The 137,413-nt window shown below is 40.5% G+C and overlaps 7 protein-coding genes and 1 long non-coding RNA gene across 12 annotated transcripts; 4 read left to right on the top strand and 4 right to left on the bottom strand.

Moving 5' to 3' along the window:
• Window positions 1-2,295: 2,295 nt before the first annotated feature.
• On the top strand, window positions 2,296-6,518 carry LOC111858106 (uncharacterized). Its single transcript, XM_023839544.2, has 7 exons — window positions 2,296-2,651; window positions 3,256-3,361; window positions 3,719-3,817; window positions 4,116-4,190; window positions 4,547-4,617; window positions 4,882-5,053; window positions 5,415-6,518. Exons 2-7 carry the CDS (start codon window positions 3,293-3,295, stop codon window positions 5,619-5,621), a joined length of 693 nt encoding a protein of 230 aa, XP_023695312.1. The 5' UTR covers window positions 2,296-2,651; window positions 3,256-3,292; the 3' UTR covers window positions 5,622-6,518.
• An 8,769-nt stretch (window positions 6,519-15,287) lies between these two features.
• Window positions 15,288-19,536, bottom strand: LOC111858095 (kelch-like protein 33). Its single transcript, XM_023839510.2, has 4 exons — window positions 18,523-19,536; window positions 16,805-17,753; window positions 16,529-16,699; window positions 15,288-16,337 (listed from the first exon to the last, which is right to left on the bottom strand). The coding sequence occupies exons 1-4, from the start codon at window positions 19,337-19,339 to the stop codon at window positions 15,818-15,820; spliced, it is 2,457 nt and encodes an 818-aa protein (XP_023695278.2). The 5' UTR covers window positions 19,340-19,536; the 3' UTR covers window positions 15,288-15,817.
• A 1,793-nt stretch (window positions 19,537-21,329) lies between these two features.
• Window positions 21,330-29,275, bottom strand: LOC111858082 (uncharacterized). Its single transcript, XR_011993921.1, has 4 exons — window positions 29,206-29,275; window positions 28,728-28,771; window positions 21,490-21,514; window positions 21,330-21,367 (listed from the first exon to the last, which is right to left on the bottom strand). It is a non-coding gene; the product is annotated as an uncharacterized lncRNA (long non-coding RNA).
• On the bottom strand, window positions 26,111-27,691 carry LOC140577724 (apolipoprotein L3-like). The gene is made up of 2 exons (XM_072698017.1): window positions 27,666-27,691; window positions 26,111-27,246 (listed from the first exon to the last, which is right to left on the bottom strand). The coding sequence occupies exons 1-2, from the start codon at window positions 27,689-27,691 to the stop codon at window positions 26,385-26,387; spliced, it is 888 nt and encodes a 295-aa protein (XP_072554118.1). The 3' UTR covers window positions 26,111-26,384.
• A 3,270-nt stretch (window positions 29,276-32,545) lies between the features above and the next one.
• On the bottom strand, window positions 32,546-36,846 carry LOC140593522 (apolipoprotein L3-like). Its single transcript, XM_072718446.1, has 7 exons — window positions 36,776-36,846; window positions 36,352-36,389; window positions 35,566-35,643; window positions 35,148-35,191; window positions 34,265-34,289; window positions 34,093-34,132; window positions 32,546-33,683 (listed from the first exon to the last, which is right to left on the bottom strand). The coding sequence occupies exons 3-7, from the start codon at window positions 35,582-35,584 to the stop codon at window positions 32,822-32,824; spliced, it is 990 nt and encodes a 329-aa protein (XP_072574547.1). The 5' UTR covers window positions 35,585-35,643; window positions 36,352-36,389; window positions 36,776-36,846; the 3' UTR covers window positions 32,546-32,821.
• Window positions 36,847-55,405: 18,559 nt separating this feature from the next.
• LOC111858114 (uncharacterized) lies at window positions 55,406-65,246 on the top strand. 4 transcript variants are annotated; one of them, XM_023839557.2, is made up of 12 exons: window positions 55,406-55,499; window positions 56,895-57,034; window positions 57,833-57,932; window positions 58,288-58,391; window positions 58,632-58,715; window positions 58,830-58,897; window positions 59,497-59,583; window positions 61,227-61,281; window positions 61,565-61,765; window positions 63,787-63,832; window positions 63,940-64,039; window positions 64,215-65,246. In XM_023839557.2, exons 2-12 carry the CDS (start codon window positions 56,897-56,899, stop codon window positions 65,032-65,034), a joined length of 1,803 nt encoding a protein of 600 aa, XP_023695325.2. In that variant the 5' UTR covers window positions 55,406-55,499; window positions 56,895-56,896; the 3' UTR covers window positions 65,035-65,246. The 4 variants fall into 4 exon arrangements, with proteins under 4 accessions (XP_023695325.2, XP_023695326.2, XP_023695327.2 ...); XM_023839558.2 differs by lacking the exon at window positions 55,406-55,499 and adding an exon at window positions 55,543-56,336; XM_023839559.2 differs by lacking the exon at window positions 55,406-55,499 and adding an exon at window positions 56,349-56,706 and having other exon boundaries at window positions 61,601-61,765.
• Window positions 65,247-74,597: 9,351 nt separating this feature from the next.
• LOC111858115 (uncharacterized) lies at window positions 74,598-84,040 on the top strand. Its single transcript, XM_023839561.2, has 12 exons — window positions 74,598-74,696; window positions 74,891-75,030; window positions 75,130-75,229; window positions 75,458-75,558; window positions 76,328-76,411; window positions 76,532-76,599; window positions 77,882-77,968; window positions 79,729-79,783; window positions 80,830-81,027; window positions 81,460-81,505; window positions 81,640-81,739; window positions 81,961-84,040. The coding sequence occupies exons 2-12, from the start codon at window positions 74,893-74,895 to the stop codon at window positions 82,781-82,783; spliced, it is 1,800 nt and encodes a 599-aa protein (XP_023695329.1). The 5' UTR covers window positions 74,598-74,696; window positions 74,891-74,892; the 3' UTR covers window positions 82,784-84,040.
• Window positions 84,041-103,601: 19,561 nt separating this feature from the next.
• arhgef40 (Rho guanine nucleotide exchange factor (GEF) 40) lies at window positions 103,602-136,884 on the top strand. Of its 2 annotated transcripts, XM_023839548.2 has the most exons (27): window positions 103,602-103,926; window positions 109,793-109,882; window positions 110,130-110,237; window positions 110,915-111,197; window positions 111,551-112,877; window positions 113,006-113,244; window positions 113,516-113,695; window positions 118,531-118,639; window positions 120,786-120,879; window positions 121,689-121,775; window positions 122,272-122,388; window positions 122,824-122,922; window positions 123,335-123,486; window positions 123,863-124,001; window positions 124,097-124,216; window positions 124,601-124,792; window positions 125,670-126,140; window positions 127,229-127,599; window positions 128,166-128,415; window positions 128,539-128,628; window positions 129,131-129,337; window positions 129,862-130,041; window positions 130,126-130,306; window positions 132,732-132,845; window positions 133,205-133,314; window positions 133,726-133,772; window positions 134,066-134,199. In XM_023839548.2, the coding sequence occupies exons 1-26, from the start codon at window positions 103,924-103,926 to the stop codon at window positions 133,750-133,752; spliced, it is 5,340 nt and encodes a 1,779-aa protein (XP_023695316.2). In that variant the 5' UTR covers window positions 103,602-103,923; the 3' UTR covers window positions 133,753-133,772; window positions 134,066-134,199. The 2 variants fall into 2 exon arrangements, with proteins under 2 accessions (XP_023695316.2, XP_023695314.2); XM_023839546.2 differs by lacking the exon at window positions 133,726-133,772 and having other exon boundaries at window positions 134,066-136,884.
• Window positions 136,885-137,413: the final 529 nt, after the last annotated feature.

Genomic DNA, 137,413 nt, shown 5'->3' with positions numbered 1-137,413 from the left:
AACAACTTTTGCACGGTCTTTGCTGCCATTATGCAAAGCTGGTCTGTGCCTCAGTCCCGGGAAGTGCTCCCTTGAAGCCTGTCACCACTTCTATCCATATTTCTGCGGACAGCACTTCCAGCTACTCACCTACTACGCGTCTCTCACCTGGCTGCTAAGCTTCCACAACCCCAAGGGACAACTGGCACCCTGACTGGAGCCCCCCCCCAGGGGTATGACTTTGAGATCCAGCACCAGCCGGCAGGCTCCATGTCAATGCCGGCACCTCTCTCACTGCCCCTGAAAGACCGGTGATTTGTGTCATTGCCACCACGCTGAGGAGCATAGTCAGTGGTACATTGCAGAGGTGTTGGTGCAGGACACGAGCGGCAAGGGATTAGAGAACATCGATCACCAGCGGCTGTGAATGGAGCAGGCGAGTGACCTAGTGCTGACTTGAGCGAAGGGTTAGCTACAGACCGGGTAGCAGCTGGAGTGGATAGAGGGCTCTGCACTTCCTCAAGAGACTAAGGACCTCAACTTGCAGTTGGGGAGGGGCTTGAGCAGACTTATCAGGTGGAGGCGCTGATGAAAAGGGTCAGGGTGGATGTGCTGGGCCCTTTTTCCTGTAGTAACACCGGGAATCGTTACATCCTCAAGGCCATGGACTATTTTACTAAGTGGCCTGAGGTATATGAGGTTCCTGACCGGAGTGCAGCAGCCACAGCTGAGAAGCTCATTGAAGAGATCTTCTACTGCTTCATGTGCTGGAGAAACTGCACAGCAACCAGGAACGAAACTAGGAGCATGCATGAACTGGCCCAGCAGCACCAAGGTCCAGCAACTGCCCAACAGAAATGTGCCTATAATGCACGCAGCCCAGGCCAAGACGTTAACATTGGGGGCACCATTTGGGTGTTTTCTATTTGTAAGAAGAGACAGTCACTCAAGCTGGATAGTCATCTAAGGGACTAAGGGAGATCCTCGAGTGCCTCTCCAATGAGTCTACCACCTGCGGTTGATTGACTGACAAAAGGCTGTGGTCCTGCACAGGGCTTACCTGGCAGTGTATTGCCCCCCTGGCCTGACCTAATCCCCCCCTGCAGCAGCTGAGGATGCTCCAGGAAGGGAAGGTATGCCGGGGACACTGGTGACTGTGACATGTTGGCCACAGCAGCAACGCTGGGTTCCGCAGTATCTGCCAGACATTGTGTTGTACTTGGGGGTCACCAGGGGTGGCTGACCCATCAGGTGGGGGCAAGTTGTAAATAATAAGTGTAACACCCTTGTAATGTTTACCATGGCGTGTGCGTGTTTTCCCTATATGTACCGTTGCTAGTCATTGGAGTACTTTCATTTCTTTTACAAAGAGCTGCCTCATCGCTACTAATAAAAACCATGACACACACAGATTCTGTTACAGTATATTTATTGATATACAAAAAACACATTAACCTGAAATACTTCACTGATCTGAGGGGAAATTCATTTTCGTACAGAAGTGCATAAAGCGCACAGGTCCAACACAGAAAACTACAAACAATATTATGAGGATAAACAAACAAATATTTATATATGCCCCAACAAAGGCATCCTGTTTGCAATTTACATAGTAAAAATTCAGCGCTACTTTAAAAATGAAATGCTCACCTGGGGGAGACGTCTGGCACCAAGGGCGGATTAAACAACCGCATGCCTTAATTTATGTGGAGACTCCAGGCTGACATCACCCAACAGTCCCGTGCTTTTCCGAGGCCGGGCCCTGATATTTGCCGGATTTCTTATGAATTTATACACCTCTGGCTGTCACGTCGGACGGACGTATTTATTACACATAAAATGGAGTACCCCTGAAAAATAATAAAAGGGGACCCCCTGTAGTGACAAGTATATTCAAAGCGGACGTTTCGGAAGTAAGTGACCCAGTACAAAATAGCTAGACAGCAGAATAGAAGTAGAATACAAATCACATACCAACCCCTCTTTAGAAAAGAAATACAAGCGTTAACGAAATCATAAAAACTCCACCAAACAAGTATTACTGTGCGAAAAACGCAACCTGCGTTCCCTATTCAAGCATTCATTCAAAGCAGGTTTGTTTGAGGAAAGTCATATCGCTCTCCTTGACTGGGATTGGCCATTGCTCATTCTCGATTTATCAAATCACAACCCTGGATTTAAAACGAGGCGTGGTTTATGGATTCTGAACTCCCACCTTTAGTACGGCACTTCTAACCGCGATTGGTTGAACTGGTTCTCTTGCTGCCCACCTTCGCATTGATAAGTGGCCCCTACACCGTCAATCTCATCCCTCCCACACTGCTTGCTGAACTTGTTTTGGAATGTATTTATGGCAGGCGCGCTCCCGATGCCTGCGCCGTAAAACGAGTCGGATTGGCACTGTTAACGTAGATAGCGGATTACAATGTCAATTATTTTGGGAACACTGCAAGCTTCCATTTTAACAGTCCGTGAGGGATATGCCTTTTACATTTTATTAAACTTGTTCCAGTTATAACAATATTTGACATTCAGTACAGCGATGTTTTGTAAGGACAATATCCTGAAGGACTTCTAGAGTCAAATTATAAATAATATCATATGGAGTTTTAGCGCAACGTTAAGTTCCGTGGAGCCATAGCGCGAAGAAGGCGTCATGTAGGAGCGCGCTTGTAAGACAGTTCCTTTCATTTTTATATTTTATTTTATCATTTGGAGGGGTTATGCTTATAGGTGCTGGAAGTAATAACGTTAAATTATTATATAATAATGACTTGATATTTTATAGACTGTAAATTCGAAGGTAATATGTATTTTGTTACATTTATATACCGTATATGTATATATAACGGTGTGTTTGTATATATATATACGGTATGTACGTGCGCCATGATCGAAAACTACCTCAGGCTGCCATTAAAATGAAAAAGTTGTCGCGCACCAACATCTGAGCTTGAGGATTACGTAATTAAAGTGCTCGATTTGAAAGCAAGAGATGAAACTGCAACAATATGTAAATACCTGGAAACAGTATTCATATCAATTTCCATGAGATCCAAAACAATTATAATAAAAATTAGTGTTCCTTTATGATATTGTATTTTAAAAGTTTAAAGATGGTGAAAAGGGAGCTGTCTGAACTTGTTTCATTTTATATGCAGCCTATGTGGATTAAGTGAACGCTCTTGTTTATGTAATAGTTGAACTTGTGGGAGTTGATAGTTCAGTTCCATTGTCGGTCGCGCGTGTTTTAACCCACGAAGGTGTCTTCCTTAGGCGTCAGTGTGCGCGTGACCCGGGGCAGGGGGACAGCATGAGGCGCGAGGATTCCGACTCAAACAGCTTTTTTTCTTCTGGGGAAAATTCCGACCACGAGTATGAGGTACATTAACGCACTGTCATTACGGGCACAGTGTCGCTGTTTAATGGTGGCTTGAGTAATATACTGTACGACTTCCTACTTAAATTTACACATGCCTCCGGTGCTTCAGATGTAAAATACTGTTGTATAGGAGTAGTCTTTTGCTTCTATTAATCTTAATCTTAAAATCTCTCTCTCTCTCTCTCGCATACATACACATTCAGGTAAGCAAACTGAATGAACCTTCTTAGAATATTTTGTAATACACCGTAGGCGTTTGCATTCTAAAGTAAAAAGAAGATTCAAACCAAATAATACCTACTGATATTTTTTTCTGTATATAAGTGAACTTCTGTATATAAGTGAATTCTGTTATAGGAGGAGCAGGGAGCCAGGCGTCCGGAGATGGTCAGTGGATGCAGATGTGGGCGAGACAAGGGTCGGTGCATGCACTGCTGTAAAAGACGCACCAAGCCGGTGAGGGTCATTTACTTGCTCACTTCATTTTCCTATTATTCTGTATGTGTTACTTATCCAGTGCATGTTGTTCTGTCGTTGATTTCCTTCCTTATTTCTGTTCACCATTAAACCGTCTGGCTTTCCATTTATGCCATTCCTTGTTATTCTGTCGTCAATGTTTCTGTTTGCTGCTCTCTGTCATTGCAACTGCTAGTGCATCATTAGGACCTGGTTGTTATGGAGCAAAAAGAATGTATTTCGTAAAAAGCATGTATATCAGTGAAACAGACCTCTTCCCTTCCATCCATCTGAACAGGATGCAATGAAGGGAGAGTTCTGTGAGACACAATGGGGGCTGATAACCAGATACTCAGAAGGATATGGCACAGAGGTACTGGGAGAGTGAGTGAGAAGAGCATTTTGGCGTTGTACTTATATGAAACAGAGCATCAAGGCCATTTCTGAAGGCTAACAAAATCATGACTGTGAACAAGAAGTATTATGTGTGTAGTACAGAAGAGAAGCTCATATTTATTTAAGTAATTAAATGCTCTAAGCAGGGTATTTAGCTGATTGTAATCGATTATAATTGATTTTAACCAGTGGTAGTTAAAATCACCTAGTGTTATAAAGCACATCTGTGTATTTTTTTTTTTGTGGCATTAATTGATTGTTTTAAATTTGAAAGTATGGAGATCTGTGATATTGCCCACTGCTACTCTGGATGCCTGCTTTATTTTCCCCCAGGAGGAGTGTGGCCAGTCAGATCCTCAGGGAGAGAGTGATGCAGATGCTGATATAGAGGACACAGATAGCCGGTAGGCAGCATGTGCAAGTTCCTAGATGCACAAGGCATGCAGAATAAAACTTGTGCATACCTGCAGGGGTGTCATAAAGGGGGGGGGCGAAGTTAGGATGATTCCTAAAAAATTTGGATTGGTCTGGGTTGGGGGCCCAATATGATCTGCTTTCATGTTGCCCAAAATCTCTAGTGCCGCCCCTGCACACCTGCTTATGTACCGTTTCCCCACACAGGACCCTGTATTTTACAGGTAGGCTTTCTTAAATTTTAATTGGCCCAGGCTTCCAGAAACAGGTCCGCTGCAGCGAATCAGCTCTCGGAGACGTCGCCGGCAACGAGTACCGCGGCAGGACACCACGGAAAGCGAGGATGATGGAGGGCGGAGCCACAGAGTTCACCGTTGGAATCTTCGACTCAGTCCTCATCGCACACACGGCAGGACTATCCTGGAGGTACGCAGCTACTGAAGCCGAATGCTAAAATGCATCAGTGCATCCAGCTGAAAAATGAAAGACTTTTCTGTAGCTGTACATGTTCAATATAAAATTATTCGTAAGATACCTAATCATATTTATACATGCAATATCAATACTGGTTGTCCATTAAAGGAAAAATGTAGTGTCAATAAAGACATATTAGGCACGTAAATAACTGTCCAGTATTAATATCCATTTCTACGAACTCCCTCCTCCGGCACAGTTGTTAGTTTATCAGTAACAAGCTTATAAGTAACATCTGTACAGAATCCTTACAAAGACAAATAGTTCTAATCTTACTTTGTTTACCATCCCCCTTTCCCTCTCCTTTTCTCAGGAAAGTGTGTCCCAGGTCCGGCCGCTTGTTCTCTGTCGGCCCTGTGTCGGCCAGGGCCAGCCTGATACCACACGATGGCCAAAAAGTGGAATGTGGTCACTGTGCAGGTGGCCGCTGTTACTCTCGGTCTCCCTTGTCCTCCTCCTCTTGCTCCCCGTCTTTGCTGTCATCATCATATTATTCCTAAGGTCTTCTGCCAATACCTGACACCTCTATGTCTTGCTGACTATTTTAGTCATTTTCATGTGAATACAATACTTATTTAATGTAAACCAACTGTCATTGCTTTTGAAAACTAAAACCTTAAAATATCTAAATATTAGGCCTGTTTTGCTATTTTTTATTCATTTGGAAGCTTAAGTATTCCCCCATGTCTTTTTTCACATCAACATAAAACCAGACTCCGTAATTGCTCATGGCTTAGTCAGCTTGTTATGTTTTAACCTTCCCTACCTTTCTGACTCAGTTCTCTCTGTGCTTTCATTCATTACAAAATGGAAACAGTGCATGAAATTATATCTGCTTTGTCACATGTCAAAATTGTAATGTGGAAAACTGTAAATAATTCAAGCTATGCAATCTGCCAGTCCATGTATTTTAAAATTTAGTATCCTGCCTTTTTCAAAAGTGATGGATGAATGGTGAAGCATTTAAATGTGCCCTCTAAGTCTCCCTAGTGGCAGTCATAGGGACTGCAGGAAGTCCTTGGAGATACAGAGGTATGGTGCTCAGGGTTTATAGTCAGTAAAACTTATAAAAAATTCTGATTGGGCAGAGGCCCTTTGTATGAAGGCGCTATTATCTTTTGTGCCCTACTGCTTACTTTGTAAATACAGTCACACATGCATGGCTGCTGCACCTCAGCTTGCCCAGCCTGCACTCAGTGTGAAGACAGAAAAAAATAGGCTTGTGCCATGTGGCCACTGGAAGACGCAGGTGGAAGGCCCTTTTGGCCTAGGCTGATACATTTGCAGGGGTGGGTGATGCAGCTTTCACTCTGTGAGTAAGCTTTGCCTTCGCGGAGAGCGGTTTGCATTCAATGTCTTACCAACCACCACTTCATTTGGGGCCTGATTGAAATAAAACTTGGTTAACATTTTTGAATGAATGTCTTTGTATTCTCTGTGGCTGATCAGGACAACAGCTGCACTTTGGGTTCAGCACTGAGAAAACAGAACCGTTGGATTTGCTTGTTTCACGCTATAAATGAAGCGCACACAACACTACTGCATCAGTCTAGTCAAACGGCAAAGTACAAACATCAGCTCTTGCTACACAGCAGTAAATCACATACACTGTTTTGCCATGAGGAGCAGGAATGAGGCAGAGGGAGTAATGCCTTTGTAAGAAAGGACTAACAATTTTTTTAAACAACAAAATAAAACCAGAAAAAAATATAAAGTCCCACCTCTAGCAAGAAACCTTAGTCAGGCACTTGGTCCAGCCTGGGTCAGGTGGGTTTATTGTTTGGTTTTACTGTATGCATGGAATTGAGAATCATTTGCCACGGCAATGCAAAAGCTCATCTATATCTAGCTTTTGTCATTGCTGTACCTCTAAGTAACTTACGAATAACATTTGCATTTATTCTATATAATGGTGAGGAACATAGTCAAATACCAGCAGTTTGTACTGTATGGTAAATGTTAATGTAAATCAAGCATGATCACATAGATTGTGACTCACCATTATACTGTCACATTAAAATTCCTATATATTATGGCCAAAATCCTCGTTCTTCTCTTAAGAGGATTGTTTGTAGGTAGAATTGTGAAAAAAATGACATAAGTTCCACGTTATCATTAACTACAAAATAAATTGTTACAAAGTCAAGACATTTCTCAATAACTAACTGTACTTCACTGAGATCCAGTCCATTATTTGTGCTTCTTTTATCGTGTTACTGAATAAATCAATCATAAGAACAGAGAATATGAAAGTATAACTTATCATAGTATAACCATTTCATTTCCATATCTCAGTAGGTCAGACAGATATTGTGGTCGGATGAAAACCCTGCCTGAGGCTGGGGGTTAGTCTCAGCTGTGAGACACTTTCTTAACACCAAAAGAAAACAGGCGGCGTTCTAAAATAAGGCCGGCTGCTCGGTCCATTAGAAAGCTAAGCTGGGAGTTTCCTTTAGTATCCCTGCCGTTTGTTTCCGGCATGGCTCTGACACTACAACAGCCAAACCATCATAATATTTATACAGTTAGATTTACTCCGCATTCAAGACAGAGGTGAAGGAAATGCAGTGAGTCTAAATCTGTGTTGGCTTTTAAGGCAGTATATGAATAATGTATATTCATATAAAGTCTGATTTCTGCAGTTTTGTCCGCTGCATGTGGCATCTCTGCATCACTTTCTTAGCACACAGTCAAACCTATTGTTGCAAGATGGTATCTTCTAAAGCCCCATTAGGTAAATTATGAGGATGATTAAGTGCTTGTGTGCATTTTCCAACCATGCAACGACTCAACAGGTTCTCAGAAAATAATTTAACACTGGTTTCCATGGTGTGCTTTCTTTGATGCCATTCTGGTGCCATGAGGAGTAGGAATAAAATAATTCCATATTGAGTAAATTTAAATGTGTACCTATGATCCCATTTAACTGTTTCAAAGAGGCTGTACTTGTTAGTGGACATGTGGCATGCTATACTGGAATGAATCAGTGTATCCATTTTTCAACCATGACAGGTGGCTCTAGCGTGGTAAGGTTATGGAGGTAGGCTGTATAGCTCACAACCAGGCAAGTGTGCTTAATCCTGTTGTCTTGAATGACACCTCATTACTAATTATTAGTGTTGTAGTCAGTTATAACAGAGGAACTTGAAAGGGCCAGACGTGTTAAACTTCCCTACTGACAATGAATTCAAGATAGCCTTGTGTTCACGTACAACCAGGGGTCCAAGGCCACTATGCAACTATAACTATTTAACAGTTGCTCATTAACAGCTATAACATGGATAATGATAGCCAAAAATAGGAAGACCAGCATGTTCTTGGTGATAAATAGTCTGGTTTATCCTTAAAAATGAGTATGTTGTGTGAAATATCACCCTGGTTTATCCAACATCCGGCTGCTTGCTGAGACTTCTGTTGTGGTAACTGTGTGCGTCAACACTACAGTCTTCTCTTTGCAGTGGGGGGGGGGGGGGGGGACAGTAACCCCACTTATGCACAAATGTAGTTCTATACTGAAGTCCAGGCTGGGTCGGACTGGCGACAGAAACGGAATTAATTTGCTGCCGAGGGCCCAATTAGATATTTTGCCATGGATTGCAGGAGAGGTGGGGGGCTTGGCATGGCTTGCCACTGATAGGGGGTCCCTATTATACATATTTTGCCGATCGTGATCAATCGGTTGGCCACCAATGGAATCCAGCACTACCCATTGCTATTCTCTTGTGATTGACTTATGATCGGCCCTCTCTAGAGTGGCCCATTGGGAAAATTCACAAACCTCCCATTAGCCAGTCTGCACCTGGGTCCAGGCCAGCCGGCCGGTTATCCATTTCCACTGTGACGAAGACGGCAGGGGCTGCGATGTTGCCAATGGTCATTCTTGCTGGCAGGCATTCCGGCGTGTCTTGGAGGATGTTATCAGATGCACGGCAGGCAGTGAAAATAATATGTTGTCAGGTCTTCCAGCCAGCCATTACAGGGGATTATCCAAATGACTGGTCGTAAAAGATGAGCCACAGCTGCATCACGCACAGAAAGGCACAGTCTGTACTGCTGGAGGACGTAACACGACTGATGAGGATTTGTGGTGCTGCCTCTCAGTCACTTGCCTCTTCTAGATGCTGTGAATCCTCCTATATGGTAAACCGCAGGTCTGCTTTTTTCAAGTAAAGACGGAATCTTGTGAATAAAAGTATATTTAGAACCATAACGTCACCAGGAAATTCACAAAACTTAAAGTGGTCTGTTCCATCTTTGTTGTGTTCCATTATCATTAACCAGTCATGGTTATATTGCAGCTGCGCTCATGTCTACATATTTCTTTCATATCTGGAGGATACCCATTAGATACTAACACAAAATATTTATACGAGGACCAGCTATTGTCATAGGCTAGAATTTAGCTGTTCTGCAGGACACAACCCAAAGCAAAAAGAAAACCAGTTTGTACTATATAATGGTAGCAAATCTCGGTACAGGACAAGGTTATACCTTTCCTATGCACGTCAAATGAGATGATTCATAGAACACTGTTTATCAAGCTGAATAAAGGGTGTTTCTATCAGCCCTCTCTTCCCCCAGTGACCAGATCTCCACGGCAACCATCCTCATTGCAGGGAGAAAACATGTTTTTTCAAAACTGTGCCAGTGCCTGGCCCGAGCAGTTAGATATGTACTAGAATGTATTTTACATATATTTTGCGTATTTACTCTGCCAGTAAAGGTATAGGAATGTGCTTCAAATATTTTTTTTTACTGTAAATATTTGTCCTGCTTGTGATTGGGGTGGTATACTTAACCGGTTAGAACTGTTGTCTCAAACATCAAACATTGCGATTTTGGATCTCACTGAGCACTGCCTTCTTATTGCCACGTGCATATTTCTGACTAGGATGTTGATTTTGTCCATGGTCAGCCACAGTCTGAGTCAAAGGCCTGGTATTGTTTTCACCCTAGTATAATTTTATTTTGAAGACAGGCTGCTTTTACTGTAATGTAACGTTTCTGAAATATATAGTATATACACATACCCTCAATGGTCATTTTATTGCCAAAACATCTGCTTTTCCAAAGAGAGAATCATGTGTCTGCCAATATACATACAGCCAGGCTTGAATTTAAGGGGGTGGGGCCCCTCGGAAACAGCCACCCTACTGGAATTTACACATACTACAGTGTCGGGAGCCCCTAATGGGGCTGTAGAATCTACCATCTTGCAACAATAAGTTTGACTGTGTGCTGAGAAAGTGATGCAGAGTGCACCCAGTCAATGGCATTTCTCTGGCCAAAAACAGTTTATTTCTGAGGAGAACAGCCAGATTGTTAAATCTAACAGGAAGACCTTGAGAGCCAGATGCACAGCTCAGTGCAACAGAGGTGTGTAACAAGGCATCTCAAAATGCACAGCTCTATATTTACTCACTAGCCTAAATGTGTTTGCATGTGTAAAAAGTATTTCATTTGGATCGCTAAAAAGAATAAGATGTAATTTTTTTGCAGTTATCACACATTTAAAAGATTTAACCATATCAAAATATGTTTCATTGGAAATCCTTTGTAATGGATTTAACAGTTGCTCTTTACTTTTTCTCTCCATAATATTTCTTTCTGGCCTTCTAGTATAACTGTTTGTAGCTATTTAAAGAAGACTGTCTAACAGGCTGCTCTGCAATAATATATGCTGACATCAATGAAATTAGACCCGGCAAACATCATATCAATCTTCCTGTATGATTGAGTTTGAAGGATGAAAGTATATAAATGAAAAGAAGTGATGTGCCAAAGGGCATTTCTGGAATTGGTAAGTCACAGCCAGGAAAATGACCAGGTACCTATAAATGCATTTTTCTTCATGCAAGTGCATGATGACTTTGTCCTCCTTGACCCACATGTACCATCATGATCCTGAGAGGAGTAACATGATACTCTCCTACACCCTCTGGAAATGCCCAGCTCCACAGTCCTCCTGGGCGTCACATGGTTCGCCTTCTAGGCCCCTAGTGCCTGACCCTGAGGCCTGTGGTGTACGGCGGTTTTGGGCTGAGAGAAATGAATACACATATATATTCTGTCCTTGGTTGATTGAATCCGCAGATATAGAGGGCCAACATTCTGATATTATGAAAAGCACAGTAGAGTGGACAGTGGACAAACTTAGCAAAAGACAGTGAAATGTGAAATGATATAAGCTGCAGGAGTTTTATTAGCAATACAAATTCAAACAGCAAAATGCTACATTTTGACAGCTCTTCACAGGTGGACAGGCTAAACGTCTGACATTACTGTATTTCTTATTGGTGTTACGGTATGAACAGCATGATGAATAGTGTTTGGAACTTTATAAAGCACATTAGAGATTTAATTCTTGTAAAAGTTTGAAAGCAACAGAGCTGATACAATACACAAGCAAATCACTTTCTGTACTTTTTCCTAGAGTAATTTGTTGCACGAAATATAATTTTCAAGTTAAATATTGAGCTTGGAAAAGGAGAGACTGGAAAAAAGATTTCACTTTTATTAATGAATGAAAGAGAAACATCTGGAGGAAATCTTCAGCAATGGCTTTGGATCAACTTTCCCTCCCAAGGAATTAGGAAAAAATGTAAAAAAATATAGCCCTCAATCAATAATGTTTACAGTTTTTGCACTGTAAGCATCAAGGCAAAGTAAATAAATAGGTTAATAGAGTCATTTATATTGTTTAATTTACTCAAAAATAAACATGTTAATATATCTAATTACACAGGTAGAAAGTTCAGGGCCAGAAAGTACAAATCCAGACCAAGGTTATGTTTCAACCAACTAGCTCAGTACTCTTATACTCAGCTAGCTGGCTAAAACAAAACCTTGGTCGGGATTTGTATTTCCTGGACCTGAACTTTCCACCTCTGGTTAACTGTCATGTTAAAATAGACCCCACAGAGATGTGCCCAGCCCTTACAAAGTTCAAAGAGTCTTTTGTTCTCACAGAAGTCAACTTGCATGCATTTTTCATAAACAGTGGAAATTAAATAACATATATGGAGCCGAATGATTCATTCAGGGAAGTGTTCTGCCATAACATAGAGTCTTCCATATATAGCATCACTTATTCACAGTTGTTTATATTCATATATTCCATACATCCTTCCATGTCTGTCTGAGCAAGAATTAGCTGACCCAAGGATTCAATATACATGTCCCCACTTGAAAGCTGTGCTTACAATATCATCCATAGCCAGAATGGTTTGGTGAGACTCTTTTCCAAAAGGTACACCATGCAGAAAATGCTTTTCATAGAGAAAGATACAAGTACTGCTTTTTTATTTTCTTGGCTTATCCATGATTGTTTCTTCCTTTACAACATCCCAAACCTTTCTATACCAAGTATGAGCCCCTGCAGGACATCTGGCAGGACCTGGCCTGTATGTAGGAGTGGAGGAGCAATTTTTCATTGGTGGTCAATGGGAAAAGCTAAATGAGACTATACAGACAAACAAATTGGGCCCTGGATTGTGAAAAGGGTGCAGAAATTAGGTGCAGACCTGGATACTGGGGTCTACATGCTTTCTGTTAATCCTACATAAATAACTTAGACATATATGATGGGTAATAAATGATATGGTGAAGTGAATGAAGCAGTTTCACCTCATTCAAGCCCAGGATGATGTCACTCATTTTCTTATATTCTATGGTTCCCAGTATGTACCTTGCAATATCAATCAAAGTGTTTTTGTTGGCATTATCATAAAAAACTACATAGCGCCATCATTCTCTTTGATTTGATTTCTGCAGATTACTTGATAGAATATATACAGCACAAAATACTTACTTGTTACCATATCCATTAAATTCAAAACACTTTCTTTTAAGCATACAGTACATGTGACCTATGGTTCCAACTTTTATTACATACGGTTTGCGAATGTAGTTTAGGTTACTTAAGAAATAAGCAAAATAACTTTCTTACATAAGAACATAAGAAATTTACAAATGAGAGGAGGCCATTCGGCCCATCAAGCTTGTTTGGGGAGAACTTAACTAATAGTTTAATGGTTTTCTTCCTCCCTTGCCGTGCGAGCTACCAGACCTCGCAGCGCCAGCTTGCCGGAGGAGAAGGAAGTGGGGAGAGGACACGCTGGGCGTCTTTCTGGGGGCCATCTCGATCTCAGCTACCTCACCTATGGCGTGTCGGGAGGAGCCCATCCATCGGTATTTGCGCAAGACGCCCTTCTGCCTGCTGCTTCGCCTGCGCACAACATCCTTCTGCCTGCTGCTTCGCCTGTGCGTGAAGCCCATCTGCCTACTGCTTTGCCTGTACACGAAGCCCGTCTGCCTGCTGCTTTGCCTGCGCCTGAAGCTCGTCTGCCTGCTGCTTCGCCTGCGCCCAAAGCCTGTCTGCCTGCTGCTTCGCCTGCGCACAAAGCCCGTCTGCCTGCTCCAGTCCCTGTGGTTCCTGATCCCCTGGTCGGGTGCATGCGGTCCCTCCTCCGATGCCTCGTCGCTTGCCTGCGGTTCCCCCAGCTCCAGCACTTCGCTCACCTGCACCAGCTTCTCCTCCTTTCTCGCCTCCTCCGTTGTCCCCTTCACCTCCCTCCTTGCCTCCTTCATCAGTCCCTCCACCTTCCTCCTCACCCCCTTCGGCATCCCCTCCGGCTGCTGCCTCACGGTCGCCAAGGGTCCCGCCTGCTCCGCCCTCACGGTCGCCCATTGCCCCTGCGGCTTCCGCCTTCCACCCACCGGGGGTCCCTCCAGCTCCCCGTTTTCCCCCGCCCTTTGCTTCCTTGCCTCCTGGTTTTGTGCCCCCTGTGTTTGCTCTCCATCTCTCTGTAATGCCTATGTTCCCTCCTGGTCCTTTTGTTCCTCCTGTTGGTTTTCTGTCCCCTGGTGAGGTCTCTTCATTGTTCCCGTCTTTGGTGTCACTGTGTCTCTCTGTGTTCCCCGTGGTTTGTCTGTTCTGGTTGGTGTTTTGGTCCTTGTTCTGCGTGTCAGTGTTGTTTCTCGTGGTGCGTTAATGTTCTTGGTTTTGTTATGTAAGTTCAACTGATTGGCCTATAGTTTGCTGGATTACTTCTATCCCCTTTTTTGAATACGGACATTATATTGGCATGCTTCCAATCAGAAGGTACAACACCAGCAGATATGGATTTCTGGAATAGTAAAGTTAAAGGTTGGCTAATAATATCCCTCTTCTCTTTTAAAACTATAGGTAAGATGCCATCAGGGCCCTGGAATTTATTTATTTTGAGCTTAGCTAGGCTTTGTACCACATCAGCCTCAGTTATAAATACTGTATATTGGTAATAGATGACGCTGCATTCATACTAAATGGTGGTAAGTTCTCTACTGTGAACACCCGTGTAAAATACTTATTAAATTCATTTACTATGTCAATTTCATTTTCACTTGTTTACCTATTTATTGACCAAATGTTATTTGACCAAAGACGAAACCTACCTACGTATTTTTAGACTTCAGGAATAGGCCCCGTAAATATTCAGAGATCACGCAAACCCCACACACATGCACAACTGTGTCAACAAATACCCAATGGTAAATTAAACAATCTGATATATTATTCAGGTAGGTAGTTGTTTATTTTAGTATATGTATACATTACATTGACAGACATAATTAAGGTTTGTAAACTAAATTACACCAGTGAAAGATCCTGCTCTGTAAACTGTTGAAAAGCTTGAAATAAGAATTAGTATAAGGAACATGACCATTTATGCTTTAAATAAATCAATTACATTTATAATGGACAAATAATACAGTTAATAAAGAAGACTTTATTTAGACTTTAAAAATTACTTTGAGCTTCCATATAAAAGCAAAACAAATACGTTTTTGCCCTATCATCATTAAATATGGCACCGAACTGCAAGCTAAATTGTGCCACTAGGGGGTGGTGCGCTACATCACAGAAATAAATACGAAGACAGTATACAGACGGAGTACATGCAGAGAGAACGAAACTGAACTTATCTTTGCGATAAAGTAACTGTGATATGGAAGAAGGATATTATTAGTGAGAGGGCATACCGGCAACTCTCAACTTACATAAAACCAACTCAAAAATCAGTAACCATCATTAAAGGAAGCACTAACACAAAATGGTAACATGTAAATGTTTAAAAGTATATTATATATCTTCATTAGTATTTAGTAGTACTATATTTTTGGAGTATGTTTATGTTTGTTTATGTTTTTCTATAAGGTGTTTTGAATGATAAAGGTAAATCCAAGTTACACAATTCGACATACCTAATGCTTTTTGGAAGGGATTACTTGCGTCGGTCAAGAAATTCCTGAGAATCATTGAGATATTAAGACTGATTATAATATACGGGCCGGGTACATATTTGTAGAAGGGTGTGAATGTGCGAAATAGAGGAGGACAGCAGCAGGGTGTGTTGTGAGTATGCTGGTGAAAAACAAACAAATCAGTAAGGACAAATCATTGTAATAAAGCAAATTATGTGAGATGAATAAACTGGCTGCGGCCACAGGTGTCAGAGGGGCATGGATACCTTGGCAGATTCAGGGGACTCAGCACTTTCTATGGGCCCCAAAATATACTGTGGGGTCTCTCCTCAGTCGGCAAATTCCATCAACCCTGGGACCGATATTTCTTTAGATTGAAGAAAGCCTGGGACACAAGGTGACATTTTGCCAGGAGGCCCAGCATTTCTAGCTACTCCCCTTGCGGCTGTCTGGGTGTGTGAGGGACACTTATCAGCTTCTTAAGTGTGGTGGCAGCCGGAGCACACAGGCTCGTATATCAGTTTTGGGTCCGGGCATTCGGCCCATGTTCTCCCAGCGGAGACTTGCAGGGTCGTACCGATGCAGTAGTGCAGACTCACTGTAATCCTCTTGGCTGTAGCCTCCCAGGATGTAGACTTTACCTTCAAGAACTGCGGAGGCAGCACCCACGTGGGGTATGGGGAGAGAAGGGATGGAACTCCAGCAGTCTGTCATTGGGTCATAACTCTCACAGAATAGCTGGTCTGTGTAGAATTTACGCAGGTTGCAAACTCCCCCAGCTACATACAACCGGCAAGTCAGTTTCTCCATACAGTGCTCGGCTCGATCTTGACTCATGTCACTCAGGTAGGTGGTTCCTCTTTCTGGGTGGTAGAGGAACATAGACACTAGGCACTGGTACTTGCAGTTGAATCCCCCTGATATGAAGATCTCTCCTTCCCAAACCGTAGCTGCATACCCACTCGAGGCTTGGTCAAGAGGATGAGCAAAGCTGAAACAGTTAAAGTCAAAAAGGGAGAATCTTTAAAATGAATGTTACTGAAATGATTTTTTACCTAATTAGAAAGAAGCGTCACATTTTATTATGCCCAACAAGAAGATTTTTGCAACTATCTGAATCCATCGCAACTTAAACTCAAGTCCTGCTCCTCCACCTCTTCCAATTCCTTATGTTCAGCCTACCTCCAGTGGTTTTTACCAGGACAGTAGCATTCTACAGTGGCTAAGTTAGTGTTGATTTCCTTGTCTCCTCCCATGGCGTAGAGCTTTTCCCCTCGAACCACTAGTGAGAAGTTGCTCCGGAACTCATGCATATCTGCCAGCCTCTGCCAGGTGTTCTGTACAGGATCATACCTGGGCAGAGAAATTTTTAAAATAATTGATTGATATAGATAGATATATGATAGATAAATAGATATCTAGATAGATAGATCATATAACTGATTACTATTCACTTACCTGTAGGCTGATTTGAGAGTGTCACCCTTTGCATAATAGTCACACCCCCCAGCAATGTATACCTGACCTTCAAGGACAGCCAATCCATGTCGGAATCGGGCAGAATCTGGCATCTCTCCCAGTAACCTCCACTCTACCTCTTTCACTAGGCCAGTTCGGTTGCGCAGGGAGTTAATGAACCACAGCTGTCTACTTGGTAGGCGTTGCCCAAAATCAGGGTCTAGTTGGTCTCCTCCGACAACCAGCAGGGTGTCCTTTGGATGGCGGACTCTGCACTTTTGCAGAGAATCAGATAAGCCAAACCCAAACTCCTTCAACGCCGCACCGTACAGGTCCACCTCTTTCTCACCATCGCACTCCATACGTAGGTTGATGGCTCGCACCTCTCTGAACTCCCGGAACGTCATCAACGGGAACCGCACCCCTGTCATGAGTTGCTTAGCTAACCCTAATCTCTCTTTAGGATTGGCTTCAATCCATGCCACTATTGCTCGAAACACAGCCAGCTCAGAAGGTACACAGAGGGAGTCAGAGCTGGAGTAATCATAAAGTTTCTCTGGAGGCAAGTCAAGAAACTTAGGAGTGGCTGCCACTTCTGGGAAACACCTCAAAATGAAGTCTTCTGCTAGCTCTTGTAGTGCAGGCATCCCATAAGCCTCAGCAAAAGAAGCCACATCCAGACATGAGTTTGCATCTATCTCCTTGTGCAAAAAATCAAGACATAGGGATAGAGCGGGCTGTATTTGGAGCTGGAGGGCAGTACAGGTAAGCTGGAAAACAGAATCCCAGCCAAGTGGCAAAGTCCCAGAGTAGGAGCAGTCAATGAGGGTTTCTAGCTCCACAGAACCCAGGGACAGGAGTGTGATAGTTGGCTGATGGGATTCTCTCATGCCACTGGTGAACATCGCACGGAAATAGTCACTGGAGGCAGCCAGGATCACTCGGTGTGCTAAGGCATAAGATAAGGGGAGAAGGTCGTAACCAGGAGATTCAGGAACAAACATAAGCAATGTTTTGTAAAAACGAGAAAAACAGCTAAGAATACAAAGGGTCAAGAAAAAATAAGCGCAAAACTGTAGTTATGTTATTTATAGAATGTAGTGTGAAAGGAAATATGGAATATAACTATATGAATACTTCAGCAGTTCCAGCTGTATGTCGATGCCAAGGATGGGCAGCCCTGATCCCGGAGTGCTGCGATCCAGCAGGTTTACTATCCCACCAGGACTCTGAAGAACCACATTTGATCTCATGCAGAGAGTAACTCATCAGGTAGGACAGAAAACCTGCTGGAAACTGGCACTCCAGGATCAGGCTTGCCTACCCCTGGTCTATGCTGTATGTCAGTGGTTCCCAACCCAGTCCTCAGGGATCCGCAGACAGTCCACGTCTTTGCTCCCTCCTAACTCAACCTTCTGCTGTGTGTAGCCCTAGGCAGAGCAATACTAGAACTCTCCTGAGGGATTATGTAAGAAAGAAGCTAATGCTGTGTGATAGTGCAGAGTAACAATAGAGATCTGACAGCTGATAGAAATTGGGAAAAGTATCACTGAATGATAGTAATTAAACAAAGGAGTTATAATCAAGAAGTAGCTCTGGCCTGAAAGAAACCATGGAGAGAGGACTGAACTGCAACTAAACCTGATAATCAAACACCTGAGCATTAAGAAATCTGTTCAAATTCTGTGGAACTGCATCATAATATCGGTTATACTCACCATGAAAGCTTTGGCCTTCAGCTTCCAGCTCCACATCACAACCCACCTTCTCCATCCATAGCTGCCTGATGCATTGAAGACTCTCTTTAAGTTTTCTTTCTATTTTCCTCTCCTTTTGCACCTCCTCTACTTTAAATTGCTGTTCCTCTTTCTCACTGCAGACCTCCAGCACTCTGGAAGCCTCCAGCGCATGAGCTGCAGCCTGAACCTGAGCTACTCTCTGGCCAGTGAGCCCCAGAATAGTGCCAGTGTAGGCAAATTCCACTACAGAAGCAAGACCTGCAAATTCTGTCTCTGGACCCAGAGATACACACAGTTCCCCGTCAGGGCAACTCAGGTCAGCTTCACTCTGTTCCTTCTGGGCATTTTTCTCTTTGTCCCTTTGTTGTACCTGCCGATGGAGCAGGGTGCTAACAGCAGCCATGACAGAGGAGTGAGTGCACAGCCGTCTACCATCTGCAGTGCTAAGAGTCAGGTCTGTAAGGACCAGAGATTCCTTGAAGTCTTTCAGAGCCTGGAAAATCTCCACAGTGTATGATTGTTTGTAGTATGTCTTGGTCTCCTTCTCCCCCTCATCCTCTCCTTGTTCTTCATATTCAGTTGGATTTACCGCTTCGTTTTCCTTCCTTTCTGTTTTACCCTTGATGTTTGACTCTTTCACTCCCATTCTGTGGCTGTTATAAGCCTTGATCCATTGCAGTTTCCTGTTTTCCGCCTCCAGTCCTTCACCCCCTTCTGCTTGCATTTTCTTCCTCTGTTCTTTTTCTGCTTTCCACTTTTCCTCCCATTCCTTTGGTAAATGCTTGTTTATATCCATTCCTGAATTATAGCAACTGAAAACCGCTTAAAAATACTTAAACTGGGTATTACATTTTCAGACTTTCCCATTCTACCTTTGCCTGTCCTCAATGTATTCAGATTCTCCCACACTCAACACTAACTCTAGATATAAACAACCCACTAATTATAGAAACAGGGTCAGAGGATTCATTTCCAGTAGAGTGCACACTTATATTACAACTCAGTTACATTATCAATCTCTTCTTAATTTAAATTCTTATTGTTTTATCATCAGTAGCCAACGCTACTACATAATTTAATATTATTATTTAATATTATACAATGTGACTCTATGTTACTCTTCTGTTTATGTACAGTTAGAATGTAGTCAAAACAATACGGCAGTTTTCTTTGTATCTATTTTGACAATTATTTATTTGTGATCAGACAACAAATTCAGGCAGAAACTTTGTGCAGCTCATTACTTTAGTATTAGCTTAATTTTAATTTTCTTATGTTTTTTTTGAGAATTTAGTCATTCAGATATTTGTGACTTATTTGCATTCTATTATTTGTATAGTGAGCAACATAAAATATTGCTAAAATACAATTTACAGCGAAATAGTCATTTAAAAAATAATTAAATAACCATAACAAAAATTCATTAATTTTATTTCATTTGGTGATTATAATATTTCTCCTTTTATGTAAATTAATTTCTTTTAATGGATCAAGAAACACTGAGGTCATAATTTATAAATAAATGTCAGTAAATCTCATAAAATTTCCCTTTCCGCTGTTAAGTTTGTTCATTAACGTAATGAATAAAAAAAGCGGACATTGAATGGATTAATGAGCTCAGTGTGTGTCTCCTTCACGAAGCGCCTTAGTGATTTCCCTCAGCTCATCCAGACCATCCTCTAACTGCTTGCCCGTCTCTCTGACCTCGGCTATGAACTTCACTGCAGCAGACTCTTTGTTAGCTTCATTTATGTTCTGGATCTCTTTGGCGTCCCGGGTGATGAAGTACAAATCCAGAGCAATGAAGAGGCCAGAGAACGCCCTGGTGAGTACTTCTGCTACCTGCCAGCTTCAAATGCGCTGGCAGTCACTTTCCCACCTTTATGTGCTTTGGCAGCCACCCTGCCCACGTTGGCTGCTTGAACCAGCTGAACTGCTTCAGGCACCAGACTCGCCCCCAGACCCATGCCCAGCTGACACCCAACCCGCTCAATCTTAGCAGCTCTCTGGGGGGACTCCTCCTCAATCTCTTTCTTGATAGATCTCAGAATCCTTATGTTGTTGTTGAGCTCTGTCAGGCATTCAGTGATGGGCTCCATCCAAATGGTGAAGTCCTGTATAATCTGTTCAATGTTCTTGCGATCCATCGATTCATTAACCATGTTGGTGATGTTGGAAACGCCACTGGCCAACCCTCCAGCAAGAGCTGCGACAGCTCCCAGTTGTGTCACAGCCAGAGAAGCTCCCATGGTGACAGGGGCCAGGGCTAATCCAAGCAGAGAAGCGACCCCTCCGATTGCACTCACCACCCCTCCTGTCAAGCTGCCCATGGTGGTACATTAGTGCACACGCTCCAGACCATCTGCAACTGCTCTCAGATCTTTGACTTTCTGTTCTAAGATACCAATCGAGGACTCAAATAAGGTTAGGAATAAGGAAATGGCATTTTCTATCTGATTGTCTAACTTATTTGATCTGTAGAAAGAAAACAGCAGGCAATTAACATACAGGTCGTACTCTTATAAATACATGTGATTTGATGTCTCTAATGTCATTGGACACAAGAGCAACACGAAACTGGACATAAATTTTAACCTAGAAAAAGGTCTGTCTTGATGCATAAAGTGAGGTTATGTTTTAGTCTCATATTCATACATATCTCCTCTGTCATTCATTTCTAAATGTCTAATAGTTTCTTAAATGTATTTTACATATTTTCCCATGACATTTAAATAAACATTATTTTTATTTCAGGGGGTAATTTTAGTATTTAATTTAACTTACTCCTCATCTGCAAACCCCTCATACATCCAGTCATCATAGCCTGAAAGTGGAAAAAAAATACATAAAAAACTATTTTCTAAATGAGGTAGTTTAATCTTAACATGAGTATGAGGCCTGTTTGGAAAGTGATTTCAGGCTGGCGAAATTGCTAGATAGGATTACCTTTAACCAGTAAATCATTAATCTCCTAAAGAAGAAAAAGAGAAGTACTTAGACATGATGTTTCTTAAAATAAAATGAAAATCACAGGTGAAACTGATTTAATAAGAGGGTATTTTTTAAATATTCTCGAATTACTAATGATGAAATGATTGTAAATCAAAATACGGACGCTGTATAAGGTAAAGAAAAGCATGTCCTGTACAGCAACAGATTGTGCAGACATCAGGATTAAGAATGAGTTTTCTAAGACTCACTGAACAATGTATTTGGATATTTAGCATCATCATACATCACAGTATTAATTACTTTTTATTAGTAATTAAGGATTTAGTTTGGCATTTTCAGTACCACATAATTATATGTATGTGCAGGGCAGTGTCTCCTCAGTATCTATGTACAACTTAACATATTTCCTTGATATTCCAATCACATGACACATGATTTTAGCCTAAGAAATTAAATTTCGATAATCTGTCCATATCCCTGATTCCAGTGTCATAAGTACTGAGATAAGCTTGCCACAGTTTATGAGAAGCAGAGAACTAATAACAAGGACGAACAATATTCTTCCTCTTATTATTATTATTGCTATTATTATTATTATTATTAGTAGTAGTATTATTAAAACCTTTGAGGAAGCAGAAAACTAATAATAAGGATGGACTAAGGGACAATGCATTTTGCAATATAACTATGCATCATCAATCCCCGGACTTCTGAGTACCACAAAGTAGAGGCTGCTGAACATGGCAAACAGAATCTCACTAATACAAATAACATCATTCATTATGTTAAAGTTCATTTTAGTGATTAAACACCTACGGCTTGAATGCATGGAACAGTGGTGCCCTCCGAACTCGCCATTGCTGAAAAGTACAAGGATCCTGTGAGAGTTCATAACAGAAACTGAAAGGCACAACAATCATGTGACCAGCATTACCTTTGATCAGTAGGCCTACAGTATTTTTCTATTCTAGTTTTCCATTTAGTTTGCATTTTTCCCCCCTGGAAGCCCAGCACTGTATCCTTAACACAGCACAGAATTCTCCACTTGGGCTGCAATTTGTCTACTATAAACAAAAGTATGTCAACTCTGCCAACTGTATTTCTAGTACACAAACATATTTTTAATTGATGACAGAGTCCTTCATATGTACACTGATAAGCATGAATATATGATATGGATATATAGAGGGTATAACCTTTTTGCTACCCCTGTTGAAAACATCAAGTTACACTAGCTCTGATGGACCGTCTCATATGGATCATTTGTCATTTCCCTTTCCAGATGGTACCGGATGTTTCTCCGTGCGTCCGGGTAGAAATCAGGTCAGCTGTTTCTTGTGCTAAGCACCTGTAATAAAGGGTACGTAATAAAGGTATAACATCACTTTCCCGCTGGGACACGCCCCCCTCAGACAGAGTGGCAAAACATGCTATAACATGGCTGATTTAACTGCAAAACAAATGATTATCTGCTTAAATTAAAAGCAATTGAACTCAACAGAGATCTGTACAATTTACCAAAGGACCAGTGGACTATAGACATTGATATGTGGTCAGGAACCGGGTTTCCTGCATTCATATGTACAGCACCCTCTACAATTATTGGCACCCCTGGTAAAGATGTGTACTTAGGCTTATAGCCTAATAAATTCATTTCTTATTGCAGTAGCATAATCTCACACTGAAAGCTGGAGAATACACAGAGAGGGATGTTTGACCAGTCCTCTTTGCACAGTCTCTCTAGATCATCCAAAGTCTTGGGTCCTCCCTTATGCACTCTCCTCTTCAGCTCACCCCACAGGTTTTCTATGGAATTTAGGTCTGGGGACTGAGCTGGTCATGGAAGAAGGTTGATTTTGTGTCTAGCGAAACATTTCTCTGTTGACTCGGCCATATGCTTAGAATCGTTATCCTGCTGAAAGACCTAATGATGACCCATTTTCAGTTTCCTGGAAGAGGCCAACCAGATTTTTATTTAAAAAGTCCTGGTATACAGGTTACACTCTAACAAGGTTCCCAGGGCCTTTGGAAGAGAATCAGGCCCACAGCATCACAGATCCTCCACCATGCTTAACAGTGGGCATGAGGTCCTTTTCCGCATATTCATCCTTTGTTTAACGCCAGACACACCTGGAGTTTTTTTTTGCCAAAAAGCTCAATCTTAGTCTCATCTGACCAAAGCACACAGTTCCAGTTAAAGTCCCAATAGCGTTTAGCAAACTACACATGTTTACATTTGTGATTGTAGGACAGCAAAGGCTTTTTCCTGGAATGCCTCCCAAACATCCTGTTGCCGTTTAGATAGTGTCTAATGGTTGTTTTGGAGACTTGGTGACCCCAAGATGCCACCCTTTGCTGCAGTTCTCTAATAATGAGCTTTGGATAATCTTTTACCTCCCTTACCATCCTCCTCACTGTGCATGGTGGCAAGATTAACTTGGGTCCTCATCCAGCCTAGATTGTCACAGTTTCAGTTGTTTTAAACTTTTTAATTATTGCTCTGACTGTAAATATTGGCAAGTTTAAGCGAGTAGCTATTTTCCTGTAGCCATTTCCTGACTTATGAAGATCAGCACACATCTGTCTTACTCAAATGGCATGTTCTCTTGTCTTTCCTATTTTGAAGAGTGGATAAGAGAAATGGGTCTCTGTGTCACGTCATATTTATACCCCAGGGAAACAGGAAGTCATGGATTACTAATAAAAATTTCCTAGACACTCTGATTAACTTAAAAAAGTAAAGTATGAATTACAAAAATGCTCCAATTACATTTCTTTTAAAGGAATTGTTAGGGGTGCAGAAAATGACCGAACTATTACAACTACCATGGCAGCTCTTCCATTACTGGAAGACATAGCTTATGGAAGAATTAGAAGAGAGCGAGTATTCAGGGATCATAGTGATTTCTTGGCCCATGATGATGACTGACTTCTAAGTCGATTCAGATTTCCAAGAGCAATCCTTTTGGAGCTGTGTGCTAAACTGGGGCCAGGATTACAAAGGCAGACAATGAGGAATTGCGCCAGAATTCCCTTCCCCACTGGTGGGCATGCCCTTTTACTGAGCACAAAGCAACAAAGTGTCCCAACTTCCCACAATACTGGCACGCCTTGGTGCACATTCGCCGCTGATGCTTAGCCGGTGATAAACAAGCCTGGTCAATCTGCATGTTCTCAGAGGCCGACTCCCTAGGAGAAAGTGTATAATTGACGGAATGTGGAAGTCTGTCTCTTCCTCACTGATGGTCAAGATTAGGGATGAAACGGTTTCACAGAAAACCACAATAAAATTCCTGATGGTTAGTATTACCATTTCAAATTTTAATTATCTTTAAAACCATGGTTGATTGCCATGCTTTGAAATACTCACATTAAATAGCATTAACCAAAGTTAGCAACAGGTGTTCCAGACCCACAGGCGATGCATGAACATGGGATTCTTTAGTGTCAGTGAATACTGTACATGGTGGAAGGCAGTTACAGCACTCCAGAGATGTTTCAGCCTTATAAGAGGACTAAGTCTGAAGTGCGGTGATATTTTGGTTTTTAATCTTCGTGACCACTACCACCCACTTCATTATAGTGAATGCAAAGTTAACTTTTACATCGATGCATGACGCTGGAACATCTGAATAGAGTAAAGTGTCTGTCTAACTGGCTTATAGCATGTCAATAATGTAAACTGAATTTTCAGTGTTACCTACCCTTGTAAAGGCACCACACGTTGTCTGTGGTGTAGTGGGGTCAGCGCTCTTTTTGCCTGATCCTCAAAACTAGCTGAATGCCCATCTGCTAGCGATGGCCATATGATGTACCATGAACCATTTGCCCACTCGATGATGCTCTTTGTTTGCTTTGGGACAGGGATCACTATCTAGTGGGGTAAAAAAAAATACAGCAAATTGAAATCTGATAGTTCTCAATTTTTCTTCTTGGGGGTTTGCATCTCTGTCACCTTTTTCACCTCTGACCCATGTGGAATGTGTGGGATTTTGAGGCCGCAGTGTTTTACAGTTTGGCATGTTAATGCACATGTGTGATTTCCCCCTTTATAGTGTTGGTGTTTAGCCCCAGTTTTTGGGTATAATTTATAAAGTATAATTGCCTATTGACCCATGGACATGCATATTATCTGGAGCACCTCAGAGTATAAAAAAGCTGGTGGCAATGTAACCCCATTTCCCAGCAATAACAATGGGGCTTTGGCTAGTTCAATTTTTGATTTTACGTCGGCATTAAATTTCCAAAGGAAAAGTTTCATTTTTCTTTAGATTGTTCTGAATGTATTTGTATTCTCTCACACTCATCGCTAACTTTTATATTGCACAAATTTACATTTGACATTTGGAACCCACAGAATTCATTTTTATTGCTGCTTGTATATTTACATTTAGAATCTAGTGAAAGGATCATTGTCAAAACAATATGGCAATTTGGTCCTGAATATGTACCATCTGTCCCTAAAAAGCAAAAACAAGATCAAAATGCTCAGTTTCAGAAAGCACTTTTTGTGGTGCTGATTTCTGATACAACAGAAATGAAAACTACTCAAAATGAAACTACATCAAAATGAATCCAAAAACAGTGTTCATGACAGCTTATGCATAATGCTGTTTTGGGAAACAAATCATTTTATTGAAAGCAAATTCAGAACGTGAGGACAGTGCAGTCCAGTACTTTTGTATTAGCTTCATTTTCATTTTCTTACGTTTATTTCAGAATTTGGTCATCTGGTTATGTATGACTTTTTGCATACATTTATTTACAAATTAAGAGGAACAAGAAATATCACTACAATACAATCTACAACAAAATATTTGTAATGTATGCTAAGAATGTCATTGTGGCCTCTATTATATTTAAGCATTAAAGAGTGCACAATGAATTGATTATTGAGCTCTCTGTGCCCCACATTCATTAAGCATCTTCTTCACTTCTCTCAGCTCATTCAGACCATCCTCTAATTGCCTTGCTGTCTCTCTGATAACTGCTATGAACTCAACTGCAGCAGACGTTTTCTCATTTGGCGAATTAGTACTATTTTCCCTCATGTTATGGATCTCTTTGGCATCATTAGCGATGAAATACACATCCAGAGCGATGAAGAGTCCAGAGAGCACCCCGGTGAAGACTCCCGCCACCTGCACAGCTCTAGATGCTTGAGCAGCTACCTTGCCCAAGTTGGCTACCTGAACCAGCCGAACTACTTCAGGCACACTCACAGCCAGACCCCTGCCCAGCCGGGATCCAACCTGCATCATATTGTCGACATTCTGGGGGGATCCCCCCTCAGTTTTTTTCTTGACGGATTTCAGCTTTTGCAGATTCTCTATGTTTTCACTGAGCTCTCTCAGACATTCAGTGATGGGCTGCATCAAGTCTTCATAGTCCTTCATAAGTTTTTCAAAGTTCTTGCGATCCATTGACTCATTAACCATTTTGGTGATGTTGGAGACACCACTAGTCACCCCTCCGGCAGTAGCTATGCCAAGTCCCACCCCAGTCACAGCCAGAGAAGCTCCAAAGGTGAAGGGGGCCAAGGCTAATCCAACCACAGATGTGACCCCTCCGATTGCACTGACCACCCCTCCTGTCAAGCTGCCCACTGTGGTCCTAAAGTGCACACGCTCAAGACCATCTGCAACCTCTCTCAGATCTTTCACTTTCTGCTCTAAGATGTCAACAGAGAACTTGAATAAAGTTAGGAACAAGGAAATGCCTTTTTCTATCTGATTTTCTATTTCAAATGACCTGTGGGAAGGAAACGAGAGGCAATGAACATACAGATTGTGCTTTTATAAATACATCAGATATTCTTAATATAATCCATATCATATGGTATCGATATCTCTAATGCCACTACACACAGAAGGGTAACACGAAACTAGACAGAAATTTGAACTCACAAATTTGTCTGTCTTGAAGTCGTTAGTTTTAATTTCATATGCATGCATATATTTTATCATTCATTTCTAAATGTGTCATGGTTTTTTTTATGTGTTTTACATATTTTCCCATGACACTGGCCAGGATAAGTGGTAAGAATATTGATTGGATTTAAGATATTTGGGTGATAGACGGATTTTAGATATTGGGATATATTTTTCCCATCACATTTTAATTTAAAAGTGATTTTTATTTTCAGGGCCAAATTTAAGCACTTATCTTACTCCACATCTGCAAATCCTTCATCCATCCAGTCATCATAGCCTGAAACAGGAAAAATATATATAAAAAACACTGCAAATTTTCAATATCTAGTAATTTAACCCCAGTATAACATGATTACTAGGCCTGTTTCGACATAGTAAACATGCTTTCAGGTTGGCAATTTTCTATTACCTTTATCTTGTATTTCATTAATCTCCTAAAGAAGACAAAGACAAATAATTAGGCATGATGTTTCTTACAATAAAATTATAGATACAGGTGAACCTGACTTAAGATGTTATGAGTGTTTTTGAAAATAGTTTCAAATTACAAATGATTTAAAATCAAATTAAGGACCCCATAAAAGGTATCTTAAAAACAAAAAAGAACATAAAAAAGTAAATTAACATCATTTTAAAATAGAAAAATGGTAACAATAGACTTGTACATCATGAAGTAAGGATTAATAAAGGTAATTAAATGATTTCCCTATTTAGTCTTGTTTAAGTTTCCTGTGTGGCAATAAAAATGTCTTGTATGCAACAGATACAGACATCAGGAGTTAGAATGAATGTCCTAAGCCTTGGAAAGTTGAGTGAACACCTATAAATGAAAATTCTTTGTAACATGGAAAGAGTATGTAACAGTACATGTCTGACATACTATTCACTGATTGTGTGTTGATAGCATTCTAAGCTGTCCTTTAACTAGTGTTAGAGGACCATACTTTGATGAATCAAAGATACTGAAATTGAGAACATACTGTAAATTTATTTGTTAGCAAAGAATATTCAATGTATTTTTAGTAAACGTTAAGTAGGTAACAAGTGTAGAAAATCTCTGTGTGCAAAAACTTTTGACTGGTAGTGTATATTAGAAAAACCTTTGGAGAAGCAGAGAACTAATAATAAGAATGGACTGAGGGAATGTGATTTTGCTAACTAATAAAACACGCAACTCTCCAATCCCAGGACATCTGAGTACCACAAAGTAGAGGCTGCTGAACATGGCAAACAGAATCTCACTAATACAAATAACATCATTCATTATGTTAAAGTTCATTTTAGTGATTAAACACTTACGGCTTGAATGCATGGAGCAGTGGTGCCCTCCGAACTCGCCATTGCTGAAAAGTACAAGGATCCTGTGAGAGTTCATAACAGAAACTGAAAGGCACAACAATCATGTGACCAGCATTACCTTTGATCAGTACAGTATTTTTCTATTATAGTTTTCCATTTAGTTTGCATTTTTCCCCCCTGGAAGCCCAGCACTGTATCCTTAACACAGCACAGAATTGTCCACTTGGGCTGCAATTTGTCTACTATAAACAAAAGTATGTCAACTCTGCCAATTGTATTTCTAGTACACAAACATATTTTTAATTTATGACAGAGTCCTTCATATGTACACTGACAAGCATGAATATATGATATGGATATATAGAGGGTATAACCTTTTTGCTACAGATCACCCCTGTTGAAAACACCAAGTTACACTAGCTCTGGTGGACACTCTCATATGGATAATTTATCATTTCCCTTACCAGATGGTACCGACCTTAACAGGAGGTGTGTTTCTCCGTGCGTCCGGGTAGAAATCAGTTCAGCTGTTTCTTGTGCTAAGCACCTGTAATAAAGGGTACGTAATAAAGGTATAACATCACTTCCCCGCTGGGACACGCCCCCCTCAGACAGACTGAGTGGCAAAACATGCTATAACATGGCTGATTTAACTGCAAAATAAATGATTATCTGCTTAAATTAAAAGCAATTGAACTCAACAGAGATCTGTACAATTTACCAAAGGACCAGTGGACTATAGACATTGATATGTGGTCAGGAACCGGGTTTCCTGCATTTATATGTACAGCACCCTCCACAATTATTGGCACCCCTGGTAAAGATGTGTACTTAGGCTTATAATAAACTCATTTCTTATTGCAGTAGTATAATCTCACACTGAAAGTTGGAGAATACACAGAGAGGGATGTTTGACCAGTCCTCTTTGCACAGTCTCTCTAGATCATCCAAAGTCTTGGGTCCTCCCTTATGCACTCTCCTCTTCAGCTCACCCCACAGGTTTTCTATGGAATTTAGGTCTGGGGACTGAGCTGGTCATGGAAGAAGGTTGATTTTGTGTCTAGCGAAACATTTCTCTGTTGACTCGGCCATATGCTTAGAATCGTTATCCTGCTGAAAGACCTAATGATGACCCATTTTCAGTTTCCTGGAAGAGGCCAACCAGATTTTTATTTAAAAAGTCCTGGTATACAGGTTACACTCTAACAAGGTTCCCAGGGCCTTTGGAAGAGAATCAGGCCCACAGCATCACAGATCCTCCACCATGCTTAACAGTGAGCATGAGGTCCTTTTCCGCATATTCATCCTTTGTTTAACGCCAGACACACCTGGAGTGTTTTTTGCCAAAAAGCTCAATCTTAGTCTCATCTGACCAAAGCACACAGTTCCAGTTAAAGTCCCAATAGCGCTTAGCAAACTACACATGTTTACATTTGTGATTGTAGGACAGCAAAGGCTTTTTCCTGGCATGCCTCCCAAACATCCTGTTGCCAATTAGATAGTGTCTAATGGTTGTTTTGGAGACTTGGTGACCCCAAGATGCCACCCTTTGCTGCAGTTCTCTAATAATGAGCTTTGGATAATCTTTTACCTCCCTTACCATCCTCCTCACTGTGCATGGTGTCAAGATTAACTTGGGTCCTCATCCAGCCTAGATTGTCACAGTTTCAGTTGTTTTAAACTTTTTAATTATTGCTCTGACTGTAAATATTGGCAAGTTTAAGCGAGTAGCTATTTTCCTGTAGCCATTTCCTGACTTATGAAGATCAGCACACATCTGTCTTACTCAAATGGCATGTTCTCTTGTCTTTCCTATTTTGAAGAGTGGATAAGAGAAATGGGTCTCTGTGTCACGTCATATTTATACCCCAGGGAAACAGGAAGTCATGGATTACTAATAAAAATTTCCTAGACACTCTGATTAACTTAAAAAAGTAAAGTATGAATTACAAAAATGCTTCAATTACATTTCTTTTAAAGGAAGTGTTAGGGGTGCAGAAAATGACCGAACTATTACAACTACCATGGCAGCTCTTCCATTACTGGAAGACATAGCTTATGGAAGAATTAGAAGAGAGCGCGTATTCAGGGATCATAGTGATTTCTTGGCCCATGATGATGACTGGCTTCTAAGTCGATTCAGATTTCCAAGAGCAATCCTTTTGGAGCTGTGTGCTAAACTGGGGCCAGGATTACAAAGGCAGACAATGAGGAATTGCGCCAGAATTCCCTTCCCTACTGGTGGGCATGCCCTTTTACTGAGCACAAAGCAATAAAGTGTCCCAACTTCCCACAATATTGGCACGCCTTGGTGGACATTCGCCGCTGATGCTTAGCCGGTGATAAACAAGCCTGGTCAAACTGCATGTTCTCAGAGGCCGACTCCCTAGGAGAAAGTGTATAATTGACGGAATGTGGAAGTCTGTCTCTTCCTCACTGATGGTCAAGATTAGGGGTGAAACAGTTTCACAGAAAACCACAATAAAATTCCTGATGGTTAGTATTACCATTTCAAATTTTAATTATCTTTAAAACCATGGTTGATTGCCATGCTTTGAAATACTCACATTAAATAGCATTAACCAAAGTTAGCAACAGGTGTTCCAGACCCACAGGTGATGCATGAACATGGGATTCTTTAGTGTCAGTGAATACATGGTGGAAGGCAGTTACAGCACTCCAGAGACGTTTCAGCCTTATAAGAGGACTAAGTCTGAAGTGTGGTGATATTTTGGTTTTTAATCTTCGTGACCACTACCACCCACTTCATTATAGTGAATGCAAAGTTAACTTTTACATCGATGCATGATGCTGGAACATCTGAATAGAGTAAAGTGTCTGTCTAACTGGCTTATAGCATGTCAATAATGTAAACTGAATTTTTAGTGCTACCTACCCTTGTAAAGGCACCACATGTTGTCTGTGGTGTAGTGGAGCCAGCGCTCTCTTTGCCTGATCCTCAAAACTAGCTGAATGCCCATCTGCTAGCGATGGCCATATGATGTACCATGAACCATTTGCCCACTCGATGATGCTCTTTGTTTGCTTTGGGACAGGGATCACTATCTAGTGGGGTAAAAAAAAATACAGCAAATTGAAATCTGATAGTTCTCAATTTTTCTTCTTGGGGGAGGGGGGGGTGGGTTTGCATCTCTGTCACCTTTTTCACCTCTGACCCATGTGGAATGTGTGGGATTTTGAGGTCGCAGTGTTTTAGAGTTTGGCATGTTAATGCACATGTGTGATTTCCCCCTTTATAGTGTTGGTGTTTAGCCCCAGTTTTTTGGTATAATTTATAAAGTATAATTGCCTATTGACCCATGGACATGCATATTATCTAGAGCACTTCAGAGTATAAAAAAGCTGGTGGCAATGTAACCCCATTTCTCAACAATAACAATAGGGCTTTGGCTAGTTCAATTTTTGTTGTTACATCGGCATTAAATTTCCAAAGGAAAAGTTTAATTTTTCTTTAGATTGTTCTGGATGTATTTGTATTCTCTCACACTCATCGCTAACTTTTATACTGCACAAATTTACATTTGACATTTGGAACCCACAGAACTCATTTTTATTGCTGCTTGTATATTTACATTTAGAATCTAGTGAAAGGATCATTGTCAAAACAATATGGCAATTTGGTCCTGAATATGTACCATCTGTCCCTAAAAAGCAAAAAAAAGATCAAAATGCTCAGTTTCAGAAAACACTTTTTGTGGTGCTGATTTCTGATACAACAGAAATGAAAACTACTCAAAATGAAACTACATCAAAATGAATCCAAAAACAGTGTTTATGACAGCTTATGCATAATGCTGTTTTGGGAAACAAATCATTTTATTGAAAGCAAATTCAGAACGTGAGGATAGTGCAGTCCAGTACTTTTGTATTAGCTTCATTTTCATTTTCTTACGTTTATTTCAGAATTTGGTCATCTGGTTATGTATGACTTTTTGCATTCATTTATTTACAAATTAAGAGGAACAAGAAATATCACTACAATACAATCTACAACAAAATATTTGTAATGTATGCTAAGAATGTCATTGTGGCCTATATTATATTTAAGCATTAAAGAGTGCACAATGAATTGATTATTGAGCTCTCTGTGCCCCACATTCATTAAGTATCTTCATCACTTCTCTCAGCTCATTCAGACCATCCTCTAATTTCCTTGCTGTCTCTCTGATCACTGCTATGAACTCAACTGCAGCAGACTTTTTCTCCTTTGGCGATTTAGTACTATTTTCCCTCATGTTGTGGATCTCTTTGGCATCATTAGCGATGAAATACACATCCAGAGCGACGAAGAGTCCAGAGAGCACCCCGGTGAAGACTCCCGCCACCTGCACAGCTCTAGATGCTTGAGCAGCTACCTTGCCCAAGTTGGCTACCTGAACCAGCCGAACTACTTCAGGCACACTCACAGCCAGACCCCTGCCCAGCCGGGATCCAACCTGCATCATATTGTCGACATTCTGGGGGGGTCCCCCCTCAGTTTTTTTCTTGACGGATTTCAGCTTTTGCAGATTCTCTATGTTTCCACTGAGCTCTCTCAGGCATTCAGTGATGGGCTGCATCAAGTCTTCATAGTCCCTTATAAGTTTTTCAAAGTTCTTGCGATCCATTGACTCATTAACCATCTTGGTGATGTTGGAGACACCACTAGTCACCCCTCCGGCAGTAGCTATGCCAAGTCCCACCCCAGTCACAATCAGAGAAGCTCCAAAGGTGAAGGGGGCCAGGACTAATCCAACCACAGAGGTGACCCCTCCGATTGCACTGACCACCCCTCCTGTCAAGCTGCCCACTGTGGTCCCAAAGTGCACACGCTCCAGACCATCTGCAACCTCTCTCAGATCTTTGACTCTCTGCTCAAAGATGCCAACATAGGACTTAAATAAAGTTAGGAACAAGGAAATGCCTTTTTCGATCTGATTTTCTATTTCAAATGACCTGTGGGAAGGAAACGAGAGGCAATGAACATACAAATTGTGCTTTTATAAATACATCAGATATTCTTAATATAATTCATATCATATGGTATCCGATATCTCTAATGTCACTACACACAGAAGGGCAACACGAAGCTGGACAGAAATTTGAACCCACAAATTTGTCTGTCTTGAAGTCAAGTTAGTTTTAATTTCATATGCATGCATGTATTTTATCATTTATTTCTAAATGTTTATGTGTTTTACATATTTTCCCATGACACTGGCCAGGATAAGTGGTAAGAATATTGATTGGATTTAAGGTATTTGGGTGATAGACGGATTTTAGATATTGGGATATATTTTTCCCATCACATTTTAATTTAAATGTGATTTTTATTTTCAGGGCCAAATTTAAGCACTTATCTTACTCCACATATGCAAATCCCACATCCACCCAGTCATCATAGCCTGAAACAGGAAAAATATATATAAAAAACACTGCAAATTTTCAATATCTAGTCATTTAACCCCAGTATAACATGATTACTAGGCCTGTTTGGACATAGTAAACATGATTTCAGGTTAGCAATTTTCTATTACCTTTAACTTGTATTTCATTAATCTCCTAAAGAAGACAAAGACAAATAATTAGGCATGATGTTTCTTACAATAAAATTATAGATACAGGTGAACCTGACTTAAGATATTATGAGTGTTTTTGAAAACAGTTTCAAATTACTAATGATTTAAAATCAAAATAAGGACCCCATAAAAAACCAAAAAAGAACATAAAAAAGTAAATTAACAGCATTTTAAAATAGAAAAATGGTAACAATAGACTTGTACATCATGAAGTAAGGATTAATAAAGGTAATTAAATGATTTCCCTATTTAGTCTTGTTTAAGTTTCCTGTGTGGCAATAAAAACGTCTTGTATGCAACAGATAGTGCAGACATCAGGAGTTAGAATGAATGTCCTAAGCATTGGAAAGTTGAGTGAACACCTATAAATGAAAATTCTTTGTAACATGGAAAGAGTATGTAACAGTGCATGTCTGACATACTATTCACTGATTGTGTGTTGATAGCATTCTAAGCTGTCCTTTAACTAGTGTTAGAGGACCATACTTTGATGAATCAAAGATACTGAAATTGAGAACATACTGTAAATTTATTTGTTAGCAAAGAATATTCAATGTATTTTTAGTAAACGTTAAGTAGGTAACAAGTGTAGAAAATCTCTGTGTGCAAAAACTTTTGACTGGTAGTGTATATTAGAAAAACCTTTGGAGAAGCAGAGAACTAATAATAAGAATGGACTGAGGGAATGTGATTTTGCTAACTAATAAAACACGCAACTCTCCAATCCCAGGACATCCGAGTACCACAAAGTAGAGGCTGCTGAGCATGGCAAACAGAATCTCACTAATACAAATAACATCATTCATTATGTTAAAGTTCATTTTAGTGATTAAACACTTACGGCTTGAATGCATGGAGCAGTGGTGCCCTCCGAACTCGCCATTGCTGAAAAGTAGAAGGATCCTGTGAGAGTTCATAACAGAAACTGAAAGGCACAACAATCATGTGACCAGCATTACCTTTGATCAGTACAGTATTTTTCTGTTCTAGTTTTCCCTGTTGTTTGCTCAAGTATTTTTTCCCGGAAGCCCGGCACTGTACACATTCTCTACCTAAGCTTAAATTCGTCTACTATAAACAAAAATATCAACTGTCCCAATTGTACTTCTAATATAATAACATACATTTTTCTACATAAAAGGTCTAACTGCTTGTGAGTCATTTGCATGTATATATGAAGGCTATAACCTTGTTGCTACAACTTACCCCGTTCAAAAGTTACACTAGCTCTGGTGGAGCTTCTCAGATAGTTCACTTGCCTTTATGTTTGTTTTCCATCCTAGGTGGCTGCCACAGGTAAAAAAAATCTTGGGAGACTGATATACAAGAACAGTCACCTTGGGGGAATGCAGGAAAAATATATATACATGAGAGGGGGTTAAGTTGGAGGTGGCAGTTCCTTTAGGGCAGTTTTCCTCCAATATTCTGTATGAGAGAGGTCCACTATTCCAGTGTTGCTTTGTTACCTAGCTGTGTTTTATTTCATGGCCTTTAGTTGCATTTGACTGTATTTAATCAGTTGTTTTATGTGTTATCTGTGAAATCACTTGTCTTATGAATAAAGGCCATTAGAAACATTAAATATGGTGCCTGAGCACAGTTACAGACTCAGCATGCACAAGCAATGGGTTTTGCTCTGTCCACAAATCAAGAGCAGACTTATTCCTTTGTTAACCAGTGCTCAGTGTCCCGTCCCTTGTCCTGCTTTAGAGAATACACACTTCTGGGGACAAAGGAGGCAGGGGTGCATAAACACTGAAGTTAAACTGCCTTCTGCATAGACCAGAATCTCAGTGGATCCTCAGAACACAATAGCACCATAAAAATACTCTTGAGATGCAGAGAACTAACGACAAGAACGATGTGACTTTGTTAACTAATAAATACGCAAGTATGAATCATTAATCCCAGGTCTTCTGAGTACCTGTCCATTACTGTTCCGTTGGCAGGATAGTCTCACAAAGTAGAGGCTGGTGAGCATGGCAAACATAATCTCACAAATACAAATAACATAATTAAGTTAATTTTAATGATTATGTACTTACGACTTCAATGTGTGGAGCAATGGTGTCCTCCAAGGATCCTGTGAGAATCCATGACAGAAACTGAAAGGTACGACTACTCCAGCACTACCTTTGTTCAGTACAGTTTTTCCTATTCTTGTTTTCCATGTTGTTTGCAATTCTTTTTCCCCTGGAAGCCCAGCACTGTATCCTTAAGACAGCACAGAATTCTCCACCTGGGCTTGGGATTTCTCTACTATAAATATAAGTATGTCAACTCTCCTAAGTGTATTTCTAGTAAACTAGCATATTTTTAATTTATGATAGAGTCCTTCATATGTACACTGACAAGCATGAATATATGATATGGATATATAGATGGTATAACCTTTTTGCTACAGATTACCGCTGTTGAAAACATCAAGTTACACTAACTCTGGTGGACACTCTCCGATGGTTCACTTGCCTTTGTGGTTCTTTTCCTTGCTAGGTAGTACAGACCTTGACGTGAGGTGTGTTCCTCCCTTCAGGTAGAAATGACGTTCCTTGTGTTATGTAAGCACCTGTAATAGAGGGTATGCATTGACGTTACGTCCCCGCCGGGACACGCCCTCATCAACTGACCGAAGGAGCACTGGACCATAGACATTGATATGTGGCCAAGAATCAGGTTTTCTGAGATTTATATGCACCTGATTTTGATGCTGAGGAAACAAACAAAACTAAGCCTGAAGCATACTGTACAAAAGACTTTTGTAGAAACTTTTAAAGTTATCTGGTGGTCTAAACTTGCTTTGTGGAGTAGCCTCTTATAAGGAAAACTGTGTTTGTCTTGGCTAGCTAACACTATTTAACCTTTCATCACTTTGATACGGTGCATCATTATTCTTATGACCCTGTCTAGGGGAAAGAGCCGTAATAGATGTGGGGGGGGTAATGGCAGTGATAGTATTCAGACAGAAGTGATAATACAATAATATGATAATGATAGAGTACAAATAGAATAGAATAGAATAGAATAGACCTTTATTGTCATTGTAATTAAAAAAAAAAAACAACAACAAATGACCATTTAGCAGCTCTAGGATTGTCAGCATAGAAATGACATAAATACAACAAACATAAATAAGAACACTGTGAGGTAGTATGTACTGAAGTACTACTGCAAAATTATAATAACATAAAGTGCAAGTGAAAATAAGAGTGACAGGGAGTAATGAACTTTCAGTTCTTCGGGTAGGGATTATGCCTGTGGAAAGAAGCTGCTTTTTAATCTGTTAGTTTTGGTCCTAATTGTTCTTTATCTTTTTCCAGAGGGCAATGTAGAGAAAAGGTGATGTCCAGGGTGGGTGGAGTCCTTTGAAATGCAGCTGGCTTTCTTTTGAAGTCAGCCAATGTAAACGTCTCTGAGGGAGGGTACAAACAGAGTAATAGTGCCGATGGCGCGGCCCGCCACCCTCACTGCCCGTTGCAGGTCCTTCCTGTTCTCTTCTGTGCAGCTGGTGAACCATACCATGCACTAGTAGGTCAGGAGGCTCTCTATTGTTCACCAGTAGAAGTTGCTCTGCAGGTGATAAATTTGACTATAGTGTTGGTAACATGTATAGGGAAGCAGTCGTGGGTAAAGAGGGAGTAGAGGAGGCTGCTGAGGACACACCTTTGTGGTGTAACAGTGTTCAGGATGAGTGGATGATGTGACATCTCCCATCCTGACATTCTGGGGTCTATTGCTCAGGAAGTCCAGTATCCATGTACTGAGTGTACTGCCTAAGCCCAGATTACTCAGTTTTTGAACCAGTTTGTGGGAGATGACTGTATTAAAAGTCAAGCTGAAATCCACAAACAATATTCTTACATAGATGTTTTCCTGGTCCAAGTGTGTAAGGGCAGTGCGGAGAGCTGTGATAGCTGCATCTTCTGTTGATCTGTTTGCTCGATATGCAAACTGGACCCAGGCCAAAATAACAAGCAGGAACCTCACCAAGGCCAAAATAATAAACAAAAACCCAGCCCAACTAAAACAATTCCCCATCTAACTTACCTACTCAAAACCAAGGTGCAACAAAACGCAAACACTTCCCTTGCTCCCTGACTAATAAAAACATAACCAAACACACTCAAACACAAATGGCAGTTACTTCCTACTGTCACCCCCCTTAGATCTGCCTCTCCTCTTTCTTCCCTGGGGGGTATTCCAGAAAGCAGGTTATGTGACATACCCGGGTAAGTTTAAGGGTAAGTTAGTGGATAACCTCAACTTTCGGTTCCAAAAACGGAGGTTAACTTTCTGAGTATGTACGTAACCATAGCAGCTTACTGTCTGAAGATAACCTGCTACTGAGCAGGTTATGTTCCAGGGTCAGTTTGTTGCAGAAGGTTACTGAGCATGGCGTGCCCTTTTGATGACGATCCTGTGGACGTGGAGGCACAAATTATACAAGGTTTTTTTCGCCGGGAGAGAGTTATAAGACTGCGTATTGATGTCTTTTCATTTCCTAATGATTATTTGAAAATTCTCATTACTTTTTTCCACTAACTATAGGTAATCATTACAGGACAGTACAATGCTGGTTACCACTGGTTGCCCTCAGATGGGGTGAGGGGAGGTGGTGGTGGGCCTCCGCCAGTTAGACGGGCTTCAGCCTTTTTTCTATTAGCTACATGACAGAAAGAATATACTAAATCGTGTTTAATAAATAGTTCAGTGATCGTGTAATCAAATATTACCTTTTTGCAGAATGTTTTTGTGTTTCATTTTGACTTGGCTCAAAGTTATTCTGGCTACAGAAGGATTACACCTTATTAAATAAGAAACCATATATTCCTAGTCGATACACATTGTTATTTTAACCTAAAGAAACGAATGGCAGGACAAGTAAATGCTTTCATAGTGATTTAACAGTCAAAAGGATGCGGAAGCGGTGTTTAATTATTTTGCATTATAATAAAAGGGGAGGCGATGTCAAATTTGCAATTTAATACACACGCGTTTACTCTGTCCGTTATTTTTTGCCAAGCCAACTCTTTCTTTAGCCGATGCAGTCGTATTGCTTTTTTTTCATTATTATTGGCTTGAATTCTTCATATGCGTGCATTAAAACGTCCAACTTCGCCTCTGTGAAGTATGCCGCTCTCTTCTTTTCACTTTGATTTTCCATTTTGACTCGTGAAATCGGCGATCAGTTGAAAACGTCTTTATGTATGCACGGTGCACGCGCATTAACTCTGGGTAACCAATAGGAGGTTGATTGAACTTACTCTTCTCAGGTGTTTTGGAACCGACATACTCATGGTATGCGGGTTTGGGGTATATCAACCCAGAGGTTATGATTTACCAAATGGTAAGTTAACCAAGCTTTCTGGAATACCCCCCAGATCTGTCATTGATGTAATATCCCCATGTTGCCTGTGCTTTGCCTTCCTTTGTCTTCCCCTGTGATTCTGTTTATTTGCTGTTTTGCCCCCATTTTTAGTTTAATAAAGTCCATTTTGCATGTATATATCCCACTCCCAAGTGCAAACGAAACATAGCTTCTACAACTCAGCTTTTTCTGTTTTTCTTCATTTCAGTTTTAATGTTTGACTTTTGGTAAACAGCTTTTCAGTTAAAATATTATTTAAAAAAACACATTTCACTACACGCGCATCATGGCGGTTCGGCATGGTGCAGACGGAAAGGTGATGATCCTCATGTGACTCTGAGGCAAAGGAGTTTATTAATAAACAGAACTGAACACCAAAAGGGGAAACCACAAAATAAAGGGACTGCAAGGGGTCAAAACAAAAACAGGAAAAACAAGGATTAACAATATTGTTGTGCCCAAATTTCACTGCCTGCCCTAAATCCACTCCACTCCCCTTTATGTGAACAGTACTTGCACATTAATGCTGTTTAAAGGTTGCCAGTTCACATAATATCCTTTATTCACTACTTTATTACAGTGATGGGATGAGTTGAAGTAGTTCCATCTAGACATTCAATAGTATAACCGAAACCTGTAATATTTAGACAATTATATTTGGGTGATTCCGCTGAATCAGTGCCATGTGCATGTTATAAATCTACAATTACCTACATTTCATTTTTTCATCTTTCAACACTGAATCTAATAACACATATTTAACTAGTGGTCAATAACAGACAACTTGGTTGTATTTTTGAAGGTTTTTAAGTGGAAAATGGTTGCATTTTTTTCAGTCCTGCTGCCAAAACCTCATACATCTGTTTAAATGTAATTTGAAGATCATAACAACTAGTTCTTGTGTTCCTCTCAGTAAAGTGCAACCTTTTTAAAGAAATGATTGGTTACATGTGAGGAAAAAAAAAGGTTGTTGTGGGTTGCCTGTATTGGTGTATGCTAATTGATTTGAGTGGTGTAGCTGTTCTTGTAAATGTGAGCCCCAAATAAAAACCAGTACTGTCATGCTATGCAAATATACATCCAGCACCATTGGTCTACAGGGGAGTGGGTGGTACCAGGTGCTGCACAGAGAATATCACAACTGTCCTAATACCTTTCCACATATATGTTAATCATCCAAGGGCAGGACTGGAAATCAAATATACCCCCACATCTTTAAAATATAAAACACACTGGAGACGTGTTCTGTACATCTCCAATATGGTATGGGTCCACACCATTCAGTGTTATCTTTCACACTTTACAGCAGGGGTGCCCAACTCCAGTCCTGGAGGGCCTGTGTAGCTTAGATCTTTCCCAAGGAGTTGAATCAGGTGTGTTAAATGAGGGGAAACCCAAAAATGTGCAGGGGTCTGGCCCTCTAGGACTGGAGTTGGGCACCCCTGCTTCACAGTGTGCCTTGAGTGTTGTTTTTACAGTGTTAATCTTTATTAACTCTAATAGTGTTCAATTTTACACCATAGGGCAGGGGTCTCCAACTCCGGTCCTGGATAGCTACCGTCCAGTAGGTTTTCTATCATACCCAGCTTCTGATGAGCCACACCTGTTCTTAGGTAAATACCAGGAACAGGTGTGGCTCATCAGAAGCCAAGTGGGACAGAAAACCTACTGGATAGTAGCTCTCCAGGACCGGAGTTGGAGACCCCTGCTCCAGATCCTTTCACCCTGGAAGGGTTCAGTACCTTTTTTCGACCATGAGATGGCGACATTGCATCACTGTTACCCATCTTGCGCAAAAAGCACCCATGGGATTTCATGGGCAGTGCCTGTTCAGAAGCTATAAAAGCACCGCAAAAGTCAATCGATCAAGTAAAAACTGTGTTGTACAAAAGAGATTAAATTTTATTTTTTTAAAAAACATAAGCATTTTCAAATGGCATAAGCATTTTCAAATGGCATCAAATTGATTTCATATTCGCTCACTTACATTTTGTCCAGACTACCTTAAATCCGACAAGTTACCCGGATAAGCCAGTAACCCCCCGCTTCGTAGTACAGGCCACTGGTCCAATGAAAACAAAGGGGAGTGTTTATAAAGAAAAGCTGGAGACTGGCGCCAAATCCGACGGCTTTTTTTTTTTCCACTCTGGTGAAATAATAGAGAAATTCAAACCAGAAGAGGTGACCGACGCAAATATGGAGTGGGCGACAACAGAAGTTGAGGATGATGCGAAGGTGGAAAGTGGACATTCCACTTCAAGCGAAGAGGATGCGGAAGAATTAACTTACACATCAAGGGACGGACAAATATGTTGGTCCTCAAGACCAGTCTCAGAACGCAAAGCAGGCAGGCTGCCTGCGGAATTTGTCATGAAGTCCACTCCAGGGCCAACGAGGTTTTGTCGCTCTAGAGTACATGATGTACTCTCGGTTTTTGAATTATTTATTCCAACCACAGTGGAAGACATAATAATTAAGTTTACTAATATCGAAGGCCAAAGGAAGCATGGCACCCAGTGGAGGAAAACAGATCGGGATGAGATCCGATGCTATCTCGGACTTCTGTTGCTGGCTGGGATGTTTCGATCCAAGGACGAAGCTCTCGAGTGTCTTTGGGACCATGACATCGGAAGACCCATCTTCGCGGCAGCGATGTCCTTGGACAGGTATCGAGCACTCACGGCAGCACTCTGCTTTGACGATCGGGAGACTCGACCGGCCCGCAGAGCATTAGACAAGCTGACCCTCATAAGGGACATTTGGGAGACGTGGTTGGAAAGGCTTCCCATGATGTTTATACCTGGTGGAGAAGTCACAGTGGATGAGCACCTGATCCCCTTCAGAGGTAACTAATTCATGGTCTTTGTTACTTACTATTTCAAGCATAATCGACCGATCTAACGCAGTCGCTTCGTTTTAGTCCTACGGTCCTGCACCGCGGTCTTACACGCAGTTTAGAACTGTCCCTGCAGTGCTGGGTTATTTACCCCGGTTAAGTTAGCCTCATATCCGATATTCAGTTTTCTTGCTTTAATAACTTTTAACCGAAGTAAGGTGGGGCGTTTTTAATGACAAAATTGTGATGTCCAGTACACAGACAACGATGGACACCGATTATTTTTGCGCTTCAAACCATTTCGTGATTTGTGCAAAATCGTGTTAATAGCTAATTTAATAGGCCCTGTCAGGTGTAATGACATTGTGGTTTATCATTTTGGGCTCATGGCGACTGTTGCACACCCCTTTGTTTCCCAGATTGCTTTACGTACGAATTTTAATTAATTTTTGAATGTTCGAATTTAACCATGATAGTGGCAACAGAATAAATACCCCCGAGATATTGCGCAATAGCTGCTGCCACAGAGGTTAGGTATGTCACAAAAAATTTCAAAGTTGTTGGATTTAAGTTGTTGGATTTAAAAATAGCACCAGAAGAAAGGGCTTGATAAGACCTTTCCAATGATACCAAGAACTTCTTTCTGTGATGAATGGCAAGAAAGTTATAGGATATTTTGTAACGCCAATTAAGGCTTATTAACGTCCACTTAGTAACAGATAAAACAATGGAGAACCATACTTGACTTTGTGACCTGTTTATGGTGTTCAGAAAAATGAGCATAACTCTGTTATTGTTTATCAGATTTTAATAAACTAGGTATCATTAGAAAGCTTATTCCTTGCCTAGCAGTCTCAGATACACTGAGAATAAAACAAATAATTATTTAATTTATTTGTCTGTCAATTAATACTCACCGGAGAATGTATGTAGTGAATAATACAAAGAATGTCTTTTCAAAGAGTCCACAGCATCAAATTAAAAAGTACTTTGTGTTATCATTATAATCCATTCAATAATAATACATTTGAAAAGCATTGTCCATAGTAAAGTATCAAAAGGTACAGGTAAATATGCAGTATGTGCCCGTAAAGAACTGTCTGATCTCCGGGAGTTGAAGAAAAGAAGTCTTTGAGATGCTGCCTTGCTATGCCAGCCCGTGCTGGTTGTGGAGGATTAAGTTCTCTTCATGTTAAAGGTAACTGTGGTATCTACTCCATTTTATTACAAGAATATATATTCATAAACACATATAACCTCATTTAAAAGCCTTCACATCATTTTAAAGCTGTAAATTCCATGCTGAAAATCATGCTATTTTCGGCTCTTGCTGCACTGTTCACCACAACATGACCGGCTCTAGCGGCGGATCCAAAAAAGTGAACTGCTGATCGATACATTTTGCTCAAAATACGCCTAAATACAATAAACTAACTAAGAAATATAATTATCATAGTTTGAAGAATAATTCTGCTTACCTTTATTGTCCCAACGAAGGTTTTAACGAGTGAAATTTTCGGTAAGATCGGGAGGAAATTTCGAAGTTATCAGAAAGTCAGATTACCGTGTTTTGAATGGAAATCCCCAGATGAAGGTGTGTTTTACGTTATCAGAACGGGTTACCCTAATAGACACAAAAATAACACAACAAAAAGGCAAAAACTATTGGGATACCCTGGTACTCTGGGGAATGGCGACCAAATTGAAAACGAGGCTGCCTGCCAAAGCCCCTATGGTGCAGAGCTGGTGATAGTGACATACCTACAGAGGTGGCTCATAGTAGGATTTGTTGGTTTGTGTTCCATGTAGAAGTTTTGCCCTAAACATGGATGTGCATGTCCATTTTCAGTTGTGGTGGGTTTCTGAATATGGGCTTTGGAAAATCAAGCATAATAAAAAAAATAAATATTAAATGAGCAAATTGATTTGATTTGTTCTATCACAACTTGTGATCTAAAAGCAATGAGGTAGCCACACATAATATCTGCTCTATAGAAATACACTCCCATAGCCACTAGGGGAGCTCTCACCTTCTTTCAGTCCTGCTAAATTATGTTGTGCAGTCTAACAAATGGCTCTTGAGCCATGAAAAATAATGTAGTGAATTACTATATTCTCAAATTACTTTTTGTAGTTTTGTGAGCAACACCATTTATTAAACAAATCTACATTGGCAGAGTGAAGAATTAAAAATGAAAATAAACTATTATTTAAGAAATATTCATTGGAACAACAAACTGTGGAAAACTGTGAATTTACAATATTTTCCTTGAGACTTGAAGGAAGAGTCTGTTAACGGAAAATGTGCCGGTAATTTTCTTTACAGTGTACATATTGACAGTTAAATTGATAACACAAATTAATCCATAAATAAGTTGTAAAATGTGATTTAGGCAGTTCACCGTGGAACAAAGCAAATGTACCGCAGGTGAATTGGTTAATTATGTGTTTCGTCTCATTTAATACATTAGCATTACGCATTTATCCATTGAACAAAAAAAGAAAACAATAATTAAGCAAGCATTTGAATCATGGCTTCTTATATACAAACATAATTACACTGCTTATAAAAATTTATTAATTTTTTTAATACAAAAGGGTTAACAATAACATTCTATTAATCTTCCAGCTGATCAATTGAGAGGGCCATTTGCTCATATAGTCTGAATTTTTAACTAAATATACACCTTTAAAAATAAAGGTTCAAGTTAGAACCAAATGTGGTTCTTCACAGTGATGCCATAGGGGAACCTTCTTTGGTTCTACAAAGACCCTTTTACCCACTGGTTCTTTGCAGAGCCATTTATCATGAAGTTCTTTAAAGAACCTTATTAGGATCTTAAATGGAGAACCTTTAGGTTCCACAAAGAACCTTTTGTCTAAGGGTTTTCTGAAGAACCTGTTCAATTTGGTGATTTAGAAAACCACTACAGGGTCTTAGACATTTTCATCAAGGAGCCTTTACTGGATTCATGAGGAACCTTTCATGAAAGGTTCTTTTAATATCTAGAATTGTTTTTAGATAACCAACCCAGCCAACACATCCATGTGGGGCCTGCATGGGATGCACTTGGGCTGACATGGGAAACCCAAGTGGGGCCCAGTCAATTTTGTCCGCAGTTTCCATGGTGGCCCCACATGGGTTAGCCCACATAGGGTAAATGATGGGCCCTTGATGGGCTCCATATACACTGAAAAAAAGAACATGTTGGATTTACTTAATTCAATAGTGGACAGTGGTTGCACACGGCTGTTTTGCTTTGGCAGCAACTTGAACAATTGAGTTAAAGTATTAATCTTTAGTAACACTAATAGTGTTCAATTTACACCATAGGGTAAGTCAATGAGTCTCCACCTCCAAACATATGCCTCATTTTAATATGCGCACAAGTCATGAGAATCAGAAGGGCCAGCCCAGATTTGTTCCACTGAACCTCAGATGCGGACTAAATACACAAGACCAGGCGAAATAACAGGAAACAGGTGATCACAATCGGGGTAGTACACATAGGTATTGAGGGGGCGTAGCACACACAAGGATCGGACGAGCAGGTCATGACATCTACCTACTATAAAAAATGTAACATATATTTATGTATAAAAAAAATTGAGTATTCTTTAAAATTATTTATTACTATTATTATTAATAATTTCCCTTTGGGATAAATAGAGTATTTTTGAATTGAACTGGGATTTTAAGTTCCTTCACCTTTCTATTTCTCAGCTCACTTTTCGGAGGGAAGTTAATGTCGTAGTTTTTAAGAACAGTTCGCAAATGCCGCTCCACATTTCCCTTCTTCGGAATACCAATGGTACACTGACTGATGAGGCAAATGCACTTCGAATATGACATGGTGAAATAAAACAGTCCTCCTCCCATTCCTTATGGAAGTGGTCGGTTTTTGGCTTCTTACTTGGTCCAGCTCCCCCATTCATTTTTATACCCTTTCTTAAGTTTAGTAGAAATAAATTGGAGGCTAACTAGGCGACTCGGTAGCTTGCAGCAGCTGGCGCGATTGAACGCGTCATCCATCCTCTATTTTTTATGCCATACAATCTACCCACACTACCTTTGCGATTGACCATTAGATCACCATTGACGTATTGGGCACCCCTGGTGTAGACCATGTATACATCGGAGTGGATCATGAAAACAATACTGGAACAGGCCAGAAAATAAAAACGCATGTATCGATATTTATGCGGTCACATCGATGCATCGGATCGTTTGCCGTTGAATCAATATATCGATACAAATCGATGTATTGTTACACCCCTAGTGGACACATAGACACTGATCAAAGCACACTTCACTAGTTGTGCCTGTCTTGTCTAGTTTTAAAGTTATTAACCCATTCATGTATTGTCCCATTGCACATACATTCGAACATTCAAAAATTAATTAAAATTCATACGTAAAGCAATCTGGGAAACAAAGGGGTGTGCAACAGTCACCATGAGCCCAAAATGCTAAACCACCATGTCATTACAGCTGACAACACCGATTAATATTAGCTACAAACACAATTTTGCACAAATCATGAAATGGTTTGAAGCGCAAAAATAATCCATGTACATCGTTGTCTGTGTACTGGACATCACAATTCTAACTTAACCGCAGTTATTTATTTGACAGCTAATGTGCATTCTCTATGTGTTGTTGCAGGTCGATGTGCATTCAAGCAGTACATGCCGAAGAAGCCGAGGAAATACGGGATAAAGCTCTGGGTGGCCAGTGACAGTGCATCCAGTTATGCATACAATCTTCAAATTTACACCGGCAAGCCTACCACAGATGTTAGGGAATCAAAGTCAGGCTTGAGGGTCGTGCTGGACATGACGGTGGGGTTGGTCGGTCGCACTATTGTATGCAACAATTTCTTCACATCCTACGAGCTCGGACAAGAACTGCTAAAAAGGAAAATGACCATGTTGGGCACCATTAAGCGTAATAGGGGGGAACTGCCTTCCGTCTTGTTGGCTAGAAAAAGGTGTCCAGTGCACAGCTCCAAATTTGCGTATACGGCCACTACGACCGCAGTGTCCTACCAGGCCAAAAAAAGTAAAAATGTGCTCCTCATGAGCACCGCCCACAGGGAGGCCCGTATTAGCTCCCAAGTGAACTGCAAACCCCAAATAATTTTAGATTATGACAAAACTAAAGGAGGAGTTGATACTTTGGACATGTGTACAGCGAAATAAAGTCGCACATGCCGATGGTCCATGGCTGTGTTCTTCAACATGCTGGACATTTCAGCCTATAACGCCTTTGTAATTTGGCAAGAGCTGAACCCGACTTGGCACCAGGGCAAGAGGCAGTGTCGGCGGCTGTTTTTAGAGGAAGTAGGGAGAGCCCTTGTGACTCAAGCTATGGAGAAAAGGGAACGCCTCCCTCGTTCCTCCAATGCAGCCGCAATGGTGAGGGCTGCAAAGGTCCTAGCCTCCACTTCAGCGGAACCCACAGTAAAAGGGATAAGGGGTGGAAAAGGAAGGTGCGACTTCTGCCCGCGGGTTTCGGATAATAAAACCACCCGGGTGTGTGCTAAGTGTGAGAGATACACGTGCTGTAAACATTCGATGCCGTATTGCATTGAATGTAAGTAAGCGCTAGCATACAGTTCTGTTACAGTTCCCTACTTTTTTTTCCACTCATTTTATTAGCTTGGGTAATTTTCGTTGTGTTCGTTCTGTGTTGCTAATAATAATTAAAATTTCATTAGTTATAACAAAGTTAGAATGTTTTGTTGAAAAATAAAATTAATCATTTTTTTATTGATTATGAGCAATGTTACTGACTCCATTGTAGTGAAATGGAATGAAATGTGGGACATTTATTGGCACCAAACCGCTGAAGTTATGTAGCACTAAAATAAACATAATTTGAAAACTTTAATGTTTTTTATAAAATTGGTCAGTAAAATACCCATACTTCATGTGTGAATAAACATTTCAGCTGCTGTCATGGGCGATGAAATCCGCCAATAATTTCCAAAATCCCTTTGAAATACGTTGGGGTCTGGTGCTACCCCAGACAGAAGCAGTGTTACCAGGGTATATGGCATAATTTATTTATTTTTTTTAATGTTTTTTGATCCCTTTAGGTCAGGATAGTACCCATACTTCATCATGAATTGCGCTGAGGTCTTAGTAGTGGTAGATGTCTTTGGTCAGCATTAGGGCTAAACAATTAAATATGGATTTTTTTTATTGATCTCAGTGGTTTAAGTATAGATTATGTATTTGCTTATGTTCTTCTATTTCTCAGTAAGTATTGTCCACATTGTTTCCATAAGGTTACCTTTTCTCCCCGTAAAGGGATTTTCCTGAGAGAAACTGCATTGCTGGTCGTTCCTTATCCATTTGTTATGTGGACATAACATTATGTATTATACTTTTCTGCTTATATTTTCTTTGCTGATACCGTGTACTATATTGGGAAAACATCTTCAACATCATGGATAGAATTTAAACCAGGCAGTGTTAACCTCACAACTGCACTCAACACTGATTACTGTCAAACTTCAATTATTTTATTTCATTCTCAGGCCCTGTCGTCACGTGCCACGTGAGAGTGTGGGGCCTGAGAACAGTGCTGCGAGTATGCAGCAGTATGCTGTTGGGGGTACCTTCTTTCAGCTAGGAGCCTGCACGCCCAAAGAGTCACGTTGACCAATCACAATTACGCTCAGGGGACTTCTCAGACTCAGGAGGAGGTTCACCGAAAGATAAAACCTTACCCACACGAGGTATCGATCTTTTCGAGTCATTTCATTGCAAGAGCTAAGAATGGCATGCTAGCCTATGATTGTCAATTCGTGTTCAGGAGAGGGGTGGTTATGTGTGATGGTCAAAATAATAATTAAAAATGCGTTGCGAAACAAAGGCAATTCCTTAATTGAAGGTAACATTATAATTAAGCAAGTCATATTGAAAATAACTGCGAACTTAAGGTGCTTTCACATTGAATTTCCGGAACCTGGTCCCGTTTTACAAGTCCCTGTGGTGTCTCGACATGGAGCTTTTGTAGCTCGTGCCGCTTTGATGTGTCGCTTTTTCTCACCGCATAACAGGAACTGGGACCTTTATATTAAATACGCATGGGAGACGCAAACAGTTTGTAGGGTCAACTTCACAAATAATTTCATATGAAACTACACTGCCACTCTAAAACAATGGAGGAGAAATAAGTCGTTTTCTTTGTTACTTGTTAATTATTGGGGGGAGCGATTGCGATCAAAACGGGACATCGGCTTTTATTTGTGTTTTGTTCATATGACATGTTTATGATTCTTATTGAATCTGCCCCCCAGATCGATCTTTCGGTTTCACAAAACAAAAAAAATGATTTTGACATTATTCCACTAATAATTAAGTGATGGCAAGTTTCACCGCCAGCACCTGCGAATATTAGACAAAGGGTTATCGATCGAGTTTTCCGATATTAAAAAATTGAGATGTATGCAAAAAATGTATTTAATAAATGTAAGTTAAATAATAATACAACAAAAATAATTGCATATGCTCAGTTTTTGTTCCGCTAATTATATCTCTTTTCGCGACACTTCCCGCGCAATTTCCATTTTAGCATGCCATTTCTTGTGGCCAACCAACTAGCAAGCTATGGCTATAAGCACCTCCCTAGTTCGAACTTCTAACATAAGAAGTGGCGCTAAAATGGAAATTACGCGGGAAGTGCCGAGAAAAGAGACATAAACATTTATTAAATACTCAAAAACATGTCATATGAATAAAATATAAGTAAAAGCTGGTGTCTCGTTTTGATCGCAATCGCTCCCCCAATTGCTATAGTATTTGCCTTTTTTCTTCTGCTTCTCTAGCTTATGGTAAATGTAACTCCAGTAGGCTGCCCGTCAATCATGTGTCTAAGACAGTGGTTCCCAACCTTTTTTAACTCACGGCCCACACAGCCAAACACATATGTTTCCGCGGCCCACTGCAAAAGAATTTAAACGATCCCGCTTTTTGTGTCGGGTTAACTAAGTACTCGGAAGCAAGGCTGTTAATTGTCTTTATTGAATAAACTGGTAATTTATTTCATTATATATCAAATTATGATTTATTTGATTTTGACTAGACATTTTTTATTATATTAACAATATTACAATTTCTATTAATAATAATTGGCGGCCCCCCTGCAATACCGTCGCGGCCCACTAGGGGGCCGCGGCCCACAGGTTGAAAACCACTGGTCTAAGATAAGGCAGAATGTGTGGATGGAATCTTGCTTAACTTTTGCATTATGAAAACAAAACACTGACTTGTTTTATTTTTTTGTTTTGTTTTGTTTAATACTTCTGCTCTGTCAGGTTGGTGGATGGATTAAAAACCCTGGGGGTTGCAGAAGCCATCGAGAAGTACCCAGAAGCAATGAAACCTGTCTTCGTTGGTGACCCAAAAGCTCTTGAAATGCAGGACCTCCTGGACCTCTTCAGTGTTTGCTTCTCAGATCCTGGGAGCAACAGGAGGAGACTAGGGAACCGAGCCATGATGTTCTGGAAAGATTGGCTGATTGAGGTGGATGGTATGTTACTGTATATGTCTTCTTTATTGTGCAATGCTTGAAGTGTAGAGTCAGGGGCGTAGATTTAGGGTGGACGGAGGGGATGTGTCCCCACCAATATCCTCCGACCATTGAAATGTCCCCACCAATAATTTAATCCACTTAAAAAAAAAAAAAAAAAACGTGCTGTCAACATTAACCTAGACACGCAGAAAGGGATAAATCACGTTCTCTCCTTGAGTCCTCCCGCCCCCAAAACACATATGAACATTTTGATTGGCTGTGCATTTCCCTGCTATCACGTGAGAGGCTGTGGCTGCGTTCAGATACAAGCAGCGCCAAATGCAGTGGATTTTTTTCCCCGTGCAAGAAGGTGTGTTGGGTGACACATGTGAGGATGGCGGCAGCAAAAAAAAAGAAGCTGGACATAAAGAGCTTTTTTTCAAAGAAAAGTGTAAGTCACTTCAAGTTCGCTAGTGAATCCATCAAAGTCCATCAAAGTAACGACAACAGTTAACGTTAATGCTAGTGGGTTTTTTTTTTACCGCTTTGACGCACATTCATTATAGCAGGGCAGCTATAGTCAGTTTAATCTGCTGTTAGTCTGTGAACTAACAGCAGATTAAACAGCTAAATGTAAAAGTATAAATATGATCCCTGTCAGTTCTCCTAATCTAATGACGACTATTTGTCAGAAATCAGTCTTGTGAAAGAAATTGATATGCTACATACTAATATTGCCATGGCTAGAATTTTATTGACAGTTCACCAATAGACAATCCACTTCGCACAAATGGTTTTTAAAATGCATCCACTGACTTGGCAAACATTAATGATTTGATTCGAGATTTGCACACTAAGACTCAGAAAAAGTGAAATAAAATGATTGCTGTTTAAATGGCATGTGTTTATCCTGTTTTGTCAGGTGACAGAACCTAAACAACTGTGCTGTGCATCAGACAGTGATGGAGAGAAGGGGTCACAGGTGATGTTGAACGATGACTTGATATTATTATACCTAGTTGTCCTGAGATTTAACATTGTTACCAATAATAGGCTGAGGCATTCTCTGTCAATGCTCATAAGGAATCCCTCAATGTTTTTTTATTAGGGGACAGAAGCAGATCAGCCATGTTGTAGTTTAGGTGAAGAGGCAAGGTCACAGGAGGTGAATCTGAATGTTGATTATATATAACATATAATATGTGTGTGTGTATTATACATGTTGATTATACTAATATTTAACATTATGAGGAGTGATAGGCTGAGGATGTAAGTGATTCATTAGTGTTTTTGGCAAAAGTTTTGAACTGACATGTCTCACTTTTTTGTCACGCTATTTCATCAGATGGCAATCCTGTCAGGTACTAGTGCAGTCAGAGGGGAAGAGTTAGGGTCAAAGGTGAGGCCTATTAAAGGCATTGTCCAGCCCCCAAAAAAACTTTACTCACTATTTACTCTTTAAGTGGTTCCATTCCTTTGACATTACACTATTCCTTAATTTAACTTAATGAATTGCATTTCGAGTGGATTAATATCAATCGAAGCATTGCTAGTATTAATGTAAAGTGATTTTGCATTTTGCAGCATATTAAAAAAACATGCATTCTGTGGACGGAGTTGGGGTGGTGGGGTTGGTGGGTGGGGCAGGGGATGGGGGGGGGGTGGAGTCATAGGTCCCCACCAATGTCCAGAGCAAATCTACGCCCTTGTGTAGAGTACATATATTCATGCTAGGTGTGATATAGTTTTATTTTAGTTGATCTCATGCCATTTTATGTGTTTTTCACTTATGATTTGTGCTGCTGTGAAGTGATTAAGTAACTATTCTTTCTGTTTCCTTCTCCTTTAGAGCAGTGGCTCCCAACCCCCGGGCCGTGGACCGGTACCGAGCCGTGGGTCATGTGGTACCGGTCCACGGGCTGCACAGAAAAAATAAAAAACTTCGGTCACGTGATAGTTAAAGCTAAAAATAGTCCCACAAGCTAGTAAGATGTTACCCGTGTTGTGTTGTTGGCTCGATGTTATGAGGATGCTGTTAATAAAGCTGCAAATACACATTGGATTTACGTTTATTATTATATTTTAAAGATACCCCATTATTATATTTTTAAAATATCCCCATTTTTATACGTATCATTTATTCGTATAAATACGTATACGTATATTTATCTGCCACTCCTTAAAGGCCGGGCCGTGAAAATAGTTTCTGATATTAAACCGGTCCGTGACAAAATAAAGGTTGGGGACCACTGCTTTAGAGGGAACTAGACCTGTGACCCTGGAGCGAATCCTGATATTTGCTTCAAGGACTGACAGCATACCCCCACTTGGGTTTCCCCACCATCCAACCATTCAGTTTCTCCATTGTAATGATGGGAATCAAAGACTATTCCCAGAGGCTAATACGTGTGAGGTGATACTGCGTCTGCCCCTGCATCCCTCCTACTCAGCCTTCGGTGAGTATGTGGAGTCAGGGATACTCCAGTCTCCAACATTTGGATTCATATGAATCCTTATGAAGGTAAAACATAAGGATTTCCTTTCTCTGCTGTGTTTTGTAATGCATATCATCTATGACAATTAGACCATTCTTTGTTTCCCATTAATAGAATCAAGGGTTTCTTAAGCAGTATGGAAAAGTATGGAATTTGATTTTAGTAATTTCCCAGATAGCATCATGTTATTGTTTCAATGTTGAAGTATAGTTAAATACGTTGAATTATGGTCAATTTTAAATTATCAACGTTGATATTGAATTGAGTTTTGGTCAGATTTTTAATATTGAAAAATTGATGGTGGCAAAACCTTGATTCAATGTTGATATAAAGTGACTTTTTTTGACATTGAAAATAAGATGCTGAGTCAACATCAATATTACTGAAAATATTCAACACTGAATCAATTTAAGCTCGGGGATGATCAATCAGCATTGATTCATGGTGGGTTCTTCAACATTGAATCAATTTATGCTCGGGGATGATCAATCAACATTGATTCATGGTGGGTTCTTCAACACTGAATCAATTTCTGCTTGGGGATGATCAGTCAACATTGATTCATGGTGGGTTCTTCAACACTGAAACAATTTATGCTTAGGGATGATTAGTCAGCATTGATTCATGGTGGGTTCTTCAACATTGAATCAATTTCTGCTCGGGGATGATCAATCAACATTGATTCATGGTGGGTTCTTCAACATTGAATCAATTTCTGCTCGGGGATGATCAATCAACATTGATTCATGGTGGGTTCTTCAGCATTGAATCAATTTATGCTCGGGGATGATCAATTGCCTACCTTGTTATACTGTAACCAGACCCAAATTCACTAACAGCAATAAGCTGGAACTAATTGGCATGTTGAGCCAGGCTATCAATTACCAGCTTTTCTTCAAAAATTTTAGGCTGCCACACAAATGCTAGTATGCCACACAATTGGTCTGCAGTAACAAAGAGGCAGCCTAAATACATTGGAATGGATTCTCAGTGCTTGATGGTGAATATCCTAAATTAGTCAGCACCTTGACACTTTGTGCTTTAATTTTCAATCCTGAACTACAGGTACCACCGTCTATGCTGTTACTCAGTTTATTGCACAACTAAATAAAAATATTTTTGCAAAGGATATGAGAAATTAAACAGCCCAAGTAAACGAATTCAAGTCAAAGTTTATTTGTATGGCACGTTTTCATACACGAGGCCAAAGTGTTGTACAGTATTAAAATGTAGAATAAAATTAAGAAACCGAAGGATAAAAAGAAGACGTGCAGATAAGTGACTGTCTAGGATTAGAAAATGAATAAATGATAAAATGAAAGTATATTGAATGATTCGTGTATTGCAGAATAAAGCAGGACGACATGCACAACAATATAAATGGGAAAAATTAAACGGAAATAAAATCAACGACAGCAAGACGACCGTTGTAACAACACAATCAGACGACACATCAGGACGACATTCTTAACAATACGGTCGACAACCGAGGTGAAATCAGTTTTAGGTTGGATATTCGACGGATCCTACGGCCTAGGAGCTATTGAAAAAAAAGGCCTAATTTTAGAAGAAAAAAAATCATATCAATTAAACAAAGGGTTAAAATCGATTGAAAGTTGCTGTGTCCTATAGGCATTAGATAGCAGCATAATTTGGGCGTCATGAACTCCCATTGCCTAAAAGATATTGAAAGAAATCTATTTACCCACTTTTTCCTTTTAAAAGATCATTTAAAATACAATAAAGTGTTAAAAATGAGTAAAGTTCACTGTGCCCTATGTATGTCAGGTAGTTGTTGAATATACACTCGTTTTGGAGTTACTGGGTCCCATTACATTGAAGTTATTGCAAGCAATCAGTATTTTATTATTCTGACAGTAATTCGTTGACGGTCCCTAAATCAGCAGTGCGCGAGTGCCTCCGAGGCTGTGGAATTGACCTGGCCGTCTTTCGACCGCCTAATGCCGTCTAGCGTGAGTGATGCCCCGCCGCTAAATCTGGAGAGTGTGGATCTGAATATCCGTCGAATATCCAACCTAAAACTGATTTCACCTCGGTCAGACAACAAGGAAGACGACATGCATTAAGCATATAGACAATTTTTTTAGCACGAATGGAACGAATTCGCGTATTGGATAATGATTGGTGTATTTGAGAGTGATACAAGAAGATGATATACATAAAACAAACAGGAATTTGATACAGCGGGACTAAAGGGAAAACAATACAGACAAACGACACACCAGGACGACATGTATAACGACGCAGTTAAACAGGGAAATCGACACATCAAGACGACATATTTTTGGCATTAATGGAACCCCATAGTAGTTTATTTTAGTGTAGTCATTGTGCCTTGGGATCCGATTTTCGGATTCCGAGATTACGCCACATCCGCTAAAAACTCGCGGAAAACCCGTTCCATTTGCCACAGAAGTAGCAATACCATGGACCCATATGAAAAAGCAATAATTTTTTGCTTAGCCGGACAACTTGTCGGATTTAAGTTACCTCAGTTTAAATGGCCTTTATCTTCGTTCACTTACAATTAGCCCGAACTACCTTAAATCCGACTATCATGAATTCCAATTCTAGCCCAGTTATTTGGTAGCCATTGTTAGCAATATCAGTTGATAACACATTACGCGCGATCTTGGCGGCTTTGCGCATACGCAATTCATTTGCAGTCTGGACGCGAAGGGGTGAACATCTCCTGTTCAGACTGCAGCTGGGCGGGCTGTTGCGTGAGGACTGTCCGCCTGTGAATGCTTTGGGACGGGAGAGGAGCCCGCGGCAGCACCCGCTGCTCGGTGAGGAGAGTTAAGAACGATACGTGCTTTCACGTCATAGTCTCCAATAACACCAGAAAAAGTCGCTAGATTTGTCGCTAATAGCTTTTTTGAAAACGAGTCGCTAGAGTCATCTAAGAACTCGTTAAATATAGCAACAAAGTCCCTAAATTGGCAACACTGCAAAAAGCAGCCTGTTACTCCAGTCTGTTCACGTGTTCAAATCACATGACAGAACACTTCCTTGTAATCAAGTCAGAAACGCCCAACACTTCCTTGAATTCATGTGTACTAACAAAAGTTAATATTTATACCGGGAGAGTGAGCGTTGTTAGTCATTTAGGGAATAGGGAATAAATCGTTGAATAGAATCATTAATGACTGAACTTGGGTAAGTATCGTTTTCTTTCATTTTTCAAATGTTTCGATTTTGTTTTGGTTATGTTTTTAATTTTTTTAAATCTGGAAATAAATGAAGAACAAAATATAACCACATTAAGAACCATCAAATATTTTCTATAAATTAACGTTAAGGTAAAATGAATTTTTTGAAGATTAAGATTTTCTTCTTCACTGCAGGTATGGGTAATCAACAAAGTCTTCTGACAGAAAAGGGCTACACTTTACTGCAAGAGACTGAAAACGAAAGTACTGGGAAAGCAGCTCTGGTGAATAAAGATGGGAATAAATACATCATTAGGACTATTAACATGACAAATGTAAGTCTCTGTTATATATTTTGCATGTGTCAGATATGATAAGTGGTATTTTGTAATTATATTGTGAAGTAGTGATTGCTAGCATTCCATAAAAAAAAGCTAAACTTTTTTTGCCATAACCGGGATAAGTGTTTAGTTGATGGATATTATATATACAGTATCCTAAACAGTTACTGGCAACCTAGGTAAACATGAGTAAAAGGATTATAAGAAATGCACTGACAAAATAATAAATATACAATATTTAATCAAAGTAAATTCTTAGAAAGGGGCATTTTCAGGCAGTAGCTAATTTTATAACTATTCCGTGACTTATGAAGATCAACATACTTCTCCCTCATTTGGTTTTATCTTTCTCATGTTGATTAATAGTGGAATTTGACCTCTGACTTACCTCATATTTATACCTTAGTGAAAAAAAGAAGTCATGGATTATTGTTCCTTGGATTATAAGTTCCTACACAATCAGAACAACTTAAATATAAATGAAGAAAATGTTTCAATTACATTGTGTTTATAAGTAGGTATAGGGGTGCCGATAATTGTGGTAAGCCTCGTTTTCTTAAAAATAACTATTTCATGAGGCAGGATTTTTTCCCCCACTCCAAATAGATTAACTTCAGTTAAAGGTTGAATTTTTGTAATTTGTTCAGTGTGTGATTAAGCTAATTCACCAAAATGTGAATTTCTTTTAACACTTTTTGCTGAGATTTAGCACAGGTGCCAATAATTGTGGAGGGGACTGTATCCTTTAATTTAATTCATCTCACTGATGAATTTCATAATTGATTTGTTTAGACAGATGATGAAATCAAGCAGAGGACACAGAGGGAAGTGGCCAGTCTGGCAGACATGGACCATCGTCACATTGTCCGCTATGTGGAGTCCTTTACTGACGGTACAGCTGCTGGGTGTTTAAAAACAGATGCAGATTTGTTGGTTGAACATTAATACTGTGACTCTCTTGTTCCATTACATCCTGAAGGTGTTTCATTGGATTCAGATCTAGAGACACATTTCCATTTATCTGATGCTTTTATCATAAGCAACTTAGAATTATGACTGGCATGATTGGCAGATTAGATACTTGAATGTACTGTATGTGCAGGTATACAAGTGTTACTAATAAAGTAGTTGGGTAGTGTATCTTGAATTGCTAAACATTTTTTGCAATAGTATCCAAATGTGCTTTAATTTTACTTGTTTGGTCTATTAATTTGGGAATAAAAGACATAAATATATTTCCTTTATAGAGAACAGCAGCTGTAACATAGCAATGGATTACTGTGAAGGTGGAGATCTCTCTGAAAAGATTAAGTCCCAGAAAATGGAAGGCACTCCATTCTCAGAAGACCAGGTTACCCATCATCAGTTTTCGAGTAAAATATAGTATAAATAATCTCATAAGGTTCAACACATGCAGCAAAAATCTATAAGAAATGACACTTGTACAAGTATTCTTGTCCTTTGTATTAGGTAAAATATTTGCATGATACATTAACTATTTGTTTATGCTTGATAACGTTTGTGGAAGATAAACATAATTTCAATACATATTTGCACCATTATGCTGCCTGCATTTGTGTTTTTGTTTCAGATCCTGGACTGGTTTGTGCAGATCTGCTTGGCCCTGAAACATGTTCATGACAGGAGTATTGTACACAGAGACATAAAGCCTCAGGTAGCTTACCATTCAGATGATGTTAGAACCCTTTGCAGTTCGAGAACTGTTTTAAGCAAAATGAAAATGCTTTAACCACAATATCATTGGTATTATTATTTATTTACATATTAGTGTCTCTTTTTGACCGGAGAAGAAACCATCAAGCTGGGAGACTTTGGAGTTTCTAAAATCCTAAGCAGGTAGTGTATTCCCAATTGCTTTTGTGATTAGGACACCTTAGCAGAGTAAAGCAAATTGGTAACATTCTGCTGAGGCCAGGAAGAAAAATAATCAGACCGGGAAAATGCCTGGTATACCAGATAGCCAGTCCAGGCCTGCATGGAAAAACCGTGTCTGCCTCACATTGAAATAACAGTGCTGTGGTGGCACAGTGATTAGCACTGTTGCCTCATACCTCTGGGACCAGGGCTCTGTGGATGGGCTGGTGCCTCCAGGATAGGCTCTGAATCCCCTGTGACCTTGAATAGGACAAGCGGTTATAGAAAATGGAAGGATAACATTGAAATATACATTCACCTCATTCACCTGTCTATTTGGAATGATCATTATTCAATGCAGGGTCTCTGTGACTCTGGAGATTATCCCAGGAGGTATGTGACACAAGGCGGACTATGGATGGAATGATATTAACATATAGCTAGTGCAAACATTTTAAAAGTACAACTTAATCTCAAGGCAAAGCAATTTGCTGTATAATTTGGCCAAAACAGCAGTACTTGTTACTCAAACGACAGTGTGAATTGCGAAGTTATAGTGATATGTTATTATTTTATTCCAGGAAAGATGAATATGCAAAAACCAAATTAGGAATGCCTATTTATATTGCTCCGGAGGTATGGAAAGACAAATGTTTTGACAACAAAAGGTATTGTATCTCTAATTTTCATGTACTACAGCAGTGTGATATATCGCTGTATACATATATATTAATGCTGGGCAGTATGACCAAAATTATGGTATTTCTTAAGATTCTGGCAGTTCCACTGTATATCACGGTATTTGTTCTTATTTTTTTTTCAAGTTCACTCTTATCGTGGCAGCAAGCGTTTACATCAATAAAATACATTTATCAATTTTTTAAAAAGGTGAATTATTATAAAATTATTTACATTTAACTTGATATTATAATTGACATGTTTTATTAGAACATTACTGTTTATTCAGCTCCATAGTAACATATTTTATGGGTTATAACCATGTTCTTAGCTGGATATGAATTGTTTCACTGACATGTTTTATTAGCATATTAATGTATATTTAGATAGTTACAAATTTTATTCATTATAACTATATTTTGCTTGATAACATCATCTTTGTTTGACTGGCATGATTTTAATAATTACCGCCATGATAAACCAATAAGAGATTTTGCTTTACCGGTATGCATTTAATTGCAGACCAAATTAAATTCTGAATAATCCAAATTTTCAGGCAGTAGTTCAAAACACTATAATGCTGAACATTTATATATGGAGAATCATTGAGTTACAAAGTGATAACTTTTAGCAAGTAGGGTACCCACAGTTAATAGGGGTACCTGTTTAATACACTCTGCACAGTGATTCATGGCGCTTAAAGTAGCAAACAATATTACATCATTTGCTGCCTATTGAAGCATTGCAGCTATTGTTTCAGCTATGTTACGGCATGGACATACATGAAAAATTGAAATTGTACTGGAAATTAAAACCAGTATACCGGATGAACTGGTATAACGCCCAGCACTAATACACATGCACTATGTTCCCCACAGTCGTATATGTTGAATAAACCTTTTCCCACAATATTTATATTTAATTGTTTTTTTCAATTGTCTTCTACCAAATAAAGAATTTCCATGTTAATATAAGTTCTTGGGAGTTCATTCATTATAAAACACCAAGGAAGGAATTTAACCAACCAGCCATGGTGAACCCCTAACGCAGTGTTTTTGGCATCATAATTATATGATGGTCTAAATTTCACACAACTGAAAAGTCATACTGCGACCTTAAATATCAAGTTGAGTTAAAGGTGATTTTAACTGTTCAATTAATTAAATCAAAAACATGGTTAATTAAAGGTTTAGCTGAAACAAATCTGCAGATTCAGTGTTTCAGGGTTGATAAGCACAGTTCTAATTGAAGTGCAGTTCTAATTTATATTTCCTTCCTGGTTAATTGACAAAACAATGACTGATACAGTGCTGCCTAATATTCCTTTCATAGATTGCTGTTAAACGTGATACTGGTCAGAATCTGTCTGACGAAGTCTGCGTTTTTAACGCTGACGTTAAAAACATTGCCGTACCTTATCTCGGCAACTTACGAGGTCATGATCTGCAAAATTGTTTTGGTCGAAACACATTGACAATTAATGAGAATGGCCTACAATTTTACATATATCACTAAAATATATTATTGTTATACACTTTCTTTGCAGAAATAGTAAAGTAGTTAGCCAACAAAAAAGGGTCTTTTACTGACAGTCGCATATCGCAATGACTATACTTATCTTTGTCATCATCAGTGATATCTGGGCTTTGGGTTGTGTGCTGTATGAACTCTGCACACTTGAATTTGCAGTAAGTATTACATATTGTTTTGTGATACTATCAGCATAAAATTCATTTATATATCTTTATATATATATATATATAATCTTTATATATATATATATCTTTATATATATATATCTTTATATATATATATATCTTTATATATATATATCTTTATATATATATATCTTTATATATATATATATCTTTATATATATATATCTTTATATATATATATATCTTTATATATATATATATATCTTTATATATATATATATATATATATCTTAAATCTTCCATTTCCTTATAGTTTTCACTACAAGAAAATCTGCTCTTCATGTTTGAGTTATGGAACAGGCCCACTCCACATCTGTCTGAGAATTTCTCATCTGAACTGCGCCATCTGCTGGATGAACTCCTACATAAGGACCCAGCACACAGACCCTCCATCGATGGCATACTAAGGAAAGCATTCTTAGTTGATAGGATACCCAAACAGCTCTTATTAATGGTAAATTTTTCTCTATACAAAGTATAGTTTTTGAACCCATTGGAATTTACTATATTCATGTGTAACTCCCATATAAAACATGGTCGTATCTTCATGTAAGTCACAATAATGAACAAACACAGACTCTTAAAACTAAAGACATATATTTTCTGAGAATTTTTGATCATGTTGAATAATTCATTCAAACTGTGAAACTGACGGTTGGAAAAAGTAAGTGAACCCTAAGCTAATGACTTTTTAAAAAGCTCATTGCAGTCAGAATTTAGCAAACCTGGAGTCCAATTAATGAAAAGAGGTGTGGCCTAGAATTACTTTGATTGATGAAAAACACTGAAAAGTTTGAGTCTGAGTTTTTGAAAAGAAGTATATCCAGATGGGAATCATGCCTCACAAAAGAGCTACGATCAAGAATTGTTAATTTACATAAGGCTGGAAAGAGTTACACAGTCATCTCAGATATTTTAGATATTCGTCAGTCTACTGTTAGGCAAGTTGTATATAAATGGAGACAATTCGGTATTGTGGCTACTCTGCCTAGAAGTGGGTGCCCCGCCAAGACGACCCCAAGAGCACAACGCAAAGTCATCAATGAGGTAAAGAAGAACCCTAGAGTGACAGCGAATGACATGAGGAAGTCATTAGAACTGGCTAACATCTCTGTTCATGATTCAACAATATGCAACACACTGAACAAGAAAGGAGTCCATGGCAGGAAACCAAGGAGGAAGACACTGCTCAAAGAGAACATTGCTGCATACCTGAAGTTTGCAATAGAGCACTTGGACACTCCACAATGGTCCTGGGAAAATATTTTCTGGAGTGATGAAACCAAAATTGAACTATTTGGGAGGAACAAGCAGAACTTCATTTGGCGTAAAAAGGGCACCATATCAACATCAAAACATCAGTAAAATACAATGAAGGGAACATCGTGATTTGGACCTGCTTTGCTGTGTCAGGACCTGGACAGCTTGCCATCATTGAGGGGAAAATGAATTCCCAAGTTTATCAGCAAATTATCCAGGATAATGTGAAGATGTCTGTCCATCAACTGAAGCTCAGAAGAGGCTGGGTGATAGAACAGGACAATGACCCCAAACATCGTAGCAAATCCACAGGACAATGGTTTCAAAAGAACAAAATCCACCTTTGGAGTGACCCAGTCAGAGCCCAGATCTCAGTCCTATTGAGATGCTGTGGAATGACTTGCAGAGAGCCATACACAGAAGGCAACCAAAGAATATGGAAGAGTTAAGGCCGTTCTGCAGGGAAGAATAGGCTAAAATTCCCCCTGCATGATGTGCAGGTCTGACCTGCAGTTACAGGAAGCGCCTGGTTGAGGTCATTGCTGCCAAAGGAGGGTCAACCAGTTATTAAATCCAAAGGTTCACTTACTTTTTCCACCACCACTGTGAACGTTGAATGTGTTTGTATAATAAAGACATGAAAGAGTAGAATTTTTTGTGTATTATTGTCTTAAGCTCATTGTGTATATCAGTACCTGTGACTTAGATGAAGATCAGATCACTTTTTATGACCAATTTATGCAGAAAACCAGATAAGTCCATAGGGTTCACAAACTTTTTACTTTGACTGTATTTGAAATGCCTAGACTTGGCTGTAATTTTTTAAACATATGTATTTATAAAACCTGCACATTTGTTGTTTTAAAATTATTTATCTTGAAACTCCACCAAACTGAGTAACCGCTTAGGAGTTATTAAAACTGTTCCTTGTCCAGATTTATATATATATTTAATGTTGCTGCACATTATTATACTCTGCAGTTTTACTGGAGATATTTTTAGGCAAATGAAAAGCCTAAAAATAATTGTGGCACATTTCATATGAACTAAAAAAATCTATTTGCTAGAATGTTACACCATTGTTTACATGATCTCTGTTCTGTTTTCTGTAGTGATTTTAATTTTATACTCAAACAGTAAAAAAGTTAACATTTACCATTACATTTATGCTGCGGATATTACACAAATATTTTTGTTGCTTTTTGCGTCGTAAAGGAAGAAGTCTTAATGGTTCCTGGACCTATTTCACTAGAAGATCCAGGTAAACTTTGTGAAGCTTATATGCTGAAATTCATTAGTATTTTTTGCATTTTTATATCTGCTTTTGAAGCGATAAGTCATTCGTAACAGATGATGTTTGTTCATCAGGTAATCGTGACTGGAAAAATCGGGAAGTGCCCTGTGATCGTGATGAGGATAAGCGGTCGGAAGATGGACAGATGGATAATCAGGAAATTCCCATGGACAGGTGAACATGACGATGAGTTACTTCACTGTTTTAATTAAATGTTTTTTCGCATTTTTTTTAACAGAAGAAGCTAAGTCAGTATAGAATGCAAATTGAGATTAAACTCACTGTGCTATATAATTAACTATGAATTTTTAAAACCCTGCACTGATACTGATCTTTTTAATTTTACCAGAAATCTGAGTAATATGATGTTTCAACTCAACCAAGATATTGAAGCATTTAAAAATTTCTATGACCAAGATGTTGGTGATATCCTGAGTCTAGTGAAGAAGCTGGAGATGACGGCAGATGGTCTGGAACGCGTCCACTTCGGTACCACCGTAGGAAGCCTGACAGGGTCGGTGGTAGGAGCTGCAGGGGGGATCACCTCCTTAGTTGGGCTCATTCTGGCACCCTTCACTCTGGGAGCCTCTCTGATTGTCACTGGTGTGGGGATTGGTGTTGCTGTAGCTGGAGGGGCAACCAGTGCCGTTTCCAACATCACCAACATGGTGAACCAGTCAATGGACCGTAAGACTATTGAGGAAACCATCAGTGAATACCGGGACAAGATGGAACCCATTCTCATGAGCGTGGAAGACATCATCACGGGTATTCATACCGTACAGGACCATGAGAGCTACACAAATGTTGCTAATATGGCACAGGCTGCATTTAGAGCAGGGAGGGGCCTGGGTGGCATTGCAGAGCTTGTCCGTCTGACCCAGGTGATTAACGTCGGTAAGGTGGCTGCTCAAGCAGCCAGAGCTGTACGGGTGGCAGAGGCCTTCACAGGGGTGCTGTCTGCTCTCTTCATTGCCCTCGATGTCTATTTCATTGTTAAGGATGCCAAAGAGATCCACAGCATAAGACAAGGGTCACAACAGCAAGATGAAATAAAATCAGCCACAATGAAGCTTGTAGCTAATATCAGGGAGATGGTTTCTCAGTTTATGGAGAAGCTGGGTGAGCTGGAATGTATACGGGCAGAATTCAAGATCTTGGAGATTTGATCTCGCAATATTTTTTACATGTATATTTTCAAAAGGACAGCCATAATCCAGTTTGATATTGCATTATTTTCTGTATACCATGTAAAACAATGTCATATAAAGTGTATTTTACTAATAAATTGACTAGTCAGAAATGTCCTATTGTACTCTGTAAATAAATTTCATTCTGGTAATCTACCTATGCCATTTTATTAAATGATTTGTGTGGCTAGCGTATGGTATTTGTGTGTGAATATACCATTTCAGATAATTAATCCCTGGACTGTTTCAGATAATTAATGACTTCAAATTGTCCATTCAGTTATCCAGTAAAATTCTACTTAAGTAAAAGGGAAAAAAAACAGGTTTTATAAATACTTAAGTATCAAAAGTAAAAAGCAGGCCAACAATATATTCATATCTATTGCTCTTACAAAAAGAAACTCATCCTTTTAAATTCACTCACTACAAATTTGAATATAGCACAACAATCCTGACTCACTAATGTTTATGATACCAGACTAATTTAGCTAGTACATCTCAGTACTTTACAAGGGGTAGTGCGAACTGAATTAGTTCAGTAACACATTGTCAGGGTACAATACTGGGCTTCTGGGAATGTAACACAAGCTCTAACAGGAAAAGGATACTAGACAGATGTTATGTAAGATAAAGCAGTGAGTCTGACTTTCACTTTCTCTTACGTGCTCTTACATTAATTACTGGCGAAATTCAACAAAGTAGTTAAACAACTCAGTTCAGTATAATCTGTGTGGCTCAGTGGGCTACGCCTGTAATCAGAAGATCACAGATTCAAACCCAGCCTCAGCCTGTCTGCGGGTACTTGAGCAAGACCTTTAACTCCCAGCTCCCTGGGTGCCGCTATGGGTGGCTGCCCTTCGTGGGCAACTTTCTCTACAAAAATAGAGCAAGTTCAGAGAGGTGTAAAGACAATTTCCCCTTGGGGATCAATAAAGTATCAATTATTATTAGTGTACAAGGGACAGTGCCAACTCAATTAGTTTAATAAGACATTGGACCATGCAAATTGCAGCCCTGATAGATCCAGTTTATACCTGCATTCATTTTATTCCTGGCTGTCAGTGTACAACACTGCACGTCTGGGAAAGTAACACTTGTTCTCATGGGAAAAGGAGACCAAACAGGTGCCATGTAAGATAAGTAGCAGAGTCTGGTGATTACTCTGACTTTCAGTTTCTAAAATGTTTACATTTGGATAATAAAGATACAGGTCCCGTGTCAACTATTCAACACAGAAATCCTGACCCCGCCCCCTGATACAGCCATACACCCTCTCCAAAGTTCAAATGAAGCATGCAACTGCTGCAGCTCAGATTTTTTCTTATTTCCCCATCTCATTTTGGTTTTTGAGGTTAACTTTAAACTGCTTGTCAAAATTATTTCTAAGGCAGCCCTAAAACCACTAATTTCATTTCACATGCTCAGCATTGTGCATATCACACACTGCAGCTAATGTGACAATGGCATTAGCAAATGAACTCAACATCTTATATGTGCGCTTTGAAGCAAACATATAAAAACATTATTGCTAGGCAGAAGGTTCTTGGAAATTTAAGTGAGAAGGGTGCTCGAGACAGCTAACACCAGATAGGTAGCAGAACCAGATGGCATCCATGGATGGGTCCTCAAAGCTTATGCAGACCAGTCAGCTCTGGTACTCTCGACCATATTCAACTCATTGCTTATCCAAGCTGAAGTACCAATTTTTTTTGTTAATAAAAACCAACATCAACCCTGTCCCCAAGAAACCCTTTCCCAACAACTATTGCCCAATTTCAGTATTGAAGTGCTTCAAAAGACTGGTCAAAGATCTGCTCCAATTACCCAGCTTCTACACCTGATTCCCTGGCTTGCTCTTAACAAATAAGCAATAAAACATATCACAATCAAGCTAAATATACATTAATAATCTAATAAAACATGTCAGTTGTACTATCAAGCCAAATGTAAATGTGAATGTTTCAAGATGTAAGATAGCGTAGGTGGTATGTCTGCTGACATGCTGAATGGACATGTGGGTAGTACCAGGATATAATATACTGTAGCGCAGAGGTACCAGCAGGCAGCACGGCGTGTTGGACCGATGCCAGATTGTAAATAGTTCTCAGTAATCGCTTGTGTCATTATAAATGTGCTGTGTGTTACAGTATGTCATGTATAGTGGTTAATGTTTATCGTGTACGTAGTGTGTATGTATGTGTGCCTGCACCCACCGTGTGTATTAGGAGTCAGCGGGGCAAAGAGCACGGTGGGCAGTGTGAGTGTGTTGTCTGAGTGGTACGGATGTAATATATGCCATATGGTGGTAGAACCCCGAATTGTCTCTGCTGGATAATTATGGCGAGCATAGCTCAGCGACACACATCCTCAATAGGTAGGCATGCTATATTTGCTAGACCTTTGGGGCCAGGAATTGCCAAAAGATTGTACAGGTAAATGTAACTGTGCTCCTTTATAACACAACCCATCTGCTCTATTAGCTCCCAAGCTAAAGGTCCCATTACCCAAACTCAAAGTAGTTAAAGTATAAACTGTATTAGTTTACAAGGGACAGTGCCAACTGAATTAGCTTAGTAAGACACTGGACCATGCAAATTGCAGCACTGAGAGATCCAGTTTATACACAGAAAATGTGCCAGTGTTAAATTAACACTGCATGGTCTCTATATGTGTCCACACCATTCAGTGTTACCTTTAACACTTTACAGTGTGCAGTGAGTGTTGTTTTTACAATGTTAATGTTTATTAACTCTTATAGTGGTCAATTTACAACCTAGAGTGTTGTCAAAGAGTCTCCACCTCCACATATCTGCCCCATTTTAATATGCGAACAAGACATCATGAGGATCAGAAGAGTCATCCCACATTTACCCACCATCATGAGGAAGACTCTGACCAAATAGGACCTTACAGCTTTTTCTTATTATAGTCAAGCTGTGGTGGTTCGCTTCTGATTGATCTTGAAAATTAGAGAGCTGTGGTTTTGTGGCATCTTGCTACTGAGTCAGAAGGAAAAACTCTTGGAGATGTACAGAACATGTCTCTGGAGTGGTATATATTTTAATGGTGTGGGAGCATATCTGACTGCCTGTCCGGACCTTGAATGATTAACATATGTGGAAAGGTGTTAGGACAGTTGTGATGCCCTTTTCTGTACAGCTCCTGGTACCACCCACTCCCCTGTAGACCAATGGTGCTGGATGTTTAGATGCATAGCATGATGCAGTACTGTTTTTTTTTTTAATCCACCATGATTGGGATGGAATAAGGCAAGAGAACAAAAACCACAGAAATGGCTCTTGTGCACCAGGTGCAATGGTTTTTAAACACTAGAGAAACTGAAAGTCACAGTAATTGCGTGACTCCAGTGTTTATCTTATATAACTTGTTAGATCCTGTTTTTCCTGTTTGAACAAGTATTACTTTTCTCAAAAGACCAGTGTTGTACACATTCACACACACATTGCCACATTGTGGACTCTCAACCATGCCTGTAGGTTATTTCAAACAGGATCTAACAAGTTACGTATATAAGATAAACACTGGAGTCACACAGTTACTGTGACTTTCAGTTTCTCTTATGTGATTTGCATTTCCAATTGGTATATTTAGATATCAGACTAGCAATTGGACTTCTGTGGACTAGATTAATTTGATCTTTTCTGATAACTGTGCCATTTCTGCCTAACCATAAGCTCGCCTTATCCATTTGCATTTTGGAGCCAGAACAAACAACAGCTGACTCCAAGTACTGGGTTGCAGTTAAACAGCAGTCTGTGACCTGGGTCTTTGATATTACAGCTACATTAGATTGATTTTCCTACAGTAAAATCTCCACCTGTTTTATCTCCTCGTTTCAGGTGTTGTCCCAGATCAGTTTAAAATGGCTTGAGAATCCCCAAAAAATAACAAAGAATCGCAATAGAAAAAAAAATAACATGCACTGTAACCGATTACACACACAACAATAATAACACTGCATGGTCTACACTGCAGTTCACCAAAGTACTACAGAGGCACCTACGTTAATGGTTTCAGGGACTTGGTCCAACTAAACAGCAAACCGGCTGCATATAAACTCAAAAAAAAGGAAAAAAACAATGCACACAAAAAAAAACCCAGAAGCACGTCCGAGATGGCCTCCCTCATAAATCACACTTTTACTATTAACAGAAATGACCGGTACAAAAATCATGATCAGACCTAACAACTTCAAGAATGGGTCCTATAACAGTTTCCCCATAGCTGCCATACAACAGAAGACAAACGCAGTGGTCTACTGCTGCAATCAATATTGTCCAGACCCAGGTCTTCCACCTGCTGACAACTAGAATGCCAAAAAATTCAAAACCCCATTATCTTCACAACTGGAAACTACGTGTACTAATGCGCCACTGTACCCCCAGTGGGTGTATACCCTGCCGTCATTGGCCAGTCTTACCATAATTGTTGCAATGAAACTTTGCATCACGAACACTAACTTCACCATTGAACCATTCTTCCAGCAGCTAGTTGCTTTCCTACCAAACACCTAACCATTCATGCAGGCATCGTTACTTATTCGAGTATCCGCTGCAATAGCTCCAGTTGTATGGTTTCGTTGTTATTCTGATCCAGCTTTTTGAAAAGTAATCAAAGTAATAAACTTTAATTTTCCTTTGACATATTTTCCTGATTCGATGAGGCTAGTCCATAAAAAAGCAACCAACCAGCCACTATAGTGGACAGGACAGTTTTGAAGGGAACATTATAAAACGCTTAGCGTGAAAAAACTTAACGTGGCTAAATGTTCCAAAACAACAACCAATAATCGCCAAATTTTTCTCATGTATGTCTGGTCAAATTTTAATGTGAGATAAAGTTCATATTGCTGGGATTTTGGGTTTTAATTTTTTGCCAGGTTGAATTGTTTATGACCAGATATGTCTGAGAGAAATTTGATGATTATTGGTCAATGATTTTTCTCATTAAGCATTTTATAATGTCCCATTTTGGGGACTTAAAAAGTCACCAAAACAGCTAGCACTGTGTTTGAAATAAAGACAGTATCCATATAATCAGTGCTCAATTAATATGATTCCCGTTCCCGCCCTTTTTTTCTCATCCTGTTAATTAATACTGAAATTAACTCTCATTCAGTGGCGTAGGCAGAAATTGTATTTTGGGCGGGCCATTGAAAAAGTGAGCGGGCCTATATTTTTTCCTAGAAAAAATATTACTTAAATAATAATTAAACCTTAGAGAGTAGAAAAAATAATAGACAAACAAATGCAAAAACACACCTTTATTTTGCAATATTCGGCAAAGGCAATAACAAAACACTGTCTAACCATCATGTTCAACAATAAAAATAAACTAAAAATGTATTTTGATCAAACTTGCCTGGGTGGGCCAGGGAGTAATGTGGGCGGGCCAGTGCCGCCCTGGCCCATTACTGGCTACGCGCCTGCTCTCATTGCTGTGGGAATCCTATGACCCCTGACTATTCACTTGGCTCACCTAAACTGGATGTAAGTGGCAGTTATATTATGCATTGATAAACTCTCCTGTGCAGCTTCTGAGTTGAGTCAGTCGGTTAAACTATGATCCCTAACTTGATCAGATATGCTGAGTTTCTGAGTTAACCTCATAGAAAGGCTAAGCATCTGGATTTAATTAGACAGCTATACTGAATCCATGCACTGTATTGCCAAGCCAAGCTGACATCGCGCTAGTCTGTAGCCAGCCTGCAGTTCCTGAACAAGACCAGACTGGGTACATATTGTGTCCATGGATTTTGCCACAAAAGAATCCTGTGCAAATCACAATCCAGAACAAATGAATGAGCGTAGTAGAAAAAGCCTGAATGTAAGCAGAACAACAAATTCTCTGGAGTTTTTAGCTAAAATGTTATGAATCAGTTAGAGTCAGATTTCATTTGTCATACCCTTTGGCTGGCCAACTGGATTCCATTGTTGGGCTAGTAGGATATACCTTAAATTATTATATTCTGATGGAGGCATATACTTAAATTCCTAGAACTTAGTGATACTTTTGACCCTATGATTTAGATTATATTACATTACATTAGATAATTCTTTACTAGTCCCAGAAGTGGGAAATTTGCATCGTCACGGCAGAAAATGGACAGTAGAAGATAAGAGCAGCAAAATTAAAAAGCAATAGAATAAAAACTGTACCAACAATACAGTATAAAAAGTACACTATACAAACAATCTGGAAACAAATATGGATGTGTATTGAAAAATATAAATGTATATGTGTATATGCAAACTTAGATAAATATATATGTATGTATAAATAGGTCCTGACCAAACAGGACCTTACAGCTTTTTCTTGTTTCCTATTAAAGCTTTGTTGGCTAGGTTCTGATTGATCTTGAAGGTTAGAGATCTGTGATCTTATAGCATGTTGCTATTGAATCAGAGGAAAAACTCTTGGAGATGTACAGGACAGGTCTCCAGAGTAATATATATTTTAATGGTGTTGGGATATATTTGACTGTCAGTCCTGCCCTTGGATGATTAACATATGTGGAAAGGTGTTAGGCCAGCTGTGATACCCTTTTCTGTGCAGCTCCTGGTACCACCCCTTCCCCTGTAGACCAATGGTGCTGGATGTATATTTGCAGAGCATAACACAGTACTGTTTTTGACTCAATAGATTTTTTTCTAATCCACCGTGATTGAGATGAATAAGGCAAGAACAAAAACCACGGAAATGGCTCTTTTGTGCCAACCAGGGAACAGGCAGGATTCTATGGCTTAACTAGAGATGGTATTGGCTGGGAGGAAAATACTATGGACAACTAATCATTTTGTTTCTTTTCTAAGCCTGGACTTTCTAGGAAGATTATTTGGACCTTATATGCCTCAACATATAAGAACATGCATAAGAACTGCACTGCTCAGCCCAATTAGCATACACCAACACAGGCAGCCCTGAAAAACTAATAAGGGAATTTGGTAAAGACTAATAACAGTGCCATACCATCCTCGATTGTGGTGGGTTTCTAAGAATGAAGCTTAATGAAAATCTTAATATTAAATGAGCAAAGTGATTTGATTTGTTCTCCTATCCCAAGTTGTGGTCTAAAAGCAATACAGCCACCACCCATTATATCTGCTTTAGCAGAAATACACTCCTTCAACCATTAAGATAGCTCTCACCTTTTCTCAGCCCAGGCTCATCTTATTTTAGATGTAACTCCACCAGCATTACAGGTGCAAATTCACTGGGTTACAATTGCTAATGCATATCCTCATCACTCTATCATTTGTGGTTGATATATAACATACTCCTCCATCTATGGTTTTCTGAGAGAGAGAGTGGGATCTCAATCCACTATTACAGAGAAACCCAGTATTTTCACTAGTGAATGCTTACTTTCATTTAGTAACATAGTTTCATTTACTGAAACGGAATGAGGATGTAGGAGAACAATCCTTCAGCATTCTTTCCAGCAGTTGCCATTTAAATAGACAAATATAGTAGTTCAGTGGTCTGGGTCAACTTATGATTTATTCAGTTTGAGTTTCATGTACCAAATCTCCTGACTGTTCTGGCGCGACATCACACAATAGGGCAACAGCATCCCCCAAATTACAGTGACAACGAGGGGTCAATTTTTTTGTGGAAGGCAACTAGGGAATAGACATTTTCAAGGCCGTTTCTTTAAGGGGAAATTATGTACATAAACCAGGTTTGATAAGTTTGTGCATCCTGTTATTCTAGTTTGTTCACATGTTCAAATCTCATGACCCATTACTTATTTAAAAGCATATCTGTGTTGCAAAGAAAGCTCACACTGGAGTGCAATGAATGAGACAGGGCCAAACAGGACGTGCATCTACAAAGACAACAAATGGAGCTGCCTATTCTTCTTTTGTCTTTTTATTTAGGGGCCGATGATTGAAGTACAGTTTTTTTTCCTATGAGAGAAATTCCTTGGCTGCCTCTTTCAATATTTTGACCATTAAAAAATAGCATCTACATGTTGCCTTTGTTCCAGACAGACCAACCTCACATTCCAGCTTATTCAACAAAATTGAAAGAATAAAATCTTTGTGTCTAAAGCAACATGAGTGTCACACCCTGCATTCCTGCCCCCTTGTTCTTTTCTTCTAATAAGTCACACCTGTTACTAGTTTGTCTAACTGCCTTAATGTACAGTATATAAAAGTCACTGCATAATGGGCCACTGTATAGGAAGTTCCAGTGCAAACAACAAGGTATCTTTCATCCTACAATATTACTGAACTAGATTAAATCCTGAGAGCATCGCTCCCTTGATACTATAGTCATATTTTGGGCCAGTGGGTTGATATCAAACTTGCAGTGCAAATTGACAAGGTAATGTTGTCAAAGTGTGCAACATGTATATGTATCATTGTGTTTGGAGTATAGAGCATATATACAGATTGTGTAAATAGAATAGTCATAGGATTAAACATGTTGTAATATGCAAAGTATTCATAGATAGGTGATAATTTTCCAGTGTTTTTCATTGCCCCTCATACACTGTAACTTTGTGTAAGACTTCCTTGCTCCGACATCATGACAGAGCATGAAACTGCTTCATCTTCCAAAGCAAACAGCCAATCATAGGATTCAAAGTGACCAAGCAACTAAGTGGAAAAATCTGCCACTGTTCCTGCCTCCAAAGTCTCAAAATTCAACCAGTTGAGTGAGCCAAAAGCTTAGATTATATCCAAACATTTAGACCAGGGTTCCCCGGTTCCGGTTCTGGAGGGCCAGAATCCAGCACAATTTGCAGATTTCCCTGCTCAAACACATGTTAATCTGCTTTTTACCTGGTAGTCAGCTACTTACCAGGTTTAGTATGTGTGTCTGAGCAAGGAGATCTGCAAACAATAGGGCAACAGCATCCCCCATTATAGTTGCCAAACACGTCGAAGGCTGAGGGTGACGATGTGGTTTTGTGCTCCCAGTAATTGCAGTCACATTGCCAAGTGATGTCATTCACTCCGTCTTCAGATTCGTCCACTTTTTTGAGGTCATATTATAGAGCTGACAAAATTTGCTGCAGTGGCCGTGTGTCTCCAAAAAACACACCTTACTATATTTAACTTTATAATTTAACTTTATAATTGCACAACATACACAACATATAACATTACGTCATGCCCCACATCACACTATTCAAGATTCCTCTTCTTGGTTTTTTATTTACAGTTATCACCAGACTTTGCAACCAGAAAGGTTTGATTTGCATATTATATGAGCAGTAGTTTGTCTGAATGAACCTTTTTTTTTTTTTTTTGTGGAAGGCAACTAGGGAATAGACATTTCCAAGGTCAATTTCTCAAGGGTGAATTCTATTTATATATATGTGTATATATATATATATATATATATATATATATATATATATATATATATATATATATATATACACACACAGACACACCAGGTTTAACATGTTTTGTGCATCCTGTTTTCCTAGTTTGTTCACATGTTCAAATCACATGACCCAATACTTATATATAAGCATATCTGTGTAACGTAGACCACTTCCTTGAAATCACACATGTGAATGACATTGACAGCTTTGTTTTCCAGGAACTGCAAAAAGAAAAGTGAATAAAATCTTGGCAATAGTTGTTATTAACTGAACTTGGGTACGTATTGTATTTTCCTGTTTTCAAACATTTTGATAATTTGATAGGAATGTATATCTTTAAATGAATAAATGAAAATTGAATTTTCAGATTTATGAAATACAAAAGTCAGATATAACCATGCTCATTAACATCAAATTCTCCAAAAAAAACAAACATCTACAATAAAAAGAAATTTCACTTCTTTTATGCAGATATGGGTAGTCAACAAAGTCTTCTGAAAGAGCGTGGCTACACGTTTCTGAAAGAAGTTGTAACCAAAGATACTGAGACAGCAGCTCTGGTGAATAAAAATGGGAGGAAATACATCATCAAGACTATTAAAACAACAAACGTAAGTCTGTGGTACTTCCTAAAAACATTTCTAAATGAATGTGCTAAAATGTGCTAAATGTGCAATAAGTTCTCTAGTTCAATTTACTGCTTGATTTAGATGGACAATGAAATCAAGCAGAGAACACAGAGTGAAGTGGCCAGTCTGACAGACATAGACCATCGTCACATTGTCCATCATGTGGAGTCCTTTACTGACGGTACAGCTGCTGTGCTTGATTACTTGTGGAGTGACCAGTTTTTTGAACACATTAGAATACCTGATTTTCTAATATATTTCATTACTATATTAAAGCATTATCAATAATTTTTTTAAATGATGTTTTAAAGATTTTTTGCCATAGTATGTAAACATTTTGTTCTAATGTGCTTCGATATTACATGACACATTTCTTGAATTAGGAATAACAGGTTTATTTTCTACACAGTGAACAACTGCTACATAGTGATGGATTACTGTGAAGGTGGAGATCTCACTGAAAAAATTAAAGAGCAAAAAAGTAAAGACACTCCGTTCTTAGAAGAAAAGGTAACCTATAGATTTCAAGTGATGTAGCAGGCAAAGTGTGTAAAAGCCTAGACATTTTACTGACATGGCACAAGTGGGATAAAGGCGATGATCCACTTGTGGTTCCAAGACGAACAAGGGTTTATGAAATTAAACAGAACACACTGGGGAAAGGCACAGATTACAGGGACCACAAGGGGACGAAAGCTAATGGGGGAAAAAAAGAACCAACCAAAGAAACCATAAAACAATAACACCGAGCTACACAAGTAGCAGGACTATGAAACAAACTGAACTCCTAAAGTACAGGCATGAATAAATACAGAATAGAAAGGGTTTTAGACATATTTTAGACATATAGTGCAATAATACAATCACTGTGAAACGATGTGCAATATTTTTCTTTTCATCATATTCACCACTGACTGGTTCTACATTTCTTTACAGTATATGTATATTGTTTTGTATATTTAGTGTCTGTTCTGTGCTGCCTTATGCTGTCTTACACAGTCTTACTTACTTCTGTGTAAGTAGTGAAATCTTGTTTGTAATGTCCGTATGTTGTCTAAGTGCACTTGTCTCTTTATGTCTGCACATTGAGCCTGGAGATACGCAATTTAGTTCAGCTATGCATCCGTTCTTGTACTGTTGTATGGTGTGAATGACAATAAAGTTCACTTACTTACCTACATACAGTAAAAATGATAAGAAATGGCTTTTATACAGACACTTAGGAAAATATTTGCACATTCTATATCACTTGTCATATATGATACTTTCTGTGTTCCAGATTCTGGACTGGTTTGTACAGATCTGCCTGGCCCTGAAACACGTTCATGACAGGAAAATTGTTCACAGAAACATAAAGCCACAGGTAGAGACCACATGCTTGTTTTACCATTCAGATGGTGTAAGATCCCTGTGCATTTTGTAAGCAAAGTAAAACCCCAATAACCACTATATTATTGATCTTTGCTGTTTATCTATATACCAGAACATCTTTTTCACCACAAAAGAAACCATCAAGCTGGGAGACTTTGGAGTTTCTAAAATCCTAAACAGGTGATGTATTCATACATCATGTGTTAAATATTATGTCAGCATGTCATAATACATACATTCAGGGTACAGAGCGGCCTGGGCAGCAATAGCATCCTTATGTGAGCCTGACTTCTGCTACCCAAATTGCTTCTGTGACCAGGACACCTTGGTAGCAACACAAATTGGTATCATTCTCTTAGAGCCATCAAGAATAATAATCAACATATGATGCTCTCAGACATATCAGACCATCTGCTCTTGGTTTGCAATTGGTGGGAGTCACATTTCCTCACAAAGAAAGTATAGAATTAGACAAGACGATACACAGATTCTTTTAATTGCACTATGAGTTTAGTTCAAACCACTATTTTGAGCAACATCAACCAGATTTGGTTTGTTTGCTGGGGACTGACCCAAATAATTAGAACAATTTTACATAACTGCACGCATGTAAAACATTTCATCTGCCTAACAATGAAATTGCCATTCATCTGACCATTTGGAATAACTATTTATTCAGTGCTAGGCCTCTGTGACCCTGCAGATTATCCCTGGGTACACTCTACATGTTATTCCATTTACATGTCACTAGTCTGGAAATGTTCTGAAAGGATGATTTAAAATATTTGATTGACAATTGAGGGTAATTATAAATATTTGGTTCATAGTTTGGATACAACAGCAGCACTCATTGTCAGGCAGGCAGGAAAGGAAGATGACGATCCACCTGTGGCTCTGCAAGACAACAGGGGGTTTATTACAGAACTGAAAACACTGGGAACACTACAAACAAAACAGACCACAAAGGGTCAAAACTAAGCAGGGGAACAATATAACTAACGCAACAAAAAATGGTCTACAAGGGGAAACTGGTCATACAGAAAACAAGCAGGGGCAGGGACACAAACATAGCACACGGCAACCAGGAAAAATCAACAACAAGAAACATAATCAAGAAATGATTCCACAGGGGACAGAGTAATATCAGGTACTTAAATACAGAGGGTTAACAAGGAAGCACAGGACAGGTGAGAACAATCAAGAGGCTCAGGGAATCTAATAAACTAAATCATGGAACTCAGGGAACTAGGAGACAGAATCCAACACTATAGGGGAATGACAAAGACAGGTAAAACACAACCAAGGGCACAAAGCAAAAACCAAAAAAAAATGCAAAACCACAGAACTCGGGAACTAGCTGGGCAAACGGGGAGGAGACAGACGGGTGCTGACCTGACACTAATCATTCAGACTACTGTGTGAATTGTGTCATTATAATGATTTGCTGTTATTTTTATTCCAGGAAAGATGAATATGCAAAAAACAAGCCAGAAACACCTATTTATACCTCCCCCGATCTGTGGAAAGATGAAATATTTAATGCAAAAAGGTATTGTATCTGACATGACATTTACTAGATGGTGTTTTCAATATACCTTTAAATTTGGACTTATTAGGCCTGATTAGCTTATTATAAACAATACATCTACAGTAAAAGTCTTGGGCAGCCAAGGAGATTTGTGTTTAAGTGATCTTCATGTTGGTGTTGAATTATGATTTTATGTCTGTCAAAGTGTGTTAGCTTCACCATTTCAAAATGCCTCCTAAACTCACCCCAGTATTTGCAATAACTATCCAATACACCCATGTGTCTATTTGGCTAATCAATATCTCACTGAGTTTAGTGAAATTAATTAATTGGGCTGGTAGTGAAATTTAACACATTCATGGAATTGCTGGGGTGTTCTGAGGAGAGATTTGGAAATTTGAGGTGTTCATGGTGTTCATCTAGCCAACCAAGATATCCGTTTCAGTGGTATCAATTGTTATATACTGTACGGTCAGGGTATCCATGGCAAAGGATATCCTGATTTTCATTACAGTATATTATCTGTTAGATGTTTCGATTCCTTCAAAAATGGACAGAAAAACTTCAGAATAATAAATAGCCTATAAACTGACTTGAATAAATATACTTTAAGTTAATACACCTGAAAAATTGTAGCGTGTCCTCAGTCATTGAACTCAGATGGTGTTTTGACCTGTTCAGCTACAGTAAGTAAATTCCTAGTTTACCAGGCTTAGCTGTAACGTAAATCTGCATAAATGTACAGTTCGCAATCAGTATCAAGTTTGACCAACACGGACTTTAGCTCTTATGTATTTTTATATTTTCCCCCTCGCTGTCTAACTCTACTTTCCAGTTAAACATGCTGGTGAAACTGACAAAGTTCGAACAAATTTTCTAGTCTTGTGTACTTATGGTCATGATCTATTTATAATATTTTGTTCAAAAGACATTAGCAATTATCAATTATGTTGAAATGTTTACATTTTCAAGTGTAGTGTGTAATTTTCCATGCAAAATGAAAACATTGTATCTGATTTTAATGTTTCCATTACTACTAATGCACAGTTTCATTAGTAGCCTAATTAGTTGTGTTCAGCCAAATACAGACACTCCTCAGTTAACGACCCACCTGTATAACGGACTTACGACCAGCTGTCTGACTAGTTGATATTATACGTTGTAAGACAACATTGGTGGTGGAAACGGCAGCGTGGGGTTCCCATTCTATTCTGTTTGTTCTGGTCTCGGATGTATATTGTTTGCAGGTTAAAGTTGTACATTTTTTTTTTTACTTAATTGCTTCATATATTAGTTGATACGTACAAGTCACTTATTTTCTATGGTTTGTTTAGTTCGGTAACTTTGCTATGCTAGATAGATCTCCTACGTCTTTTCTGTGTTTTGTTTATTACAGCTAGTTTAAGTCATAGATTTTTCACCTGTCACATATGAATAAAACACGTAGCAAGGACAGTACAGTACGTGTTTATTACAGCATATAGTACATTACTGTATAAACATTCATATACTAAAAATGTTACAAATGGTGCAATGGTAACATTAATACAATATCTAAAGATGGTTGACACAAACCCACTACCAGTACGGTATCCTTGAAATATCGGTAAAGGGCAGTTCCTGGCTTACAGACCAAATCACATATAACGACCTGGTCGTAGGAACATAACTCGGTCATTAAGTGAGGAGTGCCTGTATTACAATATGAGTACAGTGGATAAATAAAAATTGTATCTGTTGGTGGCAGTTGTTCACTGACTGACTAACATTTCTCTTATCAGTGATATCTGGGCTTTGGGTTGTGTGCTGTATGAACTCTGCACACTTGAGTTTGCCGTGAGTATCACAGATCATTGTTTTCTAATAGCCTAGTATCAATGCAAAATATGACAGCTTCTAAAATTCATTTAGCATGTCGTATACATGTACAACCTACACTGTAAAAATTAAAGGATACTTTGAGGCTCCTTTTAGGGTTCCTCAGTTTTGCACACAGGCAGAACCCTTTTGGGAGCCACCTGGGGTTCTTCAAGGAACTTTGAGGCCCATTATTGTTACTCCTGCTACTGCTACTAATACTACTACTAGTACTACTGCTACAACTACAGTGGTGGGCAGGGTTCTGCTAATCCACTAACCTCTAATTAGCTAAGATAACTTTTTGTTCGTTAGCAGATTAGCATTTTTGCTAATTTCGAAAACCATCAGTGAATTAACCTATTATTTTCCACTAAATGTAGTTCCACTAACTGTAAATCCACTAACTTTTTATTGTCGGTAAAGTGAATAAAGTTTTACATTCAAAAACATCTGTAAACCCTAAAATCATGCATACTTGTTCCTTGTTTTGAGCATGAAGTCCTAAATATACCCCAGAAATCATTCTAGTCTGACACATGGGACTTAAGTGTTAAGCAGGTTAAATTTTAGGTCTCTATGTATGTTTTTGATCGTTTCAGAGCCAAAAGCCAAACCAAAGATAAATTCATATAAGAAAAGTTAGCGGTTATCGAAGCAAACTTTTTGGTTAGCTGTGCCCACCTCTGTACAACAATAAAGCCAAAAAATCACAACACCAAATCCAGGATAATTTATACATTTTTTTTGTAATACATTGAAATTTTAAAAAAAGAACACCATAATGAGGTTTGAGATTAATAATAAATATTGTAAAAAATATCAATTAAATTCTTACGGGAAAATAAGTTGTGATCATCTTGAGATATTGAAAAGAAAAAAAAGTTTATGCATGTCCTTTACAGAAAAAAATTATTAATATCGTATTGGATATTCAAGGCACTTTTAGTTTTTACTATGTATTTGTTGCCAGTTATGTTACAGAAAAACATACTACATAACTACAATCTTCCATTTCCTCTTAGTTTTCAGTACAGGAACATTTCTTCTTGTTTGAGTTATGGAGCAAGCCCTGTCCTCAGATTTCTGAGAATTTCTCAGTTGAGCTGCGCCATCTGGTGGAGGAACTCCTTCATAAGGACCCGGCACGCAGACCCACCATTGACGGCATACTAAAGAAAGAATTCTTAGCTAAACGGATACCCAGGCAGTTCTCATTCATGGTGAATTCATCCTTATAATTTATGTACCTAGTGATGGCTGTAATTTAATAAATGTCTGACATACTTCATCATGAAAACTGCACAGTGATTTTATCTTTTTTATAAGTAGGGATATTGCATTGCTTTACTAGTATTTAACTTTTTGTAATTGTATAGCTTCTTTTCTGCTCAGAAGTTCTCAAAACTGTTTCTTATCTAAATCTTCAAAATAAATTAGGTTTTATAACAATATATTTCATGTTGTGCAGATTTTGGTGTTAGTTTTAGGCAGAATTATTTTTAGGCAAATAAAATGTTAGATGTAAATGTAAGGCAAAGACTAATAATTTGTTAAATGTTTCAAAATGTTTCCTGAGTAACTTAAATATTATAAGAAGCAGTATTTGCAGAGGATATTATACAAATATTTGTGTCATGTTTTGGGTTTTGAAGGAAGAAGCCTTGGTGGTTCCTGCGACTTTTCCACTGGAAGAACCTGGTAAACTGGATTTCGTGCATCTTATTGAGCCTATTCTGAAATTAAGAAGAATTTTTTCCATTAGTATATCAGTATTAGCAAAATTATATTTACAGCTTATAAGTCATTAGTCATAGATGTTACTTCTTCCTCAGGTATTTGTGACTGGAATAATGAGAGACTGCCTTGTGACTCTAAAATGGAAAAGTGTTCGGAAGATGGATGGATGGGCAACAACAAAATCCCCATGGACAGGTAAACACATAACCATGATAATGAGTTACTTTTAGGGGTTTAGTTGTTATAGGATGCACATGGATGCAACGCCCCCCTTTGTGAAATGGGATGTACAGTAGCTTGTAATTTCAGATCAAACTCACTGTTTTACATACGCTGGCCTACAATTTCATACTATATAATTGCCTAAATGAATTTTAAAAACCCTGCATTCATATTGAAACCCTTAATTTTACCAGGGATCTGAAAAATATGATGTGTCAGTTCAACCAGGATTTTGAAACTTTTAAAAAGCTTTATGACCGAGATGTTGGTGATATCCAGAATCTAGTGAAGAAGCTGGAGATGACGGCAGATGGTCTGGAACGCGTCCACTTCGGTACCACCGTAGGGAGCCTGACAGGGTCGGTGGTAGGAGCTGCAGGGGGGGTCACTTCCATAGTTGGGCTCATTCTGGCACCTTTCACTCTGGGAGCCTCTCTGATTGTCACTGGTGTGGGGATTGGTGTTGCTGTAGCTGGAGGGGCAACCAGTGCCGTTTCCAACATCACCAACATGGTGAACCAGTCAACGGAACGTAAGACTATTGAGGAAACCATTACTGAATACCGGGAAAGGATGGAACCCATTCTCATGAGTGTGGAAGGCATCAGAACTGGCATTGAAAACATAAAGGAGCATGAGAGCTACGCAAATGTTGCTAATATGGCACAGGCTGCATTTATAGCAGGGAGGGGCCTGGGTGGCATTGCACAGTTTTTCCGTGTGACCCAGGTGGTTAACGCTGGTAGGGTGGCTGTTCAAGCAGCCAGAGTTGTACGGGTGGCAGAGGCCTTCACAGGGGTGCTGTCTGCTCTCTTCATTGCCCTCGATGTCTATTTTATTGCCAAGGATGCCAAAGAGATCCACAGCATAAGACAAGGGTCACAACAGCGAGATAAAATAAAATCAGCCACAATGAAGCTTGTAGCTAATATCAGGGAGATGGTTTCTCAGTTTATGGAGAAGCTGGGTGAGCTGGAATGTATATGGGCAGAATTTAAGAACTCAGAATATTTTTAATATTTTAAAATGACATCCAGTTCAATCCAGAGTTACATTGCATTCTTTTCTGTAGATAATGTAAAATAATGCAATATAAAATGTACTTTACTAATAACTTGACTGCTAGCTGTTAGGAAAAGAGCTAGGATACCTCAGTGTAACAGCGGCTGGTAATTTGAAAACAGACAACAAATTCTAAAAATGGGAAAGTCATGAAGAGAATGGAGGTTGCATTTAGCATTGATAGGTTGATAAGGAAGTAATTAGCCAGAGACATGACTGAGTTACCATTTGCTCTAGCAGGAAGTCTCCATCCTGTCCTGCCTCATCTCTTTATTAGACTCCACACACTCCAGAAGGCCACCCTTTATATGCAAATTAATTGACCACCCCTACCTAGCTTGTTGGGAACAATATTGTTATAGTTTTGGTTTTTTACATTAGCTTCTAATTTTATTTGATCTTCTTTTTTCAAAATTTGAAATCCAGTTTAGGAGCAGCTTGGTGGCAAAGTGGTTAGCACTATTACCTCACACCTCAAGGACCAGGGCTTGAGTCTCCTCCATGGCTCCATGTATGTGGAGATTGCATGTTTTCCTCATGTCATCATGGGGTTTCCTCTGGGACCTCTGGTTTACCATCCCCAGTCCAAAAACATGTTGAGGTTAACTGGAGTTACCAATTTGCCTGGAGGTGTGCAATTGTGAATGAATGGTGTGTGAGTGTGCCCTGTGATGGTGTGTGAGTGTGCCCTGTGATGGGTTGGTGCCCCATCCTGGGTTGTTCCCTACCTTGTGCACATAGGTCCAGACCCCCTGTGACCCTGAATAGGAAAAGGGGTTACAGAAAATGGATATGCTGGCCATTGGAAATGTTTATAACATTTATGTTTCTAATCATTAGAGAATCTTAAAATTGGCCATAACATGTTCCATGTATTACTAATGGTAATTAAAGATAAACAAATCTTTACTTTAGCTTAAGAGTGTTTAAAAAAACAGTAACAAAATCAGTTTGTAGTTTTCATTTAGTTGTAGTTTATTTTTGTACCTTATTTCAGTTACAAAATACTTTTCTTGTAATTTTCTTCTTGGTTATCAGGATAATATCCTTGGTTAGGAAGGGTTTTTTGGAGTATAAAGAGGAGTAAAGAACTGTCCTTACTTAGTATTTGGACTGCCTTTCAATACCCATTGTATAGATGAATGTGTCATTATATGTCTGCTCTGTATTGCACCAATTATATTGCTGTTCAATAAATCAATTTTGCTGAAACTGTATTGGAAAGAATCTTTGTAAATGGATTTCTTACAAATAGTCAGTAATTTGCTGCTGTATTCCTTAAATACAGTGGTACCTCAGTTCTCAAACTCATTAGAACTAGAATTTCTTAAAAGTCGAACAAACCAGTTTGAAAAAAAATTACCTAGAGCTCGATCTGAATCTCAGAAGTCAAACCGTAAACGCCGACCTAATAACTTGTATGGGCGGGGAAATTAGTCACGCAGCACGTCTCTCAGCGGAAACAAAGGGTAACGCTTCAGTCTCAGCCACGCATTCGCTGTGATAGCATCGTGCATGTTTACAATAGCTGAATACATATATTTAGACAGTAAAAATACATTTAGACAATGATAGACAGTAACAGTAATTATAATAAAATACATTTATAAATAAAAATTTCTTATTCATTATTTTAATATTAATAATAAACCATTAATACATTTCATTATAATACTGTCCTGCTGAGCGGGACGGAACGGAGACAAAGGCGCAGACGTCGGGGTATCGGGAATACGGGGTTTCATTACAGGTAAGGCAGGCAAATACAATGGACAATACAATGAACAATACAATGACCGGAATGGGGAAACAAACTGAAACGCGGACGAAATACATGTAGAGGACTTATGACAACAACCAGAAACAGCTGATCACAAGGGGATTCCACACTGGGTTAACGAGGGGGCGTGGCACACGGAAGGAGCGGACGATTGGGGTAGGACACATCGTTTTGTTACGATCCAGTCTAGGGTTGGACCGCAACAAAGTGAAAGGGAAGGAGGGATTGGGGAGGACAGGACAACTAGGGCTAGGAGAAGGGAACACAGGACACAGAGGGAGTCTTTTTTTTTAATAGTTTTTTACAAACACAGTACTATCACTAGGTGTAACGAACGTCAGGAGTGACAAAGGCCAAAGAAACAAACAAAAGCACATCTACCGAGTAACCCAAGCTGAACTACCTAAGGGAACACAAAGAAAATGGTGAAACGAAACAACAATGCCTAAATCTACCTCCCTGACCAAACAAACAATAATCCCTACGTTAACGAATAAACAAAAAGGCAGACACTCCCTACACACCTAGTGAAACACAAAGCCAAGGCAAAGGTATCAAAAGGGAAAACCGAGAGGCGAAGTCGAAACACAGGCGAAAGTCCAAAACCAAGCAAGCAGTCAAAAACCAAGGCGAAAGTACAAATAAGGGCGAGGTAGTGATGTTAAGCTTGACACCGAAACTCTGAGGCATGTGTCAAAAAAAACGATACAGTGCGTTCTGAAGCAGAACTTCGATGCTTCTTCCGTTCTACCCTAAACACGTGACCATAGTGATCCGAAGCTTCGTTCTGCGCTCAACCACGTGACTACTTCAGAAACGTGAAAATGAGGCGCGAACCTCAGTGACCCCAATTATGCCAATATACCACATACTGAGCTGAAAACCCTTTGAGGTTCTGGGATATGCACCAGGCTGTGTATCCACACTTATACGAACTTGCAGTAAAGTTTTTATGCACTCCAGCGTCCTCCGTTCCATGTGAGCGGGTATTCTCCGAAGCAGAAGTGGTGAATAAAAAACGTAACCAACTTAGCCCCCGCACTGTTGAACAAATACTGTTCCTGAATAAAAATCTGTAGACTAATGGCCCTCTTCCGTTACACAAGCACCCTTTCCCAGTTAAGTCAATGGTTTCCCAGTCCACAAGAAGTCACATTCAATTTCACCAGGTCATTAATGTTCATGACGCACTACAGACCATTAGAATTTTTGCCAATTTATAAATATTCAGATTCACTGCACTCACTCAAAATTAAGTGTTATTTCCTTATTTGACCACTTGGTGTCACTAATGGTCAGCAATTCGGAAGGCTTCGAGTACTGAACCATTTTTCGACACACTTGAAAAGGAAGCTTCAGTGCTTTGAAAAGCTTCGTTTTGCCATCACTAGGGCGAGGCGAGAATCGAAAGTCAAGGGCAAAACAGTCATACACAATCAATCAATCAAACAAAGTAAAGCGAACGGAGAGCGAGCTAGCATGCGAGAAGCAAGCAGCGGGCAGATGAAGGGACGAAGCGGCAATCTCTTCAGCCGATGAACCGGAAACGGCTCCGAGGGCAATGGAGGCGGGGTCAGGTCCAGAGGGCGGAGTCGAGGGGGCGGTTGACCAATCGGCGAGTGGGCAGGACGTCCGAAGGACCTGCAGGCATCCTCCTAAACTTAAGGCACGTAACACTTACGGCACGTACCCGAAACTTACGGCACATATCCCTTACGGCACGTAACCCAAACTTACGGCACGTAACACCCTCCCCCACACAAGAGTGAACCCACACGGGTCACCACATGCACAGATCCCATACACACAACAACAAAAACCACAAAATAAACATAAGAAAACAAACAGAACGGAACTTCAGGGGAGGTAACAGAGTGATCAGTATCAGGAACCGGGGTCACAGACTCAATCTCCGAAGGTTTATCAAGCACCGGCACGGACATGAACGTGTCTTCGAGGTCTATGTCGGCGAGCTGGCGCCGCTGTGCACGAGTATAAGCACTCACGCAGGAAACACCGTCGGGTGTTCCACCGCTAGATCATTCTCACATAGCACAGGGTCCGGAACCACTTCGGGTAAGGGAACGATTCTCTTTCCCGCTATATCGTTCCCAAGGATGAATGTAACGCCTGGGACAGGTAACTGGGACTGGACAGCAACCCGCACGTATCCCGAGAAATCGGGAGTACTCAAGTATACAGTATGCAGGGGAATGTTTGGATAGATTTATTTTCTTACTTTACAAATTACTGTTTTGATATATGTGCTTAGATGTGTTTAGTACAGTATATGCTCTTGTTTTATCCGGTTCATTTTGTGTTTAAATGCTAAAAAAAACATATTTAGGTGTAAATTTTTGGGGCCGGGAACCAATTAATGGTTTCACATTATTTCTTATGGGGAAAATTCGATCAGAACTCGAACTTTTTAGGATTTGATCCGGAGTTCTGAACGGATTAAATTTGATTTCTGAGGTACCACTGTACATTTAATTCTGGTAATGTATCTATAGCATTTTTGTAAAAGATCTGCACAGTATGGGCAGTTTATGCCCAATATATGTGCATGTATCCATAAGGTGTAATAAAAATTTACAGTGTAACTGTTAAGGCAGACAAATCAGTCATCCCAATATACCCCAATATAGAAGTACATCCCCTCAAATTTTCTATTCCACTTACCCAGCAATTTGTTGTGAGCCTGGAGTCTCTGGGAAACCCTGGATAAGATGCCAATCCTTTGGTGGGAACTAAACATACTTACGTATCAGTAAACATAAGTCTTCCCATGTTCAGACAACCCGTGAATTTGTAACACATTTCCCAATATAATTCTCAAATGCAGTTTTGGAGTACCATTTCCATAGAGATGAATAAACATAAACATACAGGTTTACTGGACAGCGCTTCATTTTCTGTTCATTACTTGATTGAACTCTTTGTAAATAGAATCCACTTTGTTTTATGCCCTCCTCATCTGAATTTGTCAGAGAGGACTTCCTCCATTCGCACCATAGGAGGAAGCCAACCATCTCTGTCAGGTCATGTGTTTGGTCAAAAACATCATTTTAGATATTTTAGATTTGGCTAAGAATTCCTTCCACACCCTTCACTTTGTAGCTGCTCTTTAACTGAGTTTGATCTGATTATACACATTTTCCAAGATGGTAGCATATCCTGCATCTTGTTCATTTTGATACATTGTTGGCACCAGCCTCGTCAAATATCTTTGCTATTGGCTAACATTCCTGGGCTCAGTTAACCCAAAAGTTATCTTGATAATCGCTAATCTGCTAACTTCAATATTTAATCCGATAATGTTAAATTACTGTGGTCCTGCCCTGTGTCTAGGACTGACTTAACCGGCTACCAAAACCCTGCTTATGTCTCGATCTCGCTATTGGATCTCCCCCTTGGCTTTGTTAACACCTGGCATTCTAAATAAACACGTGCCTGTTCTCCTGCATTACAGAATACAGAATTACTGAATATCAGAAGTCGAACCGTGAATGCTGACCTAATATAAGTTGTACGCACCAGGAAATGAGTCACACGGCACATCTCTGAGCGGAAACAAAAGGTAACGCTTCAGTGTCAGCCTCGCATTTGCTGTAGTAGCAGTGTTTGTTGGTGATAGTGCTATTTTATTGAAAATACTGTATCAGGTAATACACTGTACTTTATATAATTTTGTTAGCCATCGCTTACAAAAAGTTAGTTGTACAAATGTTACAACCTAAAAGTTATTCATGAACAAATTAATTATATATATATATACACACACACACACACACAGTTTATGCCTCATTGTGCACAGGATTACTCTGCAATATTTTAGTGCACAACATTGCAACTTGAACGGCCGGATCAGTAAGTTCTCTCGGATTGTGATTCATGTGATTCATGTCTGTGCATTATACCTATCCAATGTTACGATCCTGAGACTAATGGTTGTGAAAATCAACCATCACCCTCAGTCCCCACCTCAGTTCTGAAGCAAGTCCCAGGGGTCAGCCGTCAGCTCCCAATGCTCACACACACTGGCAGGGCTTAGCTGCTGGTGGCTGCTGGCATGACAAATCCCCCCGGACACTAACGCTTCATCTTGCTTGGCTTAAGTGGATCTGGTACCCCCTCCAAAGGGTCCTCCTGGCTGGGGAACATGACACCCAGCGACCCCCACAGCCAGGCTCACTTCTCCGGAGACAGCCAACTCATGGAGCAGCTGGGGACCGCCAGCGTTGCAGAGTCCTCCTGGCCCCGGCCCTTCTTTCTCCTTGGCTTAGTGGGGCCCTGATGTTGTGCGGGAGGCTGGTCCTGCTGCGGGGCCTCCTGCTGGCAGGGGCAGGCGGCCCTGCACAGCTGCTCCTGCTCCCACAGGAGGCGCACATGCTGCTCCTTCAGCGTAGTGTGGTCTGAAGCCAGCTGGGTCTCCGGGGTGCGACACACCTCCCCCCAGCCGAGCATCGCCGTCTCGCAGCCATGTAATGCCGCCTCGGCTCCCTCAGCCAGACATGACTGATGGTTATGCCCCTGCTCCCAACTGACCAGCTTGCAGTGCAGCTGCTCCAGCTCCTGCCACTCCTGCTTCGTGGACTCCTGTAGCTGCTCCCTGCCCTGCTGGTCCCTCTTTTCGCTGCTTGTCACACACGCGGCATTCCCAAGGTAACTGGGCCTCCCATCTGCTGCATGCCTCCTCCTCGCATGAGCAGCCCCTGCCCACTGCCTCTGCTAATCGTGCTCACAGTCGGGGTCGCACCACGGCTCCTCGCAGCTGATAAGTGGGGAGCCCTTGATGGCCGGGGAGCGGTCAGAGTGGTGCCCGCCCTCCTCAGTCACTGAGGAGTCGTCTCTGACGGGCAAACAAGCACACCACAATAGGAGAGTACACCAAGTATTAACAGAAACAACACTACAAGGGGCTGTATACAGTTGCCTGCAAGCATGCTGGGATATACACATCCCACTGGCACTACAAGATGAATATTAAGCCATTGTGATGAATATTGAGGTGTTTTTGATGAGTGGTATTGACTGGTTTTGAAATAAAATCTTGAGTGGTCTATGTCTGAGACCGAGTAGATTATAAATTAGATTCCAACACGCGATCAAGACTGCAAAAAAGTTTTCCCGAGACCAATGTTAAGTCACATGCTGCCATTCCTTCATAGTAACATGTTCTGTTGTCAGTCCATCATCCATCCATTCATCCATCCATTCATCCATCCATTTTCTATACTTGCTTGTCCAATGCAGAGTAGCAGGGGTCTGGAGCCAAACCCAAAGTACAAGGCAGGGAAAAACTCAGGATGGGGCGTCAACCCATCATGGGTTCTGCTGTCAATGCCTGTACATATTTGATGCCCAGTTAATCAGGAGTGGCATTTATGGCACATGTGGGACCAAATCTGGATGTTCTCTAATGTTTTAAAGGACAATGTCATAAAATAATGTTACATGAGGGACTATATCGTGACATTGCCGAACGTCCTGTGAATGTCCTTTTTGGAACCTGTCGGGAACGTCAATAATGTTGGATAAGGTGGAAAAAACACAATTCATAAATACCCTGAGTACCTTTTAAGTAAGTTACTATCTTAGTAGTTTCTAGGATATGCCTGTACATATTTGTTGTGTTATGAAAAGTGGAATAAAGGATACTCTTTATTGAAGCAGTCTTCATCTGGAAAGTTAAACTTTATGTCACAAATGAAAACAATTTGCTGCAAAAAAAAAATTAAAAATGCAACTGGATTCTGCAAGAAACAGCTCAGCTTATTGTGTTGTTTTTTCAAGCATTGAAAAAACAGGCCCTCCGGGCTGCAAGGCATCAAACTTATACAAAAAAAAAATTCACTTTTAAACATAGCAACTGCCATCAAATGGTCAAATTCTGAAGAATGTCTAGTTGTGACACTCTATTCCCAAAAGGAATTGTATATTCTAGAACTTTGTATATAAGTTTTTGGGGTGCGTTTTCATTACTCACTTGTTTTCCTCCAGCATTGGTGTTTATTGTTGTTTTTCCTGTGCATTGTAAAAAAGCATCTTGTGCTGTATAATAAAGGAATTCATCAAAAATATACATTTTCTTAGGTTGGAGCAGTTGATTACAAATGTATTTTTCTGTTTGGAATTTTTACAGTAAGTCCAAAGTGCATTCGCAAGCTCTGGAAGTCCCAATAACAATACCCCGGCTTTCAACCTAGCTACAAAATGGACAGTGTCCTGCATCGGTTCTTTTTTAACACAAGAGGGAGACAAACGACCTATTCAAATGTATTTTCTCACGATTGCTTAGTTTGACACAACAGGATGGCACTCCCGGTGTTGAGTTAATCTTACCACTGAGTTATGTTTGTTAGTATTCAGTCTAACGATATTATTATAATGTTCATTCTAACAATATTTTAGGGATATGCTTCAGCTTCAAATGTTTTCTTTTCCTGTCCTGCATTTAAGTGTGGAAAGATTATTGAAAAATCTTAGACAAGTAAATACGGCATTATCAATTTATCATTGATGCCACCCTAACAAAAATACCAATTTTCTCATTATAATGAGATATGTTTCTAATTTTAACATGAAAATCATCTCACTATTACGAGAAAAATGTTTTATGGAGGCTCAGTAGCATATACATATATTTCTTACTACAGTATATAGGTTTCAATGACAAACATCCCAGAATTCCACTGTATAATTGGATGACACTTTGTGTGACTATAGTCAGATATAGAATAACATTCCCTGTCATACATAGTGGCTGGTTTGCCAAATGTGAAAGGATAAAAATGTCTTTCCACATTTCACATCTCAAAATATTCTTTAATTATGTTATAAACTAGGCTGAACTGCTTTTAATTATACATACAAATCAGGTGAAACTAGTTATTTTTTGCCATTTTCTTCATTTACTGTGAGTCCCTGAAGTCAGCTTCTACCCTGTTAGAATGTACTTTCTAATTGCCTTTCAAAAAAGGCTACAGTTCCTTTGAGTCCATTTTCAGGAAGTGACATCTTTTTTTTTTTTTTTGGCGGGAATTCATCTGTGTTACATTTCTATCACTCCTACCTTTTTTAGTTTTTGAAGTGTTATCCTGCTTCTTATACTCTAAAGTTACACCCAATTAGGGTATGTCATGGAGAAAACTTGTCCTATATAAAAAAAATAATAAAAACATATCTGAGGTACAGTAGTTATAAAAGTTTTGTTTATCTGTAGAATGTTAGCTGCCTAAATGTTGATCAGTCAAAGAGCCACAGCTAACTTACCTCAGAAATATACACCCCGTTAGATCCAGGTTTATGGAGCTGTGAACCTAACAGGGTGAAAATTCTAATCAGAAAAATTGTATTTTATGTATATTGGAAGTAGTATTTGTTGGGAAATGGCACCACCGCTTAGTGCAGCTGAGATGCCGCACCATGTTTGTTTGCTTTTACTTCTTAATAAAAGTTTGGTGTTCAAGTTTTTGTTAGTGACTTGATGCATGCATCAGTTTATTGTGTTTTAACAATAGACCTTTCACAGGTCCTGACTGTAGGGTTGCTAACCATCCCGAATTGTCCGGGACATCCCGAAATATGGGTGATTATGATTCGTCCCTTCAGTGACAATTCAGGACGGTTGGCAACCCTACCTGACTGTATTATTTTACAAGCAACAGCCAAGATTCATATGTGTCACTACCTATGCCAGATACTCTTATGGATAAATGTATCACTTGTTTTTGGGCCAAACTATTGTATTTCTTTAAAAAGTTAATTATAATCACATGATCAATTACAGCATCTGTATTATTAATCAAATATAAATAAAACACAATTTCTTCTGTCTGTCCTTTCAAATTTGTAATTCTTTCTCTAGCCACCTTAACAGAGAATGTGCATGACTGTTTGGGATAAAGAACTACAGACACAAAGGTTGTCTGTAAATTTGTTCATTGCCTGGAAATCTTTTGTTTTTTGTTTTTTTTTGTTTTTTTTATATTCCCTCCTCCACCCCCCCTCTGCGGGGGACTGTATCTATTTTTTTTTTTTATTTTTTTTTTATTTTTTTAAAATTATTATTTATTTATTTATTTTTTATTTTATTTTATATTTTTATTTACTTCCTCAAAAGAAGGAGAGGGGGGGGGACAAAGGAGAAGGAGGGAAGAGAGAGAGAGGGAGAGAGAGAGATGGAAAGAAAACAGAAAAAAAACAAAACAAAAGAAAAACAAAAAAAAACAAAAAAACCAAGAAAAAAACAAAACAGATAATCTGCTTCCATGTCTGTTGAAAAGAGAAAGACAACATACAACATCTGTACTAATCACAACGACCATCAAACGTTAAATGTTGTTGAACAGCACACACAACCAGCCTTACAACCCATGCCCAGAAACAACAGCCGATCAAGACAGTGTGTGTCCGTGAGCACGTGTCCGTGAGCACCTGTGTGCACACCTGTGTGTCAGCGCGCTGGTGTTCCTAAGGTTTCTCCAAGTAATTGTCTAGTAGTGTGTGTGGGGAGCCACAGCCCCGCCCACCCAGGACATGAAGTCGACACGGGGGAGACCCGGGCCCCAGATATCCAGAGGCCCCCCAGGGCACGGGAACCCCAGGAGGACCAACACAGGGACAATTGCAGCCCCCACCGAGAAAAGGGCAGAGGAGCGCTCCGGAGGGGGGCCATCCGGCAGCCACATCACAGGAGCCCCAGGGGGCCGTGGCGACGAGCACGCAGGCCCCGCCGGCAGCCGGCCACACCAGGGCAGACCGGACCCCGGGCCCAGAGATCCAAGGGACCCCCCACCCCCCAGCCAGGGCCCCGACAGAGCCGGAAGGGCCAGGCCCCGGCAGGCAACCGCCGAGAGTGAGCCAGCACACACCAGAGCATCCAGCCCCAGACATCGAGAACCACCAACGCATCGGCGGCCGGGGGCCTCATCCACCAGCAGGGAGTGTGGCGGGGGGTAATAGAGCCTGAGATGTTATTTCAGGTGGAGTCTAAGACCCAACCTGACACATACGTATAGACAGACAGGCACACACATACACAAGCATACGTTCCCACCCTCATGCACACATAAACAAATATTCACCCATTCGCCCAACATGAAGACACAGAAATGAACGCCGTACACACACTCACACTCCCCATATATACTCTATACTCCGAGATCTAGGCACCACCGCCCCCAGAGGGGCAATACGCCACCAGACCTCGGAGATGGATCCCTTTTTTCCTCTGGCATGGGGACAAGAAGACCACCCCGGACCCCACAGCAGCCGAGAAGCCCACCAGCCCAGACCCCGACCGGACGGCCAGCTCCTCCCAGCCCCTGGCCCCAGATGGTGAACAGAGAACGGGGGTGTGAAAAGACCCCATGCTTGGAAATCTTTTGAATCATTATTATATAGGTGCAGGTTACACATTACAGATGGAAAAGCATGCAGGATACTGAAGGGAAACTCATCCACTGTTGAAACCTGTTTTTATCGGTGTTGCACCCTGTTATACTCCGTCCCACCCTGTTAGACAAGTCATTTTTAAATGATAACTTGATAGCAACATAAATGTTTGGCACATTTTTGTGTTATTTTGGGAGGTGAGGAATATTAACAGCATATATGTACATATAATTTTGCTATCTACCATCCTGTCAGTAAAAATGGGTGAAAAAAAGTACTAGTTCTTAATAATCAAGGGATATTCTATTAATCAATAATTGTTTTGTTATTATGTCAAGAATAAAAATACTATCATGATATAAGGGACATATACTATCCATGAAAAGATCATTATTGTTTAACACTTACATTATTACCATTTTGTGATGATGATGTATAAATCCCTAATAGGGTGGAATACCTTCACAGCCAGTGTCTGAATAGTGTACCTCTTATTATTATATTTTTAGTCACTGATCTTGGCCAATATGTATTCCTAGTAGTTAAACAGGTGACTATTTGAATAAATTGCCAAAAACATGTAATATTTTTCCCCAATGATTTTGAAGCCAAAATGTTACTGGAAAACTGGAAAAAATTATATACAGAAATAAAACATTGAAACACTAACAATTTTAGCATTGTGTTTACCTTGACAAATGGTCTCTGAAAACTCTGGTGCTGTTAAGGTTCTTAGGTTCTCGATATGATTCGCTCTTGAGATGCTGTCTGACTACAGTTTGTGGTGCTCACTAGATAAAAATTCATATCTCCTCCTGGATCACCTGGAGTGCCCCTCAGCGTGACCACAGCGGAGGTCTGTAGGGCCCAGCAGAAGATTAACCCACGCAAGGCTGCAGGCCCAGATAACATCCTTGGGCAGGTACTAAAAAGCTGTGCACATCAGCTCTCTGAGGCACTGACGGACATCTTAAATGCCTCACTTGCACAGGAAACTGTTTCAAGCTGCCTGAAGACAGTCACCATCATCCCAGTCCCCAAAAGCTCCACAGTGGAAGGCCTGAATGACTATCGGCCAATTGCTCTCACCCCGGTTGTCATGAAGTGCCTCGAGAGACTGGTTATGGCCCACATTAAGAGCTCCATCGATATCGCTGCGGACCTACATCAGTAAGCCTATGGCAGGAACAGATCCACTGACGACGCCGTCTCTGCAGTGGTTCTCTGACCCGTCTAGAGAGCAAGGACTCGTATGTCCGCCTTCTGTTTGTGGACTTCACATCTGCATTTAACACTATAGTCCCACAGACACTGGTGAAGAAACTCAAGACACTTGGACTGAGCTCTCCCATCTGCAACAGGGTCCTGGACATCTTCACTAACAGACCACAGCATGTTAAAATCCGCAAACTCTCCTCCTCCACCATTACCCTCAGTACCGGCTCCCCCCAGGGCTGTACGCTGAGCCCGCTCCTGTTCACCTTACTGACATACGACTGTTCAGCTAAACATCACAGCTGTCAGATCGTGAAGTTTGCGGATGACATGGCAGTGGTGGGATGCATCTGGAATGATGACGAATCCGCATAAAGACAGGAGGTGGAGCACTTGGAGGACTGGTGCAGGAAAAATAACCACTGCATCAACATAAAGAAAACTAAGGAAGTAATTGTGGATTTCAGGAAGCGCACCCCCCCCCCCCCTGCATGTCGGAGGAGCACCTGTGGAGGTAGTATCTACCTTCAGGTACCTGGGTGTACACCTCACCAGGACCTCACTTGGACTATACCTCACTTATCAGGAAAGCCCATAAACGCCTCTATTTCCTCAGGAGCACAGTCCTGAACTCCTTCTACAGGTGGACTGCACAAGGTGAGAGCATTCTCTCTTCCTGCATCACAGTACGGCATGAAGAAGGACTGCGGAAGGCAGCTCAGAGGGTGGTGGGGAGCAGCTTACCCACCACCACTGACATTCACACCACCAGATGCAGGAGATGGGCTTCCTGCACCCCTAACCCTAAACCTAACCCTAACCCCACCCACCCTGCACACAAACTGTTTGTTCCTCTCCCCTCAGGCAGTAGGCAGAGGAGCATCAAAAGTAGGACCAGACTGTGTAACAGCTTCTTTCCAGATGCTGTAAGACTGATGAACTCTAACCCTAACCCTAACTCCCCCCCCCCCCCCAGCCCCCGGACAGACCCCCCCCCATCTCCATCACAAAAAAGGACAGACTACACCCTCCAGCACACCAAAGGGTCATATGACATATAACATGTGCAATACACTCATATGTGCAATATTCCCCAATACATAGTACTTCGATTATCACCACCAACCATAGTGATATTTAACACGTGCAATAAGCCGATATGTGCAATGCTCATTATAACACAGTAACTAAGTTATTACTATTATACAGTAAATTACCTGGATCCGTTTTATGTTGCATCCATGTCTGCTTCTGCGCATTAGACACTGTACTGATACTGCTAATTTATAATCCATACTTTATACTCCTATACCTTTATATTTAATTTTCATCTTTAAATTTAAAAGTGTGTATGACAAGCTCTGTGGCTTACCCGTGACCTGAGAACTTAATTTTGCTCCACTGCATGTGCAAACATGTGTGGAATGACAATAAAGTTCTTGAGTCTTGGATCGCTCCTTTTTATATATACGATTTTGGGAATCCTAAAAGATTCTTTACCTTTGTCACAAACACTGCTGTCGTTGTAACCTTTGCATGCAGTCACACCAGGTGACAATTCACCAATATAGCGAATGATAGCCTTTGCTTAGTGTGGATGGAACAGTGTGGAGTCACACATAAACCTCCTATATTTGTTTCACAGCTGTTCATGATTGGTAATCAGGTAATTGAGCCTGGTCTGTGATCTTGCTCTGAGCCAGTGGCAGTCAGCTCACAGTCTTATTTAAATGACCAGCGTGATGTTGGCCCCCCATATGTTTCAGATGTTAACCGTAGTGGCCTCAGTCGTTTGTGCCATGTTTGCACTGTTGAAACTTTGGTTTGTGCTGCTTTAGTTTCTGAGATGTAAATGTTTGTTTACATGGTGATGTGACACCACTGTAAAGTTGGCCCCTCAGTTGTATCCCAGTTAGAAGAGAGATAGCAAAGTCCGCAGGAGGGCCAGACCTGGATCTAGTTGGGGGGCAATTAGAAATTTTGGGTGGGCAGCATTTCACACAATGGACCATACTACAGTGCAGTCGAGGCTTATGACCAGACAAATAGTCGAGGTACACGGGCATTTTCATATTTTATGTTTGAACTATTTATGACCTCTTCATTAAGCTCTCATTGTCAACTGTCTAATCAGGAAAGACAAATTCTTCTTCTTATTATTATTATTATTATGTGATTTATAGAAGGTGCTTTGGGTAGAAGTGTCTGCTAACCAAGCATAAACTTAATATAAACATAAGCTTATCTACTGGCATATTAAAGACAAATTTGGGACTCAAACTCATGAACTGGTTAAAAATGGAAGGACACTCCTTAGAGAGAAAAAGCATTAAAAGATAATTACCAAACCATAAACAAACTGTCTTTGCAAACCAAGGTGGAAGTGACCCTGCACTGCGCTGGTGCCAAGTGGGCAGGGAACATGTGACATTACTGCCTGAACTACCCGCAGTAGCTGCCCGCTCGGTTTGAAGGCACCGGCCCTGAAGCTTGGTTAATCAAGCTAAGAGCAGCTGCAACTGAACTGCTGGGAGAAAGCTTTAAAATTGGGAACCAAAAATTGCTGTATGCTGTTTATGGTTGTGTGTGACTAATTTATGTGAATTATAGCATGTAATCTATCTAACCAGGGTAACTTTATCTATACTGAGCCCTGCCAGTTCAGACGTGACACTCACGCTTTCAGGTACTCACGCAAGAAATCTTATGGAAGATCTATATTACTCCATTATAAGCCTACAATTAGCTTCATTAAAAGCTTTGGGGTAGTTTACAAAGCCTACAGACTATTATTTATTATTATTGATATTTTGTAAGGTAATAAAATTGTTACATACATGTAAATGCGTGTGCAGACTTGTCTCGAACTGAAAATCTCACTCCAGCCAGCTGACCAAAGTTGACAACCCTGTGCTGATATCAACGGTAACAAACTGTCAAATGTTAAATGCAGTAATGCACCTGTCATGTCCAGCCAGCTCCTCCTGTCTGATCCCGATGTTTTGCCTTAACCAAGAATATTAGCTTCTCTTAGTCCAATGTTCCTTGTTGGGTCATTGTTGCCTGTGTTAGTCTGCTGTCTGCCCTGTCAGTCACATTAAAGCTCCTCATGAGGGGTTTCCCCACACAGGCTGCGTTCTAGATCGTTCCTTCCACTGTGGATGTGATACTGTAGCACCCGTATCGGCGGGGAATACGTTCCAACACCTACCGTGGAGATCTGAGACCGTGGATAGTAGTGAACACTATAAATTACTTGTTTTTCATGTACTTACGTACCTATGATAAAGTTTAATTTATACATTACACTGAGACTGCAGTTACCAAATCTACAGATACAGGGGTTCAAATGTACTGTTCTAGGGAGATTCCTAGCCAACCGTAATACATATATACAATTTATACTCGCAAAGATCCTTATTCAACACATCATTACAGCAAACAATAGCAACTAAAAATACATTTTAAGAAGAATGAGCTTTCATAAGAATAGGATAACATTCTTTCTCCACTTTCACAGGCGAATACAAACGCTATGCCGAAGAATATCTAAAGGGATGAATGAAAGGAACGTGATTGGCAGATTCAGATGGTGCAGGCTAAAGCTGGACCATTTGGGTGGGCAGAGTACAAATTTGGGTGGACTTTGTCTACTTCTGCCCACTTCTAGATCCAGCCGTGAAGAGGGCCACACAGTGCTGACCCAGGCAATATGGGACTGGTGGTTGGGTCACAACACCAGTCACTAGAAGTTCCCCAAGGAGTACTTACATGAGCTAGGGGAGGGGCTCTGTCCCTCATCAGGAAGGAATCTCACATCTCTGAGCCCCGTCATAAGAGGTGGGCATTAGAGGGCGACATGGGAGTAGATTTTCACTCCTATCCAATCCCACTCTCACAAGAACATTCGGTAACACTTTATATTAAGTGCACCTTCATAATGCATTCATAGAACATTAATTGCACCTTCATAATGCATTCATTATGCATTCATAGTACATTCAAAAGCAGCATGCAAGTATAACATAACATCCTAACATCCCTTAACATCCCTTAATTATACATTAATAACAAACATTACATATTATACAATTATAATGTTTGTTATTATTATATAATGTTTGTTTTTTTTTTATGACTGTGGCATGCAAAATCAAAGCCTACATCATGGATTGCACTGGTCAGGTGGTACTGGCTACCTACAACCAACCAGTCACCAGCCAGTAGCAGACAGGACAGTTTTGAAGACTTAAAAAGTCAATGACACAGCTAGCATTGTGTTCAAAATAAGGAAAACAGAGGTAATTTACCATGTAAAAACTGGCCTATTAATATGATCTCCACTCTCACCCGCTTCCATTTTTTCCCGTCCCATCCCAGTCCATTGATTAATAGTAAAAATGATTCCCGTCCCACAGGATTCCCAAAAAATTGTCAGCCTCTAGTGTGTTTCTGCAGGACCAGCCTCCATGCTGTCACTCAGGATGTTGTTCCAGTGACCATCCTCTCACATCCTGGGTTGAGTAGCAGCCTTGTGCACCGCAGTCACATCAACATTCCTGATGCACGGAGTAATGTGGAGAGAAGCTCTGCTGGAATCTCTGATAAACCCCAATCTCTGTGTCAACATATGGTCTCTCACACTTGATACCAAGAACATCCAACTGCAGCTTGTTAGCTTTGAGTGTAAGTTCCTCAACAGCCATTAGGAGGTGGCTGCTCAACCAGAGAAATTCACACGGGCACCAAACACTGACCCCCCTGCCAGTGCTGAACAGACAAAGCAGCACTCAAAGTCACAAAAGCTGAAAATTTCAATGGCACAGACACAGCACAAACAATTAAGACCAGTTTGGTTATAATCTGAAACATATGGGGGGTTGGTATTTCACCAAAGCAGTGGCTATTCCCAGCATGATCAGAGTTGTCAGCATAATTGCTGACTTAGTGGTTTTGGGTCCTGACATTTTGTTCCAGGGTGCATGGTTTTTGTTGCTTGTTGTCTTGTCTTGAGTTTCTGGTTCTGTTCATCTGGTGTTTCATTCCTCTGTTCATAGTCCTTATTAGCCAGTGTTCCACAGCTGGTGTGCTGGGCAACTGTTGTCTTGTTCTGTATACAATTTTCCTTGAGTATGCTGATTTTGTGTTAAAGCACAACTTCCTGTTTCCTGTGTCCTGTTCCTGGTTTTCTAGTACTCTCCACCTGGCAATATGGGACTGGTAGATGACCTGCTTTTTGTGTACCTCATCCATCCAGTCAGCAGCCACCATAGGTTTCCTGTTTCCAGAAGTGAGCTGTCTTACTGTCTCAGGGGTGAGTTGGCAGAAGACCTGGTGCTATGGTTGGCCCAAGTTGTGATGCTTTGTTCCAGATTATGCAGATTATGTCAATAAATGTTTTTACCTGAATGCTTGTGACATCTATGCTCTAAGTGAGTGACATTTATTTTCATCTCAGCTGAAAGCTCCTCCCTCTTACCTCCACTTATGGAATCTAATCAAATAATAAACTACAATTTAAATTATATTTATTAATTATATACTAATGTATGCACATCTGCTAGGTGGCACGGTGGTTCAGTAGGTGGTACTGAATTAGGGGTTTGTACCCAGACTGTGTTGTGTCTGTGTTTGCATGTTATCCCTGTGTCACATGGGAATCCATAGGCTACTCATCATGCAGTTGAAATATCTGCAGTTAGGCTAATTGGTGTCTCTAAACCAGGGCTCCCCAGTCTTGGAGATTCAGTCTGCAGCACAGTTTTTAGATTTCCCTGTTGAAACACACATACTAAACCTGTGAATTATCTGCTGAGTTGAATAAGGTGTGTTTGAGCAGGGAAAATTGAAAACTAAAGGACAGGAATTACAGAACCCTGCTCTAAACTGCCCATAGTGCAGGCCTGGGAAATTACTTTCTGTGGAGGGCCAAAACTGAGCTTCACCATGTCAACAGCAGGCACTTGTAAAAATGATTTTCTCATATTCAATGAAAGCTACAATAATAGACTTTGCTAGATTTTACTTTTCCCCTTTTTTGAAAATACATACAGAAATCAATAGAACCAGTGAATTTGTCACCTTTGACATATATGTTAAGAATGATCTTAGGATAAAAAATCTCTTCATATACGTCACCTCTTTTTTTAATGATCACACAGGTATGGTAAGTCAATGCTTGGCAGAAGCATCTTACCCTTTGTTTTCGCTGAGAGATGTGCCGCATGACTCATTTCCCCGCAAGGACAAGTTATCTTATAAGTTAGGTCAGCGTTCACGGTTTGACTTCTGAGATTCAGATCGAGTTCTAGGTGATTTTTTTTCAAACTGGTTGGTTCGACTTTTAAGAAATTCGAGTTCTAATGAGTTCAAGAACTGAGGTACCACTGTACATATATTCCCTAAACTCCCAGAACTAGCACTGTTAACTTATACTGTACATGGTCACTGGGATGCAGCATGGGGCACAAACCAGAGTAAAATGTCTTACGCAGTCAAACAAAATGTTTTAAGTTGTTTATATAGGTAGTAAGTGTATATTTGCTCAAAAAACACTATTTAACATTAGAACATGGAAAATAACAGTAGCACAATAAAATGTAATAAGACTTTCTTGTGTTGTCCAAAAAGTTACTGATATCTTCAGTTCCCAAACCTCAGGGCAAGACATGACACAACACTAGTGTTTGAGTCAAAACTTAGATGGACACACACTGGGGTGACTTAAGGAGAAGTTTTGAAATGGCTAAATTGATACACGTTGGCAGACAGAATATCATAGCTTTACACCAGCAGGGAGATAATTTAAACAGTTCTTTTGACTGCCTAAGACTTTGTAAGGATGTCCTTGCCAGGACTCCAGCCAATTATACAGCACATGCAGTATATATTTCATCTTGCACCTATCCATCCATCCATCCATACAACAATCTTACAAACATTTTATCATGGATCATGGGGGGTAACCTGGAGCCTGTTCCAGGCAACACAGGGAACAAAGTATCCTGGACAAGATCAGTATATCAGGGTGCACATAAAATATAGATAAAATATATAATATGTATAAACAAATCTTAAAATAAAAGTAGCACAGAACCATCACATTATCAAAAGAGAATGCAAATATTGCAGTGAGCACATAATCTGATTTCAGGAGTATTCATCTTAGGATATAAAAATTAAACCACATAATAGATACAGTAAAACAGCCAAGTACCCTGTACAAAAAAGTATGATCATCAAAGTAATAACATAGTAGTGCCACTATGGTTAAACCATTGTAATTTGCCCACCTATATACCATGGTATACTATGGTATACAACATATCTTCAGTTAAAATACAATGGTGGTCTCTTTAGCTTTTCATATTGATTGCTCCATGGCAATAACATGTTTTAAATATGCCACACTATGGTAATATAATTTATAGCATTTTACGTATTGTTTACAGTAGTATTGTAATGATGCAGCACTGAAATTAGACTTCAAAATTACATTAAATGTGCCATGTATGAAAAGCATCTGTTCTGACTTACTGAAAAAAACCCACTGTAACAGTGTAACAGTCATATGCTTAAAACCAATTAATCACTTATGTAAGTGTTTCATGGCAAAAGCTGAAGGAAAGATTTTCATAAAAACACCTGTTCAAAAAAATAGAAAGAAAACTGTTCACATTTTAAATTGTTACTTTAGATGGCGAAAATAAAATGCGACACCATAATTACTGCTTTCTGTGAGCTGCTTATGTGAAATTCTCAGGTTCCATCACCAAATCCAGTAGGCCTGCAAGTGAAATGATCGCAGTCCAGGGTTTACTGTACAGCTACTTTCTTTTGTAAGGGAACTATATTATATGTGCTTCTTGGCAATTGTAGGAGTATTAAATACCACAGTAAAATATACAGGTTGGAAATAAATACCATGGGACATAACAGAATACCATGAAAGTATCAGAAAGTACCATAGGTTGAAATGAAACACTGCTAGAATACTATAGGAACATATATCATATGTATGTACCATGCACAAAATACAATTTAAAATGATAACTTTTTGTAAGGGACAAAAACGTACAAGTTGAATTTCCTAGATAGTTGGATTGCAATTCTTTGTTTGAATATAATAACAGCGTCAATTAATTTGGATTTAATAACATGTAACATACCTAAATACCACAAAATTTACCATACGTATTTCAAAATATAAAAGTACAAATTCAAGGACTGATTTCAATGTGTTACGCTTCAGCGGATCCAGCGTTGTAATTCCTGTAAAAATTTTCATTGTCGATTAATTTATTTCCACACTGGAGTAAAAAAAAAAAAAAAAAAACTAGGAAAATTTTAGTATAACGGCAGTTAAAACCGACTGTAGCGCTCTTGTCAGGAAAAACGAAGGGAGGGGTGTGTGTACAGGACTGACATTAGACGAGAAAGAAATAATCCGCGCTGGTTAAACGTTTGCAAACTACATAAATAAGAGGACGGAGAGGCCGGGACACTGGGAAAGCACGGAGAAAAAACTTTAAAACTTATACGGACTTTTTAACCATTGTTTTCTTATATGGGAAATAATATTTTACCACTATGATGGCTAACGCTCGGAAGTAAAAAGAGCTACAGAAAGTTTTATGCGGCAGAGAGGAGTTGGCGGTGGAGCTGAACAAACGACAATGTAGGCAGCGCAGACGCTCCACTTATGGTAAGTCTAGAAAGATAAACACCAAATGCGATGCAAAATCTGACTAACAAAGGTTTAGATTTAAAGAAACGGGGAAAGTTTTTCATAATTTAAATATCGATTGCTTTTCTTCCACGGGCGTACCGCTTTGTTGTTTCACTTACAATTCGTTTGTAATTAAAATAGCACATGTAATTGTCTTATATGTAAACAGTGTATACAAAAATGCACAATTGTTTAACTAGACTTTTTCCCCTTGCCTAGTACAACTAAAACGAATTGGATCTTTGAATTCAACCTCTTATCTTCCCCCTTTTCGGTGATGGCAGTTCCCACACATGGACAAAACAGGGGAAAAAAGAAAAGTGCAGCAACTTAAATCTGAATATATTTATATACCGAAACGCGACTTTATAGTGGTGGTAATTGTGCAACTTGTATGCAAGTCTATTCATTAGATGGCCTGCTCCGAGTCTTGTAGTCATCTCTATAACCCTATATGTGGGGCAGCCAGTACATTCATGTGCCAGCGTCTTAAAATAACAATGCCAGTTTCTGAAGGGCAACTGAGGGGTTTAGCTCTACTTGTTAAGTAACAAGTGAACCTAGACACGATGAAAGCTGTTGTCCCCCCAACCCACAGAACTAATGATGCTCTTGTGCCTCCTATACTTCTGCATTCGCCCCCTCCCCCTTACCCGGTACTCCTTCATCAGTTTCATTGGTCCAATGAGGGCAGCTGTGGCCGAGTGAGAATGAGAGAGCCGAGGGCTGGGAGATCCCCTTCTCTGTTGTTTGGACTGCAGGACAGGGTGGAGCTGTTTGGCAGCAGCTTGTAGAGGGAACAGGAGCAAGACCGGGGGAGGGAAAAGCCAGTTTTATTCTGGGAGGCTTGTAGAGCTTTGGCGGTTTGGATGATGCTGAATTTTCCACACTGGACCCAAAAGAGACAGAAAGGAGAAGGGCATGGGGCGAGTAAGACTTAGAAGGACACACGTGCACACACACACACGTGTGCTCGCACCGATAAACACGCATATGGTTGTGTGCTTCAGGCTGAAACTCTTCCCCTCTCTGTTTAAGCAGCGACGTCCATGTGCTGTTCATCTTCAGCAGCTGGTGTGGTTATAGTACTGAAAAACAACCCCCCCCCCCACCATGCATCCTTTATGGAATTATGTTTGGTGGGAAAATCAGTCTTGCCTCAGAGTGTCTCACAGCCCAAAAGAAAAGAAATGAGGAAGCAGTACTGTGTCCTGGGAATGGATGATGGATTGTCATGGGTAGTGGGGGGGGGGGGGGGGATAATGGTAAACCTTGGAGTGACTGAACAGTAATGATGGATGAACTGATGCTATGCCTGTTTGTTTGTGCTAAACATACTGTACTTGATGTGAATGTTGCATAAGTTGTGTTTCGTTGTGAGCATTGCTGAAGTGAGCAGACCCTCTACTCAAAAGCACTCGCCGTGTTTGCATTAAATCACATCTGGTTTCTGTCAGCGTTTTTCACATTTCTTTCCCACCATTTACAGTAGTTCACGCTCCCATCTTCCATTCTCTCTTGCCTGCTTTATCTTCTCCCACATTGTCACACGTACTCTCTGGGTGGAAATTGTCTTCTTCCCTCTTCTCCCTCTTAGCTAGGAGAAAAAAGGCAGGAAGTCTGGAGGAAGAGTGACACTTCTCCGTATGCTGCCGAGTCAGTGCCGCTATAACAATGTAGCGTTTGCGTCATTTAGACGCAAACACTTTTGGACAGAAATATATCCTGTAATCATAGTATTATACCGGAAAGAGAACCAAACACCTTGGAGAGAACCTTTGGCCTTTTATTTTTAGCATGTGATGTCATAAACTTGAAAGCAGTGTCACTCACAGCATCAGATACTAATGGCATGTATTTGTAGTATGTTGAAAGCCTTCAAATAATGTGTCATTCAGAGTTATGTTGGATTCGAAGATATGGTGTATATGATCATTCTCATTTTACACTAATGTTACAGTAAATACGATGAATTTACTAAAGAGTCTTACAATGTTTAAGAAACAGTAGAAAAAGTAGCATCCCAACCTCTTTCATATGTTATGTCCTCCAGAAACACAAAAACTGTGACATCTGCCCTGATCTAGAAATGTCTTGATGTACCAGTTCAAAAGACTGTAAATGCATTTGGTTGTTGCTGGAGGACAGTCTTCCATTGTCCGTTCCATAAGAAAGGTTGGTAAAGGTTGGTAAGCTTTACCTAAAGCTGTCAGCAGTAATGCATTATAGATACCTTCATAATGCATTATAATGCTCAGTATAAGAATTAATAAAATATTACAGCATCTTCTACTAACAGCGATAAAGGATTATAGTGTTGAAATTTATAAGGCTTCACCAACTCCAATGAAGCTCTCATCTATAATGCACTAAAAATACCATCATAATATATTATAATGCTCAGTATAAGAATTAATAAAGCATTATGGCATCTTCTACTGACAGTGATAAGGCATTATAGTGTTGATTAAATTTATAATGCTTCATAAACTCAATTGAAGCTCTCATCTGTAATGCACTATAGAAACCATCATAATGCATTATAATGATCAAGATAAGCATTAATTATGCTTTGTACTGCATTATGAAGTTATCTGTAGTGTATTATAGAGCTTCATAAAGCAATCATAATGCATAATAAGCATGGCTATAATGTGCTATGCCTTTTTATAAATATTTATAGCCATAATATGTATAATGCTTTATGAATGCACTAAAATGTGTCGTGATTGATGTATTCATAGATTCTCATAGACATGGCGTTCATAGAAAGTGTTACAAAAATCATTTTAGGTTTTCTGTCAGTATCACAGATGTACTTCAACACCCTCAATGTGCTGGAGGCTAGACTCCTGTTTCTCATCTGTTAGAACCAGTTTGCATCCCAGGTCCTCTGGTACCACGTCATGTACCAACATTACAAAAAACAACAGCAGTGGCATGCAGCCTTCAAGTATATAATAAAAATAAATGACTATTTCAAGCAGAATAGCCTTCTAAAAACGGGACACTAAGCCATAAATGGAAAGAAGTGAAAAAGTACCTGTGGTACTGTACAAAAAAAAGAAACAGAAAGGACTGTCACGTTTTCAGAATTTTGGTACCGACATATTGGTTCTCATGACATCACTACCCGTATGTGTGCTTGTGGGGTTCTGTGTCATCCCTGTATTTCCCCACCAGATTCCTACTATATTGCAGAAATTCTTGGATAGCTCAGCTGGCATTCATATTTTGCCGATTGTGAGTGTGTGTGTGTCCTGCGATGAACTGGCATTCCACCCAGGGTGTTCCCTTGTCTTGTGCCCTGTGCTTCTTTAGTGGGTTTGAGGCTCCACAAGTGGGTAGATATTTCAATGGCTTGTCTGAGGAAAGATGTTCGTTACAAATATAACTTACGTTACTTTGTAATGCTACATTACTTATTGCAGTTTTAGCATTTAGTTACATTTAGGGTGTAAATTTGCATATTTGAATGGATGTACAGATTGCTCTTAAACATTTCAGCTTAAAGGTCACGGGAAAGATAGCATGTCTGAAACAGTCCCGGTCTGCATATGAAGTGCAACCCTAGGAAAGACTCCTGTTTTTGTCATGTGCTGTTTATAATGTTGTCTATTGTGCTTATGCTCCTCATTCTTTACGAAACATTAACAGTTTTTAGCCAGCTTACCCTCACTGCGTGTTGTGTGTGTGCTGGTTTCTGTTCTACCTGAGGTCTTATTTAATTAGCCTTTTTCTGAATTGTTTGTTGAATTAGTTGAATGCTTCATATTCTGTTAAACCAAATGTGGTATCTGAAGTCTTACTACAATAATGACATGAGGGTCAGGTGCAAAACAGCAGTGTAATGCTGTATCTTCTAGATCACAAATGTAATTTATATTCAGTGTGTGTGTGTGTTTGTGTGTGTGTGTGTATATATATATATATATATATATATATATATAAAACATTCATATAGTATTATAAACATGGCTATAAATATATATAAAAAGGCTTAGTCCTGTTTACTATGCATTATGAATGCTCTCAACTATAATGCACTATAAATACCTTCATAATGCAATATGCTGAAGAATATGAGTATGAAGGTATTTATAGCGTGTTATGGATAAGAGCTTCGTAGAGCATTCATAATACATAATGAACATGGCTATAATGCGTTATGACTATTATAAAACTTATATGACTGCTTTAAGTAAAGCATCACTAATGAATCCTTTGGATTAACTTTGGCATTCACCCCAATACTAGTTGCTCCTTGAATTTTCCATTGTAGCCTATTTGTTCCTAGTTCCTTCACTCCTACTTCCTAGTATTAACCCAAATACCTACCCAACATAATATCACACTAGGACTAGGGGAAGTATCGGGAAACGGGTAAAATCTTTCCTTTGAAAAATAAATTATGTAATTATGTATGCAGTGATTATGGAAAGTTACTGGAAAACTCACTGTATCATTTATATAGGATGTCTTTGTCTGATGTTTTTTCATTGATAGCCGTGCAGATGTCTCATGAACTATAGAGACAAAGACTGGGGAAGTGCTGATATAAGCAGGAGCTATGCAATCTGGACTCTCGCCAGAAAGGATTGCGACTCTGTTGGTTAGAGTTGCGTGTCTGTGTCCAGAAGGTGTTCCAAAGGCTTCTGGTTCTAAACCAGTGGTCAGCAGAGTAATCACATCACGGGGTGGCCCTTGAGCAAAGCCTTTAACCCCTATAACTGCTCCCGGGCTGGTAATGTCTGACCCCAGGCTTCCCTCTTGCCTGTATGCGTGCGGCTCATAGGAGAGCAAGACAAGATATGCAAAAACCAAAGCATTCCTATGTGCTTGTACATTGTCATTATATAAAGGGAATGAGCAGATAGAAACAGGAGCTATGCAGACAACAATAGGATCAGCAGATACAGGCACAGAGGCTGCGCACGGGCAGCTGAGCTTAGCTAATCCAGTTTGCATGTGTTTCAGTCCTTGAGTTTCTATAATCTCTGGCTCTTTTCAAGGTTTTTTTATACATCTGCTTTTGCATTTCCTCTGCTGCTTTTCTCCTGCCTTGTTTCTTTTTTAACCTTACTTCCCTTTTTCCTGCCTGCCATTCATTTTCAGTCCCTCTCTCCCACTCCTTTCCCTCCCCCCCTTTGCATATCCTCTCCCGGTTTCGCTTCTCTCTTTTCTCTCCCCTCAGCTCTGCCCCTTTTAGTGTCCTCCCTTCCATCCCTCCCTTCTCCCAATATCCAGTAAAATCTGGGGGCTTTGAGAAAACCGCACAATATGTTTCTTGTGAGAGCAGTTTTCCCATAATTACTGTCAGATGATATTGGGGGCGGGGAGCGGGAGAGAGAGAGGGGGCTGGAAAGTAAAGGGGGTACAGGGGTTGTGTGAGCACAGAGTTGGAGGTTACTATGACAACAGCCCTGTAGAAAAACAAACACTGTGTGTTCTATGTGAAGGGTATTAACCCTTTGCCTTGTTGGCTGGCTGGCCCATGAAACACACTCACAGATCACTGTACCACTGTGTTTATACAGTGATGACACACTCCTGCCAGTATGGAATGCTGTAGCTGTATCCATAACAAAGGAAACTAAATACTGTATATATATGTGTGTGTGTGTATTGTTGAGAACTTATATTTTTATATATTGAGAGAATAATTTTTTTTATGCAAAACAGAAAGGGAAATATTGCCTCGTTAAATACAAATGCCTTGCCACTTATCAAATATTGTTTAGTTTCTGCAATATCTAGTTAGATTGCATATCTCTATTAACTCTTCCAGTTTACAGAGTCTTGTGTGCCATTTATCTATTGTAACACTCCTTATTTCTCCCAGGGCTCTGAGGCAGTGGAGGACTGCGTCCAGGGGGCGTTGTCGTCTCTGTACCCCCCATTTGAAAGCACTGCCCCCCCTCTGTTATCCCAGGTGCTCAACCCCCCGCCAGCATATGAATTTACTCATCCAGCATATGAATTGCTGCACAATTACAGCAGGCAAATGCACGATGCTGTCTCACCCTGCCGGTTCAGTGTTTGACACGGCTAGCAGTCCAGTTGTGTTGTTCATCTCAGTGTGACTCTGCATGTGCAAGATAATGTTGGTGTGTCTGCATATATACGTCTGTGTGTTTGTAACTTGGTCTAAATTTAACAATGTGCGTCGGTATGTGTAGGTGTTCTCTGTGCTGGAGTCAACCTACCAGCATGACAGTTTGCGATACCTCCTGGACTACTTCATCCCAGCTAAGCACCTACTGCATAAGCTACAGCAACATGCATGTGTGAGTACTCAAACCCTGTCAGCATGTCTACAAATATGAGTAGCGTGTCTATGCATATACAGACTGCTAGGCACACACGAGCACGCCAGTACTTACACACAGGTACGCGTGCACACGTATACACACAAACATGCACATGCACATATACTCGAAGACTGTCACAACACACAGGCGCACATTTGCGCACACTTGCAGTCGCACACAGCCATGCACACTCAGTGGGTCGTCCGTCGAGTCTGCCTGGGACTGCAGAAGCAGCATGAGTCATCAGCATAACTCTTTCCATATGTGAGACCCAAAGGCCAGGAGAAAGGGGGGAGGGGTGGGGTTTGGGGGGAGGTGTGGTAAGTGTGGTAGACACTGGACACTATTGAACATTCATTGACTGGGGGAGGGAGAGGAAGGTGGAAAACAGTGCTGAGCATTGAGTGTGGGGGGGTAGACTAAAAGCTAGACAAGCAGGCAGAGTCTATACTCAGACATTCTATTAAAAATAATACTTCATTTTTATTAACATAATAGTAGTAATAATGACATAGACAGTAGACTTTTTGAAGACTTTTGTGAGAAGAGAGGACCGGGACCAAGTAACTGGGTCACTGGAATGTTTTGGCAGTGAGTAGAGAGAATGGGAGCCGGGCCAGGTTCTGAATGTCTACGTCTCTTTCCCTAATCAGGCTCAGTACCTGGGCTGTCTCTTTCTGCACTCTGGCTGGCCTCTCAGCCTTGGCGAGAAGGTGGTAGTGCAGCTCTCCACCTTGGACTGGAGGCTGCTGCGCAGCAACGATTTCTACCTGCAGGTGGTGCCCTTCTCCACACGATGCCCTCGCCTGGCTCTCAAGTGCCTGGCCCCAGGGGGGCGTAATGTGCAGGAGGTCCTCGTGCCCGAGTCCCAGCATGCCCTGGTTTTCACCCCTGAGTGGTTGCAGAGCATCAACAAGGAGCGGGGCTGTGTGAGAGGTGAGAGGTAGTCTTTGGAATGCAACTGGGACGGATATCTATGGGCAAGGAAGGTATAAGGTGGTAATTATGGGGACATTGGATTAGTTAATAAGCAATAGCCTGTAGTTTATGTAGATTAATCTCGTTTTATTATTTGTTTATTGCACTCATATGCTTTGACTAATAAGTACTTTTGGACAATAGCATCGTAAAAATCGAAATTGCACAGATGATTGTGGTCATTTAAAATGTAATTACTTAATACTTGGTACTGACTATATAATGCACTGAATACTGTTAGCCAACAGCTACCAGCTCTTTTTTAATATTAGTACTCTTGCCTCTCTTTCCATGGTTGTATCTCCCTTAAGGGGCTGGAAAGCTGGACACCTGTCTGGTCAGCACCTGTGACGGAGTTATCCGACTCCCATGGGAAGATGTGGTCTATCCCAAATTCCTCTACCACGAAAGTGGCAAGTCTGATGACTCTACTAGCCATGACTGGGGCTCCTCCTGTGACCTGGAGTCCTTGTCCTGGGATGAGGAGGAGGAAGAGGAACAGCTGCCTCCAGATGGCGATGCAGTAGATCCTGGGGGCGAGTATGTGGAGCTGCTGGAGATGCGGGGAGGACCAGATGGTGGGGCAGATCCTAAGCGGTACCTGGAAATGCAAGGGGCAGGCAAAACCAAGACCCTGCCACTATGCCGGAGGAGTCGGGCTGTCAGGCTGCGGCGGGGAAAGGGCTGGGACCATGGCAAGCATGACACCATGGGTGCCACAAGGCCCTCTGGCAACACCACACATAAGGAGAATCCTAAGAGTACCAGTCGAGGTAGAGAGGTAGTTGCGGCTGGAGATGATATGACATCACGCCCTGCTCCTCAAGTGATTGATCTGCCAAGAGACAGGAACCCTGATCCCTCGCTCCTTCAATCCTTAAATGAGATTGATCGACCTGGACGGGATGTACTCGGTCCAAGCGGAGCTGAGCTACCTTTAGTGGGCTTTACACAGGAGAGGAAACCTGGAGTTGGGAGGGAGAAGGAAGGGTCTGGGAGCTCCGAGGCATTATGTGGATACCAACGAAGGAATGAGACAGAAACTAGTGAAAATCTGAGGGACAAGACAGGCCCTGATGTGGATCCTGTAGGGGAGCATAATAATGACCAGGACAAGCTGTCAAATTCCAGCTGTGCTATAGAGGATGTTCAGGTGCTTACAGATGATGCTCACAGTAGGGCAAGGGATGCTGAAGGCACATCAGGAGAGTGCCGTGGATCTCTCATGCAGTCAGGTACAGAACAACACAACACAGATCCAACAAATCAAGACAGTTCTGCAGCTCAAATGGACAGAGCTGCACAGCACGAAGAACCGGCAAACCCAGAAAAGCCACTTTTGAATCCCAGTACTCCAACTGCGCCAAACAACACCTTGTTTCCCCAGCCTGGTTCAGAAACTAGTCTGACTACAGGCTTACCATCCCAACATGATCTTCAAACTGAGCTAAACACAACCTCTTCCCACCAACCTGGTTTTGAAGCTCTTGTCAAAACAAACTCATCGTCACAGCCTGCTCCTCAAACAGGTCCACAGCCAGCCCCAGCTCTGAAAGTGAAGGGGCAAGCTAAAATTCTCAGGGATAAAGATGCCCTCCTGGAAAAAGACGTGAAGGTGGCGGAGTTCCGAGCACACAGGTAGGAAACTTATCTGCTACTAATGAATGAGAATAAATGGATAACTCATCAAATGAAAGGCTTAAACAAATCCCAGGTGGAATACAGTTGAATTCCACTAAAAAGTCTGTCTACCTTCATCACTGTAGGAAGAAGAGGAAAGGAAAAGGTGGCAGAGCAAAGATCAAGCCTACTGGATGCCTCAGTCATGAGGGTCCAGACCAGCCCCCTGAAAAGCTTCCCAATAAAACTTCTCCAGAAGACACAAGATCTAAGCCAACTCCCACTGCCGATGATCAACAGGAGCATGTTCCTGCGGAGATGGAGGAAGTGTTAGTGCCAGCCAATCAGGGCACTGAAGAAATGGAAATTAAAAAGAATGGTGAAGGTTTGTTTGTTGTGTTTTTTATGTGCATGATGTTGCCCTTGCTCTACTAGATAATGGATATCTGGTTAAAGATTATGGTTCAGACTAAGGAAAATCTGAAGGTTCAAGCTGAACATCCAGCTGTAGAAATGGCTGAATGTCTAACATTTTTTAGTGCTCCATGTAATGTGCATCATTCTGAATTTCCTGTTTCCTGCACCACCTACAGTTGATTTGTGAACAGTAGAATCCTCTTCTCTAACTTGTGTATTACACATCTTTTATTTATTAGACGATCCAAGCATAGAATCAAAAACATGTTCAGACGAAAACAGCAATGCAAGCACATTGTTATCTGACCACTCTTCAAACAAAGCCACTGACCACTCAGGAGATTCTTCTTGTGCGGCCCCTCACCTGCTCAAAGACCTGGACACCGAGCTCCTTCAGTCTGAAACACTGGCACTGACAGGTGAGTAGGGTGAGGTGTGTATTATTGTACTATAATGACAGGTGAGTAGGGTGAGGTGTGTATTATTGTACTATAATGACAGGTGAGTAGGGTGAGGTGTGTATTATTGTACTATAATGACAGGTGAGTAGGGTGAGGTGTGTATTATTGTACTATAATGACAGGTGAGTAGGGTGAGGTGTGTATTATTGTACTATAATGACAGGTGAGTAGGGTGAGGTGTGTATTATTGTACTATAATGACAGGTGAGTAGGGTGAGGTGTGTATTATTGTACTATAATGACAGGTGAGTAGGGTGAGGTGTGTATTATTGTACTATAATGACAGGTGAGTAGGGTGAGGTGTGTATTATTGTACTATAATGACAGGTAAGTGGGGTAAGGTGTGTATTGTTGTACTATAATCAGGGACGGATTATGGGTTGTGTGGGCCCCTGGGCAAAACGTTCGCGAGGGCCCCCCCCCACCACCACCACAAACACCACAATTCAAGGGCCCTTGGCAGCCAAACGCCCTCCCTCCATGTTTCCATCAGAGGCCCTATAGGGTCTGGGGCCCTTGAAGGCAGAGGATCAAAGAATGTAGGCCCTCTAAAATAGACAAACGAAAATACATTGTTGATAAGCATTGCAAATTGTTTTGGGCTAGGGGCCCCACAGGCCCCCTGCACCCCAAGGGCCCCTGGGCAGCGGCCCCGCTGGCCCGGTCCGTAATCCGTCCCTAACTATAATGACAAGTGAGTACACTAAAGTGTAGGGGTGGAAATTGGCATAGATTTCCCAAATTGATATTTTATGTATCATGATTTTTTTAAACAGTTCTTGCTGAACAGCAATTCAGGTCTACATTCAAAGTAAAGGCAATGGCTGTAATGTACACATATTTGTCATGCATCGTTCAGTTACATCATTTTCAGTTTGCATAAATAAACGAATGAACAAGTTTCTTGACACGGGCAAAACCTAAATTCACAAGTAGATCTTCAACACGGAATACATTATGGTAACTGTGGCTGTGACTTGGTTACAGCAAATGCTGGATCGCTCAAAGACCTTCCCACATCCTTAAATCAGCAGTTTGGGAACATTTTGGTTTTCCAAAAAAATTACACCAACCCTGGAGAGAGAGAGTTGTTGATAAGACCAAGACTGTCGGTTGGCTGTGTTACACCAAACTTGAATATGTCCCTGGAAACACACCCAGTGTGCTAACTCATCATCTGAGACGACATCATCTGACCAGAGACAAGCATAAACAGCCTCTGAAAGATAGCCTGTCCATGACATATTTTTATTTTCATATTTATTTTTACTGTGCAAAGGAGTATTTCTTAGGTTTTGTTATTCAGACATATTGACAGACACATTTTCTTGCGATTGGTTTCAGGATGTTCCTATATTGTTTTTGCAGTTTTATAATAAAAACAAATGTGATCAACATAATTACATACTTTACATAATAACCTACAAGTAAACTGGTATTCAGAATAGATTTTGAAATTTTGTGGCAAATTGAAACATTTCCAAAAATAATGATTTGTAACTGAAACAATTTTCCCCCACACTCCTAGTAAGGTGTGTATAATTGTACTATAATGTTAAAGTATGTATTATTGCCTTCTAATAATGGACCTTTAATGATGGATGACTAGGGATAGATGTATGTTGCTGTTCCCTAATGATGAGTGAGTATGGTAAGATGCAGCGCGTCCTGATTTTCCCAAGTACAACATGTCCCTGGGTCAACAACCCTTACGAAAATTAACCATGGTTTTACTTTTAAATAACCATTGTTTACAATGGTTTGCCGTTTTTCATGTTTTTTTTGGGTAACTGGAAACCATGACTATGGTTTTATCATGGTTTCACTACAGATAAACCCTAGTATAATCTTGGTCATAAACCATGGTTTTTGTTTTACCATGGTCTTTACCATGAAAACTATGGCAGTACCACAGCTACCATGAAGTGTATGGATAAACCATGGTAGTACTATGGGTAGTACCAAAGTACCATGAGGTACCATAGTAAAACTATGGTTACTGCATAAAAACCATAGGAAACCATAGTGAATCTTCATAAGGGAAGGGAGGGGCTTTCACTTTTTTAACCAATCAGTCTCCTATGTATGACATCACCACATTAATTAAAATCAGTGTTTTCTGTTAAGTGGCAAGGTGCACAGATTTCTAAAGTACCCGTTTTATTGTGTCTGCCTTTTGCTAATGGACATGCTTACTTGCAAAAGCTGTACCAAGCAATATATGGGTGTGTCTAAAATTCTTGGTGATGATGATGATGATCTAGGGGTTAAAGTCCTTGCTCATGTGGTTATTCTGCTGAAGCCAGGATTTGAAAATGAGAAAAAAAACGGCCCAATGTGTTTCTCTCGTACAATGAAGATTGTGTTTCGTCAAAGAAATGAAACGCAAGCCCCTCTCTTGTTGACCCCACTGAACTCGGAATAATCAGGATGTCCCTAAGGTATGTTACTCGTGTGTTAGGCTTACTTTGTCCGTCCAGGATTTCGCATTTCTGTGGTAGCTGAAATTAACGCAAAATCAAGCAAACTCCACAATATTTGCAAAAGTTTGTGATTTTTCAAATTCACTTTGCCGCAATAAATGACCAGTTCAGCAGACTGCGTGCATTTGGTCAATGACAGGTGACTCCATCGCAGTACACATTTGTGTTTTTTTGCTAGGCGGTTCTGCATGTAAGATGACCACAGTGAACAGCTCTCATTTACTAGCAAAAATTACTGCCAAAGACCGGTCAAAATATTCAGGAATTGGAGGCAAAGTGTTTTGCATACCTTACAACATTGTGGTAAAACGCAAGTCTGGACAATCATTTTTCTGCCACAAAGCATAAAAAATGGCTACAAAGGCACTTTGGAAATGGAACTATGGACTTTTTTTTATTAATATATATATTTAATATATAAAGTCAGTCCTGCTACAACATGTGATATCACATTGTGAATCTGTTCTAATGCACTAAATGAGCAACTATGCCATATGAACTTAGCAAGAAACACTACTTGCACACAAAAACAGCTACCGATGTGAACTAATTGTTTTTTAACCAATTCTGTTTAATGAATCTGCCGAACTGGTTTCAAAATCTAAAAGAATCAAACTTTTTCTATGTCTACGCATTGCACAGGTCAAAATCTTAGATTCTAAAAATCAAAAAATATTTAACAAATTATCATATAAAAACGCACGGCAACCTTTTAAAATGCATTTACATTTGCTTTTCATAGACTTTCTGTAGCCATGTTGTCTTCATTGCCCCTCCGCATCCCGTAATCCATTGTCTTTGTGCTCTGTCTCTGTCTGTCCGCATGGTGGCTCTGGATCACCATTCTGGACTCTCAGCAATCGACAAGTTAGTGAGTTCAGCACGTTCAGTGGAAACGGGTACTAGGCAATTCATGTGAGACTCATAAGACCCATAGAAGGTGTTTGTATTATAATGTATTAATGTATTATTAGGGTGGGATGGTGCAGCAGTGGTTAGCACTGTTGCTTCACAGCAAGAAGGTCCTGGGTTCAGTCCCGGGTTCTCCCCATTTTCCCCGGGGGCTCCGGTTTCCTCCAACGGTCCAAAAACATGCAGGATAGGTTGATTGGTGAGTCTAAATTGGCCCTGTAGTTGTGTGAGTGTGTGTGTGAGTGTGTGTATGGCTGTGTGAGTGAGTGTGTGTGGCTGTGTGAGTGTGTGTGTGGCTGTGTGAGTGTGTGTATGGCTGTGTGAGTGAGTGTGTGTGGCTGTGTGAGTGTGTGCGCCCTGTGGTGTGTTGGCACCTGCCCAGGGTTGGGTCCCACCTGTGCCCTTTGTTCCCGGGATAGGGTCTGGTACCCCCCTGTGACCCCAGTTGGGATCAAGTGGTTTCAGAAGATGGATGGATATATTATTATTATTTATTTAAAATGCATATAGTTACATTATTTACAACTGGTATTACTGTTATTATTGTTTACTTCATTTTGTTTGGCATTGGTTACTCATTTTTGGAGTTACATTCCCCTAACCTTATTGGATATGTGTATTTTATTACGCGATTTTAGTGAAGGTGAGGTTATTTTGGAAGGCAGCAGTCACATTGTAGCAGGACTGACCATACGTCGCTTTTTCACCGGTAGTAGTTCTAAGCAAATTTCCTAGCGTGCAATTTTGCCAATTTCTGCAAATTCTCCCCAAAAAAGCACCGTGTTGCATGTCAAATTTTGAGAAAGGCTGCTGCAAAATCAAGCATTTTCGGTTGCTACAGTCACAAAAAAACACTGCAGAATCCCATAGGGACTGGGACTGTTCTCTAATGTTGGCCGAGTCAGGTAAGATGTGCGTTACTGGGCTGGTGAATCCTACAGGGCGACATTGGTGTCTAGTGTGCCAACATCTGTGGGGGTGCCACCTCGCCAGCCAATTTTACGTTGCCTCGGACAGGGGGGGCGCAGGCAGTGAGGGCCACCTAGGGTGCCACATCCGCTAAGACCGATACTGGTTACAGACCTCTAATGATGGGCAAGCAGGGTAAAATGCATATTGCTATCCTATTACCATTACTAGGCGAGTAGGATGTGTGTTACTGAGTAAGGTAAAGTGTATATTATTGTTCTCTAATGGTAGGCGTGTGTAGGTAAGGATAATATCAGTATTATTTCATGACAGGTGCAGAATAGGGACTGTACGACTATCTTATAATGACAGATGAATTGTATAGTGTGTGGCAGTGAATCATTTGTAACATGTATCAGTTGACCTCAGTTTGTTTTTTCTAGACACTTGTCAGCTTTCTGTCTGATGTCCTCCTCTCTTGTTCCTCAGGTACAGCAGACAGATTGGGGCGTCCTCTCATCATCATGCAGGTCCCAAACGATGGCCACAGCGAGGAGGAGCTATCCCGCATCCTCTCCTGCTATCATGCCATTACTCGGTAATCTCCTCTGTACAGGAATGTCACATGACCACTGCCCCATTGTGACACATGCCACTTGATGCTCGTTATATAAGCCTAGATCCTGTGACTCATACTCTTGTCATGCACAGTACAATCATGTATTGTTACATAACAACACAGCATCGTCATGTATAACGTAGACATGATTGCTGCATAATTACATGGTGCTATATAGTTTAGTACATGCACGTGCTCCCTCACAGAAACACAGTGCCGTCATAGTTACCATGGTGATATGCGTCAGAGCCACTTCCTCCTAGGGATGCATATTTCAGGCAGAAATGCTAGTCAGAATTTGCTAATCATTGTTCAAATAATATTCTATTAACTCCACACCCACCACACACACACAGGGAATCGTGATAATGATCAAAATATTTATTAATTTCCACACAAAATGAGATTGCTCATTGCTATAAAGGGATAACATAAAACATTAAAAGGTAGCTTGAATAAATTAAACCGAACGGATAGCTCATGTGCAATAGCATGCAGTTATGTCTAACAGCCTGTGCCTTGGGCAGTTATTTCTTTAGTTTTAGCAATGCAATTCTAACAATAATTCTCTGACTTCATTCATTTATTTCCATACAAAACTTTGCTGCAAAAGGATATCGTAAAGGATAGCCCGAGCCCTAATCCTAGCCTTGAAACTACAGTTAAACGATATTGAAAAAACTCACATTGCGATATTTGAAGATACTTGTAATAAGCATTGTGATATTTATAAAACAAAGAAAAAGGTGAAAAATAACCAAAATAAACTATAGCTTCATAGAGCTTGTTATTATCTGTCAGTAGAGTCGTCTTTATTGGTAAAGGCGAAGCTGCCAGAAAATCTCTACTTGTACACTGACAATACACTCATTTAAAATGTTATTCAGAGCTAATTTCACAGAACATGAATTTTAAGGACATTTTGAATGACAACCATGACAACCTAAACATACATATAATATTAACAGCAGCTGCATAATCAGAGTCACTTACACTTGTTGCTGTGTCGACAAATGACTTTCTTCTGCTGCCATCTCTGTGAAATCCAAAATATTTCAAACAGCAGAAGACAAGTGTCCTTTAGTGGCCAGTTCTTGTTCTGCTTGTCTGCCTTGTTTATCGTAAATTTCTCACTCTACTATGAGTGAGCAAGTATGAAAATGGTTATGATTGGCTCAGTGAGCCCATACAGAAAAAATAAACTATAAACTTAACTGAGAATGGATAAATCACAACTGAGTGTGTCACTGAGTGTGGACAGCAGTCACTGAGTGTGGACAGCAGTCTCTGAGTGTGGACAGCAGTCTCTGAGTGTGGACAGCAGTCTCTGAGTGCTGTCCAGTTGGGTCCAGCAGTCAGACAGACAGTGGGACATGTCCCGCAGACGCTCCCTAACGGGTGGCAGGCGCTCCAGGACCGTGCCAAGTCCTGCCCACTCCAGCTCTGCCCGACTCTCCAGTTCTCCCAGTACAGAATGGGTTTCTCTTTGTAGCTCCTACAGACACACAGTGTACAGTAATTAAACATAAACATATCTACACACATCATCCAGTGTATACATATAGAGCTTGTTATTATCTTCCAGTAGAGTCTTTACTGGGAAAAGGAAAATTTGTAGTTCATATTCTAGTTAACCCACCAGAAAGTCTCTACTGCAGGGGTGGCCAATCGTATCCACAAAGGGCTGGTGTGTGTGCAAGATTTTGGGATAACCGATAGGTCAGCTGTTCAAACCCATCAGCCAATCAGCCCTCTAATTAGTAATCTAATTAGGAAGTTGCAGCAAAAACCCGCACACACACCGGCCCTCTCTTGATAGGATTGCTCACCCCTGCCCTACTGGTACACTGACAAATGCACTCATTTAAAATTTTATTAAGAACTAATTTCACAGAACATGAATTTCAAGAACATTTTTAATGACAACCATGACATAATAAATGAATTCAATAATAATATTAATAATATCCACAATAAATAATATTCAAAATCATTTACAAAATGTTTCATAATAATTGACAATGTTGACTTATCTCTACTTCCTTCCTGTGTCATCTTTGCTCCCTTTCTCTCTCTGACTCTTTCTTGCTGTCCCTCCCTCTTCCCTCCCTCTTCCACCCCCCAGCCTCTGGGCTCAGGAGAAAGGACTGACTGTGGTAGTAGACAGCAGAGTCTCCACCCCCAATGCTCTGTGTCTGGCAGCTCTGCAGCGCTTCCAGGTGAGAACCCCCACCACAGATTAACCTTAGCCTGCTTTCTGTGTGCTTTCGCTGGAGCTCTGTCCTCATGAACGGTAAGAAAAATTTGCCATGTCGGCATTACAGTAGTGAGGCAAGGACTGCAGGATTAGAACAGTGCATATACTGGCGGCTCAGGCAGGTAAAGAGGTTTTAAGAACATGTGCAATGCCTGTCTGCATAGGGTCTTTGTGCTCCCAGTCTCCGTACCTGTATTCGTGGGAAAGTGCGTTACTGTGTTAGATTTCCATTGCATGTGTGCATGATGCAGCTGCGTCGTGCCTTTGGCTGTGTGTGCGTGTGTGTGTGACACTGTTTATTATGTTTATATTACATTGTAGGGACCATTTTTCAGGTCCCCACTAAGATCTGTGAATGCAATCAAAAAGTAAAAATGCCAAAAGTCTTGTATTTTGTTTGGTTACTTATGGTTAAGGTTAGGGCTGGGTAGGGGTTAACATTGTCATTGTTAGGATTAGGGTTTCCCCTTAGAAAAGAATGGAGAGTCCCCACAAAGATACTGTATAATTACAAACCTGTGCATGTGTGAGTGTATGTGTGTGACTGTGTATGTGTGTGTATATATATCCATATATATATATATGTGTGTGTGTGTGTAACATATATAATGCAGTATGTGTGTACGCATCTCTCTTTATGACCTCAAAATAAAATACTGATGGAAATATGTTCACTGGTTGTTATTGAATGAGGGTGTGCATGTTATCTTGCATTTTATATTTTACATTTTACAAGTTGTCTGCTTTATGTGTTATATTTTATACGTATAGGACCTGGTACCAGGGGGCCTGGGATGCAAACTGGTTCTGACAGATGAGAATCAGGAGTCTAGTCTCCCGCACATCGAGGGTGTTGAGGTACATCTCTCAAACACAGTAAGCTTGATCCTGAAGATGATATTGACAGAAAACCTAAAATGATTTTCATAACATTTTCTATGAATGCATTTTCTATAAGAATCTATGAACACATTCATACGACATTATAATGCATTCATAAAGCATTATATGCATGGCTATAAATATAATGCTCTACAGCAGTGCAAAGCTTCTTTAATTCTTATTCTGACCATTATAACTCATTTTGATGGTATCTATGTAAAATGCGTTATAGATGAGAGCTTCATTGGAGCTTATGAAGTATTATAATCAGCACTCTAATGTCTTGTGACTGTCAATAGAAGATGCTATAATGTTTTATTAATTATTACACTGACCATTATAATGCATTATGAAGGTATCTATAATGCATTATAGTTGTCAACTTGAAGTAAAGTGTTACCATGATTGTTTCTAAACAAACAGCTGAGCGGTATTTCTGTCTTTGCACTGCCGGCCCCCCTCCCCCCACCAGGTACACATTGTCAGGGGGTTGGGGATCCTGCAGCAGCATGTGGATCGGCAGCAGCTCCCCGTTGCTCTGGGTGGAGACTTTCCGCACTCCCATTCGGAATGGCTGGCCTACAGACTGGTGAGCAGGGCCCTCAGTGACGTTTAACCCCTAGGGACTGGATCCATATTCTAATGTACTGTACTCATGGACATTGTCTTACGTCATCCATCCACCTTCTCACCCCTGATTGTGGTCAGGCTCATAAAGGGACATGGAGTCCCCCCCTGGGGTAATCCAGGCCATTGTAGGCCGCGTACATGTGTGCGCTCACCCACCGTGGGCAATTTAATGACAACAGCTGGCCTAACTGCATGTCTTGGATTGCAGGAGGAAACTGGAGTACACAGGAAGAACACATAAACTCCACACATGCAGAGTCTTGAATTTTATTTTAGTGACAGACTTCACTAGGAATTGCTTTTGCATACCATTCACACATGTGCTCACTTTTGAATTTTGAACCCCAGCAGATGGTCTGAGCTCAATTACCAACCTTAGGGGTTTTTCCCTCAGAGTTTGGAGCGTTTGACTGAATGGTGCAGGAGCGCCCTCTCTCTGTTGGGGCAAGCGTTGCACTCTCTGGATACTGAGCCTTTGCCGCAGTGCACGAAGGTATTGTAAGCGGTGCTTGTCTTTCCTTAATTGACCTACTACCCTGTTTTACAACACCCAGAAAATGACCAGGCAGATTAATAATTTGGTTTGGTTGATGGGCACATTACTGCCCCCTTGTGTCTCCTTTTGTAAAGTCACTTCAAGTTCATGTGCCTGAAAATTAATCAGCGAAACATGGTACAAGTACAAGTAAAACCTGTATTTTTTATCCAGATTGATTAAAAATTATATGGATAATTCTGTCAATCAGCCATAGATTTGATTCTCTAGTATAGTCCAGCAAAGTCCTTGATTTAATGAATTAATTCTGGAGAGGCTGCCACATTTCAGGTTTACCAAATGGGTAATTTATTTGCAGTACAACTCTACCGACATGATTATGCATCATGCTGTATCTGCTCTCTATCAGATGGTATCGGTCTGTGTGGAGAAACACAAAAAGCTCATGATGGATGTCCTGGCTGACCAAAGGTTGACTGAGCTGCAGCAAGTGGGAGGAGCTTGGTTGGCAGGACTGACCAATCGTGGGTCTGGGCCAGCACAGAGATCAACTGACTGCAGGTATTTGGGGTGACACTCATTAAGGATCCCTCCCTGACCACATGATACAATGGGAAGCACACAATAAGGTTGCTAATAACTGCGACCTGAAGTACTAGTGTGAGCTTAAAGTAGGATTAACATGTTAGAATGTTCATTCAGAACCATGCATTCCACAGCTGTAGGAGGGGCTTAGTCATGGCCTGAAGTAGCCCTACTGTTGGAGTTTCCTATTGAAGTATGGGGGGGGGGTGCTGTGCAGCCAAATTCAATGGGAAAAATGTCCTTCCTTTCCTTTCCTCCCCCTCTTCTGTCTCTGGCTTCTTCCAATATCCACATACATTCCCTGCTTTTCTTTCCTTTCTGTTGCTGCCATTTTCATTCCCTCGGCACCCAGGGCCGCCCTCGCTGCAACCACTGAGCTCTACAACAGTGTGGACGACTCTCTACACCGACTGGTCCGTGTGTCCAATGAGAGGGGCCGTGACCTGGATGCCCTCAGGAAGCTGGTAGCACTTGAGGAAAGACTGAACAAGGTCAGCAGGGGGGGGGGCATGGAAATATTTCCATTCTGTTTGTAATGATATAAACCACCTCATCCAACTCCTCCTTCCCCTCCTCCACTACTCAGTGTGAGAAGGAACTCGAGCAAGTACAGGAGCAGCTGGAGGAGTTCAAGGACACCCCTCTCTCTCTCTCCATGCTGTCCCTCAAACAGCAGAAGTTCAAGGCCTTCAGAGAGTCAGCTATGGTGAGTGTGGGGTAATCAGTATCTATATATGTCCTGGTGTGGGGCAGAATCGGGTGAAGATGTTCCCAAAGCTTGATAGGACCTGTCCAGACCCCTGTACCCAATCCCGCACCAAACTGTACCCTTTCCTTCCACTCAACACCAGTTGTGTTTTCCTGTGTCTTTCTCTTGTGCTGAAGCCGATGTGTCTGTGTTGTATGTTGTATCACCACCACCCCCCCCCCACACACACACACACACTTCGTTAATCTCCCATACCCAAATAAGGCGCTTTGAGCAAGTCTTATATATGTGTGTATATGTTTGCCATATGTGTATATGTATACACTGCATGACGTGTGTAGATATGTTTATGTTTAATTACTGTACACTGTGTGTCTGTAGGAGCTACAAAGAGAAACCCATTCTGTACTGGGAGAACTGGAGAGTTGGGCAGAGCTGGAGTGGGCAGGACTTGGCATGGTCCTGGAGCGCCTGCCACCCGTTAGGGAGCGTCTGCGGGACATGTCCCACTGTCTGTCTGACTGCTGGACCCAACTGGACAGCACTCAGAGACTGCTGTCCACACTCACAGAGGTGTGTCTGTGTGTGACTGCATTTACATTTTTGTGTGGGCTGCTAATCTGAAAAGAAGAAGAAAAAAAACGTTTTATGTTTTATAAGGTAGTATCACCAAATTGTGGAACTAATTGGCTCACTGGTATCTGCGGTCCACTTGTCAGTCTGACACATGGCATTTACTGGATTCATTCAGTCTGTGTTGGTGTTTTGACTGCAGTCAACAAATTTGTAATGATTGCATGTAGGAGGTTAATTCATCTATTAGCAATATTATATTGGATTATGTGTTATTGCTGTTGATTTATTGCATAATTGGTTGGTTTAATAATATAGCTGTTGGCATGCTTTCAAATTAATAGGCTTGCTATCTGTTCTTTGGTAAGTGGACTTGTCTTCTTCTCACTACCTGTCCTATAAAAGCATTTTAAACTAGATTATTGAATATGTGCTCTTCATATAATATGAGCTTACATTTTCGCTGTATAAATTTACCCACTGCCTTTCAGCCTCATGACTTTCACAAATCACAAGCCCAGAATCGTTTGAAGTAAATTTCTTACTATAATTAAATATTTAATGCAATATCAGTTGAATAAAAGGTGTAAATTTCCGCCTGTTCTTTCTCCGAATGAATGCACTGTAAAACTATATAAGCAAACTGAATCAATGTGTTTAATGCATTTTAAACCAAGAGATGTACCAGTAAGCCCATGCATTTAGCAAGAAATGAATATGAGTGACAAACCAGTTCAAAGTAAATAAACTCATGTGGCAACAAGACAGCTGAGTCAGTCAAAAGAGAAATTTGGTCACCGCATGCCAGAACAAACCAATTGATTGACCAGAAACCAACAGATACGCCAGTTGACCAATCATCCGTTGTTCTTCGCAGGCCTCACAGTGGTGTGATGCTGTGTCAGCCTCCCCGGGGCCCCCCACTGCCTCTCCACTGGCTTCCCTCCCACCAATTCCACCTTCACGCTTCCAGGATGCCCGGGCGCTGGCTCTCGAGCTGGGGGGCGGGCCACTGCTGGAGTTATGGTCCCGCACATTGGAGCGGTACCAGCGCACGCTGGCTCAGTTCAAGACGCGACTGCTGCAGGCTCCGCCCCCAGCCCCGCCCCCACCCCGGCCAAAGGCCGCCTCATCCTCCAGCATGTGGGACCTGCTGAACGCGGATGGGGAGATGGAGGGCGAGGGGGATGGGGACTGGGGAGGCCTGCAGTCCTGGGGGTCCCTAGCGTCACTCTTCCGCCCACAGAACTGCTCAACGCTAAAGATCGGAGAGGAACGAAAGAAAGATGGAGCGGCAGGAGGGGGTGGAAAGTTCCTGCAGGCGCTGTTGCATCCAGCCAAGAAGAGCGTGAGTGTTTGTGCATGTGTGCAAGAGCGACTGAGACTGTGAATGGTCCCATAGCTATTTGTAGGGGAAAAATCATTTAATCAGTAAAGTTCATATTTTGTAAATTACTATTAGCTGATTGATATCTGTCTTTGTTAAGGGCTCCATTCTAGATTGGATTGATTTGATGATTTTTTGTGAGGCATGCATGAGTTTTAGGGGGTAACTGATATAGCATAATGCACAGCATATAAATCGTATTTACTGATGCCTAAACTATATAAAATTTGATTAACTGGTGAATCTAATTTATTTATTATTTAATGTGTTGGTACTCATATATTCATATACAGCTCTGGAAAAAATTAAGAGGCCACTGCATATTTCTTAAGAATCTGCATTGTTAAATCCTGGTTTAATCCTGGTTCTGCTGGCAGAAGGCTATGCTGAGCAGAAGGTCGCTTACCAGGCTCAAAGTTTCTAAGACCACAGCACACATGAACGAGGTGAAGCAGGAAACACTGGCAATGATCAAAAACCAGCCAGGTAGAGGGCAGAAGCGACTTTCTAATGCCACAGATGACTGTTAAATTATCTGACAGTTTCTCTCTGACTCTGTCATCCTATGAATCGGAGGATGACATCAAGTGACCTTCAAAAAAATGGGGAACATTAAGTGCAGGTGTGAAGTGCACTGCTAGGGTCATTCATATCAGGCTCCTAGAAGCAGGACTGAAGTCCCATAAATCAAGGAAGGGGCCCTTCATCAAGGAGAAGCAGGGAAGAGCCAGGCTGGAGTTTGTAAAACAAATTGCATATTTTACACAGAAGCGTAGCCATAAATTTAGAAATGAGTGAAACTAAAAATGTCGCTGTGGTCTCTTAATTTTTTCCAGAGCTGTGTATTGGGTTTCTGATGAATCTGTTAGCTGATATTTACTTGATACTCAGCATGTAAATATGTGTTTGTTAGTAAATGTTTTGGTTGATTATAGTGTTTTTCCTGATTGGCACCTATAATGATGTGTATTGTCAATTAACATTGTTATTGTCTTTAACTGGTTCTTTGTTAAGCTGTTTGTCATACTTCTTGTTTTCTGTCTCCTTAGCCACCAGAAGCTCCTCTTCCTCCCAAGCCCCCCCGTAAACGTCACCCCAGCTTCGACCTGCAGGCTTTGCTTGCCCCGCGCCGCACCCCCACTAATTCCCGGCCAGCGGAGATACCTGGAGCAGCCAGTCGAAACTCACCCATGTCCTGGTTGGGTCGCAAGACGCTGGTTGACCCCATCCTCAATACCAGCATGGCCGCCGCCCTCCCCGTGGGTGGGGCGGCAGTGGGGGTCGGGAGCGTACTCATCCGAGGGGTGGAAGTCAGTAGCAAGGAGGTGGTGGACCACACGGGATCGCCACGGCAGCATGTGCTTCTGTTCAGAACTGAGAGAGAAACTGGGGGAGAAAGACAGGGAGCCACCACCCAGAGGTAAGGCGGAGCTTCAGTGGCCCCCTAAAGCAGGGAATCAGCTAATGCTTTGACCCTGCAGAGAGTAGGCCAACACATAATCCAGCTAAAGATAATGACCTTCAGGGAAAATAGTGAGTAGGCCAAAACATAATCCAGCTAAAGATAATGGCCTTCAGCCTAATAGTGAGTAGGCCAACACATAATCCAGCTAACGATAATGACCTTCAGCCTAATAGTGAGTAGGCCAACACATAATCCAGCTAAAGATAATGACCTTCAGCCTAATAGTGAGTAGGCCAACACATAATCCAGCTAAAGATAATGACCTTCAGCCTAATAGTGAGTAGGCCAACACATAATCCAGCTAAAGATAATGACCTTCAGCCTAATAGTGAGTAGGCCAACACATAATCCAGCTAACGATAATGACCTTCAGCCTAATAGTGAGTAGGCCAACACATAATCCACCTAAAAATAATGACTTTGACACAGAGAAGGTCAAAAGAAACTGTATCTTACTTATGAACACATGTAATACTTTCAACTTCATACATTAATCCTCTTCTGCTTCTTTTCCCTTTCAGTAAAATCTATCACCTTTGGTGTGGGCTTCTCAGTTCTGAGAGGCAGTATGTGGCTGTGCTGAAAGGCGTGGAGGAAAGCTACCAGCCCCTGTTAGACTGCCCCGAGACCCCCGCACCCCTCCGAGGAAAGTGGGAGACCCTCTTCTCCAACTGGAGCAGTCTGAGCTCTTTCCATGCACAGCACCTCCTCCCTAACATGGAAGGTGCTCTCACACAAACTCTGCTGCTGCAAGACAGTTTCTGTAAATTTGTAAGTGTGTCACGCAAATATATTTCTAAGTATAAGCACATAGTCTGCGTTTGTGATATATGGTTATAATCTAATAGTTGATATTCTTCTCATGGGTATGTTTCTTTCCTAAAATGCACGAAGAAGGAGGAGTTCCTTCAGTATTCCCACTACATCAGGACCAGGCCAGACCCGGACTCAATGCTGGTCAGTCAGGCCTCAGATTTCTTCAAGGTGAGAGTTTTTGTCTGTTCTGATTTCTTGTACATCGTAAGCTGAGAGCTAAGCATGATTAACTATACTCTGCAATATACTGATCGGGGTGTCATATGCTAAAAATCTAGAAGCAGCAAGTTGTTTTAAATCTACTTTAGAGGCAGTACAATAGAAGCAGTACATACTATAATATAATATGACTGATATTAGTTATGTGCTTACAAACAAAATGAGTATCTCTAATCAACTGTACTCAAAATATTTCTTATTGACACGCAATATTGAATTCTCTTAGACGCAAGTAGTTCATAAATGTTTATCATTACAACACTTTGTTTCATTTTACAAATAGAGTTAAATCAGAATTTCATTGAAGCTTAAATGAAAGCACAGTTGCGGTGAAAGTTCGACGACTGTAAGTCGGGCTTGGAGAACTAAAAATGATCTTCAGTGCCAGTGATGCCTATTTTTTCTGATTCATGCGCTACCCCTAACCCCGCATCCGGCATGCTGTCCGCAGGCCAAGCTGCCCGCACTGTCCCCCCTTTCCCCCCTGGCCTTCCCACAATGCCTGACGGCACCCACACAGCGACTGGCTCAGTACTGCGAGGTCCTGGAGGACTTGGGCAGTCTCAACAGTGCCTCAGAGGCGGCACTCTCTACGCTCAGGCTCATCCAGCGACACGGCGAGGACCTCCGCGCCAGCGATTTTATCGTAGGATGCCCGGTGAGACTGCCCGATTCCCGATGCCAACGTCCTGTCTGATGTGGCTGCTTTTCAGTACCTGTGTTAGTAGATGATTTTTGGGCAGAATTGAGAGAATAGAATGCCAACCAAAATGTTTCGTTGAAGTCAGGAAACTGTAATTTTATGTCTACAGCTATATTCACAGTTCTTTCTCATGGCTCAGTATAGTTGAGTGGTGTGCTCTCTCACTCATATATCAGATATAGTGTATAGCAGTTTGAGGTGTTAGATGTGTTAAAGGCTGTGATGTACTGTATGTTGTTTTGCATAGATGGTAATACAGTATAAATGGCTCAGATGTGACACCTGTCACTCCCAGTAGTGTGACTGGCATGTTATTTGTCACTCAGTCCCCGTGCTCCTTGCTCATTTATGACAGGTTTGTCCTATCTGGCACAGGTGTGAGTGATTTTCTTCTGGTTTGACAGGCACGTTATCGCCTACTGCTTAGAAGCCATATATTGTCTGGATGGAGTTTGTGACGTTGACGTTTGTCATGTCAGGTTCCCTTGGCAGACAGGGGCGAGCTGGTCCGCCAGGGGGAGCTCCTGGTTTGTGGAGCCGCCCGGCGAAGGAAAGCAGGTCTGCGCACCATCTTCCTCTACCAGCATTATCTCATCCTCACCAAGACCAAGAACCTCAGCCTGGGCCGCACGGTGCACAGCTTCAAGCACAGCCTTAAGGTACAGTCATGCAGAGCCGGGGCCTTTATTGTGGAGCATGCGGTTACACAGCTACATTGTGTAAATATATTCTCTGTCTAACAGGTGGGGGAAATGGGACTGACCCAGAGTCTGGGGGAAGAAGGCGTGAAGTTTGAGGTGTGGGTGCGACAAGCCTCCCGTACGTGTGACTGCCTCACCCTGCAGGCACCGTCACCTGATGAACGAGTGGCCTGGACTCACGACATTGCTCAGCTGCTCTGGACTCATGCCATCCACAACACGGGTAAGCCACTCACCCCTTACCCCGACTGACCTTCCTGTGAAGTATACTACCTGCATTTCTCGCTGTTTTAGCTATTATGTTATTAAGGTCACAGTCAAAGTCCCCGAAGGAATAAAGTAAAACATATCAAATAGGCCTGTCACGATAACAAATTTTGCTGGACGATAAATTGTCCCAGGAATTATTGCGATAAACGATAACATCGCAGTGACGTCATGTACGCCAGTGTGAAATACGGCTCACTTGCTTCCGGTTTGAGTAACGATGAGCATGACTATGAGCACAAGAAAGGGTAAACTTGTGTTTCAGAAGCTAAAAAAACAATAATAATAATTTCCTAAGTGCACCACGTCCTCAAAATACAATCGAGTTTTAAGTTTCCACGCAAACCTCTGGGAAATTCAGCAAATCCAACATATTTATACTCACGTTTCATATAATTTATTGCCACATTTTACTTTACCGCTTATAGTAACACGTCTGCCTGGGCAAAATTGATAATTATAATCGGATGATCATCATAACCGATTTTTTCTTCTTCATGTCTCAGTCTAACTGACAAGTGTATATTTCTTACATGAATAATAGGTAATAAACCGGACAGCGTCACTAATTTTGATTGCAAAATATAGTACAACCGTTTCAAACGCTTTTCAAATTACAGTACTGTACAAATTAAATTACTGAACTGTCTATAATTAAAATACGCTATATAATACAGTACCTAAATATGCAATTTTATTTATACAGCGTATTTTCACAACATTGTCTGAAAGAGTTCGCTGCAGCATCTCCGTGGCTCATTTTATGGCGGTTTATCATAAGCTTTGATGAGTCTATACAACACAAATCTGAATATTGAACAGCTTTAATTAGAACTCTGAGAAATTACCAGCGCTGCCATACTTCTACACTATGATGTTTGTCGTGCTTCTTCATGGATCTGAAGCAGCAACCTCTCCTGTTCCCGTGTTTCTGTTTGACACTAAGAATAGCAAACACAGATTAACGCAATGTGTACTTAAGCACATACAGTATAGAACATACTAAGTTAAACATTCTACGCTAGAATGACTGGGGATGTTCATAGTTACTTCATTGCCACATGCATACACTATCACTGTCCGAGAGTAACGTCTAATAGCGTAAGCTATAGCTAACGCCACCCACAAAGTTGAACGAATAAGACTCCCCTTCGTATCCATGGATGTAAGACAAGGCAAACATCTTAAAGCCCTTCTCTAATTTACTCGTAGGTACTTTGGAGAGGGATTTACAAAAGCGATGTACGTCGTTGATCATAAGTTTGGGCAAGTCCTGTAAACGGCATGTATAAACCAATGCCATTTTTCACATACCGGAAATGAGCGAGCCGCATTTCCATGAACGTGGAAGCTGACGTGCAAAGAGCCCACTGACACTGAGTTCACGCCTCATTACTAGTGATGTGTTGTTCGCGAACGAGACGGCTCTTTGAGCCGACTCTTTTTAGTGAACGATGGGAGCCGGCTCCTGTTCAGGAGCGGTTTTATTAATGTTTATAGAATTGTCCGGGTTTTTGAGCTGCCTAAACATTAAGGACGACTGTGACCGGAACACGTTGTCTTCCGAAAAACCCCGCCCACGAGTCGGCATCTTATTTTTAACAAGCTCAAATCAGGTCACGCTAATCAGCATCAGGTTAAACGAAGAGACCGGCGGGTTTTTTAAAAAGAGTCGATTAGGAGCCGAAAGAGCAAGTTCTTCTTGGTGAGCTGAGACAAATGAGCCGGTTTGCTAAAAAGAGCCGATATTCCCATTTGGTAGAGAGAGACACAAGGAAAACAAACAAGCATGCAAATGAAAATTATCGCGGCCGGAAAAATTATCGACCTCATTTTAATTATCGTGCAATTAATTGATTTATCGTTTATCGCAACAGGCCTAATATCAAATATTGCTACACCCAAGAGAAGTGCTCAACATCTAAAGATGTTCTCAAATTTTAGACTCTTCAAACTAGCCCCCTTTTGCGGCGCAACAGCTTCCCAAACTCTCAGCATTCTTTCATCCAACTTCCAGATGTAGCCACCTGGAATGCTTCTCCAGCAGTTCTGAAGGAGTTTCCATAAGTTCTGGGCACAAGTTGGCTACCTTGCTCTTTCCCTTTGATACTAATCATCCCAAAGCAACTCTATATGGTTTAGGTTGGGGGGTTGTGGGGGCCAGCTCATCTGCCGCACCACTCAATCAGTTTTCTTGTTCACAAGAGACTCACCATATATCCTCAAGGAGTACTTCAGGTGATTAACTTGTCGAAAAACAAACGATTTTCTGTAGGTGTGTCCCGACTTTTCACCGGTACTGTATTTTTGCCCATATTTGCTTATTCTCCTGTCTCAGCCCTCATCCCACATACTTCCTAACCCTTCACTTTTCTCCCCAGAGCTGTGCTTGAAGGAGAGTCTCTGCATGGGGGTGTCTAGTAAACTTCTGCTTGATGTGACTGGAGCGCACAGCGCGTCTGAGTTAGACTCTGGATACTCCCTCAATGACAGAGGTACATCACAACTGCACACGCAAAAATAGAAAATTCCGGATATAGGCGCAACAGTCACCAATAATTTATGCAGCTACTTGTTACATGTGCTGAAACTGGACAGGTGCTGCAATTTATGTTTCTGCCACCAGGGGTCTCTCGGTAGCCTATCCCTCTGTGGCGTGTACATATATTTCTCTGTTGTGGTTCTTTTTTTTATCATTCAGACACACAAATTCATTTGTATTATAAGTCCTTAATTATAACATGAATACTTTTCAAATCACCTACAAAAGTGGCTTAGTGCTTTGATTAGTAACAGTCCTTTGCATTTCCCCTCCCTCTGAAAGCCTCTCTTTATCTCTCTCTGTCTCTCTCAGTTCAGAGCAGCTGCTCAGACTCCTCCTCAGTAGGAAGTCATAAGGAGGGGGGGTCGCCAGCTTCAGGAAGGGATTCACAAATAAATGTTGGACAAACAGGACAAGAACAGGTATGTTAGAGAACACGCACATATGTAGGCAGAGGCAAACATTTCAGGTCCAGAAAGCAAAAATCCAAACCAGGATTTTGTTTCAACCAACCAGTTGAGCATAAAGAGTCACAGTCACAGAGTGGTCAACTGGTTGGTTGGAACAAAATCTTGGTCTGGATTTTACTTTCTGGACCTGAAATGTCTGCCTCTGCATGTATGTAAAACACACGGCTATATACACTCACAAAGGTAGGTTCTTTCAGAGAACTGAGTGAAATATAAACATACAGTCATTCATTTGATAACACTGTGATGTAAACACACAATGCACACACAGATATACACAAATATGCTCCCAACAACCATATACATGCATGCATTTTTTTTTTTTACTTCTGTGTGATGTTAATTTCCTGTGTGTTACAACAGAACTCATCTCCCTCCACCGCTGTGTAATCCTTAACTCCACAACAACCGTGAGTCTAGTTTAAATCACCTCATCCCTCTCCGTCCTCTACTCCACTCCTTCCTCTCATTACACATCCTGTCCTGTACTGCCTTCCGCCTTTAGATAGAGACTGAGCCGCTGAAATCCACACTGTAGTACAATGGTCATACCATAAGAAAGTCCCTCACAAGCCTTGGAATATAACCCTGTTTCTCTTTCAGTCCTCTTTCCGTTCTCATTCCTTTTTAAATTTCCTTCTATGTGCATTCTTGTCTGGCTTTGTCCTTAATTCCCTTGTCTCTCTCACTGTCTGTCCTGCAGCCCCTGTTCCACAATATATATTGTGGAATGAATCAAACTGGAAATGGCTGGAAAAGAGGAGCGAAAGGCGATTGGTGGGAAGCAACACTGGAAGCGCTAAAAACCACCGAGCTCCCCCCAGTGGTCGCCATTTTGGTTGTACGCATCACAGTTGCTCAAGTGCCAACTGAAATTGGAGCCTTATCCCTGCACTGGCATCTCATTGTTACTGGTCCAATTAGAAGAGAAAATTCTGTTGCCACTGGTCTCCGGGTCCATTAACTGGTTCACTGGACAGAGCTTTTATTTTGTGTTTATATCAACACCTGTTACAGTAAATGTTTGCACAACAGGAAAAGGCCAGGCCAGGAAACTACAGAGAAGATTGGTAACTCTAGTGCTGCTTGTCAGCTGAGGAGGTAGATGTAACAATGGTCCTAAAAGGACCTATGTATAAAGATCTGTCACAAACAGAGCAAACAGCCACATCCAAAAGAGATAAGGATCAATACCACGACACTTACTAAGCACATTAGAGTGCAGCTTTTATTGTCGTTCCCCGCAGCCCATCTCTGGTAAATGTCCGGTCTTACAATAAGTAAACGAATGCTCAGACTTCGAAACACAGAGAAAATAGTGCCTATTGCTGTGTGATATTTTCCACCACAGCACTGAGGAATAACTCTTGTAACTTTCCTAGTGATCGGGAATCGCATGCGAGAAGGAGCCCAAATCTTCAGCGTGCTTCCTAATGAGAGGGCAGGCCGGGAAGCCTTGGGCAGGCCTCCTCCTCTTGCTTGTAGGCACCCAGCAAGACCGGTTTCATCCAGACTGATAAATTTGTATATTACAAAGATCCTGACTTCTTCTCTGGTTTCTTACCAATGAAGCATAAAATGTCAATTAAAGAAAGAATGAAAATTGGACTGGAACGAGAGCTGTCCATAAAGCCGACTGTGAAGGTTGTTTTGTGCACAGAGTGCATGGAAAAGTGGGATGCTGAGGATAGTGTTACCTGTAATAATATTTTTGATTGAAGGACAGAAAATATTGGGTTTCTTTTTTTTTTTTTTTGCAGCTGAAGAAACAAAACCAGTTTTTGCTGATGTATTTACTGCTTTATAAAGCAGTAAATATACAAGGTGACGGAAAAACAAATATCTGCTAGACTTGAAGTTTTTCGTTAGGCTCATTCTAGCTAAGCCCAGGGTTTTGCAAAACTTTTGAAAGAATTCTTTAAAATAGTTTGTATATGTGCCTAAATGAACAGTCAAACCAAAGGAAAAATAATCAAAATAAAAGAGAATGTACACAGGTGGTAGCACAATAAAATCATTGTTATTGATAATTACTGAAAACAGAACAGACTTCTACCCTTGTTGTATTTATCCATATTTTGGTACAGACATTGAAAATGGAGGTCTGCCAACCTGCTTACAAAGCACATTGTACCGTTTGTCAACAAACGGAATTCAGCAGATGTGGCTTAGCTGCTGACAACTGGTTATGTCATGAGGTTATTTTTTTTCTCAACCACCATTTAACAGTGTTGTTTTGCTGAATATTATCGTAGTACTGAACATAGCTGTATTCGAGTAACACTGAACAGAGCAGTGTTAGCATAGTATATCGCTACAGTGCAGCAGTATTGATGTAGAGTCTAACACAGTAGTATTAGCATAGCGTAGCTATACCTTGAGCTGCATTATTAACCTCAGTACATTGGGGAGCAGCCCAGAGGATTTGACTATATGGTAGAAGCATACACATCGGTACAAGAACTACAAATGTCAGTAACATTTTTGTGCACTGTCTTATATGGATGCAGTGCAGAGTCCTGCAGTGTTTGACCCACTCCCAGCCCCCCCTCATTGTACTAATGGATATGACCATCCTTGAGAGGCACTAACTCTCCTGCTGTGTGTGACCTGTTCAGAGTTCTTCCTGTTTACCTGCAGTATTTTATCAGCTCTGAGCTCTTCTTACTCACCAGCAGTGTAACAGTCTCTGAGGTCTGCTTGTTAACCAGTAGGGTTTGAGTTGCTGCTTAAAGTGAGGGAAATAAACTTGCTCAAATTGTGGAGGTATTTAAATTTAAATTGGAAGTTTGCAAAAAAATTGGAATGGCAGAAAAGCACCAATAATTGGCTGTATGCAGAGAAGTACCAATAACCGGCAATATTATGTTACTCTAAAATCGTACTCTCCATTTTTGTTGTTGTCATCACAGTCAGTAACTGTAAGTTGTTAAATTCCAGAAAATTTGTCAAAGTACAAAGATTTTCTGATAATATCTGAGGTGGATTCCTACCTTCAGAAATTTTTTCAAAGTACACAGATTTTCTGATAAAATTTGGGGTGGACTCCTACCTACAGAAAATTTTTGAAAGTAAACAGATTTTCTGATAAAATTTGAGGTAGATTCCTACTACAGTAAAAATGAGGAGTAACGTTTGAATAACTGATCAGATATTATCTTGTAATGTACCCATCATTTGCATTTTCATGTATCCATCATTTCAGAAAAATAATTAGCCAATATGTGCCTTATTTAGCTATATTTAAGGAGCTTTACTGCAGATTACATTTTATTTTAATCATATTCAGTGTAAATATGATCTGTTGCTTAATATCCTTTGTTCCTATTCAGTTGTTTTGTTATATATATATATATGTCTGTGTTTACATTTTAAAACATTTTGTCAGTCTTTTGACAGAATGTTTGCATGTGATAGTCTGCCTGAAAATTTGTTCTGTATTGTCTTCAGTTTAAACTGGAAATCCAAACTGGGAGATGGAATGTTAAAGAAGTAATTAAAATAAAGCGAAATTTCTTCTGATGTTATAAGCAAACAGTTACATTTAACTCTAACTGCACAGAGTTGGATCTAACTGCACAACAAATACATTCTATGCTATCCTGCGTTCTGTAAAAAATATTATTTAGAGTTTAAAGTATTTAGGGTGGGGTGCCATAGTTTAAAAATGTACAATACATAACTATATATAAATATGAGATGGCAGGAAGCATTTTATTTCAGACAGCACAAGACTGGGGGTTTACTGTCAGAGGTCATTGTAGGGACACTAGGGGCCTCAGGCAAAAAACTCCAGGGGCCCCCCGATGCACCCCACCCGGCATGGTAACATTTATGACCATTATTTTAGCGTGAAGTTTAAATTAATAATATCCACAAAGAGAATTTAATAAATACAATTCCTTTGTTTTTACTTTACTGCAAAAAACAGAATACGCAAATAAAGCAGATTTGTCGTTGCAATGTACTACAGTATGTAATCAGCCCAGCTTGGGGGCCCCAGGCAATCGCCTGCCCTGCGACTTCTGTCCCTACACCCCTGTACACCCTG

Source organism: Paramormyrops kingsleyae, chromosome 12 (assembly GCF_048594095.1).
Source record: "Paramormyrops kingsleyae isolate MSU_618 chromosome 12, PKINGS_0.4, whole genome shotgun sequence".
NCBI lineage: Eukaryota > Metazoa > Chordata > Actinopteri > Osteoglossiformes > Mormyridae > Paramormyrops > Paramormyrops kingsleyae.
This window is presented reverse-complemented; position numbering and strand designations above follow the sequence as displayed.

What these genes read in the sequence shown, in the direction of transcription:
- LOC140593522 (XM_072718446.1), bottom strand. An exon ending in CTGCTCCATGCATTCAAGCC is followed by an intron (nt 34,290 to 35,147) that starts GTAAGTGTTTAA and finishes TGTCTTCTTTAG; the next exon opens with GAGATTAATGAAATACAAGT. An exon ending in TAATGAAATACAAGTTAAAG is followed by an intron (nt 34,133 to 34,264) that starts GTAATAGAAAAT and finishes TTCCTGTTTCAG; the next exon opens with GCTATGATGACTGGGTGGAT.
- LOC111858106 (XM_023839544.2), top strand. Translation starts at nt 3,293, where the DNA reads ATGAGGCGCGAGGATTCCGACTCAAACAGCTTTTTTTCTTCTGGGGAA. An exon ending in ATTCCGACCACGAGTATGAG is followed by an intron (nt 3,362 to 3,718) that starts GTACATTAACGC and finishes ATTCTGTTATAG; the next exon opens with GAGGAGCAGGGAGCCAGGCG. An exon ending in CAGAAGGATATGGCACAGAG is followed by an intron (nt 4,191 to 4,546) that starts GTACTGGGAGAG and finishes ATTTTCCCCCAG; the next exon opens with GAGGAGTGTGGCCAGTCAGA.
- LOC111858095 (XM_023839510.2), bottom strand. Translation starts at nt 19,339, where the DNA reads ATGGATATAAACAAGCATTTACCAAAGGAATGGGAGGAAAAGTGGAAA. An exon ending in TGAAGGCCAAAGCTTTCATG is followed by an intron (nt 17,754 to 18,522) that starts GTGAGTATAACC and finishes CTTATGCCTTAG; the next exon opens with CACACCGAGTGATCCTGGCT. An exon ending in ACTCTCAAATCAGCCTACAG is followed by an intron (nt 16,700 to 16,804) that starts GTAAGTGAATAG and finishes TTCTCTGCCCAG; the next exon opens with GTATGATCCTGTACAGAACA.
- LOC140577724 (XM_072698017.1), bottom strand. Translation starts at nt 27,691, where the DNA reads ATGGATGAAGGATTTGCAGATGTGGA. An exon ending in GAAGGATTTGCAGATGTGGA is followed by an intron (nt 27,247 to 27,665) that starts GTAAGATAAGTG and finishes TCCTTCCCACAG; the next exon opens with GTCATTTGAAATAGAAAATC.
- LOC111858115 (XM_023839561.2), top strand. Translation starts at nt 74,893, where the DNA reads ATGGGTAGTCAACAAAGTCTTCTGAAAGAGCGTGGCTACACGTTTCTG. An exon ending in GAAATATTTAATGCAAAAAG is followed by an intron (nt 77,969 to 79,728) that starts GTATTGTATCTG and finishes TTCTCTTATCAG; the next exon opens with TGATATCTGGGCTTTGGGTT. An exon ending in CCAGGCAGTTCTCATTCATG is followed by an intron (nt 81,028 to 81,459) that starts GTGAATTCATCC and finishes TGGGTTTTGAAG; the next exon opens with GAAGAAGCCTTGGTGGTTCC.
- LOC111858114 (XM_023839557.2), top strand. Translation starts at nt 56,897, where the DNA reads ATGGGTAATCAACAAAGTCTTCTGACAGAAAAGGGCTACACTTTACTG. An exon ending in TGTGGAGTCCTTTACTGACG is followed by an intron (nt 57,933 to 58,287) that starts GTACAGCTGCTG and finishes TTTCCTTTATAG; the next exon opens with AGAACAGCAGCTGTAACATA. An exon ending in AAATGTTTTGACAACAAAAG is followed by an intron (nt 59,584 to 61,226) that starts GTATTGTATCTC and finishes TGTCATCATCAG; the next exon opens with TGATATCTGGGCTTTGGGTT.
- arhgef40 (XM_023839546.2), top strand. An exon ending in CAGAGATCAACTGACTGCAG is followed by an intron (nt 123,487 to 123,862) that starts GTATTTGGGGTG and finishes CTCGGCACCCAG; the next exon opens with GGCCGCCCTCGCTGCAACCA. An exon ending in CAGGGAGCCACCACCCAGAG is followed by an intron (nt 127,600 to 128,165) that starts GTAAGGCGGAGC and finishes TTTCCCTTTCAG; the next exon opens with TAAAATCTATCACCTTTGGT.